Consider the following 115733-nt stretch of genomic DNA (forward strand, 5'->3'; position numbering starts at 1 on the left):
TGACAAAAAAAACGTCCACAAGGTGGCAGCAGGGCATTTCATAAGAGCTCTGCATGCATGTTTCCCATTGAAATAAATATACATGCTCAGCAGCAACCAGGAAGGCGAAAAGGCATATCGTTGTGTTGCGTTCACAAACACACGCACACACATTATCTTACCAGGATTGAAACGTTTGGCCTTCACCATGCCTGTGTCGATAACGTATTTGATCCCGGATATTGTAACCGACGTCTCTGCTATGTTAGTCGACAAGATCACCTTCCGACAACCCTGGAAAAAAGCGGAAAGAGAAGAATTGACTCTAAAATGATAAGAAGCAATGTGAAAATAAACGCATCATCGTTTGGACCCATTCTTACCTTCGGAGCTGCCTGAAAGACCCGCAGCTGCTGGGTTGGGGGCAAGGACGCGTACAGCGGGACGACCACCATGGGTCCACAGCTGTCTGGCAGATGCTTGGCAATGTCTCGGCACGTCCTGGCAAGGGCTTCGATCTCCTCCTGGCCCGTCATGAAGACGAGGATGTCATGTGATGGGGGCGCTTCCTGTGCAACGACAGTCTCATGACCACCACTTTCAAGAACACATAACGTACACACTACGTGTGTCACTAGTGTGTACTAAATTAGTGTGTCACTAAAATGAGCAGATTACTCATATTCTAGTCTTATATATTCTTATATTCTGTTCTTTTCATGGGTCAACACAAAAGAAACGCCGCTTTGATATGATGTACAGCTTGGATAGCAGTGGAAATTTACTGCTATGTTTCCTCCTGGAGGTCATGTGACCTGTTTGTGTTACAAGGCCTTAGGTGTGAATGGGTAGCTGGTGTGTTAAATTTGGTGTTGTCACTCTCAAACTTGGCTGACATTATATATATTAATTTAAAAAATACTTAAAATATGAATTTATATATATATTATATACATATTTTTATTATATTTTTTAAATATGAAAAATAATTTTATTACTGGGCTGTATGGTTTCCTCCCACATTCCAAAAACATGCTAGGTTTTTACTAGCATGTGGTGACTCCAAATTGTCCATAGGTATGAATGTGAGTGTGAATGGTTGTTTGTCTATATGTGCCCTGTGATTGGCTGGCCACCAGTCCAGGGTGTACCCCGCCTCTCGTCCCAAGACAGCTGGGATAGGCTCCAGCGTCCCTTGTGAGGATAAGCGGTAGAAAATGAATGAATATGCCAACTTGCTACTAAAATGATGTTATTTTTTCTGCTAATATAACCCCAGATGTCCCCGCGGCCGCCCTTTGGACACCCCTGGTTGGTGCTATAAAAAGATCCTGAAACTGCAATAATTATTTTCTTAGTTATTAACATGAATGGGCCAAATTAACATGAACCAGTTTGGTCTGCAATATATCTCCTTGTGCATAAAACATAAAGATAATAAGCAAGCTTTCATGGATGACTCAGGGAATTAAATAATATTCAGAAATCAGAGGATTTTTCAATGAAAAAAACAACATTAATGGAATACACAATAGTAGTTAATTAATGCTATTCAGCCTGTGTACCATTTTAAATCCGGTTTATGCTTTTCTTTCCACAGAGAGCAGATATTGAAGACTACCTGATGTATCTGGAACACGGTGACAAGAGCAGCTTGCAGATAGTCGGACTGAGGCTGCTTGGTGTAGAAGATCTGAATGGGGTGTTGTCTGCCTTCCAGGTACAGCACAGGTGACTTGTTGAAGTATTCAGAGAACAGGTCCACATCCATCGTGGCCGACATCACGATGACCTGAGCACATCAAACAGGAGAAAAACTGTTGGAGGCAAGAAACTGAGCTAAAGGAAATATAGGAATTAAGGCCTCTTACCTTCAGAGGAATCTTATCAAGTTCTCTGCGCCTGCGTTGCGCTGTTTTAACCACTCCAAAGAGTACATCAGTGTGCACTGTGCGCTCGTGAGCTTCATCCAGGATGACTACGGTGTAGCGCAGCAGTAAGGGGTCACCAATGGCCTCACGCAGAAGCATGCCGTCCGTCATGAACTTCAGCTTGGTCTCGGGGGATGTGACATCCTCAAAGCGCACCGAGTAACCCACCTGGCAACACGTTATGGAACAATATCAGCCAACAAATAGGACGACTTATGAATTTAAGGCACTGATTACTGGTGAGGGATGGATGTTTGCTGGCTGAGAATAAATCAAATTTGTCCAAAATGGCATTTTATTTATTGTTAAAAAATTGTGGGAAAAATCAAGAAATTAAAGACATTAATAATTGTAATTCCAATACCGCCACATACATTTAAAATTCAGTGGCTTCACTCCATCACAGCCTTTCAAGAACGTATTCATGAATGAATCAACACTGTTCCGTGGTTGAATATTCATATTTATATATGCATGTTATTATATCTACTATACTAGGTAATATATGTGTAAAGGTGACCATACGGGTGTTATTTCACGTCTCGAGGGCTGTAACAATATTAAAAATCATATTTAGAAGGTTGTAAACAGCTTTTCTATGGTCTAACTCCAAAATGTCCCATTTAAAAATAATCAATCCTAGTTCGCAGCCATTCCTTATCACCATGGGGTCTGAAATCAATGAACAAAGCATTGATTAATGTAGCCGTATTTTCATTTTGCGAACTCGCGACGCAAGACAGAATTGCAGAAAAAGGGTCCATTCCGCTGACGTACCAGCTTGCCAAGCTGCGTCCTCTTCTCCTCGGCCACCCTTCCTGCCAGCGAGATAGCGGCCACTCGGCGGGGCTGAGTGATTGCAACTAGGCCCTGCCGTCCGATCCCAGCCTCGTACAGGAACTGGGGAATCTGCGTGGTCTTCCCTGAGCCCGTCTCGCCTGGCAAAAGAAGTTGGTCCAGTCAAAAACATGTCACGTAAAATATTACACATGAAAAGATGACAGAAAGATGTTATGCTTTCATGTATGGTGGATGAAGAGACCATACTGGTAAAAGTATACTGGTTCAACAACTGGTTTTTATGGTTTAAATGAGGTACAATACACCAGGTACAATAATAACCAAAATAACAACACAAGTTACTGTGCAGACGGCTCTAATAATATTTAAAAGGGGATCTATTGTGCCAATTTTCCCACCCTTTGTATTGAGTTATTGTCTCCTATAGAGCAGCTACACACAATAACCCGCACAGAACACTTTTTAGATCTTCCAGAATCTGCACCTATTGTTGTGCTTCCTGCCAAAACGGTTTGTTTTAATTGAATCCATCCAAGGCCCGCCTATGGGTATGCCCACTCCGCTGTGATTGGTCACATGCCCAAAGTGCTGGCTAACTATGAACCATATAAGGAAGCCTGCCCCTCTGTGACATCACAAAGGAATGGTTTTACCACGCCTTTTCAAACAGAGCGTTTTGAGCCTTCCCAAACTTGTTTTAGGACTCACTTCCAAATGTGCAAACCTCATTATATGAAACTTTGTTGTGGTTTAATACAAGAATATAACATTTTAACTACATTTATTGGTCATAAAAGTGGAAAAAGCATAATAGATCCCCTAAAAAAAGATTGTAGACGGAAATATTTCATTTATAAAAGAATACTACTTTGAGGGATTGTAAATATGGGACAATTACGTCTATACTGATACTTTTTACTTTTGAGGATTCTTCAATAATTTGATAGTAATGCAATATAGGATGCTCATGTTTATGACATGATGGAATTAAACTAAACCAGTTAGCTCAAATCAAAACATTTCTTCTTAGCCCTGAGCTAACGAAGCGTGCCGTCCGTGACTTTACCAATGAGGATGGCATTATGGAGCTGTCTCAGTTGGCTCACAAGCTGAGTCCTGGCTTGGTAAATAGGAAGTTGTTTCCTTTGGACTTCAATCGGTGTGATGGCTTTTGCCTTCCCGGGCAGCAGCATGCCAGGTTTCTGCTTGTCGAGGCGGAAGAAAACGGACGCCGGCTTAAATTTTTTAGCCGGAGGATGATCGGGATCATAGGGCATGATCTCGAAGAGAAGCTTTCCTGAGAGCACAAGCTGTCTTCTGTATGCGGTTGTTTTGCTAACGCTAAAAAAAAATGGCCCACGAGGTAAAAATCGTCGCAAGTGTTTGACGTCATACAGAAAGTAGGGCACCCTCAATTCGGACTGCCAGGTTTATCTCACGGTCAGCGATAAATATTCTGCGTTAACAAATGCAACCATGTGCAGTTTCGCCACGGTTAGATAAATATTTGTATGAAAAACTTTATAAAATATGTATATCACTGTGGTTTGGATACCGAGTAAGCCTTTCCCAACTGTCTTCGGGCGGCAGGTGCGGCACACCCTGGTTTTGTCACGAGCCAATCACAACGCACAAATATATAAACAACCGTTGGACACACCTATGGACAGTTTGGAACCGAGGCGTCCAAACTTCTTCCACCGAAGGCTGCATACTGAAAATGAAAGAATGTGGGTGGGAGGTGGGGTAAATTGATATTTCTATATATTTTTTTATTTAGATTTGATTAAAAAATCCTTATCCTTATTTAAAGGCAATGTTTTGTTTTATTATTAGTTATTCATGTAAAATGTCAGCTTTTTCTCTTTAGATTTTGCCTTTTCGCTCATTTTTTTCTTGGTGTTTTGGTTAAAAAAATGTATTTCTACAATGGCCGCCGGCCAATAAAAAAATAAGCTGCCAAAGGTCAACAAAGGTCATACTTTGGACACCCCTGGTTTAGAATCTCCAATCAACCTAACATGCATATTTTTGGAATGTACCAAGAGGCAAAAAAAAAGGAGAGAAAAACCAAGCATGCACTGGGAGGACATGCAAACTCCACATAGGGATGCTCAAACTGGGATTCAAACCCTCAACAAGTCTTGCAATCGCTTCTTGCAAATTCTTAATGACAACTGACAAATTTCATAATAGAAATAAAACACAAATACTCAAAATAATCCCAAAGTCAAACCCGCAGCACGCTTTGCAACACACTACATTCATGTACACAATAAAGATGGTACGTTCCACTTGCCCCCTAGCAAGTAAGTAATGACAACCGCCACCTCGGATGAAATAAATCAACAGAAAGACTCAAAGAAAGGCTGGAAATAATCCACAAAGTGTTTCCTTGTGTCATTAAAAGCACGTGGAGTTGTTCTTTTCACTTCTCTCCCGCACTGCTAAATAAGAATGATTAAAAGATCATTAGCATCCAACATAGCCAGGCTTGTCTGGAACGTGTCAGTAAATAACCTGCTCTTGTTTTTAGTGGAAATACTTTGCTGTCTGGCTGCAGCTCAGTTGCATTTGTCTTCCCCTGACAACAATGTTTCTGTCCTCTTTCTATAATCATTTCATATTTAAACTGTCAACTTGAGTAACAGCCACACTTTGCCTGGTGTGACTGCAATAGAATTCTTAACTCTTTTTTTTTTTTTTTTTTTAACCCTGGGGTGTCCAAATTTGGTACACATAGCAACAAATGAAAGGATGCAAGGACCACTTTGATATATATTTTTGAAGTAAAACATGTAGAAATGCTAAGAAGTTATACTGTGTGTATATATATATTTAAAAAAAAAGTATGTTATGTTAATTGGCAACTCCAAATTGTGTACCCAAAGTCAGCTGGGATAGGCTCCAGCATACCTACAACCCCAATGAGCGGCATAGATTAAAAAAAAATAGAGGTGGAAAAGCCTATTTTCGTATTAACTTTGGTCTTTGCTCTTTTTCACCCATTTTTGCTATAAAAAATCTAAATATTTAAACTTTATTCTTAACTTAAATAGTATTCTTAAATGTTCTTTTCATAAAATTATGACTTTATTCCCATATTATGACTTTTATTTTTGTGACTTTATTTTTTTATTTTCTTTATTATAATTTTTTCTGCAACCTAATTTCCCATAAATTATAACTTAATTTGTTGTTTTCCATGTCATAATATTATGACTTTTAAAAAAATGGGCGTTAAATTAAGCCAAGTTACGACCGAGTATTAGGGACACATTGAAACCAAAATAACCTCAGATTTAGAGACTACAGTTGTATAATAAAGTTGTACATAAATTAAAAAGTCATAAATTTATGAGAAAAAAAATCATACAAAAAGTCAGAATATTATAATTTTTTCTGCAACCCAATTTCCCATAAATTATAACTTCTTTTTTGTTTTCCATCTCATAATATTATGACTTTTAAAAAAATAATGTTTTTTTTTTATATTTCATGAGATATCATCTGACACTGCATTTTTATGCTATCAGGTCGATAATTATTGGTACAGTCCTAAAAAAAGAATATAAATTATTTTTCCTCCTAATATTTTTGCGTTATTCTTGTAAAATTATGACCTTTTCTCATTAGATTGTGACTTAATTTCAACTTTTTCTGAATTTTTTTTTTGTCTGCTGATTTTTATTTTTATGTTTGCCGCTTGTTTTTTTTTTTTTTTTGCTTAATAATATTTTTTGAATGTGCTGTGTGCCAATAAAAAAAAAACAGCTGAGGGCCACAAATGGCCCCCGGGGGCATCCGGAACAATGACCCGAGTCCGTCTAATACGGGAAAACACACACCTAAACTGTAACAACTCCTTGGCGAGGTGACGTGTGTGCATGCTTCCGAACGGGCGGATCATATTAACTTTAATAATCAGCTGACTTTTTCCCCTTTTTTGAGTGGCGAGATATCACTGGCGGCATGAAAATGTTCTTTTGTTCATTCGTCTCAATTCGGCGGTGCCTAAATTCCTATCAGTGTGTCTCCCATCGCTAAACGGAGTGGGAATTTGACCTGAACCTGAGACATTTGTTGAGGGGACATACATTTTCTCATGCTATATCCAAAGTATATATATTTCTTTACCACTAATGGTTGTACAGTACATGCAAGAACCTCCCAGAAGTAGAGAAATGTATGTGCCCCCCACACAACACGAGGATGAGGACAGACCATAAGATGGCTTAACGTCTGCGAACAGTGACATGAGAATATGCAAACAAGCAATATGTATTTGTCTTGAGCTCGCGCGGCACCTATCTCCGCCTTGCACGCAGGAAGAGGCTGTCAGTGGGATAACGATAAGGTTTGATTACTTAAAGAGAGCTCTTGCCATGCAGGAAGAGTGTGTCATAAGGTTCGATTACTGCAAGATCCTGTACTTAGGTGCGGGAACTGTTGCGTAATGCCATAAAATTCAGAGAAAAAAAGTGAATGTTTGCCTTCAGAGGTACAATAAAGATGGAGATGTAGGATGAACGTACAGATCCACAAGCTGGGGAGAAACGAGGGAGAGCGATAGAGAGAGAGAGGGAGAGAGAGAGAGCATGGGAGGGAGGAAGTCCACGTTTCAGGACTTCTCATGAAGCACATCTGACATTCCTGATGAGAGGAGAGGAGGCAGCGGTGAGGAAGTGAAGGGGGGGGGACGAGGACGGGTTTAGTGTGCTTCTATGCGAGTGGGGTGAGGAGACCCTTGTGTCTCTGTGTGGGTCAGCCGCCTTAAAATGAAGAGCCAAATCACCAACGCCCTCTCCGACTTCTTTTTCGAGTATGAGACCCCACGGCAGGTTCTGGTCAGGAACAGGAGAGTCGGGGTGGTGTGTCGTCTCATCCAGCTGGGCGTCTTGGCTTACATCATCGGGTAAGACTTTTTTTTGGGAAATGTGTGGGGTGGGGGGGATGTCTTCTCTTGCGAGGCTGAGCTTGTTAGACAGAGACGGTCTTCAAAATGACCCCCGGGGGTGACCTCGGAATTCCGACAGCTTCCTCATCCGAATGGGTGCTTCTGTTGCGAATGTGTCTGCAAACGGAAAAAAAGGACCGATGAGTCATGTCATGTTTTCTTTTTCAAGTTGAGGCAGCGTTGCTTGCGTTGACCACTCGCCGCATGCACACACGTGCACCAACTTGCAACATACGACGGATGGACGCATTTACACGATTGTCCTTCTTCTCCCAAGAATGCAGTCTGCTTTCTTTTGCAACACTTTGGAAGAGGACGGGATCTCGCTTTTTTGTTATTGTTAGTGTGGAATGAGAGCACTCGTGTGTGTTTATGCCGAGGAGCTGCGTGTGACAAACAAGCTGGGACATAAGCTAACATAGATCATAATCAACTGCTGCCCAATTGGCTGGCAAACAGCGTCGGGACCTGTTACCTTCCTCCTACCTTTGGTTTGTTTGGGCGTTAAATTAAGCCAAGTTACGACCGAGTATTAGGGACACATTGAAACAAAAATAACCTCAGATTTAGAGACTACAGTTGTATAATAAAGTTGTACATAAATGAAAAAGTCATACATTTATGAGAAAAAAAATCATAAAAAAAGTCAGAATATTATAATTTTTTCTGCAATCTAATTTCCCATAAATTATAACTTCATTTGTTGTTTTCCATCTCATAATATTATGACTTTTAAAAAAAATAATGTTTTTTTTGTTTAATATTTCAAGCTACTAAAATAACTAGGGGGCAGCACGGCGGTCTAGTGGTCTCACAGCTAGGAGACCAGGGTTCAATTCCACCCTCGGCCATCTCTGTGTGGAGTTTGCATGTTCTCCCCGTGCATGCGTGGGTTTTCTCCGGGTACTCCGGTTTCCTCCCACATTCCAAAAAACATGCTAGGTTAATTGTCGACTTCAAATTGTCCATAGGTATGAATGTGAGTGTGAATGGTTGTTTGTCTATATGTGCCCTGTGATTGGCTGGCCACCAGTCCAGGGTGGGATAGGCTCCAGCACCCCCGCGACCCTCGTGAGGAAAAAGCGGTAGAAAAAGAATGAATGAATGAAAATAACTAGGGATGTCGGATATTGGCTCTTTGGTGAAAACCAATATTGTCCAACTGTCAATTACCGATATCTGACACTGCATTTTTATGCTATCAGGTCGATAATTATTGGTACAGTCCTAAAAAAAAAGAATGTAAATAATATTATTTTTCCTCCTAATATTTCAACGTTAAACTTGTAAAATTAGGACTTTTTCTCATGAGTTTACAACTTAACTTCTGCATTTTTTTTTTCATTAATATTTTGTGTCTTGTTTGCCACTTTTTTTGGTTTTCTTGCTAAATAATATTTTTTGAATGTGCTGTGTGCCAATAAAAAAACAGCTAACAAAAAGTCAGAATATTACAAGAATAAAGTTGTAAACTTACCCGAAAAAAAGTCGTACATCTACAAGAATAAAGTCGTAAAGTTACGAGAAAAAGTCCTACATTTATTTAAAAAATGTTGTAATTTTACTATAATAACGTCACAAAAAGTTGTATATTTACGAGAATAAAGTTGCAGATTTAAAAGAAAAACATTTGTAAATTGAAGAAAAATATTGTCAATAAAAATAAACTTTAATAATAAAGTCGTAAACTTACCCGAAAAAAAGTCGTACATCTACAAGAATAAAGTTGTAAATTTATGAGGAAAAAGCCATACATTCATGAGAAAAAAGCTGTAATATTACGAGAATAACGTCACAAAAAATCATACATTTACGAGGACAAAGTCGCAAATTGGAAATTTTTCACAAAAAAGTTGTAATATTGCGAGAATAAAGCAAACAAAAGGCCACAATGTGTACCGCTACACTACAAAAGGCAACACTGTGTACCACTACACTACAAAAAGCAACAGTATATACCACTACACTACAAAAGGCAACAGTATATACCACTACACTACAAAAGACAACACTGTGTACCGCTACACTACAAAAGACAACAGTGTGTACCACTACATTACAAAAGGCAACACTGTGTACCACTACATTACAAACAGCAACAGTGTGTAGCGCTACACTACAAAAGGCAACAATGTGTACCACTACACTACAAAAGACAACAGTGTATCGCTACACTACTAAAGGCAACACTGTGTACCACGACACTACAAAAGTCAATAGTGTGTACAACTACACTACAAAAGGCAACATTGTGTACCGCTACACTACAAAAGGCAACAGTGTGTACAGCTACACTACAAAAGGCAACACTGTGTACCACCACACTACAAAAGTCAATAGTGTGTACCACTACACTACAAAAGGCCACAGTGTGTACCACTACACTACAAAAGACAACAATGTGTACCGCTACACTACAAAAGGCAGCAATGTGTACCACTACACTACAAAAGGCAACACTGTGTACCACTACACTACAAAAAGCAACAGTGTGTACCACTACACTGTGTCACTACACTACAAAAGGCAACAGTGTGTACCACTACACTACAAAAGGCAACAGTGTGTACCACTACACTATGAAAAGCAACAGTATATACCACTACACTACAAAAGGCAACAGTGTGTACCACTACACTACAAAAGGCCACAATGTGTACCGCTACACTACAAAAGGCAACACTGTGTACCGCTACACTACAAAAGGCAACACTGTGTACCACTACACTACAAAAAGCAACAGTATATACCACTACATTACAAAAGTCAACAGTGTGTACCGCTACACTACAAAGGGCAACACTGTGAACCACTACACTACAAAAGGCAGCAATGTGTACCACTACACTACAAAAGGCAACACTGTGTACCACTACACTACAAAAAGCAACAGTATATACCACTACACTACAAAAGGCAACAGTGTGTACGACTACACTATGTCACTACACTACAAAAGGCCACAGTGTGTACCGCTACACTACAAAGGGCAACACTGTGAACCACTACACTACAAACGGCAGCAATGTGTACCGCTACACTACAAAAGGCAACACTGTGTAAGACTACACTACAAAAGTCAACAGTGTGTACCACTACATTAAGAAAGGCAACAGTATGTAACACTACACTACAAAAGGCAACAGTGTGTACCGCTACACTACAAACTGTCACTATTTTATTGTTTGTCATGCATTTATTAATCTGTACATTGTCTGGCTATATGGCCGCCATCCTCCTTGTCCAACAAGGAAGACAAAGACATTGTGGTTGCGATGCTACCATCTGCAGTGAAGTAGAAGTCAGCCCCTTCAGTGCGCCGCTGATTGGCTTGGAAGATAACTTTGATTTCATTTACATTTCTAATTTCACCAAGTCTGCGAGAGAAGCATAAATGTGGATTTTCTGAAGCTCCAGTGACATTTTCTTCCCAGTGCATGAAAATTCAACAGTTTAGCGAGCATACACACACACACACACACACACACCAGGCGGTGTTTTGCATAAATCTTTCCAAAAATACAACATGAAAAGGAAGAGCGTTTCACCCAAAAAGTAATCTCCTTGAATGGAGGCAGAAAGTGATGCACGTCATCGATGGCGGGCGGTCAGAGCAAACGAGAAATTCTTCCAATTAAGTCCCTGAATGTCACATTTAAATTGATGCAAAACGACAATCAGGATTGTTGGAGGTTGGGGATGTTTAAGACAATGAGCGCTAATCGCAGCAACACAGAACGCTGGGAGAAAAGCCCTCAGCACATCAAGAAGCCTCCTTTCTGTCTCGCCTCTCCCTTTCTGCCGCAGCAGACACACATCTCCCCTTCCGCTGCTGGTCGGGAAGATTCTGCCATTTTTCACGCTTTCTTTCTTCTTTTAATGGCTTTCCACTGCTTCCTTAAATCTAAACATTCATAACAAGAGGAAGTGTTTGCCGTATTTTGCATACAATAATTGATGGTAACAGCAACGGTACTGTATTGTAACTGTATGAGGCGACAACTTGCCCCATGCTTGCATGCATGTTTGCCCCTTTTTGGGTGCTTCTGGAGCCCCTGTTGAGTGTGTGAGATGTTTCCTCTGTTTTTATGATCAGAAAAGTGCATTAGAAGCAAGTTGAAAAAAACTGAAAAAAACGACATACTAACTAACCCCTTAAGTTTTTTGTCAAAAATCACCAAATTCAAACGTTGGCATTTTATGCCATTTTTGGGTGCTTCTCAGGCCCCTGATGTGTGTGTGTGAGGTTTCCAGTGTTTTTTTTCCACCAGAAAAGTGCATTAGCAGCAAGTTGAAAAAAACTGAAAAAAATTGAAAAAAACGTTTTTTGTCAAAAATCACAGCCCTCGAACATTGCCATTTTATGCCCTTTTGGGGTACTTCTGGGGCCTCTGTTGAGTGTGTGAGATGTTTCCTCTGTTTTTATGATCAGAAAAGTGCATTAGAAGCAAGTTGAAAAAAAAAAAACAGAAAAAAACGACATACGTTTTTTGTCAAAAAACACCATCCTCGAACATTGGCATTTTTGGTCACAAAAATCACAAAATTCAAACACTGGCATTTTATGCCCTTTTTGGATGCCTCTGGGGTCCTTGTTTAGCGTGTGTGAGGTTTCCCCTGGTTTTTCGACCAGAAAAGTGCATTTGAGGCAAGTTGAAAAAAACAGAAAAAAACGACATACGTTTTTTGTCAAAAATCACAAAATTCAAACACTGGCATTCTATGTCCTTTTTGGGTGCTTCTGGGGCCCCTGTTGTGTGTGTGAGAGGTTTACCCTGTTTTTTTTACCAGAAAGTTGCATTTCAAGCAAGTTGAAAAAAACAGAAAAAAACGACACGTTTTTTGTCAAAAATCACCGCCCTCAAACATTGGAATTTTATGCCCTTTTTGGGTGCTTCTGGGGCCCCTGTTGAGTGTGTGAGATGTCTGCTCTGTTTTTATGATCAGAAAAGTGCATTAGAAGAAAGTTGGAAAAAAACAGAAAAAAACAGAAAAAACAGAAAAAAACTAACCCCTTATGTTTTTTTGTCAAAAATCACCGTCCTCGAACATTGGCATTTTATGCCCTTTTTGGGTGCTTCTGGGGCCTCTGTTGTGTGTGTGTGAGGTTTCCCGTTTTTTTTTTTACCAGAAAGTTGCATTTGAAGCAAGTTGAAAAAAAAACCAGAAAGAAACGACATACGTTTTTTTGTCAAAAATCACAAAATTCAAACACTGGCATTTTATGCCCTTTTTGGATGCCTCTGGGGTCCCTGTTTAGTGTGTGTGAGGTTTCCCTTGGTTTTTTGACCAGAAAAATGCATTAGAAGCAAGTTGAAAAAAACGACATACGTTTTTGTCAAAAATCACCGCCCTCGAACATTGGCATTTTATGCCCTTTTTGGGTGCTTCTGGGGCCCCTGTTGAGTGTGTGAGATGTCTCCTCTGTTTTTATGATCAGAAAAGTGAATTAGAAGCAAGTTGAAAAAAACAGAAAAAAACAGAAAAAAAACTAACCCCTTACGTTTTTTGTCAAAAATCACCGTCCTTAAACATTGGCATTTTATGCCCTTTTTGGGTGTTTCTGGGGACCCTGTTGTGTGTTTGTGAGGTTTGCCTTGGTTTTTTTTTTTTTTACCAGAAAGTTGCATTAGAAGCAAGTTGAAAAAAACTGAAAAAAACTGAAAAAAACAGTAAAAAACTAACCCCTTATGTTTTTTGTCAAAAATCACCGTCCTCGAACATTGGCATTTTATGCCCTTTTTGGGTGCTTCTGGGGGCCCTGTTGAGTGTGTGTGAGGTTTCCCCTGGTTTTTCGACCAGAAAAGTGCATTAGAGGCAAGTTGAAAAAAACATGACATACTAACCCCCAAGTTGTCTTAGAATATATTCCGTCTCTCATCTGTGCAAACTTCATCAGTCCATGCTCAAAAACCAGATAGGAAAGCTCCCATTCTGTGGGCTGGACTAAGGTTATGCTCAAACACTAGATAGGACAGCTCATTCACTTTTGCAACACCTAAAAAAAAAAACCATTTCCATTTCCATCCAAATTTGTGGAACTCCTGCAAAATCTGGCATTTTACCCGGGAGGGACTGTATTCAGGTGTAATATTTAAACTTTAGCAAGCATTTAAATGAGAAGACAGTGACATTATGCAACTCCAGTGAATCACATGGGTGCAAGGTGTGCTGCTGGAGTGTAATGTCAACATCATGGGTACACATGTCCTTGCCTGTGGGCTTGGATGCTTGCCTGGGGTGTAGCTGGAGAGCGAGGTGATGACAGGCCTGACTGCTTGTATCCTGCGTCCTGCTCAGGTGGGTGTTCATCTACGAGAAAGGCTACCAGTCTACCGATACAGCCGTCAGCTCCGTCTTCACCAAAATGAAAGGGGTGGGCTACACCAACGTGACCGGAGACGAGAGAGTGTGGGACGTGGCCGACTATGTCTTCCCGCCGCAGGTCGGTGGCTCTGATCGTAATGAAGACCAACAAGTGGAATCAGTGTTATTGTTTGGATCACAGCGTCCAAAGTTCAACCAACCTGTCGGAGTACATGAACGTCACGCCGAGCCGGTCTAAAAACATCAACAACATTCATATCTTAATTTTAATGGCTTCATTTGATGCCAGATGCAATCAGTGACGACACATACGAGGCGAGCACAGATTGGTGTCCTTGTGCTCCCTTCCTATAAAGAACAGAGCAAACAGCCTATGAAAATAAAGACTGTAGTCAAATATACTGTGTTTACCTAAAATGTTACTAGGTCCTGTTAACTGTGGGAGACACAGTGATTGTCTTGTTTGCTTTAATATTCTGGGCGCAGCCCTTCCAGCAGGTCAAGGCTGCTTTCAATAAAACACAAAATAGAAACTTGGTATACTATGTACATGTACAGTACATACAGTAGTCCCTGGTTTATTACAGTTCATTGGTTCCAGACAGGAACGAGAAGTACATTTCCACAAAGTAGGATTTCTTATTTATAAGTGGACTACTTACATACTGAGAGCATAGAAAACCTGTTTACAACCTTCGAAATATGGTTTTCAATATTATTAGAGCCCTCAATACATGATATAACACCCCTATAGTAACTTTTACACTTGTAGTACCCAATATGGTAGAAATAATAACAGAAAATAAGTGCCATATTTGAATGAATGCCTTAAATAGACCATTTAGCAAAATAATAATAATAATAATAATAATAAAAAATAGACCATTTAGCCATTTTTAGATTTGCAAGTGCTGGACTTACACAGCACACAGCATCCAAAGGATAGAGCGATCTAAGTTGATGTATAAAATGTATTGCATTCATGTTCACAATTGATTATAGATATTTGTCTTATATGAAACTGTCATTTTTTTATATATATCTCCTTCAACTGTTACTACAGGGAGATTCATCCTTTGTGGTCATGACTAACTACATTATAACTGAAGGTCAGAAGATGGGAACGTGTCCTGAGGTACGTGGTACGGGGGGTGGGGTGAGATGCACAGGATATGAATGAATGTAGTAGACATTCAAAAAAATCCCCAAAACAAATAAGGAACAAGAACCGGGCCACCATTAAATGTACACAAGTACACACAATCTACACTGCAAAACCACTGCTCAATCTCTGCAACCATTCTGTCCAGTGGACAGTGATCAATGATATAATAATCATTATTATATTATTCATTAGCCTATTATTATTACGATCATCATTATTCTTATTCTGATTATTACTACTACTTCTAGTACTAGTCGTAGGCTAGTATTAGCCTGCTTTTTGGCTTGCTTATTAGCCTGCTTTTGCTCTATTATATGACATTTGTCAGAGATTTTTTTTTGTTAAAAAAAATCACTAAAAACAAAAAAAAATCAACAGTGATCAATTATATAATAATCATTATTATATTATTAATTAGCCTATTATCATTACTATCATCTTTATTCCTCTTCTGATTATTACTACTACTACTAGTAGTAGTACTAGGCTAGTATTAGCCTGCTTATTGGCTTGCTTATTAGCCTGCTTTTGCCCTATTATCTGAAATTTGTCAGAGATTTTTTTTTTAATCAATAAAAAAAAATATTCGTTCATTCATTCATTTTGTATCGCTTAAAATATAAAATAAAATAATAATAATAAAAAAATTAAAAAAATATAAAATTATGAAAAAATATAAAAAATATTTTAAAAATATATACAATTATTTAGGGGGACTCAAGAACATTTTAGGGGGGCTGATGACAGCCTAATGACGCCACTGGCACTTACATTCATACCTATGGATGATTTACAGTCGCCAATGAAGCTAACATGCATGGTTTTGGAATGGGGGAGGAAACCAGAGTACCCAGAGAAAACCCACGCAGGCACAGGGGAGACTGTGTGGCCAACCTCCTTAAAAGCCAACGGTGCAAAATGTAAAATCTTTCAATTTTTCAACAGGAGTGTATGAACAGTGGAACCCACTTAAGTCAATCACCAATCATTCATGTTTGCCAGCTTATTAAATCCGATTCAGTATATAGTAACTGCAGTTAGCGTCATCTAAACAAGTACCTGTATACTGTATATATCAGTATAGGTGCTTGGATGACTAACTACAGTAATTATGCTATATTCCATATAATTATGCTGCAGTGTAGAAATAAACTGACCCCAGTCCATTCACTGTTCCCAACAGCTTACAGGCAAGCACAATTGCAGCTCGGACGCCGACTGCGAAGGAGGGACTTTCAAACGTACGGGACATGGTAAATCCTGACGGCCTGAGAGTGTGTTTGACCGCTTCAGTCGTCACTGAATAACCGTCTTGTCTTTCTGTGGAGAAACAAAGATCGCTTGAGATCATTGCCTTATTTGATTTGGCCGCCGCCGTAAGCCCTTGTCAAACTTGTCAAAGTCTTTTTAAGACGTGATGATGGTCACGGGACGGATGAGATAAAACATCTCACCTGCCCCGGTGTTTGCAAAATGGGCTTTGGCTGCTGACAAGTCTTGGATGCATGTGATAATGACTCACGGCTGTTAAACGTTGCATCTCTCCTTCTATTCCTAAAAAAAAAAAAAAAAAAAAGCAATGTCCTTGCCACTGGGCATTGTGTTCACTTCTATCTTGTCTTGTTGCTCGCTCAAGCGTCAATGAAACCCAGCCTTAAGCTAGTAAACATGTCCACATAGGCATAGGCTCATAGTGTAAATGTTGCTGTAGCACTAAAACAAACAATCGTGCACACGAGAGCTACTTTAATAGGTCCAAATTCATTACAATTTATGGAAGGTCTTTGGCCTTTCATGTACCCTTCATGCCAAATTAACAAGAAGAGTCGCCGATGTTTGTCCAATTGGGCAAAAGCATTGCTGCATCACTAACTAGCAAGAACCTGGAGCATGGCTTCTAGAACTGGTCCAGTACACGATGAAGCTGCTCGCAGCATGGAGCGATATAACGTCAGGGCAAGATGTGATAAGATAAGCGAAGTACTTGTTCAGCATTTGCTTCACATCTCGCTCGCTGCCGTTGATGCTAATTAAAGATAAGTGGAGCACAAGTGGAAGAAGAACATTTCTGGAGTGGCGTGTGTGTGTTCGTTTCTTCTGCTTTTCAAAACAAACGGTGCCTGATTAGTGCCGCAGTGATGATGGATATTGTTGTCTTGTCGTTTCAAGGGCAAATGACCGGCGTGTGTGTCAATGCCACTAAGACCTGTGAGGTTCTGGCTTGGTGTCCTGTTGAGAACGACCACAGCATACCGGAGTAAGTGCAAAATATGAAGTCTGTTTGCATAATGATGTTTTTTGACCGAGGCTTGTTAGTTCGTTTGGTGTAACGGTAGACATGACACGCCTCACAACACCCATCCATCCATTTTCTATACTGATTATCGTCACTCGGGTTGCGGGTCTTTGGGCGAGAGGCGGGGTACACCCTGGACTGGTCACCAGCCAATCACACGTCACATATAGACCCACATATAAAACCCACACAAGCACGAGGAGAACATGTAAACTCCGCACAAAGATGCCCGAGCGGAGATAGGAACCCAGGCCAACATGGTAACCACTCCACCACCGTGCGGCCCCCTTCCAACAACCATGTTTCATCATGCAGCTAATATCTGAACAGACGGGTCTGAACATTCACTAAATATGCCATACCCGACCCTGATAAATAATCATTTCCACTAAGTAGGATTCCTTATTTTATATTTAAAATATGAATATTTTTAAAGTGACAGGAAAGAAAACATGTTTACAAAATGTCAAGAGCCCTCTAGACACAAAATAGCACCCCTAAAGTCACCTTTACACTCATATTACTCGATAAACTAGACATAATAAGAGAAAATACGACATTTAAGACATAAATAAGACTTGCACTTGTGACAGGAAGTGAGGTCAGGAGTTCAGTGTTTCATCATGCAGCTAATATCTCACTATATTGATGAACAGACGGGTCTGAACATTCACCAAATATGCCATACCTGACCCTGATAAATAATAATAATTTCCACTAAGTAGGATTCCTTATTTTATATTTAAAATATGAATATTTTTAAAGTGACAGGAAAGAAAACATGTTTACAAAACGTCTAGAGCCCTCTAGACACAAAATAGCACCCCTAAAGTCACCTTTACACTCATATTACCCGATATAGTAGACATAATAAGAGAAAATACGACATTTAAGACATAAATAAGACTTGTACTTGTGACAGGAAGTGAGGTCAGGAGTTCAGTGTTTCATCATGCAGCTAATATCTCACTATATTGATGAACAGACGGGTCTGAACATTCATTAAATATGCCATACCTGACCCTGATAAATAATCATTTCCACTAAGTAGGATTCCTTATTTTATATTTGAAATATGAATATTTTGTGAGAGGAAAGAAAACATGTTTACAAAACGTCTAGAGCCCTCTAGACACAAAATAGCACCCCTAAAGTCACCTTTACACTCACATTACCCGATATAGTAGACATAATAAGAGAAAATATGACATTTAAGACATAAATAAGACTTGTACTTGTGACAGGAAGTGAGGTCAGGAGTTCAGTGTTGAGTTTTAGCTTGCCGTGGGTTACCGCCACAACAGTAGGGTGTGATAAGGATTATTGTGCCTGTTGTGAAATTATTATTCATGACATATTTTAGTTAATTTAGCCTTTTTATACTTGATAATACTTCAATTCAGGCAAAAAACAAAAACTTAAATATGCATATTTCTGACTATGAATAGCCTACATTCAACCAGAAAACATCCATGATTTATTCCATGGTATTTTCTGGCAGACCTGACGCTTATGAGACATGTTGAGAAGCAAAGTTACGATGCGATACGATGGAGTTGTAATGACAAACTACACAAACACCACAGATAAATGAACACGTGGGAAACACTGATTATTTTTCCACTCTGGTTAAAATAAATATTACCTGCACGATGGATGAGATGCTGATCTCTTCTTGTTGTTTTTTTTTTTTCCATCCAGCCCCCCTCTGTTGATGTCTGCAGAGAACTACACACTCTTCATCAAGAACTCTGTAACGTTCCCCATATTTGGCGTAACAAGGTGAAGGACGTCCTCCTCTCTGTTACAATATGACCAAATCAGGATGCAATGTGATATTAAACAATAACAGTCATCCATTAATGTGTTGAAGTGAGGCAGGGGTGTCCAAACCTTTTCCACCGAGGGCCACATACGGAAAAATGAAAGGATGCGAGGGCCACTTTTATATTTTGGAAGAAAAAACTGAATCTCAGCGAGAAAAGCTTATTGTTAGTATCAAATATCAAAGGAGGTGTAACAAATGAATTGGATTGTATTGCTACTATTGCTTGTATACAGAATTGAACCTGCGGTGAAATATACAAGACACCGTATTTTTGTGCTTTTGCAGGAGTAACCTAGTGGAGGGCATTGATGCAGCGTACATCAGCAAGTGTCTCCATCATTCCAAGGAGGCTCCACTGTGTCCTATTTTCAGACTGGGAGACATTGTCAAGGAGTCTGGATTCAATTTCCAAACTATAGCAAAAGTGGTGAGTTTCGTACAAAGGATCTACCAAATTTTTGTATTTTTTTACAATTTGAACAAAATTTTTTAATGTATGGAATTTTGCAAGCCCTGCAAGATCAATAAAATCGAATAATTAATGGAAGAAAAATAGACTAAATGAGGAATAAATGATTAATCGATCATCCAATAATTGATTTGAGCCGTCTCGGACAGGGGTGTCCAAACCTTTTTCCAGCAAATAAAAAGTAAATAACGGTTAGCCGGGGCCCTAAACGCGACCAAGCAAACAATGACAAAAAACTGCTGCTCACCACAAATCCTTGACGTACCATACGTCATGTGCTCCTCGTGTGCAAGGGAGGCGCCATCGGCATCGTGGTTGACTGGACGTGCAACTTCGACGTGGACGTCAAACACTGTAAACCCACGTACAACTTCCACGGGCTCTATGGGAACCCTGCAGAGACAGACAAGGCCAGAGCGTCAGTCGGCTACAACTTTCGGTGTGTAAATACATACGTTCCACCATCAGCACTTTTTTTTACGATTAGTACTCATCATGCTAATGAACTGCTTTAACTACTTTATTCTGAAAATCTCATTGTAATTGAATCAATGTGGCCCTAATACTTCAGTGTAAAATGCAAATATGTATAATTTCTGTTGAATGTCTTCAGGTATGCAAAACATTACATGGAGGACAAGGTACAGAAAAGAACCCTCCTCAAAGTGTTCGGCATCAGGATAGACATCATCGTGCAATCACTGGTAAGTCCCACTTAATTGGGTACGCCTACACAATAGATAACTCACTCACAACGAGCTTGTCAACCCATTGGAAATCGTCATTAATCGATATAACGGTCAGCATGTCATCTTACAAGAATGCTAAATTCATCACAGAGCAACTTAACACTCATTGGTTATGGCTGACGGGGTGCTGCAATGCTTTTTCTGTCCACCAGAGGAAGCCAGAGGAGCACAGAGGGAGGCTGACATCATTGCAGCGCCCCGTTGCGCTTGTTCTTTTTGTCTGTTTTTTATGTTGGCATAGTTCTTTGGGTATTTCAACTGTCAAAAAATTTGTGTCAATTTGAAAGTTAGGCTTGAAATATATATTTTCACAAATAGCTCTTTTCTAGTTGGGAACTGATATTTTCCAAAAACGTATCGACGTTCTACAGCTGATTACTAACAAGGGGTTGTCTTTTGAAAAATGGCTGAGATTTAATGAGTTTATTAATATATACGTAATTCAGAGTTCAAAACCACACTAGGTTATGAACTGAGGCCCACGTGTCGATTATGCAAGTGTATCTAATGTTGTGCTTGTTTATTTCCCTAATAATGCTATGCTCTGGATTCACAGGCAAGAAAATTTGACATCATCCCAACACTGACGGCAATCGGCTCCGGAGTGGGCATTTTCGGAGTGGTATGTTTTGTTTTTGCCTTTTTAGGAAAATCAACCATCCATTTAATTGTTCATTTATTTGTTTCAGGCAACTGTGGTCTGCGATTTGGTGTTGCTGTATTTGCTCCCGAAAAGAGAATTTTACAAGAACATGAAATTCAAATACACAGATACACATGCACAGGTGAGATCCCAAGCTTTCAAGACAAACGCTATTAATTTTTGACCACAAGATGGCAGCAGAGACATTTGTAGGGAACAGCCCACTGGTTGCAAACACTGTAGGAAACATGAAAACACATCAATGCAGTGTACTTTCCCATAATAACATTTGCTTCATGCAGTTAAAAGAAGGAAAAAAAAAACAGGCAGCGCATTTTGTATTTACAGACCGACAGCGAATCACTCACTTTAGACACAAGCATCTTTTACGCCAATGAAGCCAAAGCAGGACAAGCTCAAGACACTGCTCAGTCACATGTGAGTGTAGACAGACTATAGATTCTTCCTGCACATCCAGTGTTTCCCATACACTCATTTATTTGTGGCGGCCTGTCGGGTTGTGAATAAGAAACCGATGCAACCGGATATCTACGTAGTTTGACAAGTGAGCGATACGGTCGCACCGGTAGGGGCCGCCTGGATCGATAACACTCACTCATAAATCTTTTTAGATTAATCAATTGTAGAAAGATGCACCGGGTATCTGAGGACGAGGAACCCGGTTGACAGTTCCATCATTTCAAGGAGAGCCTGGGGTGTCGGCGAAAGGATTGTCGCGCACTAACGACAGGAACAACATCAAATTAAAAGCAACACTATCCATTATAATGTAAGATTAATGTTTACTTCAACAAACCGAATCGTTGTGTTTTTAGAATATACCATTTTGCAATTGTATCGTCCATTATAGATTTTTAATTACTTACAAACGGACCGCCACAGATTGATTTTTTTGAATTTCTACCTGTTGGCCCTCGCTCACAAACACATTATAACGGGACTGTCCGTGTACCATACAGTAGATGACATTGTAAGTTTTAATATCCGCTTTGTTTCCCCCTACCACCACCACGCAAGCCAATGCCGCAGATAGATTGCAGTCCTGTGGGAAACACCGGTGCCTGTCATGTTCGGCTTTCCGCCTATTTGCACTACCTGAGCGTTTGATTTCCTGTGCTTGTATGCTGCAGGACCCTGACTCAGAGGCGGGCAGCACAGAGACAGATGTATCAAAAGTAAGTTTTTTTTTTAAAGAGAACATTAAAATACAACCATCAACAATGATCACTTACCTGTTGACTGTGTTTACCATTATTCCAATAGAAGTGACTACCGTGGGGGGAACTATCACCGTAATGGCGGTGTTATTTTACGTCATGGACTGGTGGAATCTCCCAAAAAGGCCCAACAAATCAACACAAAGGACAGAAAAAATAATTCTTCTGACTGAGACGTCATCTTCTGGCAGTGAATTCCTCAACAACCGATGTTACAAGCACCATAAGCTCCTGAATATGTGTCGAAATGTACACATTTGGTACACTACAAACGAGTGGGATCCAATACACCAGCTGTATCGTGAATTCTGAGATTACAACGCTCAGTTTTTTTTATAAAAGCCCGTCTTTGCCACTGAAAGACAAACAAATCCAAATGGTAAGTCATAATTTAATTATGAGATAACAATTATGAGAATGGAAAGTAATTAAAAGATAAAAAGTCTAAATTACGAGATACAAACTGCGCATGTGCTACCCTCTTGCGCATGCGCAGTTTTGTATCTCATAATTTCGTGTTTTTTTCGTTTTTTTACTTACCATTGGGATATTTTTCAGGGTTTAAACGAGCTTCCATAGTTTTTAATAATTAATAAACATGTATTTTTTCTGCTGTTTGTTTCTTTGACCAGCGGCACTCTGTAGTTCCTTTTGAGGCTGTACACAATGGCGTCGAAGAATGGGGTTGGATGAGAGGGAATGTTTTCGTAAGGTTTTTAAGATTTATTTAATTTCAACATGTCCTTTATGAAAGGCTACGCCATAAATATTAAAATAAAATACATTTCGCTGTAAACGTTCAATAACAAGGTTGCTTTAATCAACTCCAGAGGGTCTTAGACAAGCTACACCCACCTAGCAAAAGTGCTAAATGGTTCATTCCACTTTGTAGCGTTCAAGGTCGTCGAAAAAAATTGCAAATAGTTTGTATAGGCATTTGTGCAGGGACCTAAAGTTTGGTGCTACAACCTTGGCTGCAATGTACATTTACAGAAAATAACTTATTTCGTATTTTGCTCAACACCGGTGCAATAGTAGTCAACAAATGGTGACCATACAATACTTTGTGCCTTTACATTTGGCCTAAGTACTTTCTTCATAATGGCATTTTTTTTCCCATAAGCACTTTCTTCACAAAGACAAATTTTTTCCCCCACATACTTTGGATGTCATTCAAATGTGCGAGTGTACCTAATGAAGTGTCCCAAAAAGGTATCTTGTGTCATCCATTTCCTGCCACTGTCCAGGTTTTATGATAACAATGAAATTCAATAAAAGATGACATATTAACTACAAGATTATGTGTCAGCTGCAGAGGAAGCACAAATATAATAAAAAAGGATTCAAGGTTTCATTTTTATTGTCTCTCAAATCAAAGTGTAGAAAAGGCATGCAAAAATAGCTTTATGTTTACATATATATATGCATATAAAAGTACATATTTACAGTGAGGATGTGCCAGGATTCTGTTCATACAGTAAATACATTTGTATAACGACAGGTATAAAGACAACACAGAACGTCAACATCTCATCAGGACAGTAAAATACAAAACAGCTCACACATATAAAGGACCCATTTATCATTCATTTCCCGTAGACTTATGATTTTCTCTCTTCCTTAAGCACTGCAGTCACAAAAGGAGGCAAAAAAAAGAATCGGGATACCTCCTGCCAGATCCCATTCATGTGATACTATTTCTACGATGTAGTGAAACGACTAGAGTTGCTGCTGGGTCAAGATCTGCCACATCATGCAGACAGAAAATCCCAGCAGTCTACCAAAGTTCCTTTGACATGCAGATTGTTCAAATCGATCATGCAACAGTTCCGTCTACTCCTAGAATTGCTTTAAATGCAGCGTCTGTGACATTTTGGAGCCCCGGAATTCTGCACGGGGTTTAGATAATGACACGTATGGCCACTCATCGACTGACTGACGCATGCTGGAAATTCGAATAAAGAGCGTTTATGCGGGGGCTTCCAGAGTTATTGGAACAGTGAGATCGATTCTATGAATCTCGCTAAAGCAAGGGTCTCAAACACGCGGCCCGCGCGACAAATGTGGCCCGCAGGACACTTGTTTGAGGCCCCCGCCTTGATATGAAAGTTTAATGTTCGTGCGGCCCGTTTGATATGGCTGCTGTATGGTATCATGTACCCAGAAAAAATTATTACGTTTGATTAATGTTCATGTTAAAGGTTAAATAACTGTTAATAGTTATCCTCCCTATCTGTGTGGAAGTGGTAAGTTTTTGGCTATTTAAGTTTAAAGGAAATAGGCTACCGTTTAGGTCGCTAGCTGTCTAGTTTGCGAGTTAGCATGTGTCTCCAGACCCTGCAGTTGCGCAATATGTTGTAAATAAAAAGAGTATAAATGTGACTATAGTCGTGTTTTGTCATGTCTACAGGGCTCTAATAATGCTTTGTTCATTTTAATCTGAAAAAAATCATTTGTCTACCCACCAACTATATGTGGTTTCTTAAGTTTTTATTATTTGCTGTTTTATTATTATTATATTTATTTATTACTGATTGATTGATTTTCTTTATTCTTGATTTATTTATATATTTTTCAGCTTATTTTGTGCAGAAAAATAAAAATTAAGATATTTGAGAACAGTGGAATGTTTTATCAGAGCTTTTATTGTAGAAAATCGGACCCAAGTTTGTATATTTTTGTGTTTTTAATAAATGCAGGTTTTTTTTTTTGGAAAACCTGATGCGGCCCAGCCTTGCCCAGACCCTAGCTCCAGTGGCCCCCAGGTAAATTGAGTTTGAGACCCCTGCGCTAAAGACTTCAAATGTTTGGGTTTGTCCAGTACGAGACCATAGAGCAACATTACGTGTGGGTGGGATCCACAGGGGTGTCCAAACCGGCCAAAAGGAATTTGCCTTACTGTTCCAGTAGCTCTGGAAGAGCACTTGAAAGCTCTTACCGTGTTCTAATTACGGTACAAAGTGTGTTATTGGTGGTGGCACAACTGTGGCATGCAGGAGGAAAGCATCTACAATGCAATCCATGTCTTGTTCATGTACAGCATAGAGTAGCAGGTCTGGCATATTCAGGTACGTCCATATTTACAGTAAATCAAGTCATGTAAAGTGCAAGCAGTGAATTAGCCTTTAAAGGTGGACGACACAATTTGCACCATGGACAAGCGTGAGTGCCAGATTGTTGCGTATACAAAATGCAGCAGACCAACTTCTTAAGAGTTAAAAAAAAAAAAAGCCCTTCATTGAGTTTCCCTTATCAGTACTTTCAGGTACACAATCAGTAGCGAGAAAAAAACTATATTGAGACAAACAAACACAAAAAAACAAGATCTGATCTGTGATTGGGTTGTGATGAAATACGATGTAGTCGGCCCTCATAATATTGTATATTGTGTTTTTCCAGAAATTAATGAATTAATGATGGCTGTTTGGTGGTAGTCTTTACTCTATTAGTCATAAAAAATGAAGTGATATGTAGTATTCTGGTCACGAGGTGGCAGTAATACCACAAAGCATTCAGACATGACCTTCACTTCATCAAGTCAGGACATGAAGCATGTCCAACCTGACAAGAGATTAAAAAAAAAAAGTTCTCCTCCCATTCTGTGTGGAAGTGGTAAATTTTTTGTCTTCTTCAGTTAAGAAGTAAATTTGATGCTCGCTATCTAGCGACTGTTTTGTGTCCCCACAGCATAAGAGTTACGCAATGTGTTGTAAATAATTTAAGTAAGTCCCAATCTATAGAACAATAAAACGCGTCAGAAGTTCCCACACATAGGACAATGAATATAGCCCAGGAAATAAATAAGAAAATATGACTAAATATGAATGATAACCGAGTGGTTAGCATCATCGTTCACTCTGTGAAGTTGTGGAATTGCCATTTTTTGCAGGCCATTCATACGGTCTGTCAAACATTTGCAGCATTTCTTGAAATGAATTCTTTATTTTTAGACTATTAGCCACTGGTTAATTGGCGACTCTAAATTGTCCATAGGTTTTGAATGTGAGTGTGAATGGTTGTTTGTCTATATGTGCCATTGTGATTGGCTGGCCACCAGTCTCTCGCCTGAAGACAGCTGGGATAGACTCCAGCACCGCCGCGACTCTCGTGAGGATAAGCGGGAGTGAATGAATGAATGATAACACTGATAAAACGTAATGTGTATGTACAACATTAATAACTTGTTGGAAATTAAAAGCCCTATATCACTGTAAGACAATAAATAGTTTGAAAATTAAAAAAAATCCCTCATGTCCTTCTTCTTGACCAGTAGGTTCTTTTAAAAAAAAAGGAGGAGTGGAGTTGCTTACTTTGAGGTCAACAGGAAGTGCAAAGAAAAGCAAGCCTGAGTATAAAAAGCAGCATATTCAAATCACGTTGCATTTAGGAGCTTCTCCGCAGTGGAGAACATGAAGTGTAGAGGCTGATGGACAAGACAGGAGAAGGAAGTTTGCGTCTATAAGACTCAAGAGGAGGCTTCATCTTCATGCAGATCCTCCAGCTCTCCTTCTCTGGGTCCATCGCCTGTGCTGCTCTTTCTGAAAAGAGGGGGGGAAATATAAATAACCGGCGACACAGCTTTCTCCAAAAGGCAGCGGTGCGACCGGAGCAGGACTTTCCTTCAGGATGAGTTCTGAATGAACAAAGACGCTGATGATGATGATGCGTGAAGCAGCGTTAAAATGACGACGGCAGCACGATGACAAGGAAACTTCTGAGGTGGGGAAACGAGCGGCGAATAATCGCCGCTCGCGAATGAGATAAGCAAGAGTAGACGGCTGGTTGCAGACGACACCCTGCGGCCACATCATTAGGTACACCTGCATAATCTAAGGAGATCCAATGCAAAATGCACAGACATGTTTTTCTTGTGGGACTAAAGTCATAAATCAGTATGATGGGGTGTTATATGACGCAATACCATTGTACTATATTTCCTACAACCACAATAATAAACATATTCATTTGATTGATTGATTTTAAATGACGTCGACACGTCATTGTGCATCTTGATGAATATAGGCCCTATGATTACGAACTGAGTTACGACGCCAGCTACTGCGTGGAGTTGTAATGACAAGCTACACAAAAAAATGTAAAAGTTCAAATGTATTTGTGGCGGTCCAAATGAATGATGTGACAGTGACTAAAGGAGGATCGCATACAAATAAAAAACACGGCACTGATTTCTACAATGAAACAAACTAGAACATTTATGGTGCAAATGAAGCTTAAAAAAGGTAGTGCCAAATGGATTTGTGGCGGTCCAAATGAATGATGTGACAGTGACTAAAGGAGGCTCGCATACAAATAAAAAACATGGCACTGATTTCTACAATGAAACAAACTAGAACACTTTTGGTGCAAATGACGATTAAAAAAGGTAGTCCCAAATGGATTTGTGGCAGTCCAAATGAATGATGTGACACAATGATGCGACAGTGACTAAAAAAGGGTTGCATACGAATAAAAAACACGGCACTGATTTCTACAATGAAACAAACTAGAACATTTTTGGTGCAAATGAAGATTAAAAAAAGGTAGTGCCAAATGGATTTGTGGCGGTCCAAATGAATGATGTGACGTGACTAAAGGAGGCTCGCATACGAATAAAAAACACAGCACTGATTTCTACAATGAAACAAACTAGAACACTTTTGGTGCAAATGAAGATTAAAAAAAGGTAGTGCCAAATGGATTTGTGGCGGTCCAAATGAATGATGTGACACACTGATGCAAGAGCGAATAAAAAAGGATCGCATACGAATAAAAAACACGGCACTGATTTCTACAATGAAACCAACTAAAACACTTTTGGTGCAAATGAAGATTAAAAAAAGGTAGTGCCAAATGGATTTGTGGCGGTCCAAATGAACGATGTGACACAATGATGCGACAGTGACTAAAGGAGGATCGCATACGAATAAAAAACACGGCACTGATTTCTACAATGAAACAAACTAGAACACTTTGGGTGCAAATTAAGATTTAAAAAAGGTAGTGCCAAATGCATTTGTGGCGGTCCAAATGTATCTGTACCCCCAAATAAATGAACGTATGTGAGCATCAAAAATCAAAAGTGAACATGAATAAAATTGTTAGGATTACACAAAATCCAGGAAAGTGTAAAGAAGTTATTTCCTCACGTTAGCGTTGTTACCATGACGACATTCATCAGTTCACCATGCAATCACAACAACACCACGGTACAATTTTCCGTACGGCTCTGAGTCCTGGATCATGAGCTTTTGCAGGTGTATCTAATAACGTCCCGTGAGTGTTTTGCACATAGCGTTACCTGAGCGAGGGGTGAAGTTTTAAAGTAGGCCGGAAAGGCCAAGAGTCCCTGCAGCAAAGTGGGAGAAAAGACGGAGAAGTCAAATGGTAGTGGCAAACCGAAGAAGAAAAGCACATGGTGCCTGCACTTTGTGCGGTAGATGGAATTTATTAATCCTGCTACAAAAAAAATACATTCATTTTTTAATATCTTACTATTTAAGCGCATCTTAAAGACAGAAGAAACCCGAGTCACATTTAATTGTGTGAATGACATTTGCTGTGCTGTATGCCGCATCTAAATGGCAACCGACAGGATAGTCCTCAGTTAATTCCTTTCTTTTAGCTTGTTGACTTCAATTCTCAACATCCGTAGTATGCAATTTCCGAGGGAGCCGCAAATGGCAGATAGTAACAATTATTTCAAAGGGCAGATGTATTGAATCAGACTGCTCGTGTTAGATTTTAAGCATGTTTTTTGGTGTGTTTATGTGCTCACAATGACAAACCACATTGCAAAAGTGAGTACAGTTATCCCTCTTTCACCGTGATTAATTGGTTCCAGACTCAACCCCGATAAATGAATTTCCACCAAGTAGGGCTCCTTATTTAGAAATCAAATACCGTCATAGTTGTCCGCTATCACCGACAGGTTTCGAAAAGCCAAACTACTTTGTGATGAACAGGCTAGCTCAAGCTGAATAACTAATTTATTCATTCATTTTCTACCGCTTCTTCCTCACAAGGGTCGCGGAGGGTGCTGGAGCCTATCCCAGCTGTCTTTGGGCGAGAGGCGGGGTACACCCTGGACTGGTGGCCAGCCAATCAAGTGTGTGATGAAGGAATTATGAGGCTGTTCAATTGCGATGCCAATTTGTGAAGACCACTTACTGCAGCTGTGAAATGGATTCCATCATATGTCTGGTGGCCAGCCAATCACAGGGCACATATAGACAAACAACCATTCACACTCACATTCATACCTGTAGACAATTTGGAGTCGCTAATTAACCTAGCATGTTTTTGGAATGTGGGAGGAAACCGGAGTATCCGGTCAAAACAAATTTTCCTTGAGACAAGAGTGACGCAAAGAGCAACAAGAAAAGAGTGAGAGGCTGACAAGGTGTGTGATGAAGAGATTTTTGAGGCTGTTCAATTGCGATGCCAATTTGTGAAGACCACTTACTGCAGCTGTGAAATGGATTGCATCATATGTCGTATGTAATGGTTTTATTGACAAATATAGATCAGGGCCGCTAGAGTTGTCAACGTGTATTCCTCAGGGATCAATCTGAGGCCCATTTTATAGTCTTTCATGGTTGCTGAAAAGACATTGTCGCAGCCAAACTACAGATAGGAAATAGCCTCTTGGCTAATTCTGGATTTTTTTAATCTAATGAAAAATAATAATAATGAAAAAATATTTCTGTGTAGCATCTTTTTGTGTACTAAATATCCCACGTTACAATGTGGATACCTGCAGCTTATATTGGTAGAACAGAAATTTTGGTAAATCATCACTGTTTGGTGGTTGACTACAGCCGATTATTCATTTAAAAAATGCATATTTAAGCAAATTGTATGTATTTTCGTCCTATATTCAGTATTTTCAAGTACATTAAGTGTCAGTAATATTTCATTGATGATACAAAAGCTACCACAGGAAGTACTCTGTGATAATGTGATGTAATTTCAGTCTCATTTTGTCTTATACTAGTGTATTATTCACGTCAACAGGGCTCTAAAAATGTAAATATATATATATATATTTAGAAGGTCATGAACAGGTTTTTGATGCGCTAATTACCAAAATATTCCATTGATAAAATAGGAATCGTACTTCAAAAAAATTCACTTATCACGGTCAGGTCTGGAACCAATGAACTGTGATACACGAGGGATTAGTGTACTTGTCCTTGTCAGTGTACAGCAGGTCTTCTCAACCTTTTGGGGTCCGGGCGGGAGGCCCCCGCCTTGATATGAAAGTTTAATGTTAAAGCAAAAGCAGGGGTCTCAAACACGCGGCCCGCGGGTCAAATGTGGCCCGCAGGACACTAGTTTGAGTGCGGCCCGCGCAAGGTTGATTTGGATGCTGTATGGTATCATGTACCCAGAAAAAAATATTACGTTTGATTAATGTTCATGTTAAAGGTTAAATAACTGTTAATAGTTATCCTCCCTATCTGTGTGGAAGTGGTAAGGTGGGATTCGGATACAGAATCAATGCATGCGTGACATTTCTAAAGGCAAAGTTCTGTGAGATATTCGAGATTTCTTTGTTTTTACTTTATTTCAGGACCTTTTGAAGAACATTCTGCGTGTCAAATCGGACGGCAGCGCACAATAGAGCACCGTACGAGCAGGCGCCATTACTTTCACAGTGGGAGATTTCACTCTGCTCAGCGATAATTGCTCATCTCCGTGAGTGTGTGTGGGTCACATAACACCGTTTAATAGGTGCAGGTGCTTTGGGAAGAAAGATGACAGCTATTTGCTGTTTCATCAACACTTGAGCAAGTGCCAACTGGAAAAAGCAAGGTCAGAGTGAAAAGCTGCATCGGGCCCGGAAGCGTTCGTGTATTCCGAATCCTTCTGTGGGTGATATGTATCTGACACCACATATAAAAGAAACACCAATAAAAGCTGTCAGCTCCGTTGCATACACCTATAGAATGAATTATGGCGTTATGGTGACAAGACAAAGTAGCAGCTCGAGCTGCCGCAGTGATGCCGGCTACCCGTTACAGCAGAGAGAAGAGACGGTATTGCAGTAATTACAGCCTGAACCTCAAGCGATCTTACATCGGAGCTCAGTGGAACATAGATCTAGACTTACATGAGCAGGCTGCCCGGTGCAGACATGGATCTCTCCTCCCTTCGGCTCGGACACTCAAACGGGTTGCTGAAGGATCGTTTCCTCAACATGGCTTTGACCAAGATCTGAAACAGTCACAGCAAAATCTCAAAAACACATATATGTACGTTGTATTTGTCACAATATATATCATTTAACATGTCGTCTTCTTCCTCAACAATCAAGTCCATTCATTCCATTCCATTCAATTAATAAAAAATAGAAGCCTATCCCGGCTGTCTTTGGGCGAGAGGCGGGGTACACTGGTGGCCATCCAATCACAGGGCACATATAGACAAACAACCATTCACACTCACATTCATACCTATGGACAATTTGGAGTGGCCAATTAACCGAGCATGTTTTTGGAATGTGGGAGGAAACCGGAGTACCCGGAGAAAACCCACGCATGCACGGGGAGAACATGCAAACTCCACACAGAGATGGTGGAATTGAATTGAACCCTGGTCTCCTAGTTGTCTCCTAGCTGTGAGGTCTGCGCGCTAACCACTCGACCGCCGTGCCGCCCTACGTACGTTGTATTTGTCACAATATATATAATTTAACATGTCGTCTTCTTCCTCAGCAATCAATTCCATTCATTCCATTCAATAATAAATAATAATTTTATAAATAAAAATAAATATAAAATATAAAATATAAAATAAAATAAAATAAAATAAAATAAAATAAAATAAAATAAAAAAATAAAAAAATAAAATAAAAAAATAAAATAAAAAAATAAAATAAAAAAATAAAATAAAATAAAATATAATATAATATAATATAATATAATATAATATAATATAATATAATATAATATAATATAATATAATATAATATAATATAATATAATATAATATAATATAATATAATATAATATAATATAATATAATATAATATAATATAATATAATATAATATAATATAATATAATATAATATAATATAATATAATATAATATAATATAAAATAATATAATATAATATAATATAATATAATATAATATAATATAATATAATATAAAATAATATAAAATAAAATAAAATAAAATAAAATAAAATAAAATAAAATAAAATAAAATAAAATAAAATAAAATAAAATAAAATAAAATAAAATAAAATAAAATAAAATAAAATAAAATAAAATAAAATAAAATAAAATAAAATAAAATAAAATAAAATAAAATAAAATAAAATAAAATAAAATAAAATAAAATAAAATAAAATAAAATAAAATAAAATAAAATAAAATAAAATAAAATAAAATAAAATAAAATAAAATAAAATAAAATAAAATAAAATAAAATAAAATAAAATAAAATAAAATAAAATAAAATAAAATAAAATAAAATAAAATAAAATAAAATAAAATAAAATAAAATAAAATAAAATAAAATAAAATAAAAATAAAAATAAAAATAAAAATAAAAATAAAATAAAAATAAAAATAAAAATAAAAATAAAAATAAAAATAAAAATAAAAATAAAAATAAAAATAAAAATAAAAATAAAATAAAATAAAATAAAATAAAATAAAATAAAATAAAATAAAAATAAAAATAAAAATAAAAATAAAAATAAAAATAAAAATAAAAATAAAAATAAAAATAAAAATAAAAATAAAAATAAAAATAAAAATAAAAATAAAAATAAAAATAAAAATAAAAATAAAAATAAAAATAAAAATAAAAATAAAAATAAAAATAAAAATAAAAATAAAAATAAAAATAAAAATAAAAATAAAAATAAAAATAAAAATAAAAATAAAAATAAAAATAAAAATAAAAATAAAAATAAAAATAAAAATAAAAATAAAAATAAAAGTAAAAGTAAAAGTAAAAGTAAAAGTAAAAGTAAAAGTAAAAGTAAAAGTAAAAGTAAAAGTAAAAGTAAAAGTAAAAGTAAAAGTAAAAATAAAAATAAAAATAAAAATAAAAATAAAAATAAAAATAAAAATAAAAATAAAAATAAAAATAAAAATAAAAAAAAATAAAATAAAAATAAAAATAAAAATAAAAATAAAACCACATTAGGAAAGCAGGAAGTGAACAAATGTAACAATTACTGATTGTAAAGTACCAGATGGAGGAGTAGGATTTAATAAGCTTTGCTTCTTCCTACTCCTTTTGGACATGTGGAACTGTGAACTGATTATGGGATGCTACTATATTGACAGTTACTATGGTACCCATTATGTCATTGTATGGTCATATCACCTCGTACTTCGGTACGAGGTGCATTATTAAAAAAAAACAAAAAAAAACCTTAAACTGTATTATGGAAAGCAAGAAGTGAACAAATGTAACAGTTAGTGATTGTAAAAGTACCAGACGGAGGGGTAGGATTTAATAAGCTTTGCTTCTTCTTACTCCTTTAGGACATGTGGAACTGGGAACTGATTATGGGATGCATTCAATTGTAATCTGATGCATGTTCAAATGAAATTAAACCATTACCATTACCATACAAGAGCATTTTTGACAACTATTAATTCCACAAACAATTAAAGCATCCTTCCCTTACGACTATGCCTGACTTCGCGCTGCTAAGACTTGCACCTTCGGGATAAACGAGAATGATTTCACGTCCCTTACCACAGCAGAGAGGCTGGGAACAAACTTGACCGAGTTCTTGATGTCCTCTTCTGTCACCTCCACCACAGTACAGTGCTCCTCCTCAAGAGGTAGGGGCTCGCTGCCCCCCCGAGTCACCCATTGGTCCACCTGAAATCATTGAGCATCATTAATCACCAACTAAAGTCACTGAAAAAAATTGCGTCGAAGCATAGCTTGAATATAAACAAAGCTTGCCCTTAACAAGCTCATGGCAAACAATGACTGGCGTGTTCACAAATACAGGATGCAAAAAGACAAGGATGCTTCCCGTGACTTCCACAAACGCCACTACATTCGCCAGCGGGAAGATGACTCATCGACGCATCATTTCATTGTGGTCTGGGACACGCAAAGACAAAAAGGGGCTCCCTACTGGTGTTGTTTGAGCCTGGAACAAACAGGTTCCATCATGCCTCGGGGCATGTTGAACAAACCACAAACCCCGCCCCCCCATGGGATCATGTTACCTTTATTTCAGGTACGGTGATCCGGGTGTCTGGGTTCTTATCCAGCATCCGTAAGATCAGGGTCTGCAGCTCTTCACTGATTTTTGGTCTAAATAGATGGACAGAAATCATAGTACGGTATTAGCGGCCGGAGCGATAGCTCGTCACCGGGAAGAGCCAGGAATAAGACAAAAGTGTTGGGATCTCTCTGCTTGTTTTGATCACATGCATGTGACATTTAGTGCATGCTGGCAGGGCACTGACATGTTTGTGTCTGGGATGCAAATGAGCCGAGTGGCAAATACAGAAGATAACGACCTAATCTGTAGACTGTAAAAACTGGACGCGGCTGTCTCTTTTTTTTTTTTAATAACGTGGCAAGTGAAGCAGCACGGGAAGGAGGTGGAACTTACATTTCTGGGAAATCCACAGGCCTGGTCCTTATCTTATTGTGCAAAGCCATTATATATTCGTCGATGAACGGGCACTGCAGGCGAGGCGCAGAAAACGGTGGCCAAACACAGGAAAGGTACATTAAATGACTCTCTTGCTACAGTAAAAAATGTAAAATCCAGGCAGATAATGAGATGTTTGACATTCATTAAGATCAATGAATCCATTGCATTACAGTGTTCTCTCTGCAGGGCACGCAAACTATGTTAAATCACATGTGATTCCAGCCTATACTAATACAGTTAAATAGTCAACAGAGTAGGGGTGTAAAAAAATATTGTTTCGGCGATATATCACAATACTGTATCGATAATAAAAAGTATGATATGGATATTTTTAGGCATTTTTCATAGACTGTCTCAAAAACGCGGCCCGCATGTGGTCCGCAGGACACAAGTTTGAGGCCCCCGCCTTGATATGAAAGTTTAATGTTAGTGCGGCCCGCGCAAGTTTGATATGGATGCTGTATGGTATCATGTACCCAGAAAAAATGATTACGTTTGATTCATGTTCATGTTAAAGGTTAAATAACTGTTAATAGTTATCCTCCCTATCCGTGTGGAAGTGGTAAGTTTTTGGCTATTTAAGTTTAAAGGAAATAACTCGGAGGCTACCGTTTAGGTGGCTAGCTCTCTAGTTTGCGAGTTAGCATGTGTCTCAAGACCCTGCAGTTGCGCAATATGTTGTAAATAAAAAAAGAAATTGACAAAACCCATGTCGTTTGTAAAATGTGTCGTGTTTTCCCGAATAAATTATTTGGGAGACACGACAAATCTGCGAGTCCACTTAGCGAGACATCATGAGGGCCAGCCGCTAGCAAGCAATGCCAAGGTCCTTTTGTATACTACAAAAGTAGTACTGCGATATTGCAGGTATTTTGTTTTTCAAATTGATATCACTATTTTGTTAAATAATTATAGTTATTTCATGCATCCTAAAAGGACTTTTTACTGATGTTAGTTACTTTGTTCCACAAAAATACTCTTCTAATGGTGGATAAGTCAGGGACTGTATACTCTGCATTTTTTCACAGCTAATAGAATGAACATTTGAGCAGGATCTTGGCACATAATTTAATTTATTTGTTTTTTATGGATTTTTTTTTGTAAATTTAGAGCTGGATGTTAAAGCTTTATCTATCCAAATGCTACCCTTTTTTTACAGAGGAAAGTTTGTGATTAAGATATGCCTTTATTCGTCCCTCAGTGGGGAAATTTGTAATTTCATAATTTCATAATAATAATTTCATGTGATACAGGATAACATTCTGTTCTAATGGAATAAAAATGTGTTTAGTAAGTGCATATTGCTGATGTAATTCAGTTTTTCCAGGAAATAATCTTTAACTACAAGAAAAACAAAAAAAAATATCGCCTTGTTAACAGTATCGTGATATATCGTATCATGATACGTATCGTATCGCCAGATTGTTGCCAATACACACCCCGAAAACAGAGTCATAAGACAAAGAAAAGATGTGAACTTGCCTTTCCAAAGATGAAACAGTAGAGCGTGACTCCCATGGCCCAAACATCCAGCGCCTTTAAAAACACAACATGTACTCGAATGTTATAAAACTCGACATAAAACATTGGAACCTTGGTTAGTGTCAAGGTCAGACTCGAACCAAAACACCCAACACCTAAGAAGTAATTGAGATGTTTAGGACAGGAGATGATTACAGAGATGTTTCCCACTCGCTCGGCATCCCGCAGAGTGAAATTAAATCCTTAATTAAGAAATGGAAGCTTTTTGGCACATGACCACAAACGCACCACCATGACAGCATGGCGGTGGGGATGATTCATAGCAGCAGGCTCGGGAAGGCTTTTCAAGGTAGAGCGAAAGCACGAATCCTGGAGCGTTATCCGTTTCAACCTTCAAGAGAACTTTATTTTTCAGCAAGACAACCACCCCAAGCATAAACAGAAAAACAAAAAACTACACAGAACCGGTTCAAAAAGGCAGCAAGGTCAATGTTCTAGAGAATCGGTCCAGGACGCAATATAACTGAGAATTTGGGGCTGGACTTGAAAGCCACAGTTTGGCTTCCTGCAAGGAGGAATGGGGAAATATTGCATGTCCACTAGGGCTGGGTTAAACCATTAATCTAGAACAGGGGTCTCAAACTCAATTTACTTGGGGGCCACTGGAGCTCGGGTCTGGGTGAGACTGGGCCGCATCAGGTTTCACAAAAAAAAAAAAACGCATTTATTAACAACAAAATAATTTATTCAAATTTTCTACAAGAAAAGCTCTGATAAAACATTCCACTGTTCTCAAATATCTTAGAGGGTAGACAAATGATTTTTTTCAGATTAAAATGAACAAAGCATTATTAGAGCCCTGTAGACATGACAAAACACGACTATAGTCACATTTATACTCTTTTTATTTACAACATATTGCGCAACTGCAGGGTCTTGAGACACATGCTAACTCGCAAACTAGAGAGCTAGCCACCTAAACGGTAGCCTTCAAGTCATTTCCTTTAAACTTAAATAGCCAAAAACGTACCACTTCCACACGGATAGGGAGGATAACTATTAACAGTTATTTAACCTCTAACATGAACATTAATCAAACGTAATATTTTTTTCTGGGTACATGATACCATACAGCATCCATATCAAACTTGTGCGGGCCGCACTAACATTAAACTTTCATATCAAAATAGTGTCCTGCGGGCCACATTTGGCCCGCGGGCCGCGTGTTTGGGACCAAACGATGCATTGATTAATCCCTGAAAGTCCCCATACTTTGGATACTCTTTTGCGCCATCTTTTCTTCTGGCCGGACTCACTGAAACTTGTTGCCGCGGCCGCCGCCATGTTTTGATTCTGAGTAGTGGTGTGGCGTTTGTGAACAAACGTGTCAAAATAACTATTTCTTTTTTTGCGAACGAATGAACCGCCCATAAAATACCATTTTGTTCATGACCGACACAGCACTGGTTGGTGAGTTGTTGAGTCGGAACGAACGTGAACATGAGTGAACGAACTGACTCGACAAAACTGACCGGGTCTATGCACAGGGGGAGATCACAGGCTAACGACCAATGGACCGAAATGAACGGATCTTTTTACTGAATGATCCTGTTCACTGAAATGAACAGTTTTGTCCACCACTAATTCTGAGTGAAGGCGCGTCGATATGCAGTTCTTGTGTCGACGTATTTGTCATGTCGATGTCATCGATGACGCCGACACGTGGTCCCGGCCCTAATGTCCAGATGTGCCAGCCTGATTGAGATGCGCCTGATTGACGATGCATCTACTAGATACTGACTTGACGTCAATACTGATCTACTGTATCTACTGTAAGCTAACTTACCTTCCCGCTGAAGCTCTTGCGTTTGTCGGACAAGGTCTCTGGTGCCATGAAGGCAGGAGTACCAGCTGTTCCTGACAGCATAGCGTCCGTGCCCTCAAACTGGTTGCTCACTCCAAAATCGGCAATCTTCACATGGCCGTCATCCCCCAGCAACAAATTTGAAGGTTTGATGTCCCGGTGTACAATCTTCTGGTAGTGTACTGTGGACGCACAAGTGGGAGTTCATTGGCTAAAATGGCAGCAACTAGGGCCAACGTTTGAGTTGGTGTGATTTTCACCCATAGACTGCTTGCTGGTTTCATAATTTTATATAATAGGGCAAAAGCAGGCTAATATGCAAGCCAATAAGCAGGCTAATACTAGCCTACCACTACTACTACTAGTAGTAGTAGTAATTTTATATAATAGGGCAAAAGCAGGCTAATAAGCAAGCCAATAAAGCAGGCTTATACTAGCATACTACTACTACTACTACTACTACTACTACTATTAGTAGTAATTTTATATAATAGGGCAATAGCAGGCTATTAAGCCTATTTTAAAAAATGGCCTAAAATGTTCGTAAGCCCCTCTAAATAATTTGATATTTTTTTTATTGATTTTATTTTTATTTTTTATTGATTACATTTTTTTTTTTTACAAAAGAAATCTGTGACGAACTTCATATAATAGGGCAAAAGCTACTACTACTACTTTTACTACTAGTATTAGTAGTAGTAGTAGTAGTAGTAATTTTATATAATAGGGAAAAAGCAAGCTAATAAGCAAGCAAGCAATTTAAAAAAATGGCCTAAAATGTTCTTAAGCCCCTTCAATAATTTGATATTTTTTATTGATTTTATTTTTATTTTTTTTATTTATTTCAAATATTTTTTTACAACAATATCTGACAAATTTCATATAATAGGGCAAAAGCAGGCTAATAAGCAAGCCTATTTTAAAAAATGGCCTAAAATGTTCTTAAGCCCCCTAAATAATTTGATATTTTTTATTGATTCTATTTTCATTTTTTATTGATTTTTAAATTTTTTTAACAAAAGAAATCTGACATATTCCATATAATAGGGCAAAAGCAGGCTAATAAGTAAGCCAATAAGCAGGCTAATACTAGCCTACTACGACTACTAGTAGTAGTAGTAATTTTATATAATAGGGCAAAAGCAGGCTAATAAGCCTATTAAAAAATTGCCTAAAATGTTCTTAAGCCCCCCTAAATAATTTGATATTTTTTATTGATTTTGTTTGAATTTTTAATTTTTTGTTCAAAAGAAATCGCTGACAAATTTCATATAGTACGGCGGCAAAAGCAGGCTAATAAGCAAGCCAATAAGCAGGCTAGTAATAATCAGAAGAAGAATAATGATGATAGTAATAATAATAGGCTAATGAATAATATAATAATGATTATTATATCATTGATCACTGTCGTTTTTTTTTTTTTTAATGTCTACTACATTCATTCAAGCCCCCCCATCCTCATAACATAGTGACGCCCCTGGTTGCAACAATATCCACGTTACAAGACATCAGCGTTAACACAGATGAAGTAGATATTCTAATATTCTAAGGAGTACATTTCATAGCTGTGGCAGTTAGTAATCAACACATTATGATTTGAAGACCTTGAAGTCTAACATTTTAAGACTTTTAGCATTAAGCAGTCTGTCAAACAAATGTTTTTCGGTGTCTCTGCAGACGAACTCGAAAACTGCAATGGAGAAACAGTATTGATTCCTGGTCATTATTCCTCAAGCCTTGTAAAAGTAATGTACTGCAGCAGGTTACACTTTCACTGCACATAGGGTAGGCTCATTATTGATTAGCCTGACAGAAACAAGCGAACAAAAACACTAAAGTGGCACTGAATTATTTTTTAGTAATGACAAACATACTAAGAAGGAACATTGGGAGAAGACATTCATCTTCTTGGAAGACGTCCTACATTTTTCCATGACTGTACTTTGCTCAGCCTGCCTACATGTAAGAGATACTTACAGTACTCTATACCGAGGATGATGTCTCGGAGGTATAACCTTGCCTGTTCTTCTGACAAAGGATTGTCTGTAGGCACTTCCATCACTGGCCTGTCGGTGCACACACAAGGATGCATTGGTGGAGATTCCGGCATCATTTCTACAGTCCAATCTATTTCCAATGTCCACGTGACCAAACATCACTCAGGCTGCATGAAAGCATGGCAAGAACTTGCAGACTCTCTCCAGACAAAACACAAACTATGATGCAGACGTGCTAACACTTACATTCATTCATTTTCTACCGCTTATCCTCATAAGGGTCGCAAGGGGTGCTGGAGCCTATCCCAGCTGTCTTGTACACCCTGGACTGGTGGCCAGCCAATGACAGGGCACATATAGACAAACAACCATTCACACTCACATTCATACCTATGGACAATTTGGAGTCGCTAATTAACCTAGCATGTTTTTGGAATGTGGGAGGAAACCGAAGTACCCGGAGAAAACCCACGCATGCACGGGGAGAACGTGCAAACTCTGCACGTAAATGGCCAAGGGTGGAATTGAACCCTGGTCTCCTAGCTGCGTGGCCTGCGCCCTAACCACTTGTACTCTGACAATATTAAATGTGAAAATGGCTAAAAATGCTACTATGCTAATGGTAGCATGCTACCAATGCAAACATGCTAACACTAGTTATGCTAGCACTAGCAACCTAACATTGTAGCAACACCTGTTTATATAAGTTTCTACTCCTGAAAATGGCTAAAATGTTACTATGCTAATGTTAGCATGTTAAAAATGCTAGCATGCGAAACCTAGCATGATAGCGCTAAGCGCCTGCCAATGTAAATACTAATGAAAATGTCTAAAAAAGGTTACTATGCTAACATTGGCATGCTAAAAATGCTAACATGCTATTATTACTCATAAAAAAAGCGGTAGAAAATGAATGAATGAATGAATTACTGTTTTGTTGTTGAATACGGCCACAAAATATATTAATAGTCCAAAAATTACGATACCTTATCATGATATAGTAAAGGAAATATTGCACTATCATCGTTCACTCTGTGAAGTTGTGGAATTGCCGTTTTTGACACGTATTTTCTTGCAGGCCATTCATGCTGTCTGTCAAACATTTGCAGCATTTCTTGAAATGAATTCTTTATTTTTAGACTGCCACTGGATTAATTGGCCACTCCAAATTTGTCTATAGGTATGAATGTGAGTGTGAATGGTTGTTTGTCTATATGTGCCCTGTGATTGGCTGGCCACCAGTCCAGCGTGTACCCCGCCTCTTGCTTGAAGACAGCTGGGATAGGCTCCAGCACGCATCGCAACCCTCGTGAGGATAAGCGGTAGAAAATGAATGAATGAATGAAATGTATTTTTCTTCGGTCTGTCAATCATGACACTATTTGAGGTTCCATTGTACTTTTAGTAGCATATGAACAGCAGAGACCTGCTCGGAAGAACACTGAAGAGACAGACGGAGGCAGCGGGGTAGATAGATGGAGGGAATGAAGAAATGAGGGAGTGGAGGAATAGAAAGGGAGGGGGTGAGCTTTCAATTATTAACAAAGGACAAGATCTTTACTTACCCTTTGCGCATCAGCTCGAACACTGCAAAGGGAAAGAAATCGGAACGTTAAAGAAAAAACAAGTCAATTGACGAGCGAAGGAGGGGGGGGGGGGCAGCCTCCAAGCAGAAAATTCATACTGCATTGAATTAGAGCATGAATGTGCCACATGAAGAACATTCTCCAACTGTGACCTGGTGAATTAGTTATGAACACTTGTTTGTGCCGTACTGCGTGTCTCAAGTGCCAAAGGCAAAATAGAAAATACAAAAAACTGGGCTGAAAAGCAGGAAAAAAAATACTGCGTTCATACCCATGTGAAGGTTGTCCTCCGCAGGGTCATCCAGCACCTGCCATATAAACAAAGTCAAGGAGATCATCATTAGAAGGATGACGCACCATGCGTGTGGACCGGCTCTTATATTTAAAAAAATAAAATAAAATTCATCCTGACAGCTGCGGAGTTGTTTTGAACTCAGATGTTTTTAATGGTTGACCTTTACACACACACACACACACACACACACACACACACAAAAGCAGCTTAGAGTTTAGCAACAGACAGCAGAGGAGCTTTTGATTTAAAAATGTCATCCTCGCAATGCTTAAACAAAAACTGATAACCTGTGGGTGTACTTGGACTCTAATTGTATGACAACAACAACAACTTCAGGGCGCTGTACCTTTCCAGATCCAAACTACACCCCAAAAATATACCATGAGACAACTCCCACCGATACAGAAATCCCTGTTTTATCACTGTTCATAGGTTACAGACCCACCTTGTTAAGTGAAGTGGGATTCCTTATTTAGGAATGGAATATTTTCAGCATTACGACAACCCTGTAGATGTGAAGTAACACCCCTGCGGTCACTTTTACACTCGATTACCCAATATATACAGCTGTAGACATAACAAGAGGAAATAAGCCATAGTCAAAAAAAAAAAAAAGACTTCCCCAACCTACTTCTCCAAAAAATTACAACTTTATTCATCTCTCATATTACAACATATAAACACATTTTTTAAAATATAATAATAATTTTTTATTAATTAATAAATTTTTCATTTTTTCTCATTAGATTACAATTTAGTTGCTCTTAATATTATAATGACTTAATTCAAGTAAAATTACTTGACTTTACAATTACAATTTTAATTTAAAAAAGTAATGTCATTATTTATTTATTTATTAATTATTAAATTTAATTAATAAAAGTATTTTTATTCATTAATACATTAATACTTGACTTTACAATAACAATTTTAAATTAATAAAATTAATTTATTTGTTTATTTATTTATTAATAATTAAATTTAATTACTTAATAAAAATGTTTTTTAAATTAAATACATTTTTTTTATTTATTTCTCATTAGATTACAATTTTGTTTCTCTTAATATCATAGTGACTTAATTCAAGTAAAATTACTTGACTTTACAATTACATTTTTAATAAAACATTTTTATGTAATTATTTATTTATCATTTATTAATTATTAAATGTAATTAATTAATATACATATTTTTTATTAATTAATACATTAATACTTGACTTTGCAATCACAATTTTAATTAAACACATAAATGTAATTAATTATTTATTCATTAATTATTAAATTTAATTAATTAATACAAATATTTTTTAGGAAATAATTTTTTTATTTTTTTCTCATTAGATTACAATTTTGTTTCTCTTAATTTTATAATGACTTAATTCAAGTAAAATTACTTGACTTTACAATTACAATTTTAATTTCAATACTTTTAGAATGCAATAAAAATACATCTCCGGCCCGCAAATGGCCCCGAGGCAGCACTTTGGACACCACAGCATTAAAAGAATGTTGTTTGTAATATAAATGGTTTTGCTTATTAAAGGACCAAAATCATCTAGCATAAACAGTACTTTATCTAACATTGAATGCATAACATTTGGATTTGTGTTGTGGTTGTTGACTAATGCAGGGGCTGACTAAGACGTATTAGGGTTGCATAAAAGGTAAACCGGCTTGCAGGGAAGTTCTAAAAAATCGAGCTGGCTGTTTTAAAAGAAAGAATGTGTCACTGTGCATGACTCAGCGTGGATGATATGTCATCTGTGACAAATGGACACAACACTCCCATTGCTTTTAATCTGCTCTGCGTGGGTTCAAATGTTTGAAAATGGAAAATCAGTGATGACAGAAGCACCGCACTGCCGTCTATTAGGGAGCACATAATGAAAGTGCTTCTATTACTCAGACAGAACCTACAACGACAGTGGAATACTGAAACTTTCCTGACTTATTTGGAGCCATTCTGCGGGGGTTGCTGGAGCCTATCCCAGCCGTCTTCGGGAGAGAGGCGGGGTACACCCTGGACTGGTCGCCAGCCAATCACAGGGCACATATAGACAAACAACCATTCACACTCACATTCATACCTATGGACAATTTGGAGTCGCTAATTAACCTAGCATGTTTTTGGAATGTGGGAGGAAACCGGAGTACCCGGAGAAAACCCACGCATGCACGGGGAGAACATGCAAACTCCACACAGAGATGGCCGAGGGTGGAATCGAACTCGGGTCTCCAAGCTGTGTGGCCTAACCACTTGCCCTCTGAAAATGTTAAATGTGAAAATGGCTAAAAACGCTACTATGCTAATGGTAGCATGCTACAATGGAAACATGCTAACATTAGCATGATTACTATGCTAACACGAGTTATGCTAGCACAGGCATGCTAACACCAAACATTGTAGCAACACCTGTTTATATGTTTCTACTCATGAAAATGGCTAACATTTTACTATGCTAATGTTAGCATGTTAACAGTGCTAGCATGCAAAACCTAGCATGGATGGAATTGAACCCTGGTCTCCTGGCTGTGTGGCCTGCGCCCTAACCACTTGTAGTCTGACAATATTAAATGTGAAAATGGCTAAAAATGCTACTATGCTAATGGTAGCATGCTACCAATGCAAACATGCTAACATTAGCATGGTTACTATGCTAACACTAGTTATGCTAGCACTTGCAACCTAACATTGTAGCAACGCCTGTTTATATAAGTTTCTACTCATGTAAATGGCTAAAATGTTACTATGCTAATGTTAGCATGTTAAAAATGCTCGCATGCAAAACCTAGCATGATAGCGCTAAGCGCCTGCCAATGTTAATACTAATGAAAATGTCTAAAAAAGGTTACTATGCTAACATTAGCATGCTAAAAATGCTAACATGCTAATGTTCAGCGTTTCTGTAAGTTTGTGCTTATGAAATGACTTTAAAGGCGACTATGCTAACATTGACATGCTAACATTAGTGTCTCACCTCCACTAATTTGACAATGTTGACATGATCCAGTTTTTTAAGGATGGCGATCTCTTGGTAAACTCTTTCCAACGGTCCTAAAAATTTGGGCTGCTCTCCTTGGACTGCCTTGGGCCCTCGAGGAGGTGGGCGACCTGGAGAACCCCACAGACCAACACACACACACACACACACCAGACACATTTGTTTAATAATTAAACTCAATTTTCCAAATATTTCAACTTTCTTCTTACATAATCTTCGCAAATTTTACTTTCATAATATTTTGACTTTATTCCCATAACAACTAATTTCCCTCCAAGAATTATAACTACAGTTAGGCTCTCTCTCGTAATTTTATGGGTTCAAAATACAATTTTTTCATCAATATTTCAACTCTAAGCTACTAAAGAAATTTTCCCCTCATAATATTATTTATTATTAATAATATATATTATTATTTATTCTATTTTTATTGTTTGAATATTTTTTTCTCTTAATGTTTTGACTTTGTTCTTGCAAAATTACAGCTTTTTTTGTTATTTCTGGTATTTTTTTTCCAACTTTCTTCTTAAAGAATCTTAACCATAATATTATGACTTTATTCCCATAATCTTAGAACTTTTTTTAGAACATAATTTTTGTAAAATACAACTTTATTCTCTTCTGTTTTTATTTTTATATTACAGCTTAAAAATACTCTATTTTTTCTTTAATATTAAATAATATTTAACATTTTTCTTCTTATGTTATTCTAGTGAAATTGCAACCTTTTTTCAACAGATTGTAACTTTTTTCTTAATATTCTGACTTAATGAATGCTTTTTAAAAAGGTTTTCTTATTAAATCCAGGCTGCACTATGGACACCACTACTTTAGCATCTTCAAAAGTGCCCAATAAGACAGACCCAGTCCCATTATAATGTGTTGATGAGTGAAATCAGTCCAAATGCAGCACAAAAACATGTATGGTAAAACGCTGCATACAGTAATACATTCAACAAGGCCTTTGTGATTACATGAACTTTGTGACATCCTTTCTTTATTTGGTCTTATAAACCAGGAACATAACGTGACTTACGTGGAAAACCACACTGCTTCATTAACTTCTTCTTGGAAACCAACTTCATGGCCTGGAAATAGAAAGTCATTTTGGTAAGGGACATAGTATTGGACACCCGTATGTGTTTTACCAGGAAGGTGAGTGTTTCCAAACTGGGTTGCATTATGGAGGGGTTTTTCCACAGCTTTCAGACATGCATCCCACCGTATTACGGAGGTAGGGCTTGAATGACATGTTGCTAATTGTCTACCATGTATGAGGTATGTTATGAAGCAGATACTGGAACGCACATTTTAACCACGCGACACCACTAAATACACAGTTTGTACACAGTACACCATCTATATACTGCATGTGTGTATTTTAGTTGAATGTGGTTATTGAAAAATACATTTATCATCATCGTCGGTGGCTGCAAAAATGAAACCATGTTAACAGGCTTTCTCACTGGGGATGCTCAAAAAAAAAAAAAACTTTGCCAGACGACTATTTCGGATAATGGGACAACAGCCAAGAAAGAAACTCAACTGATCTACTTAAAATATGATTTTGTCACGTCCATGCTAATGAGCTAAAGTGTTTTTGCCTTGTTGCGTCGTTACGTATTACAGTGAAAAAGAACTATCCAGAAATTTCCATAATTGCATTGTTTTAGTCACACTTTTATTGCACGGTTTATTGCACAGTATTTTTTTTAATACACTAATGGAGCTCCTTAGCGCAGCGACTATGTGTTGGAGAGGGTGGGGGGTGGTTATGGCATAGACAACCTGTGCATGATCTTGTAAATTTAACAATTTAACATTAGAGCCCTCTAGACATTAAATAGCACCCCCTCAGGCACCTTTACATTTGTATTTTCCAATACATGGCCATGCAGGTTGGGAGTGAAAGCAACACACACTAATGGTGGCCGAACAAAAACTTTTGTGCAGTACTGAATATCCCGTTACACATCCCCGAAGGAGGAGCTTAAGCTACTGTTGACGTTATTGATAATTGCTACATTTTCACGCGTGTATACATGATGAAATTAGTGCAAATGGGAACGATTGAAAAAAAACAAACCCAAAACTCAAATTGCCAGGAAATACAATCATCCTTGAACACATCCATCATTACTCATCCGCTCGGCTCTTCATTCCTGTCATTTGTTATTTGGCATATTTACAGATGTCGTCCCACACAAGCTACAAGCTGCCCCCGGAGGACCGGGATTTCCGTCACGCTGCATAATCTGTGTCGAAACAGGCTTCCAAATGTAAGAAAACAAAGCTCATCTGAATGTTTACACATTGGAGATGGAAAACAAGAAGTGCGTCTGTACTCGTTTTGTCTCCTTGTGAATCTGAAGGATGAAAGTGGATGCCTCCGTCAACATCTCTGAGGCACCATCTGTCCTTGGATTCACCGATACGGCAACATTCTATTGGACAGCAGTTGTTATTCTTCTGTGTTTGGCCAGCGTTCCTTTCTTTGAGCATCAGACTCCGGTGTAGGTGTTCAGGTTGGTTGGTGGGCGTAAAACGCGCGCGCAAAAAAAGCCCAGCGTGGAGGGTGAGCTTACTGATAGCTTTAGATCACGGGTGTCCAAAGTGTGGCCCACGGCTGTCTTTTTATTGACCCACGGCACATTTTATTTATATAATCTAACAATTAAGTTTTTTTAAAATAGCAATATTATGGGACATTTTTGGAAAAATATATTTGAATATTATAGTAATAAAGTCAACATTAATTTTACAAACATTATTTGAGAAGGAAGTTGAAATATTTGGAAAATTAATACAAAAAAAACAGCAAAACTGTGAAAATTTTTTGATAAAATATAATATGCTTTTTCACCTAGAGTATATCCCAAAGATGGGATTCAGTTTTTTCTTGAACTATACATCACTTCTTAGCATATCTACATTGGTTGACAAAATATCAAAGTGACCCGTGCATATTTTCATTTTTCCGTATGTCGCCCTAAAACACCCCCTTTACTTTTCTCATACAAAAAAACCATAGTAATAAATCACTGCTTTTACTTTGAAAAACAAGAAGTGAACCAACTCGCAATATAGCCTGCTTGACACCGCCGTTTGGTCCATCCTGCTGATTAGTGTTCAGCCAACACCGTGTTGAATCCTGGGTAATTTGAGTGTGAGTAGTAAGCTGATGATACATATTCAACATTTCTGGCCAATGTAGTGAACATCCGACTTCTCAACTTCTCAACAACTTCTCGCATACTCAAAAATGGCATACTGCCGGTGTAAACACACTGCATATTCAAAGAGATAGTAAGAGTAGTAGGTAAGTATGCGGTTTCAAACACAGCCATAGCATGACTGTGATGTCATCACTCCGATAGCCGCCATCTTTTAAAGTGAAATTACGACATAAGTCGTTTCCAGCATAACTTACTTTATTTTGTAGTCTTATGTAAAATTATGACTTGTTTCTCATAATATTAAGAATTGTCTTTCTTTACTGTATTTTCAGAATGTGCCGAGGGTCAACAACTACAGCCGCAGGCCGCAAATGCTGTATACTCTTATCGAACAGAACTGCTGTCTTGTTTCATTGTCTGCCTTAACCACAACGACCATTAAGCTTTCTTCCCTGTAGATCAAGGGGTCCCCAACTGCCGGGCCGGGGTCCGATACCGGTACGTGGCGCATTTGCTACCGAGCCGCACAAAAATTATACGACTCCCATCACACCTAGGGGGGGAAATAAATGTGCTTAACTTACATAATGTTTGTCATCATCCTCGTTGTAGGCCAGTTTGACCACACCGTAGGAGCCCTGCAAACACAACACGAGGCGTTCAACGGGATTCCGGCTTTTAGCCACACGTTCTGCTGTTTGTTAATAAAACAAACATACGAGTATCCTTCAGAGAACTTACCTTTCCAATCTCACTCTTCAGTTTATACTGGTTTAACTGGATACAGTCCTGTAGGCGGGGGAAAGATGCAGGGAAGTAAGAAGCCCAACCATCAATCATCATCGTCATCATGGCCACTGGTGTGAAAGCAACATTTTTGCTGATTTCTGATGTACGCTGTAGGTACATGACGCTACTTCCTGTTGACGGTCTGCAAGCCCATTAGAGCGCTACTGCTTCAAAAGCGGCTTTGCATCCCCATAGCAACCAGCGCGACACTACCGATCAGGGTCAGTCAGTTAGCCAGCGGGCTTTGAATGGCGTTGGAGCAAAACACCCCCCAAAATCAGTGAGTGGTTGCAAGAGTAGGATCAGAGGAGATGGAGCCGTGGTGAAATTGATGGAAAAAGCGCCTCTGTTGAGAGCCAGAGCGACGCTTGAGGCGTGAAACGAGACCAAAAAAACAGGTAGCGTGTTTTAGAAAAGAGAAATCTCAGGGCTCGGAGGATTGTTGGAGGATGCTGATTGGCGGGTACAGGTTAGAAATATGAAAGAATGGTGTACTGTTGGGATACTGTATCTAAAATAAGTACAAACACTGAACAATGGAATCGAACAAACCCAAACAGGTTTTGCTGGAATCACGACCAAAAGCATCTTACCTGAGAGTCGGATATGGACACACGTTTGGACTCCACTGTAGGCCTTCGAGCCACCCGGGGGGAGACATGTGTGCAGCCCCCCGCAGAGGATAAGTAAGTACCCCTTTCCTGCAGAGAGAACTTCCTTCCAGACAACTGATGCCGTGACGGGTGAGTCCTTGCGGGCTGAGCCCCTCCATTCCGCACGGAACCACCGAGGTCGTCCGTGGACATGGCAGCCAGGATGTCTGTGAGACTGCCGGCTTGTTCCTCAGAAGTGGACTCCAGCCTCTCCAAGCCGGGCTGGCTGCTCATCGCCATGGCGGGAAGAGACGTGGGCGCGGTGGAGGCGGCAGGGGGAGTACTGTCGCGCACCCGACAGCATCAACCTGGGATTAACCGGACCTGAAAGAGGAAGTAGACTTTGTTAAAGCAGACATTGCATTTTAATCATGTTTGTGCTCAGCTACGCCGAGGAAGAATAACTTATTATATTGCTTATTTTGGACTTATTTTGGACTTATTTTGGACTTTGTTCAAATTCAAGTCCTTGTTTCAATGCCCATTTTCGACGTTTCAATGTTGAACATTAGAGAACAGGATACACCTATGATGTAATGATGTTGGAGACCATATTTAGAAGGTCATAAGCAGGTTTTCACTGCTCCAACTTGAAGGTGTTTGCTCAATTGTGCTAGCTAAAGATATAAGCTAAAAACAAACACATAGTCTCACAAATACAGACAAAAGATACTTAAACACGTACCCACACAAAAAAAGGACTAACGTGACGGATGCATAGATGGTTGGATGGGTGGGTGGATGGTTGGGTGGGTGAATGGTTGGATGGATGGATGAATGGATGATGGTTGGTTGGATGGAGGGATGATTTGGTGGATGAATGGGTGGGTTGGCTGGATGGATGGATGGTTGGATGGGTGGGTGGGTGGATGGATGGATGATGGTTGGATGGAGGGTTGGTTGGATGGGTGAATGGATGGAGGGATGATTCGGTGGATGAATGGGTGGGTTGGCTGGATGGATGGTTGGATGGATGATTGGTTGGATGGATGAGTAAATGGTTGGATGGGTGGGTGAATGGTTGGATGGATGGACGGATGGTTGGATGGGTGATGGTTGGGTGGTTGGATGGGTGAATGGATGGAGGGATGATTCGGTGGATGAATGGGTGGGTTGGCTGGATGGATGGTTGAGTAAATGGTTGGATGGGTGGGTGAATGGTTGGATGGATGGAGGAATGGTTGGATGAGTGGGTGGATGGTTGGATGGATGGAGGGATGGTTGGATGAGTGGGTGGATGGTTGGATGGTTGGAGGGATGATTCGGTGGATGAATGGGTGGGTTGGATGGATGAATGGTTGAATGGATGGGTAAATGGTTGGATGGGTGGGTGAATGGTTGGATGGATGGATGGAGGGATGGTTGGGTGGATGGATGGATGAGTGGGTGGATGGTTGGATGGGTGGGTGGATGGATGATGGTTGGATGGAGGGATGGTTGGGTGGATGGATGGACTAACTGAGAGTTAAGGTGGAAACATCAGGTACGCATATGACAGCTTGCTTTGCAACAAAGGAAAAGCCCCTGCGAACAAACGAAAGCAGAAGCCCCATGAAAGAAGCGGGTCAAGCAAGGGCAGTGGCGAAAGCTGATTGGTCCAGGAGTCCAGCCTCTTACACAATCTTGAGTGTATAAAAGGCCATGCAGGGAAAGGAAGAGTGCTTTTTTGCAGCTGCGCTGTAACAAGTCCCGCTTACTTGTAGGTATACAGGGACTGCAGATAAGCCCGGACGTCTGTATTAGGTATTGTTGCCAGGATTCTATAATTTGGTTCTTTAAGATTCCCTTATCCTCTATTGGAAACCCACTTAAGAGTCCTCAGGGGGAGGATTTCTATAAACTACATAAAAAAAAGTGTCATTTAGAAATAATGAACCGTACTTGTCGGGTCTGAAACCGATAAAGAAGGGATTACCGATTAGTATAATTAGGTTAATTGTATGTTTCTTTATAAACATAAGAAACAAATGACATTTCAACAAGAGTCCGTCCTTCATTTGTCCCACTTAGCAAGTCTGGCTGTAATTTAAAAAAATAAATAAAAAATGCATGAAAGAAAAATTGATCATGACAGCCTTGAGTGCCACGGCTGGATTGTGAAGTGCTTTCAACAGCGACCATTTTGCACAAGTTTAGTAATGCTAAGAGCATAGAAGTGGTTGGAATCCATTAGTGGACCACTTTCACCCTTAGCTGCTTTCTATTAGTCTGTCCCGGGATTCAATTGCACACAGGCGGCAAACAAAAGGACCCAAGGCCAGAACAAAATAAAAATTATTTGCAAAGGCTGAGAAACAGCGAACATACCTCGATGTTGCACGCAGAGGAAATCTTCAAGGAGCGGTTTTGTTTTTGTCTTCTTTTTCTCCTTTGACGGAGAGCAAAGAGCAGGCGCATCACCCCCCCCATATAAATAGAGATGGATCCCTCTGGTTTTCCACTTCAGCTATCTGACCTTGCAGACGTTGATAGCTGTATTCATTTATTTGAATTGACTGACGCTCACGCAAGCTAACAGGCTACATGAGCTGTGGTCATTGCGTCCACATTCGTACGTTGAAATAAGATGCATGTTGGCTAGTGAAGGTATTTGCTCGTTTTTGCTAGCTAAAGATAAAAGCTAAAACAAACACATAGTCTGAAAGCTGATTGGTCCAGGACTCCAGCATCTTACACAATCTTGAGTGTATAAAAAGCCGGGCAGGGAAAGAGAGCTGTGCTGTAATAACACCCGCTTACTTGTAGGCATACAGGGACTGCAGATAAGCCCGGATGTCTGTCTTAGGTATTGTTGTCAGGAATAAACAATCTGGTTCTCATTCTATGATGTGGTTCTTTAAGATTCCCTTATCCTCTATTCGAAACCCACTTAGAGTCCTCGGGTGGAGGATTTATTTTGACACGACACAGTCAAGAAAAGTGGAAGATTTGGGTTTGAATCTTGTCTGAGGAGAGCTGGGATGGGCTCCAACATACACCGGCGACCCTACTGAGGATACGCGGCATCGGAAACGTATGAACGGAACATTCTTGTGGTTGTGAATTTGTGCTATATTTCATAAGGTCGACAAGTCGGGCCTAGTCAATGCTATTTTTTTAATTCCGCGGGCCAGATTTGGCCCCCGAGCCTGAGTTTGACACATGTGTATAATGTGTCAATGCTTGTAGTTCATGTAGTTCTTGTTTTTGCTTCAGATTTATATAAGTAAATTGCATAATCACCAAGTAATCATGCAAACCTGGATGGGGGGGAGGGGGGGGGCTCGCCTCTCCCTACGCCCACAGGATGACGAGGCCTCCACTTTCCTTCACCTGTCACATTTCATATTACTCACACAGACGATCCCGTGAAGCGCTGAGCAAAAGACGAGAGGAGGAGTGGGAGTGGGAAGGCTGCAAAGCACAGCGGGGGGGGGGGGGACATCAACGAGCTTCTCCTGATGGATGAGGGTACAGCTTGCAAACACGCACCTGCCCACACCAACACACCAACACACCCACACCATGAAGCAGAATGAAATGAGACATTCCCCCCACTCGGGAGTGATTAGGCCTCATCCTTGAGTGAGCCTTTAAGGTGAGATTATGGAGTGATTTTGGCATCACATGGAGCTCAGCGTCTCAAAAGGACCGTGGAGAGACTGATGGCGAATAGAAAGCGACCGTCCACGATGAGAATGGGGGAAAAACGAATTGAAATAATTGCCGTCGGAAAGGGCGCCAACAATGCAAGGTGACGTCCTCCGTCAGTCAGTCGATGTAGCACATTAGCAGCGCTAACGATGACACGCATTCACACACAAATCACAGAACGGCTGGCATTTTCGAATAACGGAACAATAACTAATATGCTGCTATTGTGGTTCTGACTCAGCAAAATGTATGACGTGGCGAGTACATATCAATTATGATACAAAATGTCTTACATAAATGGCTTTTCTTTGGATACGTTTTGTCGCTTTTCAACCAGGGGCCACAAAAGGAGGCAGCATGAGGATTGTCGGATTAATCGGTTAATCCAGGAGGACTCCATTTTCAATCCATCCTTTTTTCTATGCTGGAGCCTATCCCAGCTGTCTTCGAGCGAGACTGGTGGTCAGCCAATCACAGGGCACATATAGACAAACAACCATTCACACTCACATTCATACCTATGGACAATTTGGAGTGGCTAATTAACCGAGCATGTTTTTTTTTTACTTTTAAAAGCTAGTGGCGTCATTAGGCCTATTTTAACATTTTCTTAAGCCCCCAAAATAATTTAGATTAATTAATTTTAATTAATTAATTTAATAGATTTTTTTTCAATAGATTTTTTTTTTTTTACAAAAAAATGTCTGACAAATTTTGTATAATAGGGCAAAAGCAGGCTAATAAGCAAGCCTATAAGCAGGCTAATACTAGCCTACTACTACTACTACTACTAGTACTAGTAGTTGCTAATTAACCTAGCATGTTTCTTTTTTACTTTTAAAAGCTAGTGGCGTCATTAGGCCTATTTTAAAATGTTCTTAAGCCCCCCCAAAATAATTTGATATTTTTTAAAGATTTTTTTTCAATTTATTTTTTTTTATTTTATATTTTTTTTACAAAAAAAATGTCTGAAAAAATTTATATAATAATTCGACAAAAGCAGGCTAATAAGCAAGCCAATATGCAGGCTAATACTAGCCTAGTAGTAGTAGTAATAATCATTCATTCATTTTCTACCACTTTTCCTCACGAGGGTCGCGGGGGTGCTGGAGCCTATCCCAGCCGTCTTCGGGCGAGAGGCGGGGTACACCCTGGACTGGTGGCCAGCCAATCACAGGGCACATATAGACAAACAACCATTCACACTCACATTCATACCTATGGACAATTTGGAGTCGCTAATTAACCTAGCATGTTTTTGGAATGTGGGAGGAAAACCGCGAACATGCAAACTCCACTTGCACAACGTGCGGCTCGGATTCAATATTACTAAATGGAATATTTTCATAGTTAGAGCATGGAAAATCTGTTTATGACCTTCTAAACATGTTTTTTAACATTATTAGAGCCCTGTAGACATGAAATAACACCCCTATAGTCACCTTTACAGTTGTAAGACATCTTAAAAACATAAATAAGAGAGTGGTTAGCGCGCAGACCTCACAGCTAGGAGACCCAAGTTCTATCCCACCCTCAGTTTGCATGTTCTCCTCGTGCATGCGTGGGTTTTCTCCGGGTACTCCGGTTTCCTCCCACATTCCAAAAAAAAAAAACATGCTAGGTTAATTGGCCACTCCAAATTGTCCATAGGTATGAATGTGAGTGTGAATGGTTGTTTGTCTATATGTGCCCTGTGATTGGCTGGCCACCAGTCCAGGGTGTACCTCGCCTCTCGCCCGAAGACAGCTGGGATAGGCTCCAGCACCCCCACGACCCTCGTGAGGATAAGCAGTCGAAAATGAATAAATGAATGAAGAATAATAATAATAATAACTGCACGGCAGTTGAGTGGTTAGCACACAGACCTCACAGCTAGGAGACCCGAGTTCAATCCCACCCTCGGCCATCTCTGTGTGGAGTTTGCATGTTCTCCCGTGCATGCGTGGGTTTTCTCCGGTTTCCTCCCACATTCCAAAAACATGCTAGGTTAATTAGCGACTCCAAATTGTCCATACGTAGGTATGAATGTGAGTGTGAATGGTTGTTTGTCTATATGTGCCCTGTGATTGGCTGGCCACCAGTCCAGGGTGTACCCCGCCTCTCGCCCGAAGACAGCTGGGATAGGCTCCAGCCGGTGGAAAACGTTGGGTCACCCCTGCTCTACGTTCTGCTTTTTCCCCAAAACGATGGGCGCCAAATCTATGGAGACTCTTGACATGTGTGACCCCCCCCCCCCTCGTCTTAAAGCACCCACAGGGGTCTCCATCTTGTTTGTAACATTAAAAAAACTGCTGATAAATCATGGCTGATTATGCAAATGTGATGATTACGTGATTAGGTGATTTGCTCACTTGACACAAGACTAATCCCTGGGAGTCCTTAATTTAATCCACAGGATTAGCAGGCAAATGTAGCAGAAACAACTCTGTAAATCTATTAAACACCCCCATGCATCAATTAAACGTGATGGCAAAAAAAAAACACACAATACACACACGTGTACGTGATCAGCCATGTTGGATTGCCCCACCCGGCATTGGGTATATCCAGGATTATCTGGGATACGACGGTGCAAACTGCCATGTTGGATGAGCCAATTATTTCTCTCCTCTACTCTCACTGACTGATCTTCCAGCCGGACTGACCTGAGAATCCTCAATAGACGTTCCAACACAGGTTCCTCTCTAACAAGGCCGGACCAGACGCCTCTTCTCCTCCAGGCAAGACATATTCAGATCTTTCCTATCATCACAAGTCGCCTTCTTGTGGTTGATCATCTATTTATAGAAAAGGTGCTACACTGGTCCGAAGGCGCTCGGGTAATCAAGAGCCACCCAAGGGCTTGAAAGAGAAACTCAATATCACAGCGCTGGAAAGCTGCGACGACGTGAACCCGCATGGGATTATGATGCTCCTGCTTGAAATGAGAAAGCACCCCCCCCCTTCAGAGTGTGGAGCTCAGTGCCCTCCTAATCCCTCAGAACATCCCACTGATCCCCGGCTCCTCTGCTCATTGTTAGAAATGTGTGACAAGCTCGGTGAGCTGGCTGCACACAGAACGTACTGTATAGTTGAGAGGGAAGGATTCAAACCCGGCACGGATTAGGACCTGCAAAACACTCAAACTGGATTGGAACCAAAAAAGGAAGCAAGAAAGCAATCATTTTGTGATGACCAAGGCACATACATGTAGAGTAGTTACTGAGGAACTAATGACTAATGCACATATATTTAGAGTAGTTACTGTGTAACAAATTAACTAATGTCCAAGGTACATACATTTAGAGTAGTTACTAATGAACTAATGGCTGAGGCACATGTATTTAGAGTAGTTACTGAGGAACTAATGGCTGAGGCACATACATGCAGAGTAGTTACTGAGGAACTAATGACTAATGCACATATATTTAGAGTAGTTACTGTGTAACAAATTAACTAATGTCCAAGGTACATACATTTAGAGTAGTTACTGAGGAACTAATGACCAAGGTACATACATTTAGAGTAGTTACTGATGAAGTAATGACCATTGCACATATATTTAGAGTAGTTACTGATGAACTAATGAATTAATGCACATATTTAGAGTAGTTAGAGTAATAAATGAAGAACTAATGACCAAGGCACATACATTTAGAGTAGTCACTAAGGAAGTAATGAACTAATGACTAAGGCACATACATTTAGAGTAGTTACTGAGGAGCTAATGACTAATGCACATATATTTAGAAGAGTTACTGTGTAATAAATGAACTAATGACCAAGTTACATACATTTAGAGTAGTTACCGAGGAACTAATGACAAAGGCACATACATTTAGAGTAGTTACTGAGGAACTAATGGCCAATGCACATACATTTAGAGTAGTTACTGAGGAACTAATGGCCAATGCACATACATTTAGAGTAGATACCGAGGAACTAATGACCAGGGCACATACATTTAGAGTAGTTACTGAGGAACTCATGACCAAGACACTTACAATTAGAGTAATTACTGAGGAACTAATGACTAATGCACATATATTTAGAGTAGTTACTGTGTAATAAATAAACTAATGACCAAGGCACATACATTTAGAGTAGTTACTGAGGAGCTAATGACTAATGCACATATATTTAGAGTAGTTACTGTGTAATAAATGAACTAATGTCCAAGGTACATACATTTAGAGTAGTTACTGAGGAACTAGTGACCAAGGCACATACATTTAGAGTAGTTACTAAGGAACTAATGACCAAAGCACATACATTTAGAGTAGTTACTGCGGAACTAAGGAGGAACTGCCAATGACATCATGCCATAAGTCCACTAACATTAAGTACAGCTTTGATACTGTAACGGATGAAAAAAAGGCTCCACTGATATCCAAGTAGGCCTTTATGGATATTGTGTGATATTATAGCTTAGCATCCTACAACAACGTCTTGGTAAAACGCAGAAATAAGATGGAAGCGAGAAGCAAGGCAGAAGTTGAGAACTTGGCCTAGCATGATGGCATGATCGCTGGTGCCAAGTCGTGTCGGGTTTGCCAGATTTGGTGAGTGCTAAACATTCCATTTTTGCTAACCGAGGACATATTATGCTAACTGAGGACATATTATGTCAGAGAGGATGAACATGTTGTGGAGCAAGAGCCAAAAAGGGCGATTATATCAACATCCATGGACTTGATCCCAGGCACCCTCGGTGATTACAGAGGGTGCTCAGCGCCAGAGAGCTTAGAGTCCGACAGGGACCACCTTAAGGACTTTTACTGGCCTACTTCTTCTCCCTTGTCTTGTCTGGATGCCTTTGGCTTGCCTGAAGACGTGCAACACCACCGAACGTTACACTTTTACGCTGATTGACAGGCATATTGTCCAATGGCAGAACCTATTTGGCTAATGTTGCCTGATGTGTAATCTGCAGGGCTTAAAAGTTTAAGACAAAAATAGTGGCTTTTACACCGGAAATCACAGTCATTAGAAAAATAACAGTCTAACCCCATGGGAAGATGTCACATAATTAATGCAATCACTCCGCCAAATTAACGGCCTTTTTGTGGTTTACTAAATGAGACATGAACATTTAAAACCTCTTTCAGCATCCAAGATCTTACTTAACTCCATTCAAGGTTATTTGAAAGACGGAGGCTCAGTTTCCTCCTGATAAATGAAAATACTTTCATGCTTTTGAGCCAATGGTTTCTTCCCCCCCTCACATCAATAATGTGAGCTACTCCCCCGCCTTGGTGCAATCCACTTAAAAGACGCCACACTTGGTCGATTCCCAGGATTGGATGTGAGAAATGATGAGGTCAGAAAATTGGATGAATTCTCCGCATAGACGAGATGACGTCAGCGGCCGCTTACCCGCCCGGTCCGCATGGAACTTAATAATAATCAAATGAACTGAAAACAGCAATCTTGAGCTGCCCCCCCCCCCTCCCAAAAAAAAATAAAATAAAATTATTTTGTTTTTTTATGGACAAAGTAGCTCAAGGCTCCTCTCGGGAAATATATTTTGTGTGTGTGTTTTTTTTTTTTTGATTCCACATGGCATGAGGAAAAGAGGACATGAAAGATAATCAGTTGAACCCCCCCCCACCCCACAGCAAATAGACGTACACAAATAAAACACCATCTGTTAATCCGCTTCTCACAATAGTTGCACATGTCGGATGGTTGCTACGTGTGGCTTGAATGGAAAAGATGCAGTAGTACACATGTACGTAGTACACATGCAGTAGTACACATGCCGTAGTACACATGCAGTACTTGTCACCGTGTCTACATTCGTTTCAAAGAGTTCTGGGAAGACAAACCTGCTGAAGCAGACGCCAAAACTGAACACGTGAGCGCTTTTATTTTGAAAAACAAACTGTGGCAGATGTCCCTGAAAAACATGGAATAAGGAGGGAGTACTTAACTGAGCGAGCATCAGTTGGGGTGTCTACTTTACAAAGACAAATACAGCCCAAGAGTCTTAATTATTAGATAAAATCTCGAAATTATGAAATCGGCGAAATGATGAGATAAAAAACACGCATGTTATCTCATCGTGATGACTTTCTAATCTGAGAATGACGACTTTGTATCGTAGAATTTCGACTTTCTGTGCAATACGGGTATGATGAAATTCAGGTACAATATGTGCAATACTACCCTTTGTTTACTGCAATACTGTATAGCAGGGGTCTCAAACACGCGGCCCGCGGGCCAAATGTGGCCCACAGGACACTAGTTTGAGGCCCCCGCCTTGATACGAAAGTTTAATGTTAGTGCGGCCCGCGCAAGTTTGATATGGATGCTGTATGGTATCATGTACCCAGAAAAAATGATTACGTTTGATTAATGTTCATGTTAAAGGTTAAATAACTGTTAATAGTTATCCTCCCTATCCGTGTGGAAGTGGTAAGTTTTTGGCTTTTTAAGTTTAAAGGAAATAACTTGGAGGCTACCGTTTAGGTGGCTAGCTCTCTAGTTTGCGAGTTAGCATGTGTCTCAAGACCCTGCAGTTGCGCAATATGTTGTAAATAAAAAGAGTATAAATGTGACTATAGTCGTGTTTTGTCATGTCTACAGGGCTCTAATAATGCTTTGTTCATTTTAATCTGAAAAAAATCATTTGTCTACCCACCAATTATATGTGGTTTCTTAAGTTTTTATTATTTGCCGTTTTATTATTATTATATTTATTTATTACTGATTGATTGATTTTCTTTATTCTTGATTTATTTATATATTTTTCAGCTTATTTTGTGTAGAAAAATAAAAAGTAAGATATCTGAGAACAGTGGAATGTTTTATCAGAGCTTTTCTTGTAGAAAATCGAAACCAAAGCAAAGTTTATTCATTTTTCTGTTTTTAATAAATGCATTTTTTTTTTTTTGAAAACCTGATATGGCCCAGTCTCGCCAAGACCCTAGCTCCAGTGGCCCCCCAAGTAAATTGAGTTTGAGACCCCTGCTGTATAGGTTGTTGTTTTTGATGTACATATATTTATATTTATTCAGAACAGCACCTGCCACTTTTTATATTTATATTCTTATTTTATTTATATTTTTTTCTCCTTATGTTTTATTATTTTTTTATTTCATTATGACTCTTTTCTCATTATTTTGACTCAGTTGGCTCATGGTGTGTCAGATATTTTTTTCCAATGGATTCCCCAAGCCCAGAAGCCGCGTTAATTGCTAGCGGTAATTGGCGAATGTACCACCGTCTGAACTTTGAACTCGGGTGTAATGAATCGATCACGGCTCTCCCATAAAGCGGCCATGATGACACAAATATAAAAGCTCCTTCTGAAATAAAATGATGTCGGGTGGCCGAGCATCCCCGTCAAGCATCCCTTTTAATGCGGAATATGAAAGGACGTAGGTTCCCCCGGTAGGCGCCTCGTTGCTGATGGTGTCTTTTATAAAGCGGGGGGTGGGATGTAGTGGGGGGGTGAGTGCAAATGGGGTGAAGTGCAGACGAACACTTTGCCTCGGTTAACTGAAAGATCTGAGGACCCCCAGAGTCCTTTGCTGGTTACGCTTTGAATAATGAAGGCTAACATGCAGATGAGGCTCAGCGCAAACTAATGAGGCCCGCAAATGTCTTGGTGTATTCACTCGCTACGACAACGCCGACCGCCTTATCAACAAAGCAGCCTAATCGTGTACGGCGTGGTGAATCCCTCCAAAGTTGCTAAAGCGCGTCGCTGGTTAAAAGCGGGGAAAAAAAAAACAAGGCAAATTACAGTTGGAGGTTGTTTCATTTATAAATATGACAGCAAATGAAGTCGTGGTAAAGATCTCAAAAGGGCGGGGCCGAACCTCGGTTAGCATACACCCTGGTTACAGTGTTTTTTTTGGTTAAAGTCCACAACCTAGCCCTGATTTGCATACATTTTCCTGTTTATGTACAATATGAATAATAATTGGATTCATCAGTATTCCATCATAATTCCTCATTCTCCGTCTTCCTGGAAGAGGAAGAGGATTGGATTATTTCTTACCGGAAAATATGATTTGGTTAAAGTCAGACCTTCTGGAACGGATTAGCGACACCAACCAAGGTAGTTGGAAAGTAAAATGGAATGTAAGGTAAAAAACGTTGCTGCCAAGTACAAAACTTGTCATGCACAAGTTTCCTGTGGTGGCGCGGAGCCAGGGAAGTTTAATACAACCAAGTTCATTGTGCTAACAACAACAACAACAACAACAGTGTTTGCTAGTGTGCTAAGTAGCTCGGAGGAGGAGTGATATCAGCCGTATGGCAGTCAAAAAGACGTTGCTTCCAAGTACAAAACTTGTCATGCACAAGTTTCCTGTGGTGGCGCGGAGCCGAGGAAGTTTAATACAACCAAGTTCATCGTGCTAACAACAACAACAGTGTTTGCTAGTGTGCTAAGTAGCTCAGAGGAGGAGTGATATCAGTCGTGTGGCAGTCAAAAAAAACGTTGCTGCCAAGTACAAAACTTGTCATGCACAAGTTTCGGAGCCGGGGAAGTTTAATACAACCAAGTTCATCATGCTAACAACAACAACAGTGTTTGCTAGTGTGCTAAGTAGCTAGGAGGAGGAGTGATATCAGCCGTGTGGCAGTCAAAAAAAACGTTGCTGCCAAGTACAAAACTTGTCATGCACAAGTTTCGGAGCCGGGGAAGTTTAATACAACCAAGTTCATCATGCTAACAACAACAACAGTGTTTGCTAGTGTGCTAAGTAGCTAGGAGGAGGAGTGATATCAGCCGTGTGGCCGTCAAAAACACGTTGCTGCCAAGTACAAAACTTGTCATGCACAAGTTTCCTGTGGTGGCACGGAGCCAGGGAAGTTTAATACAACCAAGTTCATCATGCTAGCAACAACAACAGTGTTTGCTAGTGTGCTAAGTAGCTAGGAGGAGGAGTGATATCAGCCGTGTGGCCGTCAAAAACACGTTGCTGCCAAGTACAAAACTTGTCATGCACAAGTTTAAGTTTAAGCTTAGACTTAAACTAGCTTCCTTCCTTAGGCTGCTGCCTCTGTCACCCGACTGACCTCAGATAAGCGGAACAAGATAGACTTTATTTTAATATGCAAATTGCTTTGAAATAACTTTCAGTTTCGCTTGCTATGTCACGTTAGGACACTGACCCAAATATAATCCCGAATTCTCATTTTCCACCAAAGTGTTTTGGTTGGACGGTACTGGGAAGAGCACTTTGCGGTAATAAGCGTCATTTGTTATGATTACCTGAAAATAGAAAACAACAGGACGTGATGTTCATCATCCAGCACTGCCGTTCTGGTCTTTGTCCAACTTCAAGATCAGGCGTACTTAACACGAGCGAAAAATATGTCAAGGTATGTTTGGATAAAGGATATAAAACACAAGCCCGCGTGAGTCCTCGCTCCCTTTCACACAGCAATTTCCGCGTCCTCTCGCTTTAATGAAGTCATTTCCCAGAGGAGCGTTGGGGCTATGAAATCTTGACGCGGCCTCTTTTTCTGTGGCTGGGTTTCACTTCTGCATGACGGCCGGAGGGAAGGAGCCTTTCTGGTTAAAGCCTAGCATTGACAAAGTGGCGCTCATATAGGGGGGGAAAACACTGTTGGTGCAGAAAATGATTTGTGCATGGCATTCGTCCGCCCTAAATCAGGGGTCGGCAACCTTTATTATGAAAAGAGCCATTTCACCCACTTGCCCACTAAAAAAAATAGTCTTCAGCCGCAAAACATAGTATGTTTAAAAAAACATTAGAGGGATTTTGGGGGTATCAAAGTAGTTCAGATAGTATTTTTATTTATTTTATATTTTTATTTTATACTCGTATATTAATGCTAGTATTGGGGATAAAATTACATAAAAGTATGTGTAAATTGTTATTTATTTTAAATTTTTTAAATTATTATTATTTATTATTATTTATTCAAAATTATTGTCCACAGGTCTAGTGGTTAGCGCGCAGACCTCACAGCTAGGAGACCAGGGTTCAATTCCACCCTCGGCCATCTCTGTGTGGAGTTTGCATGTTCTCCCCGTGCATGCGTGATTTTCTCTGGGTACTCCGGTTTCCTCCCACAATCCAAAAACATGCTAGGCTAATTGTCGACTCCAAATTGTCCATAGGTATGAATGTGAGTGTGAATGGTTGTTTGTCTATATGTGCCCTGTGATTGGCTGGCCACCAGTCCGGGGTGTATCCCGCCTCTCGCCCGAAGGCAGCTGGGATAGGCTCCAGCACCCCCTGCGACCCTCGTGAGGATAAGCGGTAGAAAATGAATGAATGTATGAATTAATCATTTGAGTGTTAAGTTGCTGTGTGATGAATTTAGTGCTGTTAGTAATGTGTTCTTTGAATGATGACACAGTGTGTCAGACTGTTGACGTCTTGAGATTTTTTCGATGGGTTGACAATTTTTGACTCCAATTTTTTTTACTCCAAATTGTCCATGTAGGTATGAATGTGAGTGTGAATGGTTGTTTGTCTATATGTGCCCTGGGATTGGCTGGCCACCAGTCCAGGGTGTACCCCGCCTCTCGCCCCGAAGACAGCTGGGATAGGCTCCAGCACCCCCGCGACCCTCATGAGGATAAGCGGTAGAATGAATGAATGAATGAATGAAAGTACCTCAAAAAGGTATAGCTAAGAAATGTACAAGACAAGTTTAAAATTAAAAAACAACCATTTTAACTTCCTACCCATAAGATAAGGAGGATTTCAATTATTTGTGCAATTTACTGTTTACGCTGTACATTGTTGTTCATATTTGATGTCATCTATTTATTCTCCACATTATTATTATTATTATTATACGGGAGCCAGGCGACAACATTTCGTTGGCAATTTCACTGCTGTGTTATTGTGCAATGACAATGTATCTCTATTTTTTTGTTTAACTCATTATGAAGACATGCATTTTCCCCACTCAGGTGTTAAAAAAAAATTCATTGCAAAAGGGAGCCACAACAAAGAGGCGGCTCTGGAGCCACGGGTTGCTAACCCTAAATCCATTTTTGCTTCTGCGGTCAGCAGCCACGCTTGAGGCCGGAACAGGGCAAACGAGGCCACCGCGTTGCGAAGCTGGACATGATGCACGTCACGCTGCATATTTATGTCCACGACTGTAATGAACACTCAAGAGGGGAGTGGAGCTGCTCGGCAACACTCTCGCAAAAACACCCCGGGGCTTTTTTCAAAGGCTGGAACATTCAATTAATAATAATTATCCCCAACCGACTCGGCAGGTTAGAAGAAGTCCACATACGTTTTTGTCACACGTGACTCTCTTCTTTTAGAAACGTAGATTAGAACAAAGGCTAAGGATTGCGTAGCCTAACTCCGTATTAAAGTGCTAGCTAAACGTTTCATGCAGACTCGGCCATCTGCAACAATGTTGAAGTCAAAAACAATCAAAGACCGAAACTGCTGTCAATTAATTTGACAATGGATCAATCATCAATTAATTGTTGCAGCTACTGTCTATTGTCGACCTTAACATGCTAACAGCAGTGCTAAGTTCCGACATCGACGTGGCTCGCCGCGACGCAAACACAACACTCATTACTACCATCAACTACCGACTAACATAAACTTTGTATCTGGAGTTTTTTCCCAACTAACATCTCAAAAATGTTCTATTTATAGTTCTATATAAACACAAACACCACCTGCCTGTTTTGCTATGAGTTATTTTTTTAATGCAATAGTGTTTTTATCTAAATGCTGGCATGTGAAACTTTCTTTGGTTCCATTTTGGGTTATCTTGCAGCCGTGATCGAAAGAAAAAGAGACTTAAGGTGAGAAACACGACTGAATGAAAAGAATAACTCATGGCAAAACATGAAGGTGGCATTCACCTTGTGTCTTATTCGTCCCTTTGCTGCATGTAAAACTATAAAACACGGGTTTTGTGTGTAACATTCATTGATACCGCTTATCCTCACGAGGGGTGCTGGAGCCTATCCCAGCTGTCTTCGGGCAAGAGGCGGGGCACACCCTCGCCAGCCAATCAGAGGCCATAAATAGACCATTCACACTCACATGGACAATTTGGAGTCGCCAATTAACCTAGCATGTTTTTGGGAATGTGGGAGGAAACCGGAGTACCCAGAGAAAACCCACGAAAAACCACTTCCACACCGTGCGTAACATGTTTGGATAAATTGGACTTCCCTTATTTCTTATGGGTTTGGGTTAGAGTACGTTTCAGTTAGAGTCGGGTCTGAATGGCCATAACCAAGGTTCTACTGTATTTTAATTATTATTCCGTTCAACTTGCGTATCGGAAAATTCAGTGAATTTTAAATATTGTTAAAATGAAAGTAAATATTGTTTTTGGACAATATTTGTACCGGTTTGGGCAACATAGGACAAATGGAGAAGATACTTTATGATGAAATACTGCAGTAATATGCCTCAACTTTTCACTTCTTGCAGTGTGAAAAAAACCCAGTATGTGTACTTTCATTTATAATACTTCTACACGCACTTGTAGTAATATTAGTAGTATTAGTGTAAAAACATACATGTTGCCATACAGTGTATTGCCAAGGTGTATTAGGCGGATTAAGGGCGGTTAGCGTCACTGCGGGTGCATGCCGCACATCCTTTTGCGGACGTGTGTGCTGTGGAAGTGGTTGGAATCCCGAGGGTCTGCCGTCCTGGGGGGGGGGGGTCTCCGGTCTCCAGTCAAGAACTGTACCAGAAGGACGGGCGCGGCGTTTTGTATATTTGCATCAGCATTTGTCCCATCCACTTCCCCGTATTTTGGCCTGGCAGTATTTTGCACACCCGCACACAAACACACGCAAACGAGGAATTGGAATGAAATAATAGTAAAAGTTTGACTCACCCAAATGAACGATTCTTTTTTTTCCGGTGTCAGAGATTCGAAATGTCCGGTTCGGATTCCAAATAAATGAACCTCGCCTCTTCGCGACGTGAAAGCCGGGACGGCTGGTCTGAGACGCGTCCCATCCGAGACCCTCGTCCCGAATACGGCGACCACACCGGAGCCTCCTGCGTTTGTTTGCGAGGCGGAGAACCAGCGAGCCAGACGGAGCCGGCTGCCCTCCACGCGTGGAAAAAACACTCGCTGCTTTGTCTCTCACCGCTGCCGCTGCTGCTGTTGCTGCACACGGAAAAGCATAACTTTAGTTATTCAGCCTTCAGTTCTTCAACGGGTCCTATCATCCGTCCTGTTCCAGGCGCCATTAGCGTGTCACGTTGAACACCACACGCCACAGTCACGGTGTCTGCTACCCACGACCGGCGCTAAGATCGCCATTCTTGCTTGGATTCTGTCTTTAAGGCGGATTTATTGGAGTGGGAAATAAATGCCCCTGTCGGTCATATTTTTATTGCAGTGTTTCCCCAAATGGCCCCCAATTGAATCATCTCTCAGAGGTGAAGACGGGATGAGATCTCACCTGGGATTTGGGATTCATTAGTGACGTCATTGCCTGTGCAACAACACCTGAAGATGCTTTCATTCATTCATTCATTCATTCATTTTCTACCGCTTTTTCCTCACGAGGGTCGCGGGGGGTGTTGGAGCCTACCCCAGCTGTCTTCGGGCGAGAGGCCAGCCAATCACAGGGCTTCCTAAAGATACTTTAAAAAGCCAGATGTTAAATAAACATGAATTATAAATATAAACGTTACAAATGCATGTTTGATATAGATGTAAATATGAAATAGAAATGTTAGATGCAAAATACATGTTAAAACTAAAGATAAATGTGAAATAGAAATGTAAAAAAATATATATACATATAAATATATATATACCGTATACCGACGATAAGTGGCACTTTTTTTCCTAGGTTGGCTGTTCCTGCGACTTATACTCCAGAGCAACTTATAAATTAATTTTAAAAAATGGGAAAATAAATGTTAAAACTAAAGACAAATGTGAAATATAAATATTAAAATAAATATTATATATATATAAATAATATAATGTTATATTATATATATATATATATATATATATATATATATAATAGTATATTATAGTCTGTATTTTTTGGACTATAAGTCTATAATTCCTGCGACTTATACTCCAGAGCGACTTATAAATGAATATTAAAAAAAAGAAAATAAATGTTAAAACTAAAGACAAATGTGAAATATAAATATTAAAAATAAATATTAAATATATATAAATATAATGTAATATATATATATGATAGTATATTATAGTCTGTATTTTTCAGACTATAAGTCTATAATTCCTGCGACTTATACTCCAGAGCAACGTATAAATTAATATAAAAAAGAAAATAAATGTTAAAACTAAAGACAAATGTGAAATATAAATGTTAAAATAAATGTTAAATATATATAATTAATATCATGTAATATAATATAATGTTATATACATATAAATACCGTATTTTCCGGACTATAAGTGGCACTTTTTTTCCTAGGTTGGCTGTTCCTGCTACTTATACTCCAGAGCGACTTATAAATGAAAAAAGTGTTTATGTTCCATAAACACTGGACACATTTTGTGTTCATGTTTATTTTTTATGTAGCTGAATAACCATTGTGTTAGCATATCTTACACCTATTCAGCCTGTTCTCTATTCTTTTATTCATGTTAGAACTTGCCTTCCAAGAGGACGTAATGTCTGTTTTGGTCAAGTAGTTAAAATTAATTACCTGCAAAAAATGCCACTTATACTCCAGTGTGACTTATGTATGTTTTTTTCTACCTAATTATGCATTTTTGGCCTTGTGCGACTTATACTCCGGAGTGACTTTTAGTCCAGAAAATACGGTATAGATTTTATTACATTATATTATTTCCATTAGGTAACTTCTCGTGAGGTCTTTCATTTTCATTTTTCCCAGAGTGACCCCCCCCCCCCCTTGGAACAAACACCAGAGATGAATAGCAGTGACCTGAGAATGTCTTATCCTCTGCTTGTGCTCATAATTCACGCTGGGCAGCTCCGTAGCAACATGGCCTTACATGTAAATGTTGGCCGCTCGGTTAAATGGACCCGATGAGCCTCCTGCCAGGGTCTGAATATCATCCTGCTGGATAATAACGACCTTCTGAGGATGCATTATGTAGACGTCTTAGTGAAACCGACAAAGCATTTCTATTTGTATTCAGAGAGGATTCACACGGCTGCCAAGGACATCCCTAAACACGTCATGACCGGCTGGCGGGAATACAACTTTTACCTTTGGCTTGATCCGGTTTGTCCGTGTGGGACTTCCTCCATTCACCTGCACCGAAATTTCATTCTTACAGGAATGTGGGGTGAAAGTAGACTCCAAATTGTCCATTGGTATGAATGTGAGTGTGAATGGTTGTTTGTCTATATGAGCCCTGTGATTGGCCGGCCACCAGTCCAGGGTGTAGGCTCCAGCATACTATATGCATGGTATACTTATTAAATCCACTTCTGCCACCTTGTGGCCGTTTTTATGTCTTAAGTTTGCTCTGAAGGGTTCGGGTATTCTGGTTTATACAAACGTATTTGGAGTTGAATGAGTTAAATAATTACTTTGAAGGATTTAATTAAGAGACAAATAAAGGCGACAATTGACATTGATAGAGCTTTATTGACGTCCCTTACTGCCATTGTATTATATTATGTATATGTTATATTATTGCAAGCTTTCAGTCCCTAAGCTAATAATATTGCCATTCACAAAGCAGCAGAGTGGAACAATATGTTTTAGCTTTTTATTTGTTTATTGGCGCATGAAATTGAACCATCTAAGTCAGGGGTCTCAAACTCAATTTACCTGGGGGCCAATGGAGCTAGGGTCTGGGCGAGGCTGGGCCACATCAGGTTTTCACACACAAAAAAAAACGCATTTATTAAAAACAAAAAAATTAATAAACTTTGCTTTGGTTCTGATTTTCTACAAGAAAAGCTCTGATAAAACATTCCACTGTTCTCAAATATCTTACTTTTTATTTTTCTACACAAAATAAGGTCAAGAATAAAGAAAATCAATCAATCAGTAATAAATAAATATAACAATAATAAAACGGCAAATAATTAAAAAATTAAGAAACCACATATAGTTGGTGGGTAGACAAATGATTTTTTTCAGATTAAAATGAACAAAGCATTATTAGAGCCCTGTAGACATGACAAAACACGACTATAGTCACATTTATACTCTTTTTATTTACAACATATTGCGCAACTGCAGGGTCTTGAGACACATGCTAACTCGCAAACTAGAGAGCTAGCGACCTAAACGGTAGCCTCCAAGTTATTTCCTTTAAACTTAAAAAGCCAAAAACTTACCATTTCCACACGGATAGGGAGGATAACTATTAACAGTTATTTAACCTTTAACATGAACATGAATCAAACGTAATAATTTTTTCTGGGTACATGATACCATACAGCATCCATATCAAACTTGCGCGGGCCGCACTAACATTAAACTTTCATATCAAGGCGGGGGCCTCAAACTAGTGTCCTGCGGGCCACATTTGGCCCGCGGGCCGCGTGTTTGAGACCCCTGATCTAAGTCTTGATGTGTGGAATGACACAGAGTTGGCCCTCCTTACAACACAGATTTTTAGATCAATTTATTAGATTTATTGAGCAACGTCAAAACAAGAGCCAGTCGCCACTGAGCAGTTGGAGTGCAATTGAGGTGTAATGTCGCCCTCTTGTGGTTGAAGCTCCAATGCGCACGTGTTGTTTGAAATGGTGAAAAGACATACCATGAGTTTTATACATAAAACAGTTAATGCGTTAATTACGCTAATGCGATAAAGAAATGACTTTTTGACAGCATTATAAAAATACAAGAGAAAGTCAGAATAAATAACAAGATAAATAATCTTTATTTCCATGTCTTTGTCATTTATAAAATGGTGCCCACATTGTCCACAAGGTAATCCTTTCGTGTTTTCACAGGTTGGACTCAGACTCTAGAGACAGTACTGGTGCCACCGACCCGCTTCATTTAGTGAGGGGAAATATTCAAAGTGACCTTGATGACGGTCCTCTTTAAAAAAAAAAAAAACCAAAGGGGCCCAAAAGTCTCTAGAGCCTGAACCCGGAGCAAAGCCTTCAACTGTCGTCGTAAAACTTATTAATCCCCCCCAGGATCCATCGCCGCTCAGTGTAAACCAGACACAGTTCAATCACACATTCTTCATCATTCCCATTCCGGAAAACCGAAGCCATCAGTTAGCCAGCGTCGTTAATGAACCCTATGTCATCCTGGTGCCCTACAGTCACGCACAAAAACCCAGAAACGGTAAAAACCAAAGAAATCTAATCTACAAAAACGGTAAAGAAGCGCTGAAAGGAAAACGTTTTTTTTAACTGTATAAGTTATCGTTACAGTAACATGATTCCATGCAAAGGTATATTCATCTTTTGTACAGAATGGAGGGTTCAGTAGTAAATAAGCCTGTACAGACAGACCCCCTGTGGTGCCTGGGGTGCCAGCATGTTGATGTAGCTAAATGAATTGGCGTTATTAAATCAGGGGAAAAGCCGAAAGAAACAAAACGGAAAGAAAAAACGTGCACAAAGGGGGCAGAAAAAAAAAGACCCAGGTCACGCAGCACAGAGGCACCGGCATCGAACAAACCACGGAGAGTTAAAAGAGCTAAACCAGGGGTGGGCAAACTTTTTGACTCGCGGGCCGTATTAATTTAACAAAATTGACGGGGGGGGGGGGGGGGGGGGATTATGTAGTATTTTACACGTAACAGTCCATTTTTACACCTATATTTTTACACATATTTTACATGTAAAAGTGTCATGCAATCTGCTATATGTGCACTTTGAAATCATTTATTTGATGTAAAGTGTGTTATGAATGTATTATTATTATTATTGTTATTTTTATTAGAATTATTATTAGTTATAGTAATGTTATTATATTATTATTATTATTTTGTTAATAATAATAATACTACCATTATTATATTAATATTATTAACAACAATATTAATATAATAGTAGTATTATTATCATTATTGACATTATTATTATTATTATTATTACTATTATTGTGCTTGTGCTCCTTTTTCCAGGAGTATTTTGTAAACAACAGACCACATCAAATAACAAAATTGATAAAGCAGCTACCTCAACCATCAAAAAGTTGGCCCAAGCCACGATGCCAGGTTATGTGTTGAGTTTAAATGAAATACTTTGGAAAAAACAGGCGGGCCATATTGAAACACTTGGCGGGCCGGATGTGGCCCCCGGGCCGTAGTTTGCCCACCCCTGATCTAAACCATGGAAAAGCATGGACACCTTGCATGTTCATTCAGTCGAGTACATTCATTGGCTTTCAAACGTTCCATCCAAGTGAGTTCCAAAAGCACTTAGAAAGCAGGACGAGCGAAGAACACGACAAACGACACAAACATGTCCGAAAGCTCACTTTTTGGGGGCCGAATAGGACTGATGGATTAAAAATGAAACATTGATTTGAATGTCAATGTGTGGTTCATAAGGCATGCTCGTGATCCAATGGTAAATGATTCCAATTGCCAACGTTCCATTCCTGGTACATTACATCCTGGTATCATTTTGGTATCACCCAAGTGGCAGTGCGCCAAAGAAAAGGAAAGCCATCACCATGGAAATGAAAATAAACGACATAAAAAACCCAGAGAGGGCAAACACGCCCATCAATATTAGCTGCGACCATCAATAATGAGGATTATTGGATGCTAATCAACGCTAAAGGGGTCATGGAGTCTGTGCGCTGTTACAAGGAGACCTAGAAAAGGACCTTACCCTTCTAGACTAATTTGGGGCAATATTTTATTCATTCATTCGCGGGGGTGCTGGAGCCTATCCCAGCTGTCTTTTGGGCGAGAGGCGGGGTACACCCCGGACTGGTGTCCAGCCAATCACAGGGCACATATAGACAAACAACCATTCACACTCACATTCATACCTATGGACAATTTGGAGTGGCTAATTAACCTGGGAGGAAACCGGAGTACCCGGAGAAAACCCACGCATGCACGGGGAGAACATGCAAACTCCACACAGAGATGGCCGAGGGTGGAATTGAACCCTGGTCTCCTAGCTGTGAGGTCTGTGCGCTAACCACTAGACCGCCGTGCCGCCCGCAATATTTTATTATTCATTCATTTTCATCGTGGGGCGTGCTGGAGCCTATCCCAGCTGTCTTTTGGGCGAGAGGCGGGTACACCCTGGACTGAAACAACTACAGTTCCCATGATGCTTTCGGGAAGACAGACCCTTGTATTAGTATCACACGTTTTAATAGACGTCCTATGTTTTGATCTGACAAATCTTAAGTACGTTTGATCAAGTGTGGTATTACGATTACGCTTGCAGGGGTGCTGGAGCCTATCCCAGCTGTCTTTTGGGCAAGAGGCGGGGTACACCCTGGACTGGTGGCCAGCCAATCACAGGGCACATATAGACAAACAACCATTCACACTCACATTCATACCTATGGACAATTTGGAAACATGCTAGGAATTAACCTAGCCGGAGAAAACCCACGCATGCACGGGATTGAACTCGGGTCTCCTAGCTGTGTGGCCTGTGACTAACCACTCTGCACACCGTGCAGGCCAATTTTTATGAATCTATTTTTATTGTTTTAATGTCCTTCGTGTGTCAGTGTGACGGACTAAGGTGTTAAGTTCCGACTTGGAACAGTACTCATTCATGAAGATGGGATGGAACTACAACAAGGATCCCGATTTTGCGCTGTTGGATTGCAAACAAAGCGATCAAACGTTTAAGACCGTAGCCTTAAAATGTCGAAATCCGTACTTAGATTGGGCAAAACAACAAAACAGCCATTTTTCTTTAGCCATCAGGAGTCGGTGTAAACGTGTATGATACAATCTGTGAGACTTAAAGCCTGAAATGTCTATGAGGTTACATGAATATAGAGTACTACATACAGTATATATATACAGTACGACGCATACGCTGGTGCAACATGAGCGATAACTTAAAAGATGTCCAGATTTTGTATTTTTTGTGGCGGTATTTGTGATAAAGCGCTGAAGGACGCGTACGGTAAAGCTATTCACACCTTTAGAGGACCACCGCAGCACGAGAGCAGAAGGACAAAGACGGAAGCAAGACGAGGACGCTCGCTGATCGTCACGTCACGCTCCTCGGAAAAAAGGATTTTTGCAGAAGCTCGGGCAGTACCACCATGTGGACACACACACACACACACACACATGAACACACACAGGTTTGGTAGCTCTCCACAAGAGACGCTTCTCACACCCCACCCACCCTGCATTATTAATGTCCGTTCCTCTGCCCCCCCCCATGCACCGTACTGTAAATACCCCCCCCACACACACACACACCCACAACGAAGCTTGCAGGAGCACACATCCCTGCTCATTCATGCCTCTTGACTTCGGAATTGAGTTGCGGTGTATCCGACAGCAGGGAGGAGTCGGGAGCGTGGAGACGAAAGGGTGGGGGGGGGGGGGGTGGATGTGTTGTAAGAGGGACGGGGGCCTGGGTCTGACAATGGGAGTGTGTTTGAGGGGTACGGCTTAGTTCTGCTGCCATCTCCTCCGGTACTTATTCTCGTCACCTGCCAAAGCCAAAACAAACATAAGGTGTCATGGTAGTATTATAGTATATAGTACACAGTATATACAGTAAATACTTCCAAGAGGGACTACAAGCTTTATACCTTTCCATAGAAGGGGAGATAAGAATTTAGGCTGCATTAGAAATGCAGAGAAGAAAAGAAGATAGTCAGAAGGATGAAATCCTCAGATTGAAACCATCATGAGAAGATTCAGTAGCTATCAGAAATACTACTTCAAATGTGGAGTACACCAAAGCCGTGGAATTACCATCCAGATGGTTCCTGGAAATATACTTCAGTGCCTCGTCAAGGAGGATGACCGGGATAGAAATTTTCAGGACCACGATCCACTGAGACCAGCAAAGGGGGGTCACCTGGAAGATCAGCTGGACAACAGAAGCATGGGAAGAGTTAATAAAGCCTTGCAGTACAGGTGGTCTTCTGTTTGAGACCATTTCGTGGTTACGCCCATATATTTATGAAAAATGTAATTTTTGGTCGGTAAACACGAGTGAAAAATACGGTGAAGATAACTCATAAGTGCGCCAAGGAAAAGGAAAGCCTTCACCATGGAAGTAAAAATTAACTCCTTGTGAGTCCATTTAGGTATAAAATAAAAGAAAAAAGTAGTCTAATTTTACAACAAAACTAAAGCAGATGTAGCGACCTGGTCTTTCTCACCCTGGACGTGGTCTATCATCAACGGGGCCCGTCATGTTCTGGCGTTCCGGGTTTCCAATTGTGGGTTAGGAACAGCACATACGCCTAGCTACATCACTGGAGCTCAAACCGGCTTCCATCGTACCCAGTGCCCAGACACATTGATAGAAGTGGCATGACGCCGTTCACTGGACTAACAATGCTGGCCTTCCTTTTTTATTTTTGGGTGGGGGCTTTCTATAGGCTCCTAAAACCAATCCTCAAACTATGTAGACACCCACTGAGCGAACATTTAGCTTCTGTTGCTAGTGAAGCGAGAGCTGAACCTGACCTAACAATTCCAACAGTCACTTTAATTGCAAATGCTGATCCGAAATCGGAGCAGAACGCCAACTTCATGCTAGCAGGAGGGGGCGTGCGTTATAAAAAAATACATTTTTACAACCGTTTCAATGATGGGTAGGAACAAAACGTATTAAAGTGCCCCCCCACACACACACATCCTTCAATTTGGACACACCCCACCTATTAGCGGAGATGGCGGCTAAATGATGTACAGTTACAAGATGTCCCCACAAACATGAAGAAAGAGTCTAAAAGGCAAATACTCACTGGCAGAGGGTCAACATAGAGGATTAAGAAGTGGAGGGACAGCGAAAGGACAATGGCGCCCAGTAGCCAAATATTGACCCAGGGAGGCATTCTCAGCAGGGACTGGTTCTCAGACAAACTGTAGGGGGGGGGGGTTGCATCCATCAACAATGACAATATGACAGCAGTAGAAACAAGAGCTGCAATTTTAAATGTTCTCATTCTCAACATACAATACGTGCAAAAGAGAGGAGGGTACGGGCAATAACTCGAACACCCAGGGGGGGGGGGGTTCATTCAGCCCATGGAAGGGTCTGGAAACACGTTACATCATGTTGGGGTAGTACAAAAAAAAAATGTTGGGGTAGTAAAAAAATTAATTACGATGAATGCATCACAACAACAAGGCTGCATGGTGGACGAGTGTTTATCATGCAGGCCACACAGATCGGGAAGACCCGGGTTCGATTCTTTCCTCATGGCATGTCTATGTGGAGCTAGCTAGTGTAGAGGTGCTGTTAGTGTGTGTTAAATGATTAGCAATATTAGCTGCCTGAGAATGGACTGCATGTGTTCTCCGCACCGCTGCAGTATCCCACACTGGACACTAGATGTCAGGAAAGTTCCATTAATGAGACAATAGACAATAGCCGTCAATGCCAACGTGATTATTATGGCTACCATATTATAGATAACACCACCAGTGTAAAAGTGACTTTAAGAGGTTTTTACATGTCTATATGGCTCTAATAACGTTAAAAGCAATATTTAAGCTTTTAAATGGGATTTATGCTCAGAGTTCTTAATATTAAATTCATAAAGCAAGGGGCGACTGTATGTCTATTTGCGTCTGGTCACTCAGTGGTGGCGTGCAGTGTGTTGCTATGTGGGGAATTAGCGCCCCCCTGTGTTGCGTCGGCGCCCCTGCGCCTTCCAACTCTAACTTGAATGAAAGCATTTAGGAGGTTGTGTATTTTGCCTGATATTTAAGCGAAGTGGTTGGTGACTGCAAAAAAAGCGGCCTTCAATACCGACATCTTCCTTTCCTTCCCAAACGTTTGTCTTCCAAAAGCAAGATGAAGTTTGTTTGCTATGCTCCTTATTTGCCATGGGTGTGTTGTGTGTGCTGACATGGAAGTCGTGCGGTTATCCCTCAGGCGGATGTGTAAGGCTTTGGACAGGGGGCGTGGTGTCCTGCTTGTCAATCATCACCGTCTTACAGTTGACATTTGAGCGTGACATTTTAAAAAGAAAGACGACACTGACCTGTTGAGGGCGTTGAACATTTCGATGGTGACCAGCACAGACAGGGCCATGGTGGTGGGATAGCGGGACTCAAACACTTCACAATCGATGCCCTGGAACACCGGGTTGTCCTCGGTGCACTGCATGAAGTGTCTCTGTGTGGAGGGGGCGGGGGGGGTCACCATGTCATCATTGTAACCACAATCGATAAGATTCTTAGGAGGCCAAGGACTCACCAGCTGGTAGAAGGACACCTGCGGCCCCTGGTCATCAAACAGGTACCACCACGTGGCGGCGCTCACTGTTCCAAGACCCACGTATCCTAGGAGATATGAACCACGCCTTTTTGATGTCGTCCATCTTAAGTCATAATAACAGCTCTCATAAAAAAAGCGTACCTCCAATGGCCAGGTAGCGGAAGAAAAGCCATCCCGAGATGAGAGGTTCTTTGGGATTCCGTGGAGGTTTATCCATGATGTCCAGGTCTGGGGGGTTAAAGCCCAGGGCGGTGGCGGGCAAGCCATCGGTCACCAGGTTGACCCACAACAACTGGACAGGTATCAGAGCCTCGGGGAGCCCCAGAATTGCCGTCAGGAAGATGCTGCATCCAAACGCACCTCAACGTTAGCAGTGGAAGCGGACGTGGACGTGGAGATGACCGTGGTGCTTCTCACCATACGACTTCCCCCACGTTGGAGGAGATGAGGTATCTGATGAACTGCTTCATGTTGTTGTAGATGGCCCTGCCCTCCTCCACGGCGGACACGATGGTGGAGAAGTTGTCGTCAGAAAGAACCATCTCTGATGCCGATTTGGCCACCGCCGTGCCGGAACCCATGGCGATGCCAATCTCTGCTTTCTTCAAGGCGGGGGCGTCATTCACGCCATCTCCGGTCTGGAACCACAAAAGGTATTTGCATTAATGTGGAAGTGGGCTCCATCATCATGCTGGGAGGTGTTCCTCATGTTTTCACTATGATGATGCAACAATATGATCCTTCCTTCCTTCCTTCCTTCCTTCGTGGATTAAAGGATATCGGCAAGGGAATATTGGTGCTGCCTGAAACCACCTTCACGATTTTTTTCCTTCCTTCCTTCCTTCCTTCCTTCCTTCCTTCCTTCCTTCCTTCCTTCCTTCCTTCCTTCCTTCCTTCCTTCCTTCCTTCCTTCCTTCCTTCCTTCCTTCCTTCCTTCCTTCCTTCCTTCCTTCCTTCCTTCCTTCCTTCGTGGATTGAGGGATAACGGCAAGGGAATATTGGTGCTGCCTGAAACCACCTTCCCGATTTCTTTCCTTCCTTCCTTCCTTCCTTCCTTCCTTCCTTCCTTCCTTCCTTCCTTCCTTCCTTCCTTCCTTCCTTCAAGGGTTGAAGGGTATCGGCAAGGCAATATTGGTGCTGCCTGAAACCACCTTCCTTCCTTCCTTCCTTCCTTCCTTCCTTCCTTCCTTCCTTCCTTCAAGGGTTGAAGGGTGTCGGCAAGGCAATATTGGTGCTGCCTGAAACCACCTTGCCGATTCTTTTCCATCAGATCAAACCCACAGGAAGCAGCCGAGCGAGCCACAGATGACAGCTTTTGATCGCTGTGTCTTAAGAGAGCAGTTTCAGAGGAGAAAGACCCAAACACATCACGCTTCACGGACCTCATGTCATGTTTTCTATCCACAATCCATTTCTGGAGGAAGACTGAAATGTACTGTCTAGAAGTTGCATGTGTCCACATCATAAAACAGGAAATTTACTTCACAGAAAGATTTTCATTATATAAGTTTGTAATATGACTAGCTAAACAGTCCCTAAAAGAGAGTATAAGACGACAGTAGCCTACCAGAAAAGTTAATTGGCCACTCCAAATTGTCCATAGGTATGAATGTGAGTGTGAATGGTTGTTTGTCTATATGTGCCCTGTGATTGGCTGGACACCAGTCGAGGGTGTACCCCAGCCTCTCGCCCCAAGACAGCTGGGATAGGCTCCAGCACCCCCGTGAGGATAAGCGGTAGAAAAGGGATGAATGAATAAATTAATAATTCCTTCGTCACACATTTTGTCGGCCTCTCTGCCTCTTTTTGTCACTCCTTGGTGGAAATGAAGAGTAATATTAGTCCTTCATTCTCCTCACCATGGCAGTGATCTCATCGAAGGACTGCAGGTATCCCACAATCTTTGACTTGTGAGCCGGCTCCACACGCGCGAAACATCGAGCGTGTTTCACGGCTTCTTTCTGGGCTTCCGGGGAGAGGTCATCGAACTCACGGCCGGTGTAGGCCTTCCCCTTCACGTCCTCCTCCTCCCCGAAGATGCCGATCCGTCTGCAGATGGCCACGGCCGTGCCTTTGTTGTCCCCGGTGATCATGATGACACGGATTCCTGCCTCGTTGCACAGTTTCACCGAGCCTATCACCTCCTTCCTGGGCGGGTCCAGCATGCCCACGCAGCCAATGAATGTGAGGCCCAACTGAATTATGGGGGAAAAAAAAGGATTATGATGTTTCATATAAAGTTAAAAAAATGCAAGAAAAAATTTGTAATCAAATGTGAAAAAGTCATAATTTTAAGAGAATAACATTGTAATATATTATAAGAAAAAAGTCATAATATTATGAAAAACAAACAAAACGCTGTAATTTCTTAAAAATTAGGCCGCAGAAAAGTTACAATATTACAAAAATAAAGTCAAAATATTATGGCAGAAAGTCAGAATTAGCAGAAAATTACAAGAAGAAAGTTGTAATTTAAAAAAAAGGTAGAATTTAACAAAATCAAGTCAAAATCTTAAAAGAAAAAGTCGTAATCGAACAAGAAAAAGTCAGAATTTTATGAGAAAAAAGGTCATAATGAGGAAAAATACATAATTTTTAAAAAGTCATAATATGAAAAACAAACGAAAATTTTGGCAAAATATTTAAAAAAAGTATTTCAATTAGTCATGCTATGATTAAGACCTACAAACTCTGCCTAGCAACAAGCGACCAGGATATAGATTCCAAGTAATGCCACTGATGTATATGTTCCATTATTATTATTATTAAATAACTAACTACCTTTAATTCACAACGTTTTGTCAAAGTTGCACACCTACTTTACCTCATAATCTACAAACTTGCTGGAATTCTCCAAGTCCATTTGCTCTTTGCGTGGTGGGTTGTCACGGGTGGCCAAGGCCAGGCATCGCAGGGTGTCCCTCCCCGTGCCCCAGTCACGGACCTTGGACATGAGCTGGTCACGTAAGGCCGGCGTCAGAGTCACCTTCCCAGTTCCCACTCGTAGGTACTGACAGCGCTCGATCACGCTCTCCGGCGCACCCTGTTGGACACAACCCTAAATGACTGACTGACGAACGTAACTGATTATAATACGCCATTTGGGACGACGGGGTGGTCTTCAAACATGCCTTAACAAACATCTTGCTCTGTGAGCCTGGCTTGACTGGCGTGCAGTAGACCGACATGGACTTGCGGTCACGAGAGAACTCCAAAGTGAAGTCTTTTTTCATCAGCTGCTTGATCACCTAAAAGATGAGCAACAGGAAAAATTAAATATATAATTATTAAGCGTTTTCAAGCACAAAAATGGCTAAATGAAGTAAAATACAAACAGAAAATGCATTCAAAGACATGTAAGGCTATGTAGCGTTTTACACTGGCCTGCTAGGTGTCAGTAATGTTACTATAATATTTGGTGAGACACACAAGCACCAGACTTGATTGCCGCAAAAGGCTTTTATGATGACATAATAATGACTACAACAACATGGCTTCCTGTTGGTGAAGATGAACGCCCGGCGTCACGCCTCCCAACAACTGCTGATAATTCTGTTAGTTCCGTACTTCCTCATGTGGCTCACCGAATTACAGGCCCCAGCACGCTCCACCTTGCTGAGTCCGGATAGGTCCGTTTTGAAAACGTTCATCTTCTCCACTAAGGTCGTCAGGGCCGTCTCTGTGGCTTCACCCACTTTCTCGTACACCCCTTTGCCCTGGGAGAACACACAAACGCACCACATTCGCACATGCTACATAAACATGAGGAAAAACAGCCTACATATATGAAGAGTGATTGTTACCGATAATTATCGGCATAACAGTTTTCGTCAAAAAAGCCAATATCAACCATCCGTAATAACATGTATGACAGGGGTCTCAAACTCAATTTACTTGGGGGCCACTGGAGCTCGGGTCTGGGTCAGACTGGGCTGCATCAGGTTTTCCAAAAAAAAAACCCCACACATTTATTAAAAACTAAAAAATTAAAAAAAAACTCCATGGTTCCAATTTTCTACAAGAAAAGCTCTGATAAAACGTTCCACTGTTCTCAAATATCTTACTTTTTATTTTTCTACAAAAAATAAGATGAAAAATAAATAAACAAATCAAGAATAAAGAAAATCAATCAATCAGTAATAAATAAATAAATATAATAATAATAATAATAAAACGGCAAATAATAAAAACTTAAACGACATATAGTTGGTGGGTAGACAAATTATTTTTTTCAGATTAAAATGAACAAAGCATTATTAGACATGACAAAACACGACTAGTCACATTTATACTCTTTTTTTATTTACAACATATTGCGCAACTGCAGGGTCTTGAGACACATGCTCACTCGCAAACTAGAGAGCTAGCCACCTAAACGGTAGCCTTCAAGTTATTTCCTTTAAACTTAAATAGCCAAAAACTTACCACTTCCACACGGATAGGGAGGATAACTATTAACAGTTATTTAACCTTTAACATGAACATGAATCAAACGTAATAATTTTTTCTGGGTACATGATACCATACAGCATCCATATCAAACTTGCGCGGGCCGCACTAACATTAAACTTTCATATCAAGGCGGGGGCCTCAAACTAGTGTCCTGCGGGCCACATTTGGCCCGCCGGGCGCGTGTTTGGGATCCCTGATGTATGATATTCAGTCTATTCAGTTTACCAGAGGTCAAGGAGAGAGTTATTAGGAAAATGACTCTGCTTTTGGTCAGAATGACCTTTCTCCAGACTTGATACTGAATGGCACCCCAAACACACCTACAATAATTCCCCCCATGTTCCCTCTGGTGTCAAAACATCTTGTCAAGGAGAATGTTTAAACCCCCCCCCATACGAGTGAGTCATACAAGCGAAGTCCCTCTAAAAGGTGCTGGTAAGTGGAGTAGGGGGGGGGAGGACGCCCTAATGGCCAATCATTTGTTTGTGTGACAGCACAAAGCAATAAAGCTGCTCTCCTTCCTGCCCGAGCGCCACCGGAGTACTCCGTCACATAAAACATATTAAAGAGGTGGTAAACATGGCTGTTTTAAAGTGAGGAGGATATGTACCGTTTAGGCGGCGTTATCCGTGGCCTGACTCGCCAGCGTAGTTACCAAGATACCGTGGCGATGACAAAAGAGGTGAGAAAAGCAATTTCAACCAGAGATCAGACACGAGGATAAAATTAGCTCCACGGCAGACGGAATGTACAAGAAGCAAAACGACATCATCTTGTATGTGGGTGCTTTTGTTGCATGTATGGCAACGACGCTGTACTTATTATTATGTCCGTGATATGTGTGTGTGTGTGTGTGTCTTTTAATGACCTCATTGTAATCCAGTGAGGAGTCATTGCACATGGAACACACAGTGGCCAACTCCAAAAGTCCATCATAGTCTCCACACTGGACGGACCTGTCTCCTTTCAGTCTGCAGCAAAAAAAAAAAAACACACACAAACAAACGTGACTCGCAAGTGAAAAACACTTCCCAGTCATTAATATTTATGGCGGAAGACACCGGCTTGTTTAGCATTGCAGGGCTCAGTGGGGGAAACAATAGTTGCGCGGCGGTAAACACTCTTTTTGTGTCTGTGTGCGACTGCGAGAGCGTGTGTTCTGGAAGCAGCGCTTAGTTGCGTGACGACCTTCCCAGTAGAGAACACAGTCGTTGCTAGCAAAGCTCCCACACACAATAAACCCACACTGTGGCTGTTATGAAATCGACGCTTCATGTAGTCACATGTGTAGCTAAACAAACAACGTTGTGACTATTATATAATATTCGATATTATGTAATAATAAATCAATTATTTAATAATATACACCCTTGATCGAAATTTTAAGACTAGCTGATAAAGTTCAGGAATTGACTTGAGGTTCTACGTAGAGCTTCAAAACGCAAAAAGGAGGAACAGGAGTGAGACAAAAACATGTGGAGTCAGCAATTTAGTGCAAATAAGCATGAAAGTGAAACTGATGTCATGACTTCATTTCTGTCATGACCTCTTGAAGACCAACGTGATGGTATTGTTGATCTTGTTGTTGAAACTTCTTCGAGCATCCTGAAGGTTATGGAACAAAAGAGTCAAGCGGTAAACCCCAAAAAATGTCACTGGTCCGGAGTTGGGGGATCCAACTGTCCATCAAAACATGGGACAATGAAAGAAGGTTTTTTTGCAGGAGCCAAGGCAGTCCAATAACAATCAGACGGCATGAGCGACAAAAACGTTTTAAGGAGAATAAAATGTCTTCAAACGGCCTTGTCTCCTTCAACGGCAAAAAATTGGCTAATTGGAATTTGCATTTGAGCACCAAATATGGGACATTTAAGGGTGGAGGGGTCAGCTTCATGATGCTTCAATGGAACAATGGAGCTTCAGGTTGTGCAGGGGTGTCAAACGCCAGTGAAAGGCCCTCGTCTGGATGGTGACGACTGGCTTTTCCCCAAACAGGACAACGCTGCACTTCAATGCCCGCCTGACAAAGGACTTCTTCCAGAGGAATAAGATCACTTTTTGCATGTTCCCCTTGGTTTAAATCCCATTGAGAACATTTTGGGATGGATGGCAAGGGAAGTTTAAAAAAATGGACATCAGTTCCAGAGAGTGGATGCCCTCCGTGAAGCCTGGGGCAACATTCCCGTCTCGCCTGAAGTACGCCTAAACCAACTTTTGAGGTGATTAAAAATGGTGCGGTCCTTCTTTTGAACATTTTATTTCTGTCTTACATTTCTGTCTTAAAGTTGAAGAGCCCACTTTACTGTACTGTAAGGCTTGTTTGCAATAAATTGCATAATCAAAAGTTTGGTCTCACTCCCATTTCTTCTTTATGCAATTTGAAGCTCCTTAGAGTTAGAATTAGAATTAGAATTAGAATTAGAATTAGAATTAGAATTAGAATTAGAATTAGAATTGAATTTGAATTTCTAAGAAAAGAAAGGACATAGTCTTGTTAGGACATAGCACAGTTTGTGTTGTATGATGGAAACTCACATTTGGCCTTCGGGAGCGTATGTGGATCCTGTTATGGAGAACTCATGCAGGGCGCAACTTGAATCCTGCACCTTGTCGGCAATGAACATCTGGGGGGGGGGGGGGGGAGAGAAAGGCAAGATAAGAGTCTGATTCTCCATCGCCTTTGCTTTGAATATGACAAGCACAGATGGTGAGTTAATTACGTGTAAAATCAACTTTGCATGGTCGGTAGACGTGTACTGTCCGTTTCAATGACAATAAGTAACTTTTAGCTGATTCATTCATATGGAGAACTGCAACAATTAATCTATCATCCAATTAATCAGCTGCTATTTTGGTGTTTGATTATTTAAAAAAGCAGATTTCAGGTATCCGAAATGTTTCCACCGAGGATGAAGCGGCTACTTTGATATTTTACATTTCGTAAAGCAACACATTTGGCTATGCAGTTTTATACATGTCAAGAAAAAAATATAGATAAAATACTTTAAATGTTTTGTTTGGTTTTCCACATCTACTGTTATTCCCCACCCCCAAATATTGGAACATTTTTTCTTCTAATGTTGCAACTTCATTCCCATAATATTTCTGTGTTTTACTTGTAATATTCTAACTTTTTCCTCATCTAATTTTTCAACAAGTGTTTCCTGATATTATTAGTTTTAAAATAATGTCTAATGTTTCAAATTTCTGCGTTTTCATCATGATATTGCAACTTCATTCTTGTAAAATTACTACTTTTATTCCCCGTAAGATGACATCAGATTATATGACATTATTCTCCGACTATCATAACTTCTTCCCAGCCTAATTTTCTAATGTGCAACCTCATAAATTTGTGATATTTTTCCCATGAGATCTCTTAATATAAAAAATTTATAATATTAATATTTCTGCTGTTGTTTTTGCTCTAACATTGAGAAATACACAGTGCTCCTGAACACCTCATCAGTGTACAGCATATTAGGATAAAGAAAGGAGACGGATACAGAGTCGTTCATCGTTCTGTGTACATTCTATGAACAAATAAACCATTTGTTCACTCGCTGTATTGGTACTCAACATTTTTGTGACTTTGACTTTATTCCTGTAAAATGATTTTTGTTTTGTTTAATTAATATTTTTTAATACTTTTAGAATGTGCCATGGGCCAATTAAAAAACACCACACCCTGTTCTAACACTGTAAAATACAGTGTTCTTCAACGCCTCGTCAGTGTCCATATTAGGAAGAAGAAAGAAGACAGATACGGAGTTGTTCATCATTCGGGGAACAAATAAATCAGTCAAAGACACGTAATAAAGATTTCCCGACCGGAATCTGTCTATCGTGTCCCAACTTTAAAAGAACCACCAAGTGTAGATACTTTGTTTGGACACTAATTTGTTAAGTGCACTGAACAAAAATTTGAGCGTATGAAAATTGAGGTTGGGCTGTATTAGCACCCAAGAGGACATTGAAGGGGCCAAGATGGGGGAAGGGGAAGGATCCATCAAAGGCAATGAAAATACTTGATTCCTTTTATTTGGAATGTTATTGCAATATCAGCGGGACGGAAGGGTTGGGTCGTCCTGACACTGTCAAGTCACAACGTTAAAAGAAAGTGCTTCATTGTCGCTTCGTCATCTGGTTAACTAACAGCGACAGACAGGGATTTGAATCAAAGGCTCCTCCTTGCACATTCCCAAATGTTCCAAATGACGAGGAGACACAGTCCTGTACCTCTTGAACGGATCAACAACTGAACAGTTGGGACTCCCACAAGCGCACACACACACAGCAGCACAAAGCCGGAAGAGAGAAATATAATAACGTTGTTCCTTCATCTACTTTTCCCCTCACTATCTCATCTGCTGTGGTCTCCACGGAAACAAGGCACAGTGTGATCCATGTGACTCAGTGGTAGTGCCACAAGACCGGATTCATCTCCTCACTTCCTCTGGGCTTGTGTTGAGATGTGTTTCAAGGGAAAACGGAAGTCCATGTCAGGATATGAAGGTGAATGCTGGGGTGCCCTCCAGGTTTCGGTGTTATTGGGACCACTCAATGGAAAACCAGTCCAAGTGCAAAGCATGAAATCATGGTGGAACACAGTCACGTTGTTCTGGGCTGTGAGGAGGGATATGATCATGTCTCTAAAAAAAAAAGCCAGACACGTTGTCCACTTAGGCTTGGGTCGGACACAATTATGTTGTACATTTCTTATTACAGGGGTGTCCAAATTGTGGCCCACGGCTGCTTTTTCATTGGCTATCAGCATGTTAAATAATGTTAAAAGTTTCCATCTTAAAGGGGACTTTTCTGACCTCTAGATCTTGTTCGAATGTAGCATTCTGGTGTTAAACCATGCCAAAGTTTCAGATTATGAGATTTGCATATTTGGAAATGAGCCCTGAAAGAAGTTCGGGATGGCTCGGAACGCTCGGTTTCAGAACACCGACTCACTGACTTCCTTATATGGGCACAAAGTGTACTAGCTGTTCGCTGAACAAGCTGAGTAGGACCATTCCCATCGGAGGCGGGCTATGGGTGGAATAAATTCAAACAGAATTTGAATTTGAACAGCTGGAATAGGTGCAGATTCTGGAAGATCTAGAAAGCATTCTGTGTGTAGCTGCTCTGTAGGAGTCCACAACTCAATACAAACGGCCAAAAAATTAGAATAATTGGTCTCCTTAGTGTTGGGCGTCGTGGTCTCCTTTTTGAGACCACCTCCTTGCAACGCCCCCTTCCATGGAAACATGAAGAATGGGTCAGAAGACATAAGAAGTGCTTCTTCCCAACCCTAGTTGGACATGTGACTTCGTAGTATCAACATCATGTTCTTTGTGAGGTATGTTTGAAAAACACTAAAATATGTGCATTCTTCCTTCAAAAGAAGGGAAAGATAAACACTGGAGAAGAAAGAGGATCTGAGAACATTGGCATGAATTATTCAGAACTTCCCACATGACTGAAAAACGTTAAAGATAATATTGTGTGAGGCATTTATCCTCATATAAATTTGCGTTATGTAACTGTAACCGAGCTCTTATTGAATTAAATCAGTCGGGGGTGGGGCGAGCGGAGTGATTACTAACATTAATAATGCACTTCGGACAATGCTAAGCTTGCGTCTTTGGATCTTTCTGTTCCGCCTTGACTGTGCCCAAGCGCAGGGAGCCGGGGTGGGCAAACTGCAGCCTGTGGGCCACATCAGGCCCATAAGTGGTTACTGCAATTAAAAGAGGCGAGCAGTGTGGATTGGAAAAACGACTTCTACGACAGCTTGGGACGACCCCGTGGCTTGCAGGGGAAGTGAGTTTTATACTATGTCTAGCCGCTCCCGAGTGATGTGGAAGTGGTCCCACAACAAATAGTTGTGCAAGCCCATGGCTCCGTTCTATCAGTCATCATCATTCAGTATGACTTGGCTACACATTTTTGTTGCATTAATATGACGTCAAGGTAAGACATTTTTGTCATAGAAATGTAGGTATTACTCTTTTGAACGCATATTGTTTCGAGAATCTTCACTTAAATAACCCTGATAAATAACCACAACACTGAAATCAGACCAGAACTGGGCTCACACATGTCCATATAAACTGACTGACATTTTCATAAACATAATTTTTTGGGGTCTCAAATTTTAGTTTTTTTTTAAAGTTTTTTTGAAGCGGGTACTGATTAAAGTAATAAAACAGGGTGGACCAGGTGAACATGATATGAGTTTGGAGATTGCCACTTACTCTACAAACGGACATTTGATTGGTGGTGAGGGTCCCCGTCTTGTCAGAGCAAATAACCGATGTGCAGCCGAGGGTCTCCACCGAGGGCAGACTGCGTACGATGGCGTTCTTCTTGGCCATACGCCGGGTACCGAGGGCGAGGCAGGTGGTGATGACAGCAGGGAGACCCTCAGGGATGGCGGCCACAGCCAACGCCACCGCTATCTTAAAGTAATAGATGGCCCCACGCACCCAGGAGCCCCCGTGGACGGGGTCCCCGAAGTGACCGATATTGATCATCCACACCGCCACACATACGAGCGAGATGACCTTGGAGAGCTGCTGGCCGAACTCATCCAGCTTCTGCTGCAGTGGCGTCTTCTCTTGCTCCGTGGCCGCCATCTGATTGCGGATTTTTCCAATTTCGGTGGAGACACCGGTCGCCACGACGACACCTGTAGCACGGCCAGCAGCAATGTTGGTGCCCTGCGAAGATAAGAAATGGAAATTATTTATCATTCCATTAACATAAACCAAGTGATAGGAGTTATTAGTGGAGGTCAATATTGGATGTAAACCTGACAGGGGAGTCAAACCTAGTTTTTTCCGCATTCAATCATCACATTAATCATTTGATTAATTAATTAAATTTTTTTTTTGTATTTGGAGTCATTTGTCCGCCTAGCTATAGCTTACAGTTTCTTGCTTTACAGCTGGTGTATTAGAAGCAAAGCAGAAAGCGTTTGGGCGTGTGACGGTTTATGGTTATGATTATGGTTATTCCTGTATTGGTCCAAAGCAGGGGTCTCAAACATGCGGCCCGTGGGCCAAATGTGGCCCGCAGGACACTAGTTTGAGGCTCCCGCCTTGATATGAAAGTTCAACGTTAGTGCGGCCCGCGCAAGTTTGATATGGATGCTGTATGGTATCATGTACCCAGAAAAATTATTACGTTTGATTCATGTTCATGTTAAAGGTTAAATAACTGTTAATAGTTATCCTCCCTATCCATGTGGAAGTGGTAAGTTTTTGGCTATTTAAGTTTAAAGGGAATAACTTGAAGGCTACCGTTTCGGTCGCTAGCTCTCTAGTTTGCGAGTTAGCATGTGTCTCAAGACCCTGCAGTTGCGCAATATGTTGTAAATAAAAAGAGTATAAATGTGACTATAGTCGTGTTTTGTCATGTCTACAGGGCTCTAATAATGCTTTGTTCATTTTAATCTGAAAAAAAAATAATTTGTCTACCCACCAACTATATGTGGTTTCTTAAGTTTTTATTATTTGACGTTTTATTATTATTATTATATTTATTTATTTATTACTGATTGATTGATTTTCTTTATTCTTGATTTGTTTATTTATTTTTCATCTTATTTTGTGTAGAAAAATGAAAAGTAAGATATTTGAGAACAGTAGAATGTTTTATCAGAGCTTTTCTTGTAGAAAATTGGAACCAAAGCGAAGTTTTTTTTTAAAAAATGTTTTTAATGAATGCATTTTTTTGTTTGTTTTTTTTGGAAAACCTGATGCGGCCCAGTCTCACCCAGACCCTAGCTCCAGTGGCCCCCAAGTAAATTGAGTTTGAGACCCCTGGTCCAAAGGAAGCTAAGAAGCTAATAAATGACTGATGACTGATTAGCAATGCTGCTGTACTCGCCTCTACAAACTGAGATTAGATTTTTTTTTTTTAATCATAAAATTCCAATCACCTTGGCCGCTCTAAAATGCGGTTTTCTTTTAAATATCAGATATTTGAGAAGTTAAAATTTCCACAATTTGGGTCGCCGCTCGTCAGCGAGAGGCTGATGGCGGGCCAAGTCAAGAGTGCGAAAAGTCGAAAAGTTGATGGAAAATGATGCCTTTTATCCAAGATGAGAAAGCGAGTACTTGTTTACTGACGTTTGATGACAAGCCCGTGTGTTTGGAGACATTATCAACGATGAAACACTTTAACCACGACGACATCAATCATAAATAAAAGTATGAAAAAGTTCATTTCCATGTGTGTCATTTTCTTTACAAAGGCCAGAGGCTATTCTTGTTCCGAGATGGGAAAACTGAGCGGTTGATTTCAGGTCATGTAATGATGAAATATGCCTTGCGCGGTGAAATCCGTAGGAGTACAAGTTGTTCTTGTCAGTCAATGAAATGTTGTAATTGACCTGTTTTGTTCAGTTGGGGAAGAAAAATAAAAGGCTGTATGGTCCTAAAGGTTGGGGGGGTGCATAGACAGCTTGTCCTTATTTACGTCATGCTTGGCTAAAATCACGTTAGCAATTCAAGTAGTGCTCTTACAGAAAACAGCATGTTCTTCTTGTCTTGATTGACGGCTCTGGGGTCAGGAACTGGGTCCGTGTGTTTGATGATAGACACGGACTCCCCTGAAGAAAAGATTGTACAAGATGTCCAAGGGAAGTGACATTATGAATAACAATAGCATGTGTTCATAATAGCAAATACTGCTAATAGCAAAAAATGTGCGCAGAACAAATTAGCTGGGTGCCCAAACGGTTTTCATACAATCCCATTGAACTTTTGGAACATATTAAGTGAGAAATGAGGATTGCCTGTGAGGATGGACTGGTCCACTCGCAAGGTGGTGGACTTGATGGAGGTCACCCTGATGTCTGCAGGAACCTTGTCACCAACTGAAAAAGAAAAAAAAAAAAACATGGCGTAAGACTCAGCTGAACACGTAAATAAAGTCATTAAGTTGGGTTGGTCCCGGGGCAATAACCCTCTGAACCACCGTACAGATGCCGGCGCTGAAAAGGGAAGTTGGTTATTTCCATTTTTATGTGTGATAGCAAGAAGGCATTTGCTGTATCAAGAACAAACAAACAATGTGGCTTGTTTTTTTTCGTGTGGGGGAGATGGCTGGGGGCGTCACGCTGGCCAAGGCCGGACTAGCCGAGGAACGGGAGCGAGAGAACGCCTACCTACCGGCCATTGAGGTATTAATTATTATTGTGGGTACCAGAAGTTGGTGGACACCAAAGGTACTGATTGTTATTGGATTTCCTGTGTAGCAGAAATTGTGTGGGAGGGGTTTGCAAACAGGGACGACCTCCAAACTCCGCTCAGCTAAACCAGTGTAGATTCGAACCCAGATCTCCAAACTGCGAGGCTAACCACTTGAACATGCATCAGATTACAATTGAATGTCCAAAAGGAGTAGGAAGAAGCAAAACTTATTAAATCCTACCCCTCCATCTGGTACTTTTACAATCAGTAACTGTTACATTTGTTCACTTCCTGCTTTCATAAATTTTTTTATTGAATTTTTTTCATTTAAATTGTATTGTTTTATGTATTTTTTTTTTAAATAATGTACCTCGGACCGAAGTACGAGGTGATGTGACCATCCAATGACATAATGGGTACCATAGTAAGTGTCAATATAGTGAGTGAGATATATATATATATATATATATATATATATATATATATATATATATATATATATATATAGCACATCATGACTGGTTCAAGACTCTTCATCCTTGTATTTAGCAAACATCAACTGCTTGTATTGTTTCTTGAATTGGCTCATTGTTGTGTATTGTTTGAGGTCCTTACTCAATCCATTCCATAGTTTGATTCCACATACTGAAATGCTATGGCTTTTTAACGTAGTCCTAGCATCTAAGTGTTTCAGAGTCTTGCATAATATCCTGGCAAATTTGACATTCATTCACATGCGGCATCACCGTGACTCGCGACCGGGAGAAGCCCCAGCGCAGGTTTCCATCTCTTCAGGTCTTCTGTAACGCCTCACACCGTCCTGACAACCCGACCACGGCTCTCACCCCATTAAAAACCTCAAGGAAAGTTCCAGCGGAGGCGCAAAAAGCGGTGGTCCACATTGTACCTACCAAAGGGCAAGCATGCTGCCGGGATGGAATTTTAAAGTAAATATCCATTTTATTTTCTCTCCTTTGACTTATTTGTGGTAAATTGTGTCCATTTCCAGTCCCCTCCCTACACTTCATTTTAGCCTCCTCACATCAATTTCCAGTGGAACCAACCATTGGTTAACCGGGAGGGCGGGTGGGGGCCGGAAATTCAATGAAATGAAGGAGAATATGACTTTATTTTCTTTGTCGCCAGTTTGAGGGGGATCACGGTGGATTATTGCGCATGATGACTGCGTATACTCATATCTCTCGGCATTCTAAGTGAGGTTTCCATGCAAATTACCCAAGATATTTCATTTCAAAGCATCCATAACACGGATACATTTTGACTAAACCAACCAACGTATATCAACAACGTATATCCTCACAAGATCTGCCAAAATAAAGACTTCTCTATGTGAAAAGCACCCATCAGAAGCCTGAAAAAGCAAGATCAGCCAACTTTGGGGCGCAAATGTTTTATATACCCCTCCAAAAGTCCTTTGAAATATTAATGTTTATCATCTTCTAACAAGTAGGAATATGACAAAAATTCTCCTACTTCCTGAACTAGATCAAGCCCTTTCAATCTTCCTGGGGGAGTATTAGCACCCAACCAGTCAATCATCAACGCTTTTATTGGAATTGGTCACAACATAAGCGACACATAACATCGTTAGCGCTTTATCTTTGTGATGAAAATGGCCACCGTTAGCTTTCAATCGGGGGACACTGAGCGTGGCGATGCTGCTGTACTCGTGTTCGTGCTCGTATTCGTACTCGTGTTCGTACTCGTGTTCGTACTCGTGTTCGTACCCGTGTTCGTAACCGTGTTCGTACTCCTGTCGTACTCCTGTCGTACTCCTGTCGTACTCCTGTCGTACCCGTGTCCGTACCCGTGTCCGTACCCGCGTTCGTACTCGCGTTCGTACTCGCGTTCGTACTCGCGTTCGTACTCGCGTTCGTACTCGTACCCCTGCCGTACTCGAGCCGTACTCGTGCCGTACTCGTGTCTACGTTTGTTGTGACAGTGGAAAAGGTTGTCACCTTTGCTAGATTTGATTCAAATAAAATAATTCCAATCGTCTTTGCCACTTATTTGCTCCAAAGTGCGGTTTTATTTTAAATATTAGATATTTGAGAAGTTAAGAGTTTAAAAAATTCCACAATTTGGGTCACTGCTTGTCAGCTAGGGCTGATTGCGGCCCCCGCAGCCAAACCATGAGATGAGAACCACTGCCTGGCTTCAAAATGGACACGCGACAAGACACACATTTTGGAAAATTTCTGCAGAAAAAGATGTTGCTATACAAAAATCTTAAAACGGCGAGACGTCCAAAACGTCAAAGTCCAGGAGACCAAGAGGTCTTTCTAATCTGGTCTTTCTAATAAACCATAGTAACTGTCTATATAGTGATATATATAGAACCAGTCATGATGTGCTATATATATATATATATATATATATATATAGACAGTTACTATGGTACCCATATTGGTCATATCACCTTGTACTTCGGTACGAGGTGCATTATTAAAAAAAAAAACAAAAGAAACAAAAAAAAAAACTTAAACTGTATTATGAAAAGCAGGAAGTGAACAAATGTAACAGTTACTGATTGTAAAAGTACAAGATGGAGGGGTAGGATTTAATAAGCTTTGCTTCTTCCTATTCCTTTTGGACATGTGGAACTATGAACTGATTATGGGATGCACTCAATTGTAATCTGATGCATGTTCAAATGAAATTAAACCATTATCATAATATCAAGTTCAGTGTCCAAATCATGTAAAAAAAAAAATCATTTTAAAACAAAACATGATATCACTCACTTACAGTATATGATCATCTATGGTTAGAAATCAACATTTAATGGTGTTCAAAGGAACCAAAATGTCCTTCCTGAGTAATGTCTGCAGCTTCAAATCTAACATATAAATGCAATAAAATAATATATTGATATAAACATCCTCCACGGGTAAGAGATTTTTTCAAATGAAAAATAAAGCCGGTGCCAAAGCCCCTGGATGGATGCGTCAGGCGGGTACATAAAAATATTCCAAAATAAAAAGAAACCAAGTTGAACTTGCAGCCGCCAATAAACAGCGGTTGGTTGATTTGCATGAGACTCGCACAGCGGCAACCAGGTGGCGAAACACCTCAACCCGCGTGAGCGCCGGAGTCGCAGATGTGAGAGCGAAAAGAGAGCAGGGGTCGTTGTCGTGGTGACGGTGGGGTGTTGACAGCGTCTGTGAGGGTAGGCGGTTGAGTGGAGCGGTTCGGAGGCTTCGCTACCTGTGTGGGCTTGCCTGTATATCTTGTGTGAGGGAACAAGCCGGCGGCGACAAGCCCGAATTCCAAAGAGGTATTGGTCACAGGCACACAAAAGGGGGGGGGGGGCATATAAAGGAAGTCACTCCAAACGTTATGTAAACTAGGCTCTGTGATCTGTCAGATAAACTACTCTTGAGGCGCTTTGGTCAGTGTTGTCCCAAAGGATTGCAATCTACCTGTGGCAGTATGCGTGGTAAGAAGCAGACTTAGTGCCATCGAGTGTACGGAGTTGGGACCACACGCTATATGAGTGACGGCAAACAGGTGGCGCCAAATCTATTTGTAGCAATCCGGATGTATTTGTAGTGGAATGTATAAGAAACTGGCCGGCACAGCGGTCGAGTGGTTAGCACGCAGACCTCACAGCTAGGAGACCATGGTTCAATTCCACCCCTCGACCATCTCTGTGTGGAGTTTGCATGTTCTCCCCGTGCATGCGTGGGTTTTCCCGCGGTACTCCGGTTTCCTCCCACATTCCAAAAACATGCTAGGTTAATTAGCGACTCCAAATTGTCCATAGGTATGAATGTGAGTGTGAATGATTGTTGGTAAAGTGACTATGGGGGTGCTATTTCAAATTTAGAGGGCTCTAATGCTTGAAATGTATTCGTAAGCCGGCTTTCTCAATTTTTTAGTCAGGAACGGATATTTTCCTGAAACTTAGCTATGTTATTTTGCCGATTACTAAACCTTTTTTTTTTCTGATGAAAGACGGGGGGCTGCACGGCGGACGAGTGGTTAGCGCGCAGACCTCAACAGCTAGGAAACCAGGGTTCAATTCCACCCCTCGGCTATCTCTGTGTGGAGTTTGCATGTTCTCCCCGTGCATGCGTGGGTTTTCTCTGGGTACTCCGATTTCCTCCCACATTCCAAAAACATGCTAGGTTAATTAGCGACTTCAAATTGTCCATAGGTATGAATGTGAGTGTGAATGGTTGTTTGTCTATATGTGCCCTGTGATTGGCTGGCGACCAGTCCAGGGTGTACCACGCCTCTTGCACAAAGACAGCTGGGATAGGCTCCAGCACCCCCGCGACCATCGTGAGGAAAAGCGGTAGAAAATGAATGAATGTATGAGAAACGCCGTACTCCCATATGACGATGAGTTTTTTGCAGGATTGGAGTGAAACCCAGTCCCATTATAATGAGTTTATGAGCGAGAGTGAAGAGGCCAAATGACATCATGTGTACTTTAAAAACCTCACTTCATGTCTCATCCGTGTTCCTGCCACTCTGTGCTCATTATTGGAAGCAGTCTGAGCTGACTCACACATGGGGGGCTGGGGGGGTCTCCCACAAATCCCTCCGAACTATCAGAGGCGAAATCACAAGCCTTGGTGCGAAGGCGATGGATTACGGTCCAGGCTAGCTTACTCGGACGGGATTTCGCCTTGATGTTAGCTTCACGCACGCCAAGTCTGGCACAAGACAGATGTGCCGGAACCAGAGTGGCAGCAGGACTATTTTTAGACCGGACTGCCCACACGCAGGCCATCTTACAGCAAGGACTGTGTGTGTGTGTGTGTGTGTGTGTGTGAGTGAAGACCTGACAAACATCCAGCTGCGTCCAGGTGGCGAGACTGAGCGTATGGAAAGCAAAAGGAAATGGAAAAGCTGCGGACGGTTAAAGCGGGCTTTAAATACAAGGGGAGGTTTACTCCTACAGAGCTACACACATACGTACACAACTGGACCGTAGTCCTGGCACCTGCAAATCCGGGGGAAAGACTCTTATGTAATCCGGTTGTGTGATATTCCAGTGGTATTTCCAGACTCATGAATGGGCGTCAAAGTGTGTGGGAGTGAACGTTTTCTGTGCGGGTTTCTGAGCGCACCCAAAGCTGGGGAGAAGAATAAACGCTTACCCGCCACCTCCACGACGTCTCCCGGAACGATTTCCCTGGCTTTGATTCTCTGCACGGCCTTCCGGTTCATGCGGTACACTTTGCCCATTTCGGGTTCGTATTCTTTCAGAGCCTCGATGGCGTTCTCGGCATTCCGTTCCTGTTTAAAAGGAGATGAAGCAGATAAGAGATTGTTTGGATTGAATGCATATTTGTGTGATAAACAAGCATCGGGGTTATCACGCACAGTTCAAGGAAAAATAATCCTTCAGTGGACTCAACTTTTGAGTTGAAACAAATGTTGGTACAGTAAACCTCGGATATATCGGACTCGGATATATCGGAAATTCGCTCACAACGGACAGATAAAAAAGAACCGATTTTTCTGTAATGCATTTCCAATAAAAATTCATTGCATATATCGGATGGCTGCATCGTGGCGCTCTGATTCGCCGAATCGTGACAGGCCGCTATACGACGTCATTTGCAGCGTTTGCAGCGTTGCCTGCGCGTCCAGGTACATTGGAAACATAGTCAAGGAAGTGCCTTTTTATAACGGATAAAATCCGATTTACGCATATACCGGATATAAATCCGATATATGCGTAAAATGGATATATAACGTATAACGACATATAACGGATTTCGCTTATATCGGACAGAACCAGTGGGAACAATTGAATCCGATATATCCGAGGTTTACTGTACTTGTTTTGTTTTTAAAAACATAGAAACGGCATAAATTGAATTTAACAGTGAATTTTCTGTATTGTTGTGCTGACATCTTTTCACTTCTGAATACATGAATGCATAAAGCGGCGTTGGAGATGCAACCGCACGGCCGCTAGCCGTTCTTAGCAATAGTATGAAACCTCTCGCAAAAGGGAGCCGAGCGTATCTCACCTGCCAGACACCAATGACGGCGTTAGCGATGAGGATAAGGAGGATGACGACAGGCTCCACAAAGGCGGTGGCGGTCTCCTCCCCCTCCTCAAACAGAGCCAACACCTAGACAAATATCAAGTAGACAAAGTTACAGCATACACACGACAGCCGAACTCGATGGAGCTTGAGGTGTGTGTGTTTAGGAAGAAAAGCCGATGCCCACGGCCCTTGGAGGCCCACCCTCCCGCCTGCCGAGAGAGCCTACTTCAGGTAAAATAGGTAGAAATGGATCCATATGATATGGTATTTGGAATCCTGTTTACACTTACTTCAATGCCGTTCTTCATTGGTATTTAGTTTGGTTTGCATAAATGTTTCCATGGTCATGTGATAGCTTTCGCCAAGAGCCGTTCACAAATTGTACGAATTCATCTAACGCAGCATTTAAATTCTTGAAAAAAAGACTTCAACATAATGAGAAGATGACAAAGACAAATATTTAGCAAATCCATCTTGAAAGTGAAGTCAACCATGCAGCGCTAATTAGTCCAACACACAATCATTTGGAATTAGTAGCTGGTCATTCATCAACTTTGATGCAGGGATTAAATCCAACCTTTGGAGGGGGGGGGCACAATGTTTCTCATAAAACACATGTTAATGGGACTCCAAGCCCGTACAGTCAAATCTGCTTTTTCTCAACTTTGTGGCTATTTTTAGCGAGTATTCAGACCGCCATCGCTACTACTTTGCTACTAAAATGTTATTTGTCCTGATGGTCTTAATATTTTGACTTTATTTTTGTAGCATTTCTGCAACCTAATTTTCCATCATTTACATTTTCTTTTTTCTCATAATGACTTTGTCAATATTTCAACTTGCTAATAAATGTTATTTTTCAACATAATAAAAGGTTATTGTGGCCGCTAGATTACAACCATTTTCCTCTTGTAAAATTACAGATTATTTTTCAATTTTTGCTGATTTTTTGTTTTATTTTTTTTAACAATTATTGAGTTATAAATATATTTAATTATCTTAATATTTATTTTGACTGTTATATAAATTCATGATAGTGACAAGAACTATTTTTGTTATATTGTTACATCACCTTACCGCTTTCCTATCTATTTTAAACTAGCAAAGAGTACATTTGGAATACAGGAAGTGAACAAATGTCTTGTATCTTGGGATGTCCAATAGAGGCTTTTTTGCAGAAAACCGATAATTAATTTCCGATATCAGCCAATAACAACATGTGCCCCCGAGCGGCACTTCGGACACCCTGGCGTGTGGTTTTTCCTTTTGTTCCATTCCGACAGCAGATGTAATGAATGAGGAGTGTTGCATTCAGGGGTGCCCTCAAGCACTGGCGACTGCAGCAATAAAGTTGCTTTAAAAGTCATTTGAATGCCTCATTGAGTCCCAATTAGAAGCGGATTGCAAATCTGCCATTGGTTAGTAAAACCACTGGGCCATTTTATACATCCGAAGCTTCCTTTTCTGTTAAAAAAAATGACATTTTAAGGACCAATGCTCTATAATTACTGCGGTACTTGATACGGTGGATGGACTCAAACCGTGTGTGTGTGAGAAGCACAATCAAAGATTTGCTGGCTGATGCAAAGCAAAGAGGCAGAGGGGTGTAATGTCTGTTTGGGCGTATTCTAAATACGAGACAAATCAACTCAGGTTTAACCTAGCTTTAACTTTCAGCCACGCTAAGGATGTGCAAATACTGTATGTCGTTAGAAAAAAAGTTGTTTGGGCATGTCATACATCACAGCTTGGCTCCGCCGCTCCACTTTACCAGCGTATTTACAGTGAAAAGTCAATCTAACATAACATGCGGAAAATGAGCTGTTCCAGCCTCCGCCTGCACGCCAAGCTGCGAGAGAGGCCATATTGTGTCATACGCATTTTTAGAGCAATTTTCCTACTTTCAGAAATAGCTAAAAGCAATTCCATTCCAAAACACCAGAGACGTGCTGTAATAGATGGAAAAAGGAAAAAAAAAAAAGTTCATATGTAGTCAGGATTCCCCCGCTCCACCCCTCTCCTACCTTCACCACTCAAAAAGGACTTGTGATGGATGGTTGGGTTTCCAAAGGGACTCTCCCTGTTCCCCTTCCTAAAACTGGACCAACACTGGATGAAGAAATCCTCTATGGTACACGTTTCCACCAGCGGAGCTTGCATTTGAACGAGGGTAAAGCCGATACCGATACCAGCACTGTTCCCGATAGACTTCTACACCACTATGTACATGTGTGCAATACTTAGTTTTTATACTCAGTATAGTTACTCCAGACTCCATTCACTGTGCAATATCAAGGCTCAAATACAATATATTAAGTTCTATGTGAAGTAATGGTAATGGTTTTATTTCATTTGAACATGCATCAGATTACAATTGAGTGCATCCCATAATCAGTTCCCAGTTCCACATGTCCAAAAGAAGTAGGAAGAAGCAAAGCTTATTAAATCCTACCCCTCCATCTTGTACTTTTACAATCAGTAACTGTTACATTTGTTCACTTCCTGCTTTCCATAATACAGTTTAAGGGTTTTTTTGTATTTTTTTAAATAATGTACCTCGTACAAGGTGATATGATCATACAATGAAATAATGGGTACCACAGTAAGTGTCAATATAGTGATATATATATATATAGCACATCATGACTGGTTCAAGACTCTTCATCCTTGTATTTAGCAAACATCAACTGCTTGTATTGTTTCTTGAATTGGCTCATCGTTGTGCATTGTTTGATTCCCTTACTCAATCCATCCCATAGTTTGATTCCACATACTGAAATGCTATGGCTAGCATAACGTAGTCCTAGCATAGAAGTGTTTCAAATGTACTTCTTCCCTGAGATCATATTTCTCCTCTCTTGTAGAGAAGTATTGGATGACATTTTTAGCTAATTGGTTATTTTTAGCCTTATGCATTATTTTAACTGTTTGAAGATGAACTATATCAGCAAGTTGAAGTATTTGTGATTTTAGAAATAAGGAGTTAGTATGTTCTCTACAGGCAGCATTATGAATTATCCTTACTGACCTTTTTTGCAGTACATTTAGCGAGTCAATGTATAGAATGTGAATGTATGAATGAATGAGTGAATGTATAGAAAGTACTTCTATAATGCCTCATATTAACTCACGAGCAAGATCTCATAGTGTATAGACTGGTCATATATCTCATCTCGTTTCATATTATCTGCATACTGTAGTTGTACATAACTCTGTGTAAAACTGTTGATTTGTTAATACTTGGGTTGTTTATATTGTTTATTTTTTTATATTGTGTATTTTTGTACTGCTTAACTGACTCTGTACTCTTGCTGCTGTGCAATGCAAATTTCCCCACTGAGGGACGAATAAAGGCATATCTTATCTTATCTTATCTTAATATACGCTCGGCCCGTTGAGTGCTACTTACAAAGGAGACGCAGGCGGCGAGAAGCAGGATCCTGACCAGAAGGTTTTCAAACTGCTCCACCACCAGCTCCCACAGGGACTTCCCTGCAATGCACAAAATACAAACCGTTACCAAGAACACCAGACCAAACTTGAGAATACGGTTAGAGTCGGATCTTCCGGACCAAGAACCAAGAGCTGGCGTCAGAAGATCTGACCAGATTAGCACGTAGCATTGGCTAGCTCCAGAGATGCAATCAGGCGAGAGATATCAGGAATAATCAATATTTACCTTCTTCAGCTGGGAGCTCTGGAGGTGTCACGTCACGAGTGTTGTGAAGGAACAGGTGGAGGCGGAGCCAGAAGAGGAGTTGGGGGGGAGTGAGGGGGGGGGGGGGCAAAATGAGGAAACACAAAAGTTAGTTCATAAGTTGATGGTTTCAGTCTGGAGTTTTTTTGATTTTTCAAAAGCTGCAATTGTTTTTTTTCTGCTACAGTTCGAGTACCGGATCACAACCCCCCCCCCCCCCACGTGAGTCATTTCCAAGTCCTGTTGGTAACCGTCACCACAGCTCCATCACAGATCTCCATGGTCAGGTCCAATTCCAAAACGACCCATGTGTTGATGACGGTAAAAAAAAAAAAGCTGATCCGTGACATCGGCAGTGGGAAAAGCATCGACATGCGGTCGCCGGTGACCCCCAAGCGGCGGCACACTGCCGATGTGCGATGGAAATAAGCAGCGTGTTTCTCTGCCGTGTTTTGACGATCCCTCGCTACACGCGGATGAAACGTGACCATGTGGGGAAAGGAGCTGGAAAGGGAGACGACCGTGACGACAGGCTGCGGCGTCCGTTCCAAAAACAAACTCCCCGGCAGTCGGTTTGTACATGACACAAGCGGAAAGAGAAATAACGTAACGAGAAAGTGGTCTGGTGTCATTCCAAGGCAATCGTATTCTGCAGATTACAACATGCAAGTAAGCTAGTTAGCTTGTTTAGGCTGTAGATATCTGAATAGGTGTTAATATATTATGGTAATATATGGTAGAACGGTAGTACACAGTATTTTCTGGACTTTAAGTCGCTCTGGAGTATAAGTCACACAAGGCCAAAAATGCATGATTAGGTAGAAAAAAACATACATAAGTCGCACTGGATAATAAGTGGCATTCTTTGCGGGTAATTTATTTTAACTACTTGACCAAAATAGACATTACGTCCTCTTGGAAGGCAAGTTCTAACATGAATAAAAGAATAGAGAACAGGCCAAATAGGTGTAAGATATGCTAACACAATGCTTATTCAGCTACACAAAAAATAAACATGAACACAAAAGGTGAAAAAAGTGTTTATGTAACATAAACACTTTCTTCATTTATAAGTCGCTATGGAGTATAAGTCGCAGGAACAGCCAACCTAGGACAAAAAGTGTGACTTATAGTCCGGAAAATACGGTGTATATATATGTATATATATATATATATATATATATATATATATATATATATATATATATATATATATATATATATATATATATATATATATATATATATATATATATATATATATATATATATATATTACATTATTTATATATATTTAACATTTATATTTCACATTTGTCTTTAGTTTTAAAAAATGTTTCTTATTTTTTTATATTCATTTATAAGTTGCTCTGGAGTATAAGTTGCAGGAACAGCCAACCTAGGGAAAAAAAAACTACGGTATATATATATATATTCATATACACACACACACACACACACACACACACACACACACACACACACACATATATATATATATATATATATATATATATATATATATATATATATATATATATATATATATATATATATATATATATATATATATATATATATATATATATATATATATATATATATATATATATATATATATATACATACACATTGTCTTTAGTTTTAACATTTATTTTCTTATTTTTTTATATTAATTTATAAGTCGCTCTGGAACAGCCAACCTATGAAAAAAAGTGTGACTTATAGTCCGGAACTATAAGTCACAAGTCGCACAAGGCAAAAAATACATAATTTGGTAGAAAAAAACATACATAAGTCGCACTGGAGTATTTTTTAAATAAACATGAACAGAAATGGTGTCCAGTGTTTATGGAACATAAACACTTTTTTCATTTATAAGTCGCTCTGGAGTATCTGGAGTAACAGCGAAAAGTGCGACTTATAATCCGGAAAATACGGTATGTTTGTTTCTTCGTCATTGCGCATTTTTTGGCTGGTGCAACTTGTTCTCCGGAGCGACTTATAGTTGGTTGAATGCGTTGGAATGACGTGAATATGCAGACTTGAACCGTAGCCATCGAGGACGAACAAATAAAGTGGAAGGATGATTACTTATCCATTTATCTGTGCTCATGTGAAACCTACTCTAAAATCCAGCCGTCTATGCCGCTTAGCCTCACTCGGGTTGTGGGGTTATGCTGGAGCCTATCCCAGGAGAGGTACGTCCCGGACCGGTTGCTCTAAAGCGACTGAAGCAATCATTGTCGAACCCCAGCTTCATGGACACCCCATCCACAAGACTATTTACGCTGGCGGTGAAAGACGCTGCAGCCCAGACCAGCAGGATGATTGAAGGATAAATCAATTTCATGCTCTGCCTGGGCGTAAGTGTTGTTGAGTCACAGCGGATAGCTTCAAACTTGCTGTCTCAAGGGTTTTTAGAGTTCAGGTTGGACACGGGTGCAGTCGGAGGGGAATTCTGGTTGCACTCCGTCAGCAGCAGCAAAAAAGGAGAAGTGGCTTCTGCCGTTTTTTTCCCATGCTTCACCGCTTTGACATAAGCACAGTTACCACGCTCCCTTGATTGTTTTGATGACAGGCAGACCGGCGGAGAGTCAAGCTCTGAAGACAAAAGACTGAGAGGACGAGAGGGAGGGGCCACGGTGCTCAACGGGTTCCCCTGGCTTCCCTCTGCCAAGGATTCCCTCAGTCGGTCCATGCGAGGCTGGCCCAGGCACATTCCTGAATACGGACTTCCCCTTGCAGACGTGTACCCATCACACCTCCCCGGCTCCTCTCAAACAATGAATAAAAAAAAAAAAGCGTGTTTACACAAAGGGGGTCAGTGCCAAGAAAAAGTGGAAACACTTCCTGGAGACAGCAGGGAGTTTGTTTCTGAGCCCAGTGATGGAAGGATAGCAGGAACCTGAACAATGTTCAACCGGTGTCCAAACATTGGCCAATCAAATCCTTTCGTTTGCATCGAAGAAGATGTCAACATGTGGGACGAGGTCCTGCATTTACCGAAAAAAAAAAAACATCAGCACTGAAGAGCGTGCTCAACAGTTACTCCATGTTCTCCGTGAAGGTCGGAGTAGACCATGTGAGGTGTTTTAGATAGTGTAAAATAAATAGTTGATCAATTTAAGGCTGCAACTAATGATTATTTTCTTGATTAATTAATCTGAAGTTGCTTGTTTTGATTAATTACGTAATTTTTAATGTAATTTTGACTTTATTTTGTCATTTTTGTTATGAGGTTAGAGCAGTGCTTTGCATTTATTTTCAGTCATACCCCCTCTAAGACATTTTGTCAGCCCCCCTTTCTGAAAATTTGAGAATAACCTATAACATTGATTAATTAATCTCCAGTGTAAGACTGAACGTGACACTGAAAAGCAGGTCTTCCATGCTTTCCTAGCCAGCAGTAGGAACACAACGCTGCAAGAGTTGGGTAAATTCTGTGTTTGCTTGATTAAAATGAGCCCCCAAAGCGTTACATCATGTCTGTAAATATCTCGCGGCATCGTGTCCACATTGAGAGAAGGGGAAGATGCGTCACCCGGTGACTTATCATTTCTCCGCAGCACAACCAAACAAGCTGCCTGTCACTCACTCACAGTCAGAAAATACCAAACCACTCTTAAAAGACGCTGATTATAGAAATATAGGAATAACTGTAATATCTTACTTTATTTCTTACAGTCTTGTCTCTGAAATTTGTCAGATACAAATAGGAGTTATACAAATGGTCCCAGACCCAACCATGGTACGTGAATTTCTACCAAGTCGTCCTTATTCATTCTATTTCTACCGCTTATCCTGATGAGGATTGCGGCGGTGCTGGAGCCTATCCCAGCTGTCTTCAAGCGAAAAGGCGGGGTACACCCTGGACTGGTGGCCGGCCAATCACAGGGCGCATATAGACAAACAACCATTCACACTCACATTCATACCTATGGACAATTTGGAGTCGCTAATTAACCTAGCATGTTTTTGGAATGTGGGAGGAAACCGGAGTACCCGGAGAAAACGTGCAAACTCCACACAGAGATTTGCAGAGAGTGGGATTGAACTCGGGTCTCCTAGCTAACCACTCGGCCGGTGGATTTCACTCATGGATTATCGGGATCGGCAGTGTAAAATCCTGATCGGAAGATCCCTAAAGCCAAAGTCTGAGGTTGAACTTCCTCCGTGTTTTTGGAATGGGGGACGAAACCGGAGTCCCCGGAGAAAAGCCAGCATGCACGGGGAGAACATTCAAACTCCACACAGAGATGCCCGAGGGTGGAATTGAACGCGGGTCTCCGAGCTGTGAGCCCTACACGCTAACCACTCGTCCAAGAATCCTATAAGGAAAATATTTTTGCAGTAAGAGCAGATTTACAACCTTCTAAATACAGTTTTTAACATTATTAGAGACCTCTAGACAGCAGCCCTATAGTCATCTAATAGCGATTTTATTCGAGGCGAAGCAGCTTTAAATTCAAGCACACATAACGGTCGTAGGCGCCGAGCAATCACTATCAAATGTCAAAGCAAGACTGAAGGAAACTTCCTTGTTTCCGACTGTCATGTCAGAGTAGAAGATAAAACGCTAACTTGATCCCTTGCAGCCAATTTAGAGCAAAACTGACAGGAGATTCAACTGACTGGCCTGCTTAGGCAGGCATAAAAAATTGGATTGTAACGTTATAAAAAGAATACCTCATTGTTTATCTTACAGCACCATGTACCACTGTACACTGACTACTTTACATATATTTAGTATTACATACTTTCCATAAACAACATCCACATCTCTAAAACCACCGTGGCCCACAAGTCAAAAAGCTTGCCATAACGATGATTGACAGATGCTCAAGTGGGAGGGATGACACTCAGCGCCCGGAAGTGACTCAACAGCCTCTCTTGTATGACTTCTCACAGCCTACATAGACCATAGACCCCCCCACCCGTCCCAATTAGATAACCTTCAGGCAATTAAAGCGGAGGGCAAACAAACGTTGGAGCGAGGAGCGCACTCGAGAGTGTGTTGGCGTGGAGGAGGAGACCGTGGAACATGTCTCCGAGCTCCAACGAGTGAGGCATTTCAGCCCTTTGAGTGTTTTTGCCGCAGCACAGGAACTAGAACAAGAACAAGGACTCGACTTTGGTGACGACATGTTGACATCATCACCTCGTGGACAATACAATATATTTCATTTACCGAAATTAGATGTTGTTTATCTGTGTCCTGTGATTGGTTGGCGACCAGTCAGAACATTTTTTTTATTAGTAGTACCTTTTTCTCCTTTCAATTTTTCCCATTTTTTGCTGTTGTTGTCTAATCCTATTTTTAGAATATGCAGTATAGTACGTCCACTCTTGGAAACAGTCACCCCCTTTTTTGGAAGTTTCTAAGCACAAAACTCCTGCAGTGTGTGTGTGTGTGTTTTGTGTGTGTTTTGTGTGTGTGTGTGATACAGTGACTTACAGGGAGGCGGGGTGTGCTTCCCTGCAGTAAATTTACTTCATTCCTGTCGTGAATGAAGTGTGTGAGGAGCGTATGGAATCCAAATAAAAGGATTTGTTGGGGGGGGGGGCATAATCAGAAGGTGTGAATGGAGGGTCAGCTCAGACAGGGAATAGGAGGGGGGGGGGGTAAATAATACCACAGTCCAGACGTTCACACTAAAAAAAGCTGCCATTCTGATACATTTTTAATTACAGTAAAGGTCGAGTTGACCAATTAAAGGGTTAAAAATAAAATACATCATCACGCTTCCTGCTTGCCAGTCAATCACCGTGTCCAGGTGCCCCCCAGCTTTTTTTTTTAAAATTTCAAATCTACTTTTCTGTAATTTCAGCCATTCTTAAATGAGCAACATCAAAGCAATGCAGAGTAGCATGCGGCCATGGAGCCACTGGAAAGACCAAAGAGCCTGCATCATAGCGGGTTGTCAAAGAGCATGTACATTTCATCAGGAATAAAGGAATCCATCACATCAATCAATTGCTTGTTTGTTGCCCCTCCGCCCCCATAGAGAGCTAATTTTCACGTTTCTTTCACCTCTAAATGCAGCCTACACAGCAAAAACCTAAGGATACATTGTAAAAATATAAACATGAAAATACAATTATGAGTATTTTCCTTGTGGGTCACAGGCAACATATCAGAAAGAAGGCAAAAATGTGCATCAATGTTTTCCAAAGTCCAAGCTGATAAATGTGGAGATCTTGTTTTGGTTCAAACACCAAGATAATAGGTCTGCTTTCATGGATGATGACTAAGGAAATGATAAATATTCACATTTCAGAGCCTGAAATCAAAGGATATTTACATATTAAAATTTTAAAAAATATATTAATCAACGACCAAAATAGCTGTTAATTATTTGGGTCTTTGATTGAATTGTTGCGGCTCTAATAAGAATAAAAGTAAATAGATTGAATAAATAAATAGATATCGAATATTGTCATAGTCTATTGTTGATGACTTGAAGCTGCATCAAGTAGTGTGTTTGTGTGTTGGATTTTTTTTGTCGTATTTTTCACACTTTGAGTCACTACGGCGACAATGGAAGTGTCCACAGATGTTTGACTTGAGAAGATAAGGTTTGATGTATTCCCTCGTGTCCACAACAAGACACAGGGTAACCCTGCCTCAACTACAGTACATGCATGCAAGTTATGACTGCAAAAAGCTAAACACCTTGCAATCCGCTCGGAAGCCTACATTTTCCGAGAAGAGAGGAAGAAGTTGTAGCCTCAGCTGTGCATTACCCTTGCAATAACACGCAGGAAAGAAGTCAACAAGGTATGCAAGGCTTAATATTAGACGACAAACTAGAGTGGACATTGTAATAAAGTCAGCCCTTGGCCCCAAAAAAGGGAAACGGGTATTCCCTTGCAACAACTATTATCTATGCAGTCACACACACACACACACAGGCAGGAAGTTCACAACTAAAAGCGAAGAGAGATGTTATCTGTGGCGAGACGTTGCTTTTTCCATGAAGTCATGGCGAGCCCCTGTGTAGAGCGGCTGTGCTGCAAACAAGAGGCCAACTGTTTGACTTGCACATTATGGTGCTATACAGCACTCCGCAGCTTGGCCACACATGCAAATGACAGGCCAGGAGGGAAGGGGGGGGACCCTGTTCGCTCCCGACATTACCGCCATCATCCAGTAGGGTCATGTCTGCCATGATGGTACGCATCGTTGCACAGAACGCCAGACAAGAGATGCTCACTTACATGGTAGAAATAATCGTTGGGTCATGTCTGACTTTTGGTTTTGTTCGGCCGTCTCAGACTACTTCCTGGTGCTTATCCAAATCCTCACCCATAAAGCATGTAAACTAGACCTGGGGCTAACCATCCATGAAGGCAGACCTATTTATTATCTACAAGAAGATACCCACACCTTGAAAACACTGATTTGTTGTGTTTGGTTTGGTCCGTATCGGGCAGGGGTGGTTTAAAAAGATTGGTGGAGGGGGAGTCTATAGTATATATAGGTAGTGTTCAAAACAGAACCACATACTTGCTCTCGGTGCAACAAATCCAAAACAACACATCCGCAGCATCGCATACTGTAAATACTGTACATTATTTGCATCGACATTATTTATGGATTCAGTCGGAGTGGGCACTTCAGGAACTAATTCAAGACCACGAAAAGCAAAACAGAACCACATACTTGCTCACGGTGCAACAAATCCAAAACATCACATCCGCAGCATCGCATACTGTAAATACTGTACATTATTTGGATCGACATTATTTATGGATTCAGTTAGAGTGGGCACTTCAGGAACTAATTCAAGACCACGAAAAGCAAAACAGTACCACATACTTGCTCACGGTGCAACAAATCCAAAACATCACATCCGCAGCATCGCATACTGTAAATACTGTACATTATTTGCATCAACATTATTTATGGATTCAGTTAGAGTGGGCACTTCAGGAACTAATTCAAGACCACGAAAAGCAAAACAACTGTTTTGGTCACCACCACCCCGGATGTGTCCTATAAGACCAGCAAAAGCCTCAAGATTTGTTGAATAAATGACTTAGCAGCTAAGTTGGCAACACTGATCCCTCCTGCTACATCTTCTTCTTATTCCCTGTCCACCAGGGGCGTGTGAGGTGTGTTGAGGAGCAGAGTTACAATGCCCTCTACTGTATGGATTTGGAACATTAAGCTCCAGTCACATACAGTCCCATTATAATGTGTTTATGAGTGCAATACAAATAAATAAAATCTATGGGAAAACAATATGGCTTTAATTCATCAACACGCCATACTGGTATATACTTCAACCAATACTCCAGTGTATACCCCAATCTCCAACCTGTACTGTGCCTTTTTTCTAGAGCTTTCTTCATGATTCTGATTGAATAAATGACTTAGTGACAAATTAAATAAGTTGGCAACACTGATCCCTCCTGCTACGTCTTCTTCTTATTCCCTGTCCACCAGGGGCGTGTGAGGTGTGTTCGGGAGCAGAGTTACAATGCCCTCTACTGTGTGGATTTGGAACATTAAGCTCCAGTCACATACAGTCCCATTATAATGTGTTTATGAGTGCAATACAAATAAATAAATTTATGGGAAAACAATATGGCTTTAATTCATCAACACGACATACTGGTGTATACTTCAACCAATACTGTACTGTGCCTTTTTCTAGAGCTTTCTTCAGGATTCTGATTGGCTAACATGACCTGACAGTTTGGGGCTTTTCCTGTCACCTTTTGGGGAAGACATCAACCACCAATTTATTGTGCAAATTGTGCAAAAAAAAACAACCTTTTCATCAACCTTTCGCTTCAGTGATGATGTGAAAGCCCCCATCTTGTGACTTAAGTAGCAAAGTATGAGGCTTTTTTTTGGGAAACTAATGTTTAGAGTGAAACAGGTTGATCAGGATGTTAGCTTTCATCACCCATTCATGGAGTTGAACGGTGTACTTCCTGGTGCCAATGTTTACAATGTTTACAATGTTTACAGTGTTTAGGTGTGTGTTTGTTGAACATAACATTCATGAATCAAGCACCCCGAGAGAAAAAAAAATACCTTTTGGGCTAATCTCGTTGGTCGTTTAAGAGGTCAAAGTGTAGGTTAGCTAAATGTTGACGGTCCCTTGTAATGCACCGTGTGTTGTAAACATCGATGCCCATCAATGAACGTCATCCTCCGGACACAATAGCAACAACTGCGCGGTAGTCTGGAAGCTAACGGCTGTAGTTGGGGAGTCGTGTTTGCTAGAAACGGTGGCGGCTACCGGGAGAGATTAAAAAAGGAGGCAAGGAAAAGCCGTCCGGTTCTACTCACCGTTCGGTCCGTATTTGTCCAAATGCACTTTGACTTGTTCTTGAGTCAGTCCGGTGTTCTCGTTCACGCCGAAGAAGTCTAAAACTTCACTCGCCGATTTCGTGTGCGCATTTTCCATCTCGGCGGAGTACGTTTGTCTTCAGACGGCGAGGTGAGAACGCGTGGAGTTGAACATCTGACAGAATTTCCGCAGACGGACGCTGAGGCGGGCTGGAAATGTCTCCGTGCTAGAGATCACCTGTCCCAGCCTGAAGAAGAAGAAGAAGAAGAAATCCTCCGGCCGTGAAGGAGGCACACACGCACACACATATACACACGCGCACATACACACACAGCTCCGCTTCAATTAATCGCCTGCTGTCGACTTCATCTGCATGTGAAGGTGTTTTCACTGTGTGTGTGTGTGTGTGTGTGTGTGTGTGTGTGTGTGTGTGTTGGGGTGCGCGTGTGTGCGCGCGTGTTAGCCGGCGTGCACCGCCTCTTTTTGTGTTGCTGCTCTCCCATTGGCTGCGCCTACCTGGCCGGCAGCACCTCTTCCACGTCGTTCGTAGTAGCATGATTCGGGACTGGTGAGTGACGTCATGCTTGGCTAAATATGGAACCCAAGGCTCCCCCTCAACAGGCTGGGTGTGCATGCGAAGTACGTGATGGTGGACCTGGAGGGTGGATATACTGCGTGGATTCGGGAAAGAGTGAAATGTTCTGACCAGGGGCGTCACTAGGGTCTGAGGACGGGGGGACTTAGCCCCCTGGAGATGCACAGGATATGAATAAATGTAGTAGACATTCAAAAAATTCAACCCCCCCCCCCCCAAAAAAAAAGGAACAAGAACAATTGTTTTAGGCCCAGTGATCAACAGTGATCAATGATATAATAATCATTATTATATTATCAATTAGCCTATTATTATTACTATCATCATTATTATTATTCTGATTATCATTACTACTACTAGTAGTAGGCTCGTATTAGCCTGCTTATTAGCCTGCTTTTGCCCTATTATATAAAATTTGTCAGAGATTTTTTTTGTAAAAAAAATCAACAGTAATCAATTATATAATAATCAATAATATCAATAATATCAATTATATAATAATCATCACTAGTAGTAGTAGTAGGCTAGTATTATCCTGCTTATTGGCTTGCTTATTAGCCTGCTTTTGCCCTATTATGTGAAATTTGTCAGATATTTTTTTGTAAAAAAAATCGATAAAAATAAAAAAATCAACAGTGATCAATTATATAATAATAATAATTATATTATTAATTAGCCTATTATTATTACTATCATCATTATTATTATTCTGATTATTATTATTAGCCTGCTTTTGCCCTATTGTATAAAATTTGTCAGATATTTTTTTGTAAAAAAAATCAACAGTGATCAATTATATAATAATCATTATTATATTATTAATTAGCCTAATATTATTACTATCATCATTATAATTCTTCGGATTATTATTACTACTACTAATAGTAGTAGTAGGCTAGTATTAGCCTGCTTATTGGCTTGCTTATTTGCCTGCTTTTGCCCTATTATATGAAATTTGTCAGATATTTTTTTGTAAAAAATCAAAAAAAAAAAAAATTAAACAGTGATCAAATATATAATAATATTTATTATATTATTCATTAGCCTATTATTATGACTATCATCATTATTATTCTTCTGATTATTATTACTACTACTAGTAGTAGGCTAGTGTTAGCCTGCTTATTGGCTTGCTTATTAGCATGCTTTTGCCCTATTATATAAAATTTGTCAGATTTTTTTGTAAAAACAAAAAATCAATAAAAAATATCAAATTATTTAAGGGGGCCTAATAACATTTTAGACATAATGACGCCACTGGTTCTGACATAAATTCCCACGTCTGGCATCTATTTCATCTCATCCATTGTCTCGAGTCCATAAACGGAACCAATAATTATTCCTGACATTCACCTTGCAATTATTACATCATTTATGACATGTGGACATGTCCTGGTAAAATAGGACGTGTGGTCACCCTACCTGGTCTTATTTGACTCATTCCACTGTGTGTTGGTGAAGTTCAGATTTCAGGTGTGGGCCTTTGCCAAACACCCTGAAGGAAGCTACCATGCTTTTTTTGGGGGGGGGGTGTTCCAACACAATAACAAGCACAATGTAAGGGGGGGGGTGTTTAATGGCGGCAATGACAAAGCACATATCACACACACACACACACACACACCTGCTATGTTCTTGTTTCGTGCCAGACTGTTCTGTCAAGGAGACTTGGCAGGAACCTTCTTCTCAAGTTCATCCTGTTTTGACAAACAACCTGTGCAGCCTCGCCATCCAGGTTGAGGAAGGAGGAGACTTTCCTCAATTAAAGTAGGTTTAATCACACAGAAACTACTTCATACGCAATAAAGTCACAACACGTTAAGCTATACGCTATAATACTCTCTGAGTCGTATGGCACATCTCGATTCAAACGGCACAACTCTCGTACTCGTACCCTGTTTCGATTCCGAGTCTAATGCCACAACTCTCGTACCCGCACCCTGTTTTGGTTCCGAGTCCCACGGTACATCTCGAGTCAAAGAGCTAAATTCTCACGCTGACTTGTACGTAGCTCCAACAATAATATACCCTCTTCTGGTTCCATGTCAAAGAGCTAAATTCTCATGCTGACTTGTAGCTCCAACAATAGTTAACCCTCTTCTGGTTCCATGTCAAAGAGCTAAATTCTCACGCTGACTTGTACGTAGCTCCAACAATAGTATACCTTCTTTTGGTTCCATGTCTAAGAGCTAAATTCTCACGCTGATTTGTAGCTCCAACAATAGTATACGTACCTTCTTCTGGTTCCATGTCAAAGAGCTAAATTCTCACGCTGACTGGTAGCTCCAACAATAGTATACCTTCTTTTGGTTCCATGTCAAAGAGCTAAATTCTCACGCGGACTGGTAACTCCAACAATACTTAACCCTCTGCTGGTTCCATGTCAAAGAGCCAAATTCTCACGCTGACTTGTACGTAGCTCCAACAATAGTTAACCCTCTTCTGGTTCCATGTCTAAGAGCTAAATTCTCACGCTGACTTGTACGTAGCTCCAACAATGGTATACCCTCTTCTGGTTCCATGTCTAAGAGCTAAATTCTCATGCTGACTGGTAACTCCAACAATAGTATACCTTCTTTTGGTTCCATGTCTAAGAGCTAAATTCTCACACTGACTTGTAGCTCCAACCATAGGATACGTACCTTCTTCTGGTTCCATGTCAAAGAGCTAAATTCTCATGCTGACTTAAATTCTAAGAGTGACTACACAACCAACCACAGCGTACACAAAAACCTAATTTTCCATATCGTTTACCCGTCCCTCAGGACCTCTAGAACTTCCTGGAAAAAGTAAAGTCATGTGATGTGTGCCGAGACGTTCATCACGTCTGATCCGGTGCACGTTAGCATCATATTGTTTCGGTGGCGTTCATTACGGTTCATTACAAATGCTACAGTCTTTGTCGAGTAGGCTTTTTAAGAAGGGAAGTGGCGAGTATGCGTTATGTCAGAAGGGAAATAATGAGCCCGTTGGAGGAAAGTGATGTACTTTTACTTTATTCTAAGTAGGAGGCTACAACAAGACTATCTAAACCCACACCAGAACCACGTCGGGGCATTTTTTGGGTACAAAGGAACAAGGTGTTTCGATTCTGTCTGAGCTCACAGCTGGCCTCATCTTTCACTTGGTGGAGTTGTACTCCATCCATGGCTGATGCAGTTTTTAAATGTGCTGAGAAGGTGCGGTGTTGCTGAGCCGGGATCTCATCGTGGGACTCATCTTATAGCATCTTATAGCTATGACGGTGAAATGATTTCTATTTTAAAGTCAGCTATTGACACGTCTCTTCTGGTTCCATGTCAAAGAGCTAAATTCTCATGCTGACTTGTAGCTCCAACAATAGTTAACCCTCTTCTGGTTCCATGTCTAAGAGCTAAATTCTCACGCTGACTTGTAGCTCCAACAATGGTATACCCTCTTCTGGTTCCATGTCTAAGAGCTAAATTCTCACGCTGACTTGTACGTAGCTCCAACAATGGTATACCCTCTTCTGGTTCCATGTCTAAGAGCTAAATTCTCACACATTTCAAATTCTCATGCTGATTGGTAGCTCCAACAATAGTTAACCCTCTTCTGGTTCCATGTCAAAGAGCTAAATTCTCACGCTGACTGGTAACTCCAACAATAGTTAACCCTCTTCTGTCCCACGCTCTTTCTCTCTGCCCCCCCCCCGCCCCCCTCCTTCCGTGGTGCACACTTGGGGACTGCACCAATCACACATTTTCCACACAGACCTCCAATCGTGTTTTCCAACACCTTAGCCTGCAGCGTTCATTTACATAAAGGAAATGAGATATAGCCTCCAAAGAATGAAAAATACACCCCCCCCCCCGCCCCCCGCCCCCCCAAACTTCCATATGATGATTGTGGCTGCCATCAAATTCTGACCTTGGCATCGGCCATGATTTTTCATCAACCTATTTTCTCTACCACTTATTCGGTTATGTGGTTGCACCATAGAGGCTCGAGCAGACCTGGGAAAACTACAGCTTTGGGGGGGGAGGGGGGGTCTGTCATGAGAATATTTTTAGCACGCAATAACTCAAAGCAACCCCCAGATGTTTAGCAAGGGACCAAGCACATTCAGCAACTATGATGTATATACTGTATATCTACTGTACATATACTGTAATATATACTGTAATATATACTGTACATACCAAGTATTATTTCCATCAAATTCTATTTGTTTATTCCCAATAGTCCATTAACTTCATTTTATAGTGGCCATCGTCATTTGAACGGTATTGGTATCAATCGATTTTATTAATTCATTCATTCATTCGTGGGGGGTGCTGGAGCCTATCCCAGCTGTCTCCTGGACTGGTGGCCAGCCAATCACAGGGCACATATAGACAAACAACCATTCACACTCACATTCATACCTATGGACAATTTGGAGTCGCTAATTAACCTAGCATGTTTTTGGAATATGGGAAGAAACCGGAGTACCCAGAGAAAACCCACGCATGCACGGGGAGAACATGCAAACTCCACACAGAGATGGCCGAGGGTGGAATTGAACCCTGGTCTCCTAGCTGTGAGGTCTGCGCGCTAACCACTCGACCGCCATGCAGCCTACCATTACAATTACCAAGAAAAAAAACAAAACAAAACAAGTCAGCAGTCGTTTTACAGGACAGAACAGGGGTGTCCAAAGTGTGGCCCGAGAGCACATTCTAAATATATAATTTCACAAGAAAACTAAACCAAAAAAACAGCAAAAATGGGGATTTTTTTTTTTGTAAAGTCAAAGAATTTAGAGAAAAGTTGGCATTTTCACAAAAATAATGTAATTTCAGGAACAAATTTGAAATATTTATGCCACTTATCCTCATTAGGGTCATGGGGGTACGCTGGAGCCTATCCCAGCTGTCTTGTACACCCTGGACTGGTTGTCAGCCAATCACAGAGCACATATAGACAAACAACCATTCACACTCACATTCATACCTATGGACAATTTGGAGTCGCTAATTAACCTAGCATGTTTTTGGAATGTGGGAGGAAACCGGAGTACCCGGAGAAAACATGCAAACTCCACACTGCTGGAGCCTATCCCAGCTGTCTTCGGGCGAGAGGCGGGGTACACCCTGGACTGGTGGCCAGCCAATCACAGGCCAATCCCTGGGATTGAACTCGGGTCTCCTAGCTAACCACTCGTCCGGTGGATTTCACTCATGGATAATCGGGATCGGCAGTGTAAAATCCTGATCGGAAGATCCCTAAAGCCCAAGTCTGATGTTGAACTTCCTCTATAACCGTGTTCCTTGGAATGCAACTTCCTGAAATGTTCCAGACAGACAATGAATGCAAAGCAGACCAGAATATTGATATTAAAATGTATTCATGGCAAAGCGGCCTTTTGCAATGAATCGCCCATCAAAAGTCATTTCTTGCAATGATTCCCTGTCGCTTGTGATAATTTGTGCGGCCTGGTAAGTGCCCCCGTTGATGGGGCGGCACGTTAGAGCCACTTTATGTAAATAAGCAATAATCACACCTTCCCATCACCACAGGCCGACTGCAACAAAGGAGGTTGTCACGTCTGGTCGGGCGGTCGCGACTGCTAATCATTGACCTGGGAAATAGACATTGTGGCGATACTGGGGGGGGGGGGGGTCGATGAGTGGAGCAGGGCCGTGTGATGAGAATGTGCGGGGGC

General features: G+C 40.5%; 4 protein-coding genes across 9 annotated transcripts in view; 1 reads left to right on the plus strand and 3 right to left on the minus strand.

The window, feature by feature from the left end:
* Nucleotides 1-4104, minus strand: part of dhx33 (DEAH (Asp-Glu-Ala-His) box polypeptide 33) — a 7622-nt gene extending 3518 nt beyond the window's left edge. The window contains exons 1-6 of the mRNA XM_058087772.1: nucleotides 3778-4104; nucleotides 2688-2848; nucleotides 1851-2078; nucleotides 1601-1771; nucleotides 363-548; nucleotides 162-273 (exon numbers count right to left, since the gene is read on the minus strand). Of these exons, the coding sequence (XP_057943755.1) occupies nucleotides 162-273; nucleotides 363-548; nucleotides 1601-1771; nucleotides 1851-2078; nucleotides 2688-2848; nucleotides 3778-3988 (1069 nt within the window). The 5' untranslated portion in view covers nucleotides 3989-4104. The remainder of the gene's footprint in view (nucleotides 1-161; nucleotides 274-362; nucleotides 549-1600; nucleotides 1772-1850; nucleotides 2079-2687; nucleotides 2849-3777) is intronic.
* Nucleotides 4105-7334: 3230 nt separating this feature from the next.
* p2rx1 (purinergic receptor P2X, ligand-gated ion channel, 1) lies at nucleotides 7335-23679 on the plus strand. 3 transcript variants are annotated; one of them, XM_058087783.1, is made up of 14 exons: nucleotides 7335-7626; nucleotides 13969-14113; nucleotides 15059-15130; nucleotides 16344-16401; nucleotides 17330-17417; nucleotides 19158-19238; nucleotides 19570-19711; nucleotides 20047-20192; nucleotides 20367-20457; nucleotides 21059-21124; nucleotides 21192-21287; nucleotides 21494-21583; nucleotides 22297-22341; nucleotides 22430-23679. In XM_058087783.1, the coding sequence occupies exons 1-14, from the start codon at nucleotides 7490-7492 to the stop codon at nucleotides 22433-22435; spliced, it is 1263 nt and encodes a 420-aa protein (XP_057943766.1). In that variant the 5' UTR covers nucleotides 7335-7489; the 3' UTR covers nucleotides 22436-23679. The 3 variants fall into 3 exon arrangements, with proteins under 3 accessions (XP_057943766.1, XP_057943765.1, XP_057943767.1); XM_058087782.1 differs by having other exon boundaries at nucleotides 7336-7626; nucleotides 16344-16413; XM_058087784.1 differs by lacking the exon at nucleotides 21494-21583 and having other exon boundaries at nucleotides 7345-7626; nucleotides 16344-16413.
* On the minus strand, nucleotides 23560-66876 carry camkk1a (calcium/calmodulin-dependent protein kinase kinase 1, alpha a). 3 transcript variants are annotated; one of them, XM_058087779.1, is made up of 17 exons: nucleotides 66323-66876; nucleotides 49820-50203; nucleotides 49179-49226; nucleotides 49022-49075; nucleotides 46298-46349; nucleotides 45238-45371; nucleotides 42234-42270; nucleotides 41942-41963; nucleotides 40357-40445; nucleotides 38362-38561; nucleotides 36516-36569; nucleotides 34989-35062; nucleotides 34597-34684; nucleotides 34109-34237; nucleotides 31496-31599; nucleotides 28682-28729; nucleotides 23561-26921 (listed from the first exon to the last, which is right to left on the minus strand). In XM_058087779.1, the coding sequence occupies exons 2-17, from the start codon at nucleotides 50117-50119 to the stop codon at nucleotides 26849-26851; spliced, it is 1506 nt and encodes a 501-aa protein (XP_057943762.1). In that variant the 5' UTR covers nucleotides 50120-50203; nucleotides 66323-66876; the 3' UTR covers nucleotides 23561-26848. The 3 variants fall into 3 exon arrangements, with proteins under 3 accessions (XP_057943761.1, XP_057943762.1, XP_057943763.1); XM_058087778.1 differs by lacking the exon at nucleotides 28682-28729 and having other exon boundaries at nucleotides 23560-26921; nucleotides 34989-35125; XM_058087780.1 differs by lacking the exon at nucleotides 28682-28729 and having other exon boundaries at nucleotides 23562-26921.
* A 3404-nt stretch (nucleotides 66877-70280) lies between these two features.
* On the minus strand, nucleotides 70281-109874 carry atp2a3 (ATPase sarcoplasmic/endoplasmic reticulum Ca2+ transporting 3). Of its 2 annotated transcripts, XM_058086869.1 has the most exons (22): nucleotides 109473-109874; nucleotides 100148-100165; nucleotides 99878-99960; nucleotides 96448-96552; nucleotides 95566-95704; nucleotides 90037-90117; nucleotides 89765-89850; nucleotides 87491-87955; nucleotides 83778-83866; nucleotides 82111-82213; nucleotides 80375-80506; nucleotides 79922-80038; nucleotides 79615-79833; nucleotides 78650-78985; nucleotides 77208-77428; nucleotides 76932-77134; nucleotides 76770-76855; nucleotides 76555-76688; nucleotides 75310-75427; nucleotides 74306-74423; nucleotides 74140-74170; nucleotides 70281-74037 (listed from the first exon to the last, which is right to left on the minus strand). In XM_058086869.1, exons 1-21 carry the CDS (start codon nucleotides 109588-109590, stop codon nucleotides 74166-74168), a joined length of 2976 nt encoding a protein of 991 aa, XP_057942852.1. In that variant the 5' UTR covers nucleotides 109591-109874; the 3' UTR covers nucleotides 70281-74037; nucleotides 74140-74165. The 2 variants fall into 2 exon arrangements, with proteins under 2 accessions (XP_057942852.1, XP_057942851.1); XM_058086868.1 differs by lacking the exon at nucleotides 74140-74170.
* Nucleotides 109875-115733: the final 5859 nt, after the last annotated feature.

The sequence above is a fragment of the Doryrhamphus excisus genome, chromosome 11, assembly GCF_030265055.1.
Source record: "Doryrhamphus excisus isolate RoL2022-K1 chromosome 11, RoL_Dexc_1.0, whole genome shotgun sequence".
Classification (NCBI taxonomy): domain Eukaryota; kingdom Metazoa; phylum Chordata; class Actinopteri; order Syngnathiformes; family Syngnathidae; genus Doryrhamphus; species Doryrhamphus excisus.

Excerpts from the sequence above, each read along its gene's own strand:
- p2rx1 (XM_058087782.1), top strand. The coding sequence starts at position 7,490 with ATGAAGAGCCAAATCACCAACGCCCTCTCCGACTTCTTTTTCGAGTAT. Across the intron at positions 21,125-21,191 it reads GAGTGGGCATTTTCGGAGTG|GCAACTGTGGTCTGCGATTT; the intron begins GTATGTTTTGTT and ends TATTTGTTTCAG. Across the intron at positions 21,288-21,493 it reads ACACAGATACACATGCACAG|ACCGACAGCGAATCACTCAC; the intron begins GTGAGATCCCAA and ends TTGTATTTACAG.
- camkk1a (XM_058087778.1), bottom strand. The coding sequence starts at position 50,119 with ATGGCGATGAGCAGCCAGCCCGGCTTGGAGAGGCTGGAGTCCACTTCT. Across the intron at positions 36,570-38,361 it reads GCAAGAGCTTCAGCGGGAAG|GCGCTGGATGTTTGGGCCAT; the intron begins GTAAGTTAGCTT and ends GTGTTTTTAAAG. Across the intron at positions 35,126-36,515 it reads ACTGTTTCATCTTTGGAAAG|CAAGAGAGTCATTTAATGTA; the intron begins GCAAGTTCACAT and ends TTTTTACTGTAG.
- atp2a3 (XM_058086868.1), bottom strand. The coding sequence starts at position 109,590 with ATGGAAAATGCGCACACGAAATCGGCGAGTGAAGTTTTAGACTTCTTC. Across the intron at positions 80,039-80,374 it reads GTGCTGGGGCCTGTAATTCG|GTGATCAAGCAGCTGATGAA; the intron begins GTGAGCCACATG and ends CTCATCTTTTAG. Across the intron at positions 78,986-79,614 it reads GCAAGTTTGTAGATTATGAG|TTGGGCCTCACATTCATTGG; the intron begins GTAAAGTAGGTG and ends CCCATAATTCAG.